This window comes from Leptodactylus fuscus, unplaced genomic scaffold, assembly GCF_031893055.1.
Source record: "Leptodactylus fuscus isolate aLepFus1 unplaced genomic scaffold, aLepFus1.hap2 HAP2_SCAFFOLD_411, whole genome shotgun sequence".
Taxonomy (NCBI): domain Eukaryota; kingdom Metazoa; phylum Chordata; class Amphibia; order Anura; family Leptodactylidae; genus Leptodactylus; species Leptodactylus fuscus.
This window is the reverse complement of record NW_027440436.1, coordinates 1-104247: the sequence shown is the minus strand read 5'-3', so window position 1 is coordinate 104247 and position 104247 is coordinate 1. Positions and strand designations below refer to the sequence as shown.

The window sequence follows — 104247 nt, the reverse complement described above, 5'->3', positions numbered from 1 at the left end:
TGTAGGTATATTATGTCAGGTGATCAGTGCTGCCCCCTGCTGGGCTCTGACCCTTCCCCAGTCCTGTAGGGGCAGCACACACTGTAATGCTTAGCAGTAGGTATATAATGTCAGGTGTACAGTGCTGCCCCTGCTGGGCTCTGACCCTTCCCCAGTCCTGTAGGGGGGGGGCAGCACACACTGTAATGCTTAGCAGTAGGTATATAGTGTCAGGTGTACAGTGCTGCCCCCTGCTGGGCTCTTGACCCTTCCCCAGTCCTGTAGGGGGCAGCACACACTGTAATGCTTAGCAGTAGGTATATAGTGTCAGAGTGATCAGTGCTTGCCCCCCTGCTGGGCCCTGACCCTTCCCCAGTCCTGTAGGGGGCAGCACACACTGTAATGCTTAGCAGTAGGTATATAGTGTCAGTCTGTGTGACAGTGCTGCCCCCTGCTGGCTCTGACCCTCCCAGTCCTGTAGGGGGCAGCACACACTGTAATGCTTAGCAGTAGGTATATAGTGTCAGTCAGGTGTACAGTGCTGCCCCCTGCTGGGCCCTGACCCTTCCCCAGTCCTGTAGGGGGCAGCACACACTGTAATGCTTAGCAGTAGGTATATAGTGTCAGTCAGGTGTACAGTGCTGCCCCCTGCTGGGCTCTGACCCTTCCTCAGTCCTGTAGGGGGCAGCACACACTGTAATGCTTAGCAGTAGGTATATAATGTCAGGTGATCAGTGCTGCCCCCTGCTGGGCTCTGACCCTTCCCCAGTCCTGTAGGGGGCAGCACACACTGTAATGCTTAGCAGTAGGTATATAGTGTCAGGTGTACAGTGCTGCCCCCTGCTGGGCCCTGATCCTTCCCCAGTCCTGTAGGGGGCAGCACACACTGTAATGCTTAGCAGTAGGTATATAGTGTCAGTCAGGTGTTCAGTGCTGCCCCCTGCTGGGCTCTGACCCTTCCCCAGTCCTGTAGGGGGCAGCACACACTGTAATGCTTAGCAGTAGGTATATAGTGTCAGTCAGGTGTACAGTGCTGCCCCCTGCTGGGCCCTGACCCTTCCCCAGTCCTGTAGGGGGCAGCACACACTGTAATGCTTAGCAGTAGGTATATAGTGTCAGTCAGGTGTACAGTGCTGCCCCCTGCTGGGCTCTGACCCTTCCTCAGTCCTGTAGGGGGCAGCACACACTGTAATGCTTAGCAGTAGGTATATAATGTCAGGTGATCAGTGCTGCCCCCTGCTGGGCTCTGACCCTTCCCCAGTCCTGTAGGGGGCAGCACACACTGTAATGCTTAGCAGTAGGTATATAGTGTCAGGTGTACAGTGCTGCCCCCTGCTGGGCCCTGACCCTTCCCCAGTCCTGTAGGGGGCAGCAGACACCGTAATGCTTAGCAGTAGGTATATAGTGTCAGTCAGGTGTTCAGTGCTGCCCCCTGCTGGGCCCTGACCCTTCCCCAGTCCTGTAGGGGGCAGCACACACTGTAATGCTTAGCAGTAGGTATATAGTGTCAGTCAGGTGATCAGTGCTGCCCCCTGCTGGGCTCTGACCCTTCCCCAGTCCTGTAGGGGGCAGCACACACTGTAATGCTTAGCAGTAGGTATATAATGTCAGGTGATCAGTGCTGCCCCCTGCTGGGCTCTGACCCTTCCCCAGTCCTGTAGGGGGCAGCACACACTGTAATGCTTAGCAGTAGGTATATAATGTCAGGTGATCAGTGCTGCCCCCTGCTGGGCCCTGACCCTTCCCCAGTCCTGTAGGGGGCAGCACACACTGTAATGCTTAGCAGTAGGTATATAGTGTCAGTCAGGTGTTCAGTGCTGCCCCCCTGCTGGGCTCTGACCCTTCCTCAGTCCTGTAGGGGGCAGCACACACTGTAATGCTTAGCAGTAGGTATATAGTGTCAGTCAGGTGTTCAGTGCTGCCCCCTGCTGGGCCCTGACCCTTCCCCAGTCCTGTAGGGGGCAGCACACACTGTAATGCTTAGCAGTAGGTATATAATGTCAGTCAGGTGTACAGTGCTGCCCCCTGCTGGGCTCTGACCCTTCCCCAGTCCTGTAGGGGGCAGCACACACTGTAATGCTTAGCAGTAGGTATATAGTGTCAGTCAGGTGATCAGTGCTGCCCCCTGCTGGGCTCTGACCCTTCCCCAGTCCTGTAGGGGGCAGCACACACTGTAATGCTTAGCAGTAGGTATATAGTGTCAGTCAGGTGTACAGTGCTGCCCCCTGCTGGGCTCTGACCCTTCCCCAGTCCTGTAGGGGGCAGCACACACTGTAATGCTTAGCAGTAGGTATATAGTGTCAGTCAGGTGATCAGTGCTGCCCCCTGCTGGGCTCTGACCCTTCCCCAGTCCTGTAGGGGGCAGCACACACTGTAATGCTTAGCAGTAGGTATATAGTGTCAGGTGTACAGTGCTGCCCCCTGCTGGGCTCTGACCCTTCCCCAGTCCTGTAGGGGGCAGCACACACTGTAATGCTTAGCAGTAGGTATATAATGTCAGTCAGGTGTTCAGTGCTGCCCCCTGCTGGGCTCTGACCCTTCCCCAGTCCTGTAGGGGGCAGCACACACTGTAATGCTTAGCAGTAGGTATATAGTGTCAGTCAGGTGTACAGTGCTGCCCCCTGCTGGGCTCTGACCCTTCCCCAGTCCTGTAGGGGGCAGCACACACTGTAATGCTTAGCAGTAGGTATATAGTGTCAGTCAGGTGATCAGTGCTGCCCCCTGCTGGGCCCTGACCCTTCCCCAGTCCTGTAGGGGGCAGCACACACTGTAATGCTTAGCAGTAGGTATATAGTGTCAGTCAGGTGATCAGTGCTGCCCCCTGCTGGGCCCTGACCCTTCCCCAGTCCTGTAGGGGGCAGCACACACTGTAATGCTTAGCAGTAGGTATATAGTGTCAGTCAGGTGTACAGTGCTGCCCCCTCCTGGGCCCTGATCCTTCCCCAGTCCTGTAGGGGGCAGCACACACTGTAATGCTTAGCAGTAGTTATATAGTGTCAGTCAGGTGTACAGTGCTGCCCCCTGCTGGGCCCTGACCCTTCCCCAGTCCTGTAGGGGGCAGCACACACTGTAATGCTTAGCAGTAGGTATATAGTGTCAGTCAGGTGTTCAGTGCTGCCCCCTGCTGGGCTCTGACCCTTCCCCAGTCCTGTAGGGGGCAGCACACACTGTAATGCTTAGCAGTAGGTATATAGTGTCAGGTGTTCAGTGCTGCCCCCTGCTGGGCCCTGACCCTTCCCCAGTCCTGTAGGGGGCAGCACACACTGTAATGCTTAGCAGTAGGTATATAGTGTCAGTCAGGTGTACAGTGCTGCCCCCTCCTGGGCCCTGATCCTTCCCCAGTCCTGTAGGGGGCAGCACACACTGTAATGCTTAGCAGTAGGTATATAGTGTCAGGTGTTCAGTGCTGCCCCCTGCTGGGCTCTGACCCTTCCTCAGTCCTGTAGGGGGCAGCACACACTGTAATGCTTAGCAGTAGGTATATAGTGTCAGTCAGGTGTACAGTGCTGCCCCCTGCTGGGCCCTGACCCTTCCCCAGTCCTGTAGGGGGCAGCACACACTGTAATGCTTAGCAGTAGGTATATAGTGTCAGTCAGGTGTACAGTGCTGCCCCCTGCTGGGCTCTGACCCTTCCCCAGTCCTGTAGGGGGCAGCACACACTGTAATGCTTAGCAGTAGGTATATAATGTCAGGTGATCAGTGCTGCCCCCTGCTGGGCTCTGACCCTTCCTCAGTCCTGTAGGGGGCAGCACACACTGTAATGCTTAGCAGTAGGTATATAATGTCAGGTGATCAGTGCTGCCCCCTGCTGGGCTCTGACCCTTCCCCAGTCCTGTAGGGGGCAGCACACACTGTAATGCTTAGCAGTAGGTATATAATGTCAGCCAGGTGTACAGTGCTGCCCCCTGCTGGGCTCTGACCCTTCCCCAGTCCTGTAGGGGGCAGCACACACTGTAATGCTTAGCAGTAGGTATATAATGTCAGCCAGGTGTACAGTGCTGCCCCCTGCTGGGCTCTGACCCTTCCCCAGTCCTGTAGGGGGCAGCACACACTGTAATGCTTAGCTGTAGGTATATAGTGTCAGTCAGGTGTACAGTGCTGCCCCCTGCTGGGCTCTGACCCTTCCCCAGTCCTGTAGGGGGCAGCACACACTGTAATGCTTAGCAGTAGGTATATAATGTCAGGTGTACAGTGCTGCCCCCTGCTGGGCTCTGACCCTTCCCCAGTCCTGTAGGGGGCAGCACACACTGTAATGCTTAGCAGTAGGTATATAGTGTCAGTCAGGTGATCAGTGCTGCCCCCTGCTGGGCTCTGACCCTTCCCCAGTCCTGTAGGGGGCAGCACACACTGTAATGCTTAGCAGTAGGTATATAGTGTCAGGTGTACAGTGCTGCCCCCTGCTGGGCTCTGACCCTTCCCCAGTCCTGTAGGGGGCAGCACACACTGTAATGCTTAGCAGTAGGTATATAGTGTCAGTCAGGTGTACAGTGCTGCCCCCTGCTGGGCTCTGACCCTTCCCCAGTCCTGTAGGGGGCAGCACACACTGTAATGCTTAGCAGTATGTATATAGTGTCAGTCAGGTGTACAGTGCTGCCCCCTGCTGGGCTCTGACCCTTCCCCAGTCCTGTAGGGGGCAGCACACACTGTAATGCTTAGCAGTAGGTATATAATGTCAGGTGTACAGTGCTGCCCCCTGCTGGGCTCTGACCCTTCCCCAGTCCTGTAGGGGGCAGCACACACTGTAATGCTTAGCAGTAGGTATATAGTGTCAGTCAGGTGTTCAGTGCTGCCCCCTGCTGGGCTCTGACCCTTCCCCAGTCCTGTAGGGGGCAGCACACACTGTAATGCTTAGCAGTAGGTATATAATGTCAGTCAGGTGTACAGTGCTGCCCCCTCCTGGGCCCTGATCCTTCCCCAGTCCTGTAGGGGGCAGCACACACTGTAATGCTTAGCAGTAGGTATATAGTGTCAGTCAGGTGATCAGTGCTGCCCCCTGCTGGGCTCTGACCCTTCCTCAGTCCTGTAGGGGGCAGCACACACTGTAATGCTTAGCAGTAGGTATATAATGTCAGGTGTTCAGTGCTGCCCCCTGCTGGGCTCTGACCCTTCCCCAGTCCTGTAGGGGGCAGCACACACTGTAATGCTTAGCAGTAGGTATATAATGTCAGGTGATCAGTGCTGCCCCCTGCTGGGCTCTGACCCTTCCCCAGTCCTGTAGGGGGCAGTACACACTGTAATGCTTAGCAGTAGGTATATAGTGTCAGTCAGGTGTACAGTGCTGCCCCCTGCTGGGCTCTGACCCTTCCCCAGTCCTGTAGGGGGCAGCACACACTGTAATGCTTAGCAGTAGGTATATAGTGTCAGGTGTACAGTGCTGCCCCCTGCTGGGCTCTGACCCTTCCCCAGTCCTGTAGGGGGCAGCACACACTGTAATGCTTAGCAGTAGGTATATAGTGTCAGTCAGGTGATCAGTGCTGCCCCCTGCTGGGCTCTGACCCTTCCCCAGTCCTGTAGGGGGCAGCACACACTGTAATGCTTAGCAGTAGGTATATAGTGTCAGTCAGGTGTACAGTGCTGCCCCCTGCTGGGCCCTGACCCTTCCCCAGTCCTGTAGGGGGCAGCACACACTGTAATGCTTAGCAGTAGGTATATAGTGTCAGGTGTACAGTGCTGCCCCCTGCTGGGCCCTGACCCTTCCCCAGTCCTGTAGGGGGCAGCACACACTGTAATGCTTAGCAGTAGGTATATAGTGTCAGTCAGGTGTTCAGTGCTGCCCCCTGCTGGGCTCTGACCCTTCCCCAGTCCTGTAGGGGGCAGCACACACTGTAATGCTTAGCAGTAGGTATATAATGTCAGTCAGGTGTACAGTGCTGCCCCCTGCTGGGCTCTGACCCTTCCCCAGTCCTGTAGGGGGCAGCACACACTGTAATGCTTAGCAGTAGGTATATAGTGTCAGGTGTACAGTGCTGCCCCCTGCTGGGCCCTGACCCTTCCCCAGTCCTGTAGGGGGCAGCACACACTGTAATGCTTAGCAGTAGGTATATAGTGTCAGTCAGGTGTTCAGTGCTGCCCCCTGCTGGGCCCTGACCCTTCCTCAGTCCTGTAGGGGGCAGCACACACTGTAATGCTTAGCAGTAGGTATATAGTGTCAGTCAGGTGTACAGTGCTGCCCCCTGCTGGGCCCTGACCCTTCCCCAGTCCTGTAGGGCGCAGCACACACTGTAATGCTTAGCAGTATGTATATAGTGTCAGGTGATCAGTGCTGCCCCCTGCTGGGCTCTGACCCTTCCCCAGTCCTGTAGGGGGCAGCACACACTGTAATGCTTAGCAGTAGGTATATAGTGTCAGGTGATCAGTGCTGCCCCCTGCTGGGCTCTGACCCTTCCCCAGTCCTGTAGGGGGCAGCACACACTGTAATGCTTAGCAGTAGGTATATAGTGTCAGGTGTACAGTGCTGCCCCCTGCTGGGCCCTGACCCTTCCCCAGTCCTGTAGGGGGCAGCACACACTGTAATGCTTAGCAGTAGGTATATAATGTCAGGTGATCAGTGCTGCCCCCTGCTGGGCTCTGACCCTTCCTCAGTCCTGTAGGGGGCAGCACACACTGTAATGCTTAGCAGTAGGTATATAGTGTCAGTCAGGTGTACAGTGCTGCCCCCTGCTGGGCTCTGACCCTTCCCCAGTCCTGTAGGGGGCAGCACACACTGTAATGCTTAGCAGTAGGTATATAATGTCAGGTGTACAGTGCTGCCCCCTGCTGGGCTCTGACCCTTCCCCAGTCCTGTAGGGGGCAGCACACACTGTAATGCTTAGCAGTAGGTATATAATGTCAGTCAGGTGATCAGTGCTGCCCCCTGCTGGGCCCTGACCCTTCCCCAGTCCTGTAGGGGGCAGCACACACTGTAATGCTTAGCAGTAGGTATATAATGTCAGTCAGGTGATCAGTGCTGCCCCCTGCTGGGCCCTGACCCTTCCCCAGTCCTGTAGGGGGCAGCACACACTGTAATGCTTAGCAGTAGGTATATAATGTCAGTCAGGTGTACAGTGCTGCCCCCTGCTGGGCCCTGACCCTTCCCCAGTCCTGTAGGGCGCAGCACACACTGTAATGCTTAGCAGTAGGTATATAATGTCAGGTGTTCAGTGCTGCCCCCTGCTGGGCTCTGACCCTTCCCCAGTCCTGTAGGGGGCAGCACACACTGTAATGCTTAGCAGTAGGTATATAGTGTCAGTCAGGTGTACAGTGCTGCCCCCTGCTGGGCTCTGACCCTTCCCCAGTCCTGTAGGGGGCAGCACACACTGTAATGCTTAGCAGTAGGTATATAATGTCAGGTGTACAGTGCTGCCCCCTGCTGGGCTCTGACCCTTCCCCAGTCCTGTAGGGGGCAGCACACACTGTAATGCTTAGCAGTAGGTATATAGTGTCAGTCAGGTGTTCAGTGCTGCCCCCTGCTGGGCTCTGACCCTTCCCCAGTCCTGTAGGGGGCAGCACACACTGTAATGCTTAGCAGTAGGTATATAATGTCAGTCAGGTGTACAGTGCTGCCCCCTGCTGGGCTCTGACCCTTCCCCAGTCCTGTAGGGGGCAGTACACACTGTAATGCTTAGCAGTAGGTATATAGTGTCAGTCAGGTGTACAGTGCTGCCCCCTGCTGGGCTCTGACCCTTCCCCAGTCCTGTAGGGGGCAGCACACACTGTAATGCTTAGCAGTAGGTATATAATGTCAGTCAGGTGTACAGTGCTGCCCCCTGCTGGGCCCTGACCCTTCCCCAGTCCTGTAGGGGGCAGCACACACTGTAATGCTTAGCAGTAGGTATATAGTGTCAGGTGTACAGTGCTGCCCCCTGCTGGGCTCTGACCCTTCCCCAGTCCTGTAGGGGGCAGCACACACTGTAATGCTTAGCAGTATGTATATAGTGTCAGGTGTACAGTGCTGCCCCCTGCTGGGCTCTGACCCTTCCCCAGTCCTGTAGGGGGCAGCACACACTGTAATGCTTAGCAGTAGGTATATAGTGTCAGTCAGGTGATCAGTGCTGCCCCCTGCTGGGCTCTGACCCTTCCCCAGTCCTGTAGGGGGCAGCACACACTGTAATGCTTAGCAGTAGGTATATAGTGTCAGTCAGGTGTACAGTGCTGCCCCCTGCTGGGCTCTGACCCTTCCCCAGTCCTGTAGGGGGCAGCACACACTGTAATTCTTAGCAGTAGGTATATAATGTCAGGTGTACAGTGCTGCCCCCTGCTGGGCTCTGACCCTTCCCCAGTCCTGTAGGGGGCAGCACACACTGTAATGCTTAGCAGTAGGTATATAGTGTCAGTCAGGTGTTCAGTGCTGCCCCCTGCTGGGCTCTGACCCTTCCCCAGTCCTGTAGGGGGCAGCACACACTGTAATGCTTAGCAGTAGGTATATAATGTCAGTCAGGTGTACAGTGCTGCCCCCTGCTGGGCTCTGACCCTTCCCCAGTCCTGTAGGGGGCAGTACACACTGTAATGCTTAGCAGTAGGTATATAGTGTCAGTCAGGTGTACAGTGCTGCCCCCTGCTGGGCCCTGACCCTTCCCCAGTCCTGTAGGGGGCAGCACACACTGTAATGCTTAGCAGTAGGTATATAGTGTCAGGTGTACAGTGCTGCCCCCTGCTGGGCTCTGACCCTTCCCCAGTCCTGTAGGGGGCAGCACACACTGTAATGCTTAGCAGTATGTATATAGTGTCAGGTGTACAGTGCTGCCCCCTGCTGGGCTCTGACCCTTCCCCAGTCCTGTAGGGGGCAGCACACACTGTAATGCTTAGCAGTAGGTATATAGTGTCAGTCAGGTGATCAGTGCTGCCCCCTGCTGGGCTCTGACCCTTCCCCAGTCCTGTAGGGGGCAGCACACACTGTAATGCTTAGCAGTAGTTATATAGTGTCAGTCAGGTGTACAGTGCTGCCCCCTGCTGGGCTCTGACCCTTCCCCAGTCCTGTAGGGGGCAGCACACACTGTAATGCTTAGCAGTAGGTATATAGTGTCAGTCAGGTGTTCAGTGCTGCCCCCTGCTGGGCTCTGACCCTTCCCCAGTCCTGTAGGGGGCAGCACACACTGTAATGCTTAGCAGTAGGTATATAGTGTCAGGTGTACAGTGCTGCCCCCTGCTGGGCTCTGACCCTTCCCCAGTCCTGTAGGGGGCAGCACACACTGTAATGCTTAGCAGTAGGTATATAATGTCAGTCAGGTGATCAGTGCTGCCCCCTGCTGGGCTCTGACCCTTCCCCAGTCCTGTAGGGGGCAGCACACACTGTAATGCTTAGCAGTAGGTATATAATGTCAGTCAGGTGTACAGTGCTGCCCCCTGCTGGGCTCTGACCCTTCCCCAGTCCTGTAGGGGGCAGCACACACTGTAATGCTTAGCAGTAGGTATATAGTGTCAGTCAGGTGTTCAGTGCTGCCCCCTGCTGGGCCCTGACCCTTCCCCAGTCCTGTAGGGGGCAGCACACACTGTAATGCTTAGCAGTAGGTATATAGTGTCAGTCAGGTGTTCAGTGCTGCCCCCTGCTGGGCCCTGACCCTTCCCCAGTCCTGTAGGGCGCAGCACACACTGTAATGCTTAGCAGTAGGTATATAGTGTCAGGTGATCAGTGCTGCCCCCTGCTGGGCTCTGACCCTTCCCCAGTCCTGTAGGGGGCAGCACACACTGTAATGCTTAGCAGTAGGTATATAGTGTCAGTCAGGTGTACAGTGCTGCCCCCTGCTGGGCTCTGACCCTTCCCCAGTCCTGTAGGGGGCAGCACACACTGTAATGCTTAGCAGTAGGTATATAATGTCAGCCAGGTGTACAGTGCTGCCCCCTGCTGGGCTCTGACCCTTCCCCAGTCCTGTAGGGGGCAGCACACACTGTAATGCTTAGCAGTAGGTATATAGTGTCAGTCAGGTGTACAGTGCTGCCCCCTGCTGGGCCCTGACCCTTCCCCAGTCCTGTAGGGGGCAGCACACACTGTAATGCTTAGCAGTAGGTATATAGTGTCAGTCAGGTGTTCAGTGCTGCCCCCTGCTGGGCTCTGACCCTTCCCCAGTCCTGTAGGGGGCAGCACACACTGTAATGCTTAGCAGTAGGTATATAGTGTCAGTCAGGTGTACAGTGCTGCCCCCTGCTGGGCTCTGACCCTTCCCCAGTCCTGTAGGGGGCAGCACACACTGTAATGCTTAGCAGTAGGTATATAGTGTCAGGTGATCAGTGCTACCCCCTGCTGGGCTCTGACCCTTCCCCAGTCCTGTAGGGGGCAGCACACACTGTAATGCTTAGCAGTAGGTATATAATGTCAGGTGATCAGTGCTGCCCCCTGCTGGGCTCTGACCCTTCCTCAGTCCTGTAGGGGGCAGCACACACTGTAATGCTTAGCAGTAGGTATATAGTGTCAGTCAGGTGTACAGTGCTGCCCCCTGCTGGGCTCTGACCCTTCCCCAGTCCTGTAGGGGGCAGCACACACTGTAATGCTTAGCAGTAGGTATATAATGTCAGGTGTTCAGTGCTGCCCCCTGCTGGGCTCTGACCCTTCCCCAGTCCTGTAGGGGGCAGCACACACTGTAATGCTTAGCAGTAGGTATATAGTGTCAGTCAGGTGTACAGTGCTGCCCCCTGCTGGGCTCTGACCCTTCCCCAGTCCTGTAGGGGGCAGCACACACTGTAATGCTTAGCAGTAGGTATATAATGTCAGGTGATCAGTGCTGCCCCCTGCTGGGCCCTGACCCTTCCCCAGTCCTGTAGGGGGCAGCACACACTGTAATGCTTAGCAGTAGGTATATAGTGTCAGTCAGGTGTACAGTGCTGCCCCCTGCTGGGCTCTGACCCTTCCCCAGTCCTGTAGGGGGCAGCACACACTGTAATGCTTAGCAGTAGGTATATAGTGTCAGGTGTACAGTGCTGCCCCCTGCTGGGCTCTGACCCTTCCCCAGTCCTGTAGGGGGCAGCACACACTGTAATGCTTAGCAGTAGGTATATAGTGTCAGTCAGGTGTACAGTGCTGCCCCCTGCTGGGCCCTGACCCTTCCCCAGTCCTGTAGGGGGCAGCACACACTGTAATGCTTAGCAGTAGGTATATAATGTCAGGTGTTCAGTGCTGCCCCCTGCTGGGCTCTGACCCTTCCCCAGTCCTGTAGGGGGCAGCACACACTGTAATGCTTAGCAGTAGGTATATAATGTCAGGTGTACAGTGCTGCCCCCTGCTGGGCCCTGACCCTTCCCCAGTCCTGTAGGGGGCAGCACACACTGTAATGCTTAGCAGTAGGTATATAGTGTCAGTCAGGTGATCAGTGCTGCCCCCTGCTGGGCTCTGACCCTTCCCCAGTCCTGTAGGGGGCAGCACACACTGTAATGCTTAGCAGTAGTTATATAGTGTCAGTCAGGTGATCAGTGCTGCCCCCTGCTGGGCTCTGACCCTTCCCCAGTCCTGTAGGGGGCAGCACACACTGTAATGCTTAGCAGTAGGTATATAATGTCAGGTGATCAGTGCTGCCCCCTGCTGGGCTCTGACCCTTCCTCAGTCCTGTAGGGGGCAGCACACACTGTAATGCTTAGCAGTAGGTATATAGTGTCAGTCAGGTGTACAGTGCTGCCCCCTGCTGGGCTCTGACCCTTCCCCAGTCCTGTAGGGGGCAGCACACACTGTAATGCTTAGCAGTAGGTATATAGTGTCAGGTGTACAGTGCTGCCCCCTGCTGGGCCCTGACCCTTCCCCAGTCCTGTAGGGGGCAGCACACACTGTAATGCTTAGCAGTAGGTATATAGTGTCAGTCAGGTGTTCAGTGCTGCCCCCTGCTGGGCTCTGACCCTTCCCCAGTCCTGTAGGGGGCAGCACACACTGTAATGCTTAGCAGTAGGTATATAATGTCAGTCAGGTGTACAGTGCTGCCCCCTCCTGGGCCCTGATCCTTCCCCAGTCCTGTAGGGGGCAGCACACACTGTAATGCTTAGCAGTAGGTATATAATGTCAGGTGTTCAGTGCTGCCCCCTGCTGGGCCCTGACCCTTCCCCAGTCCTGTAGGGGGCAGCACACACTGTAATGCTTAGCAGTAGGTATATAATGTCAGGTGTTCAGTGCTGCCCCCTGCTGGGCTCTGACCCTTCCCCAGTCCTGTAGGGGGCAGCACACACTGTAATGCTTAGCAGTAGGTATATAGTGTCAGTCAGGTGTACAGTGCTGCCCCCTGCTGGGCTCTGACCCTTCCCCAGTCCTGTAGGGGGCAGCACACACTGTAATGCTTAGCAGTAGGTATATAATGTCAGTCAGGTGTACAGTGCTGCCCCCTCCTGGGCCCTGATCCTTCCCCAGTCCTGTAGGGGGCAGCACACACTGTAATGCTTAGCAGTAGGTATATAATGTCAGGTGTTCAGTGCTGCCCCCTGCTGGGCCCTGACCCTTCCCCAGTCCTGTAGGGGGCAGCACACACTGTAATGCTTAGCAGTAGGTATATAATGTCAGGTGTTCAGTGCTGCCCCCTGCTGGGCTCTGACCCTTCCCCAGTCCTGTAGGGGGCAGCACACACTGTAATGCTTAGCAGTAGGTATATAGTGTCAGTCAGGTGTACAGTGCTGCCCCCTGCTGGGCTCTGACCCTTCCCCAGTCCTGTAGGGGGCAGCACACACTGTACTGCTTAGCAGTAGGTATATAGTGTCAGTCAGGTGTACAGTGCTGCCCCCTGCTGGGCCCTGACCCTTCCCCAGTCCTGTAGGGGGCAGCACACACTGTAATGCTTAGCAGTAGGTATATAGTGTCAGGTGTACAGTGCTGCCCCCTGCTGGGCTCTGACCCTTCCTCAGTCCTGTAGGGGGCAGCACACACTGTAATGCTTAGCAGTAGGTATATAGTGTCAGTCAGGTGATCAGTGCTGCCCCCTGCTGGGCCCTGACCCTTCCCCAGTCCTGTAGGGGGCAGCACACACTGTAATGCTTAGCAGTAGGTATATAATGTCAGGTGTACAGTGCTGCCCCCTGCTGGGCTCTGACCCTTCCCCAGTCCTGTAGGGGGCAGCACACACTGTAATGCTTAGCAGTAGGTATATAATGTCAGTCAGGTGTACAGTGCTGCCCCCTGCTGGGCTCTGCTGGCTGCACGTTTGTTACGTGTTGTGGGCATGCTCGGTGACCTATCCAGGAGGTGACATATGGCACCCCCCCCCCTTTTTTTGAGTTGACTCTTACTCCAGGATTTTAGGATGTTTTTATATGTGTATATATATATATATATATATATATATATATATATATATATATATATATATATATATATATAGCCTCCTCTTATGGGGTGTGTGTAACAGACCTCCCACCCCCCCCCCCCAGCTCTGCACCTCATGTCATAGTTTGTTTCTCCCCCCTGAGCAATCTGTATTGGTACTTGTACTGTCAGGTGGGCGGTGTCAGACAAGGGGGTGGGATTAATCTCTCTCTGCCACTGGCTGCATCTGAATCTGCCCCTCCTCCGCCTACCTGACATTGCATAGTGTAAATAACACATCAGGCTCTAAACCTACCGGCTCTTATTACTCAGGAATGGCGGGGGCGAGAGGAGAAGTTCCAGCTGAGCTTAGCAGATAAGGACCTGCTTTGGTAGAGGGAGTGAAAGGTCTTCTTAGAAGATAAAAACTTGCTTCAGATAATTGGGCGTTTTCTTGGGGCGGGGTTAACCCTTTATTTGCTGGGTGGTTGTTACTGCTGCTCTTTGACCCTTTGTCCGTCTCTTCCTCTCAGTTGAAGCCGGATCTCCTAGCAGTCACCCAGTGAGAAGAAGAAATGGAGGGAATGTGTCCCTGAGCTCCCACAACTCCTCTCTGGTAATGGCGCCCCCCGGGGGTTGTCTTAGCTTTGGTTTGGGGGTCCGGGCTGTGTAACCTCCCGCCATCTTTCTGTCCTTAGCTCCTGCTGTCGCCCTTCCAGTCTCATCTCTGCGCTCAGGAGCTGACGGATGCCGAGAAGGTTTTTGCTGAATGTCAGCAGGACAAGCCCATCCCGTTCTATGAGTGCCTGAGCCGAGATCAGCTCTGCTGCTGCCACAAAGTGGGGGAAGGGGTGTACGGGGAAGTGTTCCGGACGCTGCGAGGCGGGCAGCACGTGGCGCTGAAGGTCAGTACTGCTGACTTGGTATTATTAGTTATAATATGTTCCACAGTGCTGTACACGCAGTGTCCCATGATAAGGGGCGGGGGTCTCCCCAATGCTTGGATTTATTTTCTAGATGGGGAGAGGAGGCCTCAGCGGGAATAACGGGGCTCTGGGGGCCACAGGAGTGGGGGGTGGAAAAGCTCAGCTAGTATTTCAGGAGGCGGAATGTCCCGAATAGATCTCACAGTCTGAGGTGTGGGACAGGGGAAGGGTTCTAGGACTAACCAGTATATGAGGAGGAGTGTCCCGAATAGATCTCACAGTCCGAGGTGTGGGACAGTGGAAGGGTTCTAGGACTAACCAGTATATGAGGAGTGTCCCGAATAGATCTCACAGTCCGAGGTGTGGGACAGGGGAAGGGTTCTAGGACTAACCGGTATATGAGGAGGAATGTCCCGAATAGATCTCACAGTCTGAGGTGTGGGACAGAGGAAGGGTTCTAAGACTAACCGGTATATGAGGAGGAGTGTCCCGAATAGATCTCACAGTCGGAGGTGTGGGACAGGGGAAGGGTTCTAGGACTAACCAGTATATGAGGAGTGTCCCGTATAGATCTCACAGTCCGAGGTGTGGGACAGGGGAAGGGTTCTAGGACTAACCGGTATATGAGGAGGAGTGTCCCGAATAGATCTCACAGTCGGAGGTGTGGGACAGGGGAAGGGTTCTAGGACTAACCAGTATATGAGGAGTGTCCCGAATAGATCTCACAGTCCGAGGTGTGGGACAGGGGAAGGGTTCTAGGACTAACCGGTATATGAGGAGGAGTGTCCCGAATAGATCTCACAGTCGGAGGTGTGGGACAGGGGAAGGGTTCTAGGACTAACCAGTATATGAGGAGTGTCCCGAATAGATCTCACAGTCCGAGGTGTGGGACAGAGGAAGGGTTCTAGGACTAACCAGTATATGAGGAGGAGTGTCCCGAATAGATCTCACAGTCTGAGGTGTGGGACAGAGGAAGGGTTCTAGGACTAACCAGTATATGAGGAAGAATGTCCCGAATAGATCTCACAGTCCGAGGTGTGGGACAGGGGAAGGGTTCTAAGACTAACCGGTATATGAGGAGCAATGTCCCGAATAGATCTCACAGTCCGAGGTGTGGGACAGGGGAAGGGTTCTAGGACTAACCAGTATATGAGGAGTGTCCCGAATAGATCTCACAGTCCGAGGTGTGGGACAGTGGAAGGGTTCTAGGACTAACCAGTATATGAGGAGTGTCCCGAATAGATCTCACAGTCCGAGGTGTGGGACAGGGGAAGGGTTCTAGGACTAACCAGTATATGAGGAAGAATGTCCCGAATAGATCTCAGTCTGAGGTGTGGGACAGGGGAAGGGTTCTAAGACTAAGCGGTATATGAGGAGCAATGTCCCGAATAGATCTCACAGTCCGAGGTGTGGGACAGGGGAAGGGTTCTAGGACTAACCAGTATATGAGGAGTGTCCCGAATAGATCTCACAGTCCGAGGTGTGGGACAGTGGAAGGGTTCTAAGACTAACCGGTATATGAGGAGCAATGTCCCGAATAGATCTCACAGTCCGAGGTGTGGGACAGGGGAAGGGTTCTAGGACTAACCAGTATATGAGGAAGAATGTCCCGAATAGATCTCACAGTCCGAGGTGTGGGACAGGGGAAGGGTTCTAGGACTAACCAGTATATGAGGAATGTCCCGAATAGATCTCACAGTCTGAGGTGTGGGACAGTGGAAGGGTTCTAGGACTAACCGGTATATGAGGAGCAATGTCCCGAATAGATCTCACAGTCCGAGGTGTGGGACAGTGGAAGGGTTCTAAGACTAACCGGTATATGAGGAGCAATGTCCCGAATAGATCTCACAGTCCGAGGTGTGGGACAGTGGAAGGGTTCTAGGACTAACCGGTATATGAGGAAGAATGTCCCGAATAGATCTCACAGTCCGAGGTGTGGGACAGTGGAAGGGTTCTAGGACTAACCGGTATATGAGGAGCAATGTCCCGAATAGATCTCACAGTCCGAGGTGTGGGACAGTGGAAGGGTTCTAGGACTAACCGGTATATGAGGAGCAATGTCCCGAATAGATCTCACAGTCCGAGGTGTGGGACAGTGGAAGGGTTCTAAGACTAACCGGTATATGAGGAGCAATGTCCCGAATAGATCTCACAGTCCGAGGTGTGGGACAGGGGAAGGGTTCTAGGACTAACCAGTATATGAGGAATGTCCCGAATAGATCTCACAGTCTGAGGTATGGGACAGGGGAAGGGTTGTAAGACTAACCGGTATATGAGGAATGTCCCAAATAGATCTCACAGTCTGAGGTGTGGGACAGGGGAAGGGTTCTAGGACTAACCAGTATATGAGGAGTGTCCCGAATAGATCTCACAGTCTGAGGTGTGGGACAGGGGAAGGGTTCTAGGACTAACCGGTATATGAGGAATGTCCCAAATAGATCTCACAGTCTGAGGTGTGGGACAGGGGAAGGGTTCTAGGACTAACCGGTATATGAGGAGGAGTGTCCCGAATAGATCTCACAGTCCGAGGTGTGGGACAGGGGAAGGGTTCTAGGACTAACCAGTATATGAGGAGTGTCCCGAATAGATCTCACAGTCTGAGGTGTGGGACAGGGGAAGGGTTCTAGGACTAACCGGTATATGAGGAAGAATGTCCCGAATAGATCTCACAGTCCAAGGTGTGGGACAGTGGAAGGGTTCTAGGACTAACCGGTATATGAGGAGGAGTGTCCCGAATAGATCTCACAGTCTGAGGTGTGGGACAGTGGAAGGGTTCTAGGACTAACCGGTATATGAGGAGCAATGTCCCGAATAGATCTCACAGTCTGAGGTGTGGGACAGGGGAAGGGTTCTAGGACTAACCAGTATATGAGGAAGAATGTCCCGAATAGATCTCACAGTCCGAGGTATGGGACAGTGGAAGGGTTCTAGGACTAACCGGTATATGAGAAGGAGTGTCCCGAATAGATCTCACAGTCCGAGGTGTGGGACAGGGGAAGGGTTCTAGGACTAACCAGTATATGAGGAAGAATGTCCCGAATAGATCTCACAGTCTGAGGTGTGGGACAGGGGAAGGGTTCTAGGACTAACCGGTATATGAGAAGGAGTGTCCCGAATAGATCTCACAGTCCGAGGTGTGGGACAGTGGAAGGGTTCTAGGACTAACCGGTATATGAGAAGGAGTGTCCCGAATAGATCTCACAGTCCGAGGTGTGGGACAGGGGAAGGGTTCTAGGACTAACCAGTATATGAGGAAGAATGTCCCGAATAGATCTCACAGTCTGAGGTGTGGGACAGGGGAAGGGTTCTAGGACTAACCGGTATATGAGGAATGTCCCGAATAGATCTCACAGTCGGAGGTGTGGGACAGGGGAAGGGTTCTAGGACTAACCGGTATATGAGGAGCAATGTCCCGAATAGATCTCACAGTCCGAGGTGTGGGACAGTGGAAGGGTTCTAGGACTAACCGGTATATGAGGAGGAGTGTCCCGAATAGATCTCACAGTCCGAGGTATGGGACAGGGGAAGGGTTCTAGGACTAACCGGTATATGAGGATAGTCCCGAATAGATCTCACAGTCCGAGGTGTGGGACAGGGGAAGGGTTCTAGGACTAACCGGTATATGAGGATAGTCCCGAATAGATCTCACAGTCCGAGGTGTGGGACAGGGGAAGGGTTCTAGGACTAACCGGTATATGAGGAGTGTCCCGAATAGATCTCACAGTCCAAGGTGTGGGACAGGGTAAGGGTTCTAGGACTAACCGGTATATGAGGAGGAATGTCCCGAATAGATCTCGCAGTCCGAGGTATGGGACAGGGGAAGGGTTCTAGGACTAACCGGTATATGAGGATAGTCCCGAATAGATCTCACAGTCCGAGGTGTGGGACAGGGGAAGGGTTCTAGGACTAACCAGTATATGAGGAGGAGTGTCCCGAATAGATCTCACAGTCCGAGGTGTGGGACAGGGTAAGGGTTCTAGGACTAACCGGTATATGAGGAGGAATGTCCCGAATAGCTCTCACAGTCCGAGGTATGGGACAGGGGAAGGGTTCTAGGACTAACCAGTATATGAGGAATGTCCCGAATAGATCTCACAGTCCGAGGTGTGGGACAGGGGAAGGGTTCTAGGACTAACCGGTATATGAGGAGGAGTGTCCTGAATAGATCTCACAGTCTGAGGTGTGGGACAGGGGAAGGGTTCTAGGACTAACCGGTATATGAGGAGCAATGTCCCGAATAGATCTCACAGTCCGAGGTGTGGAACAGGGGAAGGGTTCTAGGACTAACCAGTGTATGAGGAATGTCCCGAATAGATCTCACAGTCCGAGGTATGGGACAGGGGAAGGGTTCTAGGACTAACCGGTATATGAGGAGGAGTGTCCCGAATAGATCTCACAGTCCGAGGTGTGGGACAGGGGAAGGGTTCTAGGACTAACCAGTATATGAGGAAGAATGTCCCGAATAGATCTCACAGTCCGAGGTATGGGACAGTGGAAGGGTTCTAGGACTAACCGGTATATGAGAAGGAGTGTCCCGAATAGATCTCACAGTCCGAGGTGTGGGACAGGGGAAGGGTTCTAGGACTAACCAGTATATGAGGAAGAATGTCCCGAATAGATCTCACAGTCTGAGGTGTGGGACAGGGGAAGGGTTCTAGGACTAACCGGTATATGAGGAATGTCCCGAATAGATCTCACAGTCGGAGGTGTGGGACAGGGGAAGGGTTCTAGGACTAACCGGTATATGAGGAGCAATGTCCCGAATAGATCTCACAGTCCGAGGTGTGGAACAGGGGAAGGGTTCTAGGACTAACCAGTGTATGAGGAATGTCCCGAATAGATCTCACAGTCCGAGGTATGGGACAGGGGAAGGGTTCTAGGACTAACCGGTATATGAGGATAGTCCCGAATAGATCTCACAGTCCGAGGTGTGGGACAGGGGAAGGGTTCTAGGACTAACCAGTATATGAGGAGTGTCCCGAATAGATCTCACAGTCCGAGGTGTGGGACAGGGTAAGGGTTCTAGGACTAACCGGTATATGAGGAGGAATGTCCCGAATAGATCTCACAGTCCGAGGTATGGGACAGGGGAAGGGTTCTAGGACTAACCGGTATATGAGGATAGTCCCGAATAGATCTCACAGTCCGAGGTGTGGGACAGGGGAAGGGTTCTAGGACTAACCAGTATATGAGGAGGAGTGTCCCGAATAGATCTCACAGTCCGAGGTGTGGGACAGGGTAAGGGTTCTAGGACTAACCGGTATATGAGGAGGAATGTCCCGAATAGCTCTCACAGTCCGAGGTATGGGACAGGGGAAGGGTTCTAGGACTAACCAGTATATGAGGAATGTCCCGAATAGATCTCACAGTCGGAGGTGTGGGACAGGGGAAGGGTTCTAGGACTAACCGGTATATGAGGAGGAGTGTCCTGAATAGATCTCACAGTCTGAGGTGTGGGACAGGGGAAGGGTTCTAGGACTAACCGGTATATGAGGAGCAATGTCCCGAATAGATCTCACAGTCCGAGGTGTGGAACAGGGGAAGGGTTCTAGGACTAACCAGTGTATGAGGAATGTCCCGAATAGATCTCAGTCCGAGGTATGGGACAGGGGAAGGGTTCTAGGACTAACCGGTATATGAGGAGGAGTGTCCCGAATAGATCTCACAGTCCGAGGTGTGGGACAGGGGAAGGGTTCTAGGACTAACCAGTATATGAGGAAGAATGTCCCGAATAGATCTCAGTCCGAGGTATGGGACAGTGGAAGGGTTCTAGGACTAACCGGTATATGAGAAGGAGTGTCCCGAATAGATCTCACAGTCCGAGGTGTGGGACAGGGGAAGGGTTCTAGGACTAACCAGTATATGAGGAAGAATGTCCCGAATAGATCTCACAGTCTGAGGTGTGGGACAGGGGAAGGGTTCTAGGACTAACCGGTATATGAGGAATGTCCCGAATAGATCTCACAGTCGGAGGTGTGGGACAGGGGAAGGGTTCTAGGACTAACCGGTATATGAGGAGGAGTGTCCTGAATAGATCTCACAGTCTGAGGTGTGGGACAGGGGAAGGGTTCTAGGACTAACCGGTATATGAGGAGCAATGTCCCGAATAGATCTCACAGTCCGAGGTGTGGAACAGGGGAAGGGTTCTAGGACTAACCAGTGTATGAGGAATGTCCCGAATAGATCTCACAGCCCGAGGTATGGGACAGGGGAAGGGTTCTAGGACTAACCGGTATATGAGGAGGAGTGTCCCGAATAGATCTCACAGTCCGAAGTGTGGGACAGGGGAAGGGTTCTAGGACTAACCAGTATATGAGGAAGAATGTCCCGAATAGATCTCACAGTCTGAGGTGTGGGACAGGGGAAGGGTTCTAGGACTAACCGGTATATGAGGAATGTCCCAAATAGATCTCACAGTCCGAGGTGTGGGACAGTGGAAGGGTTCTAGGACTAACCAGTATATGAGGAGGAGTGTCCCGAATAGATCTCACAGTCTGAGGTGTGGGACAGGGGAAGGGTTCTAGGACTAACCGGTATATGAGGAGGAATGTCCCGAATAGATCTCACAGTCCGAGGTATGGGACAGGGGAAGGGTTCTAGGACTAACCGGTATATGAGGATAGTCCCGAATAGATCTCACAGTCCGAGGTGTGGGACAGGGGAAGGGTTCTAGGACTAACCAGTATATGAGGAGTGTCCCGAATAGATCTCACAGTCCGAGGTGTGGGACAGGGGAAGGGTTCTTGGACTAACCGGTATATGAGGAGGAGTGTCCCGAATAGATCTCACAGTCTGAGGTGTGGGACAGAGGAAGGGTTCTTGGACTAACCAGTATATGAGGAGGAGTGTCCCGAATAGATCTCAGTCTGAGGTGTGGGACAGGGGAAGGGTTCTAGGACTAACCGGTATATGAGGAGGAGTGTCCCGAATAGATCTCACAGTCCGATGTGTGGGACAGGGTAAGGGTTCTAGGACTAACCGGTATATGAGGAGGAATGTCCAGAATAGCTCTCACAGTCCGAGGTATGGGACAGGGGAAGGGTTCTAGGACTAACCAGTATATGAGGAATGTCCTGAATAGATCTCAGTCTGAGGTGTGGGACAGGGGAAGGGTTCTAGGACTAACCGGTATATGAGGAGGAGTGTCCCGAATAGATCTCACAGTCCGAGGTGTGGGACAGGGTAAGGGTTCTAGGACTAACCGGTATATGAGGAGGAGTGTCCCGAATAGATCTCACAGTCGGAGGTGTGGGACAGGGGAAGGGTTCTAGGACTAACCGGTATATGAGGAGGAGTGTCCTGAATAGATCTCACAGTCCGAGGTGTGGGACAGGGGAAGGGTTCTAGGACTAACCGGTATATGAGGAGCAATGTCCCGAATAGATCTCACAGTCCGAGGTGTGGGACAGGGGAAGGGTTCTAGGACTAACCGTTATATGAGGAGCAATGTCCCGAATAGATCTCACAGTCCGAGGTATGGGACAGGGGAAGGGTTCTAGGACTAACCGGTATATGAGGAGCAGTGTCCCGAATAGATCTCACAGTCCGAGGTGTGGGACAGGGGAAGGGTTCTAGGACTAACCGGTATATGAGGAGGAGTGTCCCGAATAGATCTCACAGTCTGAGGTGTGGGACAGGGGAAGGGTTCTAGGACTAACCGGTATATGAGGAGTGTCCTGAATAGATCTCACAGTCTGAGGTGTGGGACAGGGGAAGGGTTCTAGGACTAACCAGTATATGAGGAGTGTCCTGAATAGATCTCAAAATCCGAGGTATGGGACAGGGGAAGGGTTCTAGGACTAACCGGTATATGAGGAGCAATGTCCCGAATAGATCTCACAGTCCGAGGTATGGGACAGGGGAAGGGTTCTTGGACTAACCGGTATATGAGGAGGAGTGTCCCGAATAGATCTCACAGTCTGAGGTGTGGGACAGAGGAAGGGTTCTAGGACTAACCGGTATATGAGGAGGAGTGTCCCGAATAGATCTCAGTCTGAGGTGTGGGACAGGGGAAGGGTTCTAGGACTAACCGGTATATGAGGAGGAGTGTCCCGAATAGATCTCACAGTCCGAGGTGTGGGACAGGGTAAGGGTTCTAGGACTAACCGGTATATGAGGAGGAATGTCCCGAATAGCTCTCACAGTCCGAGGTATGGGACAGGGGAAGGGTTCTTGGACTAACCGGTATATGAGGAGGAGTGTCCCGAATAGATCTCACAGTCCGAGGTGTGGGACAGGGGAAGGGTTCTAGGACTAACCGGTATATGAGGAGCAATGTCCCGAATAGATCTCACAGTCCGAGGTGTGGGACAGGGCAAGGGTTCTAGGACTAACCGGTATATGAGGAGCAATGTCCCGAATAGATCTCACAGTCCGAGGTATGGGACAGGGGAAGGGTTCTTGGACTAACCAGTATATGAGGAGGAATGTCCCGAATAGATCTCACAGTCTGAGGTATGGGACAGGGGAAGGGTTCTAGGACTAACCAGTATATGAGGAATGTCCCGAATAGATCTCACAGTCTGAGGTATGGGACAGGGGAAGGGTTCTAGGACTAACCAGTATATGAGGAGTGTCCCGAATAGATCTCACAGTCCGAGGTGTGGGACAGGGGAAGGGTTCTAGGACTAACCGGTATATGAGGAGTGTCCCGAATAGATCTCACAGTCCGAGGTGTGGGACAGGGGAAGGGTTCTAGGACTAACCGGTATATGAGGAGTGTCCCGAATAGATCTCACAGTCCGAGGTGTGGGACAGGGGAAGGGTTCTAGGACTAACCAGTATATGAGGAGTGTCCCGAATAGATCTCACAGTCCGAGGTGTGGGACAGGGGAAGGGTTCTATATGAGGTATACAAAACTCAAGACTCCCAAAATTCTGTGAATTCAATCATTTCACAACATGGGAGGATGGTGTTTAGAACAATTACAGTCCGGACCCCCCTTACCAGGATCTCCGCCATGTCAAGTCCATGGTAGCTGTGATCCTGACGACGGTTCTATAGCGCCACTCGTCTTTACATACAGGTACATTCCCATTACAGAGGCAGAACCTGGGACTGTCATGTCCTTTGTGAGTCCTCTATGGCTATGACGGGGTTTATTGAGACCTTTCTCTTCTGGATTAGGTTGCGCACACTGGATATATAGAATGCTATAGTGGACTTTCTATGACGTGCTTGTCCTTGGCTGCCAGTGGGTGGGTTTCAGTCTAGTGGTCGCCCTGTTTTGACGCCCCATATGACTAGTTTTTATTGGGGTGATGTTATATCTTTACGGCGTGTGACGGCCTGGAGAGGCTTACAAGGAATGCAGCCATGCCCCATAGACTTCCTTCTGACTCTTCAGGATCCAGAAGGTTTTGTTACCCATTAATAACCACATGGTTATCTTGTCCAAGTATAACGGACTGCCTTATGCCCAAACCCTGATGGACTTCTGCTGGTGTTGCCACGATTGCTTAAGTGGCTATTTGTCCTCTCACCAGGACTCTCCTCTCACTGTCTTCTCCCAGGTCATCCCCATAGAAGGTTCCCTGAAGATTAATGGGGAGCATCAGAAGAGTTTTGCAGAAATTCTCCCAGAAATCATCATCTCCAAGTGAGTATAACCACCAGCTCCTAAACCTGCACTCGGCTCTGGCATCTGCTTGTGGGGCATTTCCCCAGTATGGGGGCTCTCTGCTTGTACCAAGGGGTGCCCATATCTACAAGTCTCAGGTCACTGGGAGGATGGTGACTGCTTGGCCTTTATCCCCCCCCCCCATAAGATATGCTATCCTGATCTAATATGTGGCCTACTAGAGGATCCTGAGCGGCCTCCTGGCTAACACTTCTCCAACCCCGAACTACATAAAGAACTGCTCCATTCACACAGGATCTCTCCATGGGTTACAGCAAGGCAAAAGGATGGAGACTAATCCCTGACGGAGCAGAAATCCCGAGGGACCAGGATGGTCGATCAGCCAGTTATTACATGTTTACTTACAGTCCTATGAAAAAGTTTGGGCACCCCTATTAATCTTAATCATTTTTAGTTCTAAATATTTTGGTGTTTGCAGCAGCCATTTCAGTTTGATATATCTAATAACTGATGGACACAGTAATATTTCAGGATTGAAATGAGGTTTATTGTACTAACAGAAAATGCGCAATATGCATTACACCAAAATTTGACCGGTGCAAAAGTATGGGCACCTCAACAGAAAAGTGACATTAATATTTAGTAGATCCTCCTTTTGCAAAGATAACAGCCTCTAGTCGCTTCCTGTAGCTTTTAATCAGTTCCTGGATCCTGGATGAAGGGATTTTGGACCATTTCTTTCTACAAAACAATTCAAGTTCAGTTAAGTTTGATGGTCGCCGAACATGGACAGCCCGCTCTCAAATGATCTGAAAACAAAGATTGTTCAACATAGTTGTTCAGGGGAAGGATACAAAACGTTGTCTCAGAGATTTAACCTGTCAGTTTCCACTGTGAGGAACATAGTAAGGAAATGGAAGAGCACAGGGACAGTTCTTGTTAAGCCCAGAAGTGGCAGGCCAAGAAAAATATCAGAAAGGCAGAGAAGAAGAATGGTGAGAACAGTCAAGGACAATCCACAGACACCTCCAAAGAGCTGCAGCATCATCTTGCTGCAGATGGTGTCACTGTGCATCGGTCAACTATACAGCGCACTTTGCACAAATAGAAGCTGTATGGGAGAGTGATGAGAAAGAAGCCGTTTCTGCACGTACGCCCCAAATAGAGTTGCCTGAGGTATGAAAAAGCACATTTGGAGAAGCCAACTTCATTTTGGAAACAAAGATTGAGTTGTTTGGTTATAAAAAAAAGGCGTTATGCATGGCGTCCAAAAAGAAACAGCATTCCAAGAAAAACACATGCTACCCACTGTAAGATTTGGTGGAGGTTCCATCATGCTTTGGGGCTGTGTGGCCAATGCCGGCATCGGGAATCTTGTTAAAGTTGAGAGTCGCATGGATTCCACTCAGTATCAGCAGATTCTTGAGAATAATGTTCAAGAATCAGTGACGAAGTTGAAGTTACGCCGGGGATGGATATTTCAGCAAGACAATGATCCAAAACACCGCTCCAAATCCTCAGGCATTCATGCAGAGGAACAATGACAATGTTCTGGAATGGCCATCCCAGTCCCCAGACCTGAATATCATTGAACATCTGTGGGATGATTTGAAGCGGGCTGTCCATGCTCGGCGACCATCTAACTTAACTGAACTTGAATTGTTTGTCCAAAATACCTTTATCCAGGATCCAGGAACTGATTAAAAGCTACAGGAAGCGACTAGAGGCTGTTATCTTTGCAAAAGGAGGATCTACTAAATACTAATGTCACTTTTCTGTTGAGGTGCCCATACTTTTGCACCGGTCAAATTTTGGTTTAATGCATATTGCGCATTTTCTGTTAGTGCAATAAACCTCATTTCAATCCTGAAATATTACTGTGTCCATCAGTTATTAGATATATCAAACTGAAATGGCTGTTGCAAACACCAAAATATTTAGAACTAAAAATGATTAAGATTAACAGGGGTGCCCAAACTTTTTCATAGGACTGTATAGGACTGATAGAGAAGGTTGCAGACGTTTCTGTCACTCTGCGGATCCCCCTTTCTGCCATTAAGATACAGACATGGGAGTCCTCATCAGTCTTTCTTCTTATTTCAGGGAACTCAGCCTATTGAGTGAAGGAGTAGAGAACCGGACCAGTGGCTTCATCCAGCTGCATTCGTGAGTTCTTCCCTCCCGTCTTCTCCGCCTCCTGCTTTCTCTCCTCCTTACTCTCTTGTTCTGTGGTTATGGATGGTGTGGTGAGTTACTGGTGGGTGACATTGTACTGGTACAGACTGGTCTGTAGGATAGTAGCTATGCTGGGTCCTGGGGGGCTTCATCCAGCTGCATTCGTGAGGCCTTCCCTACCCCCCCCCCCCGTCTTCTCCGCCTTCTGCTTTCTCTCCTCCTTACTCTCTTGTTCTGTGGTTATGGATGGTGTGGTGAGTTACTGGTTGGTGACATTGTACTGGTACGGACTGGTCTGTAGGATAGTAGCTATGCTGGGTCCTGGGGGGCTTCATCCAGCTGCATTCGTGAGTTCTTCCCTCCCGTCTTCTCCGCCTCCTGCTTTCTCTCCTCCTTACTCTCTTGTTCTGTGGTTATGGATGGTGTGGTGAGTTACTGGTGGGTGACATTGTACTGGTACGGACTGGTCTGTAGGATAGTAGCTATGCTGGGTCCTGGGGGGCTTCATCCAGCTGCATTCGTGAGGCCTCCCCCCCGTCTTCTCCGCCTCCTGCTTTCTCTCCTCCTTACTCTCTTGTTCTGTGGTTATGAATGGTGTGGTGAGTTACTGGTGGGTGACATTGTACTGGTACGGACTGGTCTGTAGGATAGTAGCTATGCTGGGTCCTGGGGGGCTTCATCCAGCTGCATTCGTGAGGCCTCCCCCCCCCGTCTTCTCCGCCTCCTGCTTTCTCTCCTCCTTACTCTCTTGTTCTGTGGTTATGGATGGTGTGGTGAGTTACTGGTGGGTGACATTGTACTGGTACAGACTGGTCTGTAGGATAGTAGCTATGCTGGGTCCTGGGGGGCTTCATCCAGCTGCATTCGTGAGGCCTCCCCCCCCCCGTCTTCTCCGCCTCCTGCTTTCTCTCCTCCTTACTCTCTTGTTCTGTGGTTATGGATGGTGTGGTGAGTTACTGGTGGGTGACATTGTACTGGTACGGACTGGTCTGTAGGATAGTAGCTATGCTGGGTCCTGGGGGGCTTCATCCAGCTGCATTCGTGAGGCCTCCCCCCCGTCTTCTCCGCCTCCTGCTTTCTCTCCTCCTTACTCTCTTGTTCTGTGGTTATGAATGGTGTGGTGAGTTACTGGTGGGTGACATTGTACTGGTACGGACTGGTCTGTAGGATAGTAGCTATGTTGGGTCCTGGGGGGCTTCATCCAGCTGCATTCGTGAGGCCTTCCCTCCCATCTTCTCCGCCTCCTGCTTTCTCTCCTCCTTACTCTCTTGTTCTGTGGTTATGGATGGTGTGGTGAGTTACTGGTGGGTGACATTGTACTGGTACGGACTGGTCTGTAGGATAGTAGCTATGCTGGGTCCTGGGGGGCTTCATCCAGCTGCATTCGTGAGGCCTTCCCTCCCATCTTCTCCGCCTCCTGCTTTCTCTCCTCCTTACTCTCTTGTTCTGTGGTTATGGATGGTGTGGTGAGTTACTGGTGGGTGACATTGTACTGGTACGGACTGGTCTGTAGGATAGTAGCTATGTTGGGTCCTGGGGGCTTCACCTGTTCCTGGTGACTGCTGCATTCACCCCTCTAGTATATGCTGGCACACATGGTGATAGTTGGGGGGGCATGTTGGTGGTCTCTCCTGCTGTTTTCTGTTTCTGGTTTCGCCATGGACTCACATTATGGAGGTGTGAATGCAACCTGACTCCTAAGATCCCACCCTTTTGGAGTTTGGCAATGGCAGCCATTTTACCCTGGCATTAACCCTTTCTGTCCTCTTCACGAGAGCCTCCATGGTATCTGAGTTTTCCATACTAATGTGATGTCTTCAGCTTGCAGTAGATTGCACCCCGAGCCTCTGATTTTTCTTATGTCCTCTTGATTTTACCTGTAAGTGAATGAGTAAAGGGGTGGAGCTTCAGTGAGCGCTTTGACCAATCACATTCAGTGTATATGAGTCACTTGACCAGCCAGCTAAGTGGGGTGGAAGTTCCTAATGAATAATGGCAATCATTGGGGTTAGGCTGTGACTGGCCAGCGGGTTAACCCTTTCCCTCCCTCTTGTAGGGCTCACTGTGTGCAGGGCTCATATCCCTCCGAATTGCTTTCTGCATGGGACACATTTTCTGAAGAGAAGGGGACAGAGAATGAGCGGCCTGGTAAGAGCAATGCCTTCTGTATAACAGCAACGTGACCCCTGGGGCCCCTCCATCATCTCCTGTAGATTATTAAAGGGGTTGACCCATCTCAAGGATCCTGTCTATACTGGTAGTTATGTAAATTGAAGACTTTTCTTATATAAATATATTGCTTGAGAAATGCTGCTTTGTTTGCCTGCTGTGTGACCTTATGTTTACACAGCGTTTCCATAGCGCCAGACCTGTGAGATAGGACAAGTGATGTCACTCCCTGCTCTGCTGGCAGGACAATCAGTCTCTTATCTCTCTATGTGAACACACAGATAACACTGAGCCTGTTCCCTACAAGTGTCTGCATATTATCTGATCTGCATAAGTATTGGGAGAAATCCAGGAAGTGAGAAGAGATTGCAGGCAGCGTCTGAGATGGGAAGACCCCTTTAATCTGCTTGCATGGAGTTCTTTATGGTTTATATGATTTATCCCTCATCTTTGCTCTATTGTCCTGATCCTTCACAGCTCATCTGGTCGTTTTCTGTACTGTATTTACCAGCAGTGGATTCAGATACGGCTCCGTGATGGGGGAGGGGTCCTGGATTATAGAAAAGTGTAGAATACTTCAGTAGAAGAGCCCTGTAGTCACACGTGAGGGTCTAGAAGGATAGACTGTGGAGTGACCTACTCCAGATCCTGAGGCTGTGGCCTACGACTGCTAGCCTACCCTGATGGCCTCCATCGTGCCGGGGATTGACTCTCCTCCGCATTGCCTTTTGTCTTGAGCGCCTTGTTCTTTGCCTGCAGATCTTTTTGGGCCTGAGCAGCTCTTCATGATCCTGGAGTTTGAGTTTGGTGGAGAAGACTTGGAGCAGGCGAGTTGTAAGGTGAGCGCTGACGGCGTGGAGCTAGTGTCTGTGCCGCTGCTCTGCTTCTTATCAGGATCCTGGTGGGTTTTCTTGCTCGGTTTTGGTTGCATCTTTTTGTCCATTCACAGCTGCCGTCTGTGGCCACCTCCCGTAGCATCTTACACCAAGTGACGGCAGCCCTGGCTGTAGCTGAAGAGGAGCTGAGATTTGAGCACAGGTATTTGCTCTCTGTTATCAGCCGTCCTTGTCCGGACCGCCGTTCTCCGCATCCTCCACTCTCTACATCTAACCATCTTTTTTCTTTTAAGGGATTTGCATTGGGGCAATCTCTTGATTGAGAAATCGTCGTCTTGCACTTTGGCAGTGAATTTACAAGGCGAGATGTTGGAGATTCCCAGCGCCGGGATACAAGTGAAAATCATTGACTACACTCTGTCTCGTCTGGATAAAGGTGCGTGATCCGCAATGTCTGGAGGTGGGGAAAGGCCGAATACTTGCTTACACCTGATGTCTCTTTGCTGTGCCTTTCAGATGGACTTACAGTGTTCTGTGACCTCTCCACCGATGAGGAACTTTTCCTGGGAGAGGGAGATCTGCAGTTTGAGGTTTATAGAAAGATGAGACAAGAGAATCAGTAAGTGACTGAAGAGAATGGTTCATCCGTGCCTGGTTGGTATGAGATGGGAGTTCAGTCACCTGCAATCTCTTAGGCCCTCAGTCTGTTCTTTCTAGTGGCTGGATGTCTCAGGTTCTCTTCTAACTAGATCTGTGGGAGGCTGTGGATGGTGCGTATCTAGACTGTACCCGGGGGAGGCTGTGGATGGTGCGTATCTAGACTGTACCCGGGGGACGCTGTGGATGGTGCGTATCTAGACTGGAGCTGGGGGAGGCTGTGGATGGTGCGTATCTAGACTGGAGCTGGGGGAGGCTGTGGATGGTGCGTATCTAGACTGGAGCTGGGGAAGGCTGTGGATGGTGCGTATCTAGACTGGAGCTGGGGGAGGCTGTGGATGGTGCGTATCTAGACTGTACCCGGGGGACGCTGTGGATGGTGCGTATCTAGACTGTACCCGGGGGAGGCTGTGGATGGTGCGTATCTAGACTGTACCCGGGGGAGGCTGTGGATGGTGCGTATCTAGACTGTACCCGGGGGAGGCTGTGGATGGTGCGTATCTAGACTGGAGTCGGGGGAGGCTGTGGATGGTGCGTATCTAGACTGTACCCGGGGGAGGCTGTGGATGGTGCGTATCTAGACTGGAGTCGGGGGAGGCTGTGGATGGTGCGTATCTAGACTGGAGCCGGGGAAGGCTGTGGATGGTGCATATCTAGACTGTACCCGGGGGAGGCTGTGGATGGTGCGTATCTAGACTGGAGCCGAGAGAGGCTGTGGATTTTGCGTATCTAGACTGGAGCCGAGAGAGGCTGTGGATGGTGCGTATCTAGACTGGAGCCGGGGAAGGCTGTGGATGGTGCATATCTAGACTGTACCCGGGGGAGGCTGTGGATGGTGCGTATCTAGACTGGAGCCGAGAGAGGCTGTGGATTTTGCGTATCTAGACTGGAGCCGAGAGAGGCTGTGGATGGTGCGTATCTAGACTGTACCCGGGGGAGGCTGTGGATGGTACGTATCTAGACTGGAGCCGGGGAAGGCTGTGGATTTTGCGTATCTAGACTGGAGCCGGCGGAGGCTGTGGATGGTGCGTATCTAGACTGGAGCTGGGGAAGGCTGTGGATAGTGCGTATCTAGACTGTACCCGGGGGAGGCTGTGGATGGTGCGTATCTAGACTGTACCCGGGGGAGGCTGTGGATGGTGCGTATCTAGACTGGAGCCGGGGGAGGCTGTGGATGGTGCGTATCTAGACTGTACCCGGGGGAGGCTGTGGATGGTGCGTATCTAGACTGTACCCGGGGGAGGCTGTGGATGGTGCGTATCTAGACTGTACCCGGGGGAGGCTGTGGATGGTGCGTATCTAGACTGGAGCCGGGGGAGGCTGTGGATGGTGCGTATCTAGACTGGAGCCGAGAGAGGCTGTGGATGTTGCGTATCTAGACTGGAGCCGAGAGAGGCTGTGGATGGTGCGTATCTAGACTGGAGCCGGCGGAGGCTGTGGATGGTGCGTATCTAGACTGGAGCCGAGAGAGGCTGTGGATTTTGCGTATCTAGACTGGAGCCGAGAGAGGCTGTGGATGGTGCGTATCTAGACTGTACCCGGGGGAGGCTGTGGATGGTACGTATCTAGACTGGAGCCGGGGAAGGCTGTGGATTTTGCGTATCTAGACTGGAGCCGGCGGAGGCTGTGGATGGTGCGTATCTAGACTGTACCCGGGGGAGGCTGTGGATGGTGCGTATCTAGACTGTACCCGGGGGAGGCTGTGGATGGTGCGTATCTAGACTGTACCCGGGGGAGGCTGTGGATGGTGCGTATCTAGACTGGAGCCGGGGGAGGCTGTGGATGGTGCGTATCTAGACTGTACCCGGGGGAGGCTGTGGATGGTGCGTATCTAGACTGGAGTCGGGGGAGGCTGTGGATGGTGCGTATCTAGACTGGAGTCGGGGGAGGCTGTGGATGGTGCGTATCTAGACTGGAGCCGGCGGAGGCTGTGGATGGTGCGTATCTAGACTGTACCCGGGGGACGCTGTGGATGGTGCGTATCTAGACTGTACCCGGGGGACGCTGTGGATGGTGCGTATCTAGACTGTACCCGGGGGAGGCTGTGGATGGTGCGTATCTAGACTGTACCCGGGGGAGGCTGTGGATGGTGCGTATCTAGACTGGAGCCGGGGGAGGCTGTGGATGGTGCGTATCTAGACTGTACCCGGGGGAGGCTGTGGATGGTGCGTATCTAGACTGGAGTCGGGGGAGGCTGTGGATGGTGCGTATCTAGACTGGAGTCGGGGGAGGCTGTGGATGGTGCGTATCTAGACTGGAGCCGGCGGAGGCTGTGGATGGTGCATATCTAGACTGGAGTCGGGGGAGGCTGTGGATGGTGCGTATCTAGACTGGAGTCGGGGGAGGCTGTGGATGGTGCGTATCTAGACTGGAGCTGGGGAAGGCTGTGGATGGTGCGTATCTAGACTGTACCCGGGGGACGCTGTGGATGGTGCGTATCTAGACTGTACCCGGGGGAGGCTGTGGATGGTGCGTATCTAGACTGGAGCTGGGGGACGCTGTGGGCGGTGCGTATCTAGACTGTACCCGGGGGAGGCTGTGGATGGTGCGTATCTAGACTGGAGCTGGGGGACGCTGTGGGCGGTGCGTATCTAGACTGTACCCGGGGGAGGCTGTGGATGGTGCGTATCTAGACTGTACCCGGGGGACGCTGTGGATGGTGCGTATCTAGACTGGAGCTGGGGGAGGCTGTGGATGGTGCGTATCTAGACTGGAGCTGGGGGACGCTGTGGGCGGTGCGTATCTAGACTGTCCCCGGGGGAGGCTGTGGATGGTGCGTATCTAGACTGTACCCGGGGGAGGCTGTGGATGGTGCGTATCTAGACTGTACCCGGGGGAGGCTGTGGATGGTGCGTATCTAGACTGGAGCTGGGGGACGCTGTGGATGGTGCGTATCTAGACTGGAGCTGGGGGACGCTGTGGATGGTGCGTATCTAGACTGGAGCTGGGGGACGCTGTGGGCGGTGCGTATCTAGACTGTACCCGGGGGACGCTGTGGATGGTGCGTATCTAGACTGTACCCGGGGGACGCTGTGGATGGTGCGTATCTAGACTGGAGCTGGGGGAGGCTGTGGATGGTGCGTATCTAGACTGGAGCTGGGGGACGCTGTGGATGGTGCGTATCTAGACTGGAGCTGGGGGACGCTGTGGATGTTGCGTATCTAGACTGGAGTTGGGGGAGGCTGTGGATGGTGCGCATCTAGACTGTACCCGGGGGAGGCTGTGGATGGTGCGTATCTAGACTGTACCCGGGGGACGCTGTGGATGGTGCGTATCTAGACTGGAGCCGGGGAAGGCTGTGGATGGTGCATATCTAGACTGGAGTTGGGGGAGGCTGTGGATGGTGCGTTCCTAGACTGTACCCGGGGGAGGCTGTGGATGGTGCGTATCTAGACTGGAGTTGGGGGAGGCTGTGGATGGTGCGTATCTAGACTGGAGCTGGGGGAGGCTGTGTATGGTGCGTATCTAGACTGGAGTTGGGGGAGGCTGTGGATGGTGCGTATCTAGACTGGAGTTGGGGGAGGCTGTGGATGGTGCGTTCCTAGACTGTACCCGGGGGAGGCTGTGGATGGTGCGTATTTAGACTGTACCCGGGGGAGGTTGTGGATGGTGCGTATCTAGACTGGAGTTGGGGGAGGCTGTGGATGGTGCGTATCTAGACTGTAGCCGAGAGAGGCTGTGGATGGTGCGTATCTAGACTGGAGCCGAGAGAGGCTGTGGATGGTGCGTATCTAGACTGTACCCGGGGGAGGCTGTGGATGGTGCGTATCTAGACTGTACCCGGGGGACGCTGTGGATGGTGCGTATCTAGACTGTACCCGGGGGAGGCTGTGGATGGTGCGTATCTAGACTGGAGTTGGGGGAGGCTGTGGATGGTGCGTATCTAGACTGTAGCCGAGAGAGGCTGTGGATGGTGCGTATCTAGACTGGAGCCGAGAGAGGCTGTGGATGGTGCGTATCTAGACTGTACCCGGGGGAGGCTGTGGATGGTGCGTATCTAGACTGGAGCCAGGGGACGCTGTGGATGGTGCGTATCTAGACTGTACCCGGGGGACGCTGTGGATGGTGCGTATCTAGACTGTACCCGGGGGAGGCTGTGGATGGTGCGTATCTAGACTGTACCCGGGGGAGGCTGTGGATGGTGCGTATCTAGACTGTACCCGGGGGAGGCTGTGGATGGTGCGTATCTAGACTGTACCCGGGGGAGGCTGTGGATGGTGCGTATCTAGACTGTACCCGGGGGAGGCTGTGGATGGTGCATATCTAGACTGGAGTCGGGGGAGGCTGTGGATGGTGCGTATCTAGACTGGAGCCGAGAGAGGCTGTGGATGTTGCGTATCTAGACTGTACCCGGGGGAGGCTGTGGATGGTGCGTATCTAGACTGGAGTTGGGGGAGGCTGTGGATGGTGCATATCTAGACTGTACCCGGCGGAGGCTGTGGATGGTGCGTATCTAGACTGGAGCCGAGAGAGGCTGTGGATGGTGCGTATCTAGACTGCAGCCGAGAGAGGCTGTGGATGGTCCGTATCTAGACTGGAGCCGAGAGAGGCTGTGGATGGTGCGTATCTAGACTGGAGTTGGGGAGGCTGTGGATGGTGCATATCTAGACTGTACCCGGGGGAGGCTGTGGATGGTGCGTATCTAGACTGGAGCTGGGGGAGGCTGTGGATGGTGCATATCTAGACTGTACCCGGCGGAGGCTGTGGATGGTGCGTATCTAGACTGAAGTTGGGGGAGGCTGTGGATGGTGCATATTTAGACTGTACCCGGCGGAGGCTGTGGATGGTGCGTATCTAGACTGGAGCCGAGAGAGGCTGTGGATGGTGCGTATCTAGACTGCACTCGGGGGAGGCTGTGGATGGTGCGTATCTAGACTGTACCCGGGGGAGGCTGTGGATGGTGCGTATCTAGACTGTACCCGGGGGAGGCTGTGGATGGTGCGTATCTAGACTGGAGCTGGGGGACGCTGTGGATGGTGCGTATCTAGACTGGAGCTGGGGGACGCTGTGGGCGGTGCGTATCTAGACTGTCCCCGGGGGAGGCTGTGGATGGTGCGTATCTAGACTGTACCCGGGGGACACTGTGGATGGTGCGTATCTAGACTGGAGCTGGGGGAGGCTGTGGATGGTGCGTATCTAGACTGGAGCTGGGGGACGCTGTGGGCGGTGCGTATCTAGACTGTCCCCGGGGGAGGCTGTGGATGGTCCGTGTCTAGACTGTACCCGGGGGAGGCTGTGGATGGTGCGTATCTAGACTGTACCCGGGGGAGGCTGTGGATGGTGCGTATCTAGACTGGAGCTGGGGGACGCTGTGGATGGTGCGTATCTAGACTGGAGCTGGGGGACGCTGTGGATGGTGCGTATCTAGACTGTACCCGGGGGAGGCTGTGGATGGTGCGTATCTAGACTGGAGCCGAGAGAGGCTGTGGATGGTGCGTATCTAGACTGTACCCGGGGGAGGCTGTGGATGGTGCGTATCTAGACTGGAGCTGGGGGACGCTGTGGATGGTGCGTATCTAGACTGTACCCGAGAGAGGCTGTGGATGGTCCGTATCTAGACTGGAGCCGAGAGAGGCTGTGGATGGTGCGTATCTAGACTGTACCCGGGGGAGGCTGTGGATGGTGCGTATCTAGACTGTACCCGGGGGAGGCTGTGGATGGTGCGTATCTAGACTGTACCCGGGGGAGGCTGTGGATGGTGCGTATCTAGACTGTACCCGGGGGAGGCTGTGGATGGTGCGTATCTAGACTGGAGCCGGGGGAGGCTGTGGATGGTGCGTATCTAGACTGTACCCGGGGGAGGCTGTGGATGGTGCGTATCTAGACTGGAGCCGAGAGAGGCTGTGGATGGTGCGTATCTAGACTGTACCCGGGGGAGGCTGTGGATGGTGCGTATCTAGACTGGAGTCGGGGGAGGCTGTGGATGGTGCGTATCTAGACTGGAGTCGGGGGAGGCTGTGGATGGTGCGTATCTAGACTGGAGTCGGGGGAGGCTGTGGATGGTGCGTATCTAGACTGTACCCGGGGGAGGCTGTGGATGGTGCGTATCTAGACTGGAGTCGGGGGAGGCTGTGGATGGTGCGTATCTAGACTGGAGTCGGGGGAGGCTGTGGATGGTGCGTATCTAGACTGGAGTCGGGGGAGGCTGTGGATGGTGCGTATCTAGACTGGAGCTGGGGAAGGCTGTGGATGGTGCGTATCTAGACTGTACCCGGGGGAGGCTGTGGATGGTGCGTATCTAGACTGTACCCGGGGGAGGCTGTGGATGGTGCGTATCTAGACTGGAGCTGGGGGACGCTGTGGATGGTGCGTATCTAGACTGGAGCTGGGGGACGCTGTGGGCGGTGCGTATCTAGACTGTCCCCGGGGGAGGCTGTGGATGGTCCGTATCTAGACTGTACCCGGGGGAGGCTGTGGATGGTGCGTATCTAGACTGTACCCGGGGGAGGCTGTGGATGGTGCGTATCTAGACTGTACCCGGGGGACGCTGTGGATGGTGCGTATCTAGACTGGAGCCGGCGGAGGCTGTGGATGGTGCGTATCTAGACTGGATCTGGGGGATGCTGTGGATGGTGCGTATCTAGACTGGAGCTGGGGGACGCTGTGGGCGGTGCGTATCTAGACTGTACCCGGGGGACGCTGTGGATGGTGCGTATCTAGACTGTACCCGGGGGACGCTGTGGATGGTGCGTATCTAGACTGGAGCTGGGGGACGCTGTGGATGGTGCGTATCTAGACTGTACCCGGGGGAGGCTGTGGATGGTGCGTATCTAGACTGGAGCTGGGGGAGGCTGTGGATGGTGCGTTCCTAGACTGTACCCGGGGGAGGCTGTGGATGGTGCGTATCTAGACTGGAGTTGGGGGAGGCTGTGGATGGTGCGTATCTAGACTGGAGCTGGGGGAGGCTGTGGATGGTGCGTATCTAGACTGGAGCTGGGGGAGGCTGTGGATGGTGCGTTCCTAGACTGTACCCGGGGGAGGCTGTGGATGGTGCGTATCTAGACTGGAGTTGGGGGAGGCTGTGGATGGTGCGTATCTAGACTGGAGCTGGGGGACGCTGTGGATGGTGCGTATCTAGACTGGAGCTGGGGGACGCTGTGGATGTTGCGTATCTAGACTGGAGTTGGGGGAGGCTGTGGATGGTGCGCATCTAGACTGTACCCGGGGGAGGCTGTGGATGGTGCGTATCTAGACTGTACCCGGGGGACGCTGTGGATGGTGCGTATCTAGACTGGAGCCGGGGAAGGCTGTGGATGGTGCATATCTAGACTGGAGTTGGGGGAGGCTGTGGATGGTGCGTTCCTAGACTGTACCCGGGGGAGGCTGTGGATGGTGCGTATCTAGACTGGAGTTGGGGGAGGCTGTGGATGGTGCGTATCTAGACTGGAGCTGGGGGAGGCTGTGTATGGTGCGTATCTAGACTGGAGTTGGGGGAGGCTGTGGATGGTGCGTATCTAGACTGGAGTTGGGGGAGGCTGTGGATGGTGCGTTCCTAGACTGTACCCGGGGAAGGCTGTGGATGGTGCGTATCTAGACTGGAGTTGGGGGAGGCTGTGGATGGTGCGTATCTAGACTGGAGCTGGGGGAGGCTGTGTATGGTGCGTATCTAGACTGTAGCCGAGAGAGGCTGTGGATGGTGCGTATCTAGACTGGAGCCGAGAGAGGCTGTGGATGGTGCGTATCTAGACTGTACCCGGGGGAGGCTGTGGATGGTGCGTATCTAGACTGTACCCGGGGGACGCTGTGGATGGTGCGTATCTAGACTGTACCCGGGGGAGGCTGTGGATGGTGCGTACCTAGACTGGAGTCGGGGGAGGCTGTGGATGGTGCGTACCTAGACTGGAGCTGGGGTAGGCTGTGGATGGTGCGTATCTAGACTGGAGCCGAGAGAGGCTGTGGAAGGTGCGTATCTAGACTGGAGCCAGGGGACGCTGTGGATGGTGCGTATCTAGACTGTACCCGGGGGACGCTGTGGATGGTGCGTATCTAGACTGTACCCGGGGGAGGCTGTGGATGGTGCGTATCTAGACTGTACCCAGGGAAGGCTGTGGATGGTGCGTATCTAGACTGTACCCGGGGGAGGCTGTGGATGGTGCGTATCTAGACTGTACCCGGGGGAGGCTGTGGATGGTGCGTATCTAGACTGTACCCGGGGGAGGCTGTGGATGGTGCATATCTAGACTGGAGTCGGGGGAGGCTGTGGATGGTGCATATCTAGACTGGAGTCGGGGGAGGCTGTGGATGGTGCGTATCTAGACTGGAGCCGAGAGAGGCTGTGGATGTTGCGTATCTAGACTGTACCCGGGGGAGGCTGTGGATGGTGCGTATCTAGACTGTACCCGGGGGAGGCTGTGGATGGTGCGTATCTAGACTGTACCCGGGGGAGGCTGTGGATGGTGCGTATCTAGACTGTACCCGGGGGAGGCTGTGGATGGTGCATATCTAGACTGGAGTCGGGGGAGGCTGTGGATGGTGCGTATCTAGACTGGAGCCGAGAGAGGCTGTGGATGTTGCGTATCTAGACTGTACCCGGGGGAGGCTGTGGATGGTGCGTATCTAGACTGGAGTTGGGGGAGGCTGTGGATGGTGCATATCTAGACTGTACCCGGCGGAGGCTGTTTATGGTGCGTATCTAGACTGGAGCCGAGAGAGGCTGTGGATGGTGCGTATCTAGACTGCAGCCGAGAGAGGCTGTGGATGGTCCGTATCTAGACTGGAGCCGAGAGAGGCTGTGGATGGTGCGTATCTAGACTGGAGTTGGGGGAGGCTGTGGATGGTGCATATCTAGACTGTACCCGGGGGAGGCTGTGGATGGTGCGTATCTAGACTGGAGCCGAGAGAGGCTGTGGATGGTGCGTATCTAGACTGGAGTTGGGGGAGGCTGTGGATGGTGCATATCTAGACTGTACCCGGCGGAGGCTGTTTATGGTGCGTATCTAGACTGGAGCCGAGAGAGGCTGTGGATGGTGCGTATCTAGACTGCAGCCGAGAGAGGCTGTGGATGGTCCGTATCTAGACTGTACCCGGGGGAGGCTGTGGATGGTGCGTATCTAGACTGGAGTTGGGGGAGGCTGTGGATGGTGCATATCTAGACTGTACCCGGGGGAGGCTGTGGATGGTGCGTATCTAGACTGGAGCTGGGGGAGGCTGTGGATGGTGCATATCTAGACTGTACCCGGCGGAGGCTGTGGATGGTGCATATCTAGACTGTACCCGGCGGAGGCTGTGGATGGTGCGTATCTAGACTGGAGCCGAGAGAGGCTGTGGATGGTGCGTATCTAGACTGCAGCCGAGAGAGGCTGTGGATGTTGCGTATCTAGACTGTACCCGGGGGAGGCTGTGGATGGTGCGTATCTAGACTGTACCCGGGGGAGGCTGTGGATGGTGCGTATCTAGACTGTACCCGGGGGAGGCTGTGGATGGTGCATATCTAGACTGTACCCGGGGGAGGCTGTGGATGGTGCGTATCTAGACTGTACCCGGGGGAGGCTGTGGATGGTGCGTATCTAGACTGGAGCTGGGGGACGCTGTGGATGGTGCGTATCTAGACTGGAGCTGGGGGACGCTGTGGGCGGTGCGTATCTAGACTGTCCCCGGGGGAGGCTGTGGATGGTGCGTATCTAGACTGTACCCGGGGGACACTGTGGATGGTGCGTATCTAGACTGGAGCTGGGGGAGGCTGTGGATGGTGCGTATCTAGACTGGAGCTGGGGGACGCTGTGGGCGGTGCGTATCTAGACTGTCCCCGGGGGAGGCTGTGGATGGTCCGTATCTAGACTGTTCCCGGGGGAGGCTGTGGATGGTGCGTATCTAGACTGTACCCGGGGGAGGCTGTGGATGGTGCGTATCTAGACTGGAGCTGGGGGACGCTGTGGATGGTGCGTATCTAGACTGGAGCTGGGGGACGCTGTGGGCGGTGCGTATCTAGACTGTACCCGGGGGACGCTGTGGATGGTGCGTATCTAGACTGTACCCGGGGGACGCTGTGGATGGTGCGTATCTGGACTGGAGCTGGGGGAGGCTGTGGATGGTGCGTATCTAGACTGGAGCTGGGGGACGCTGTGGATGGTGCGTATCTAGACTGGAGCTGGGGGACGCTGTGGATGTTGCGTATCTAGACTGGAGTTGGGGGAGGCTGTGGATGGTGCGCATCTAGACTGTACCCGGGGGAGGCTGTGGATGGTGCGTATCTAGACTGTACCCGGGGGACACTGTGGATGGTGCGTATCTAGACTGGAGCCGGGGAAGGCTGTGGATGGTGCATATCTAGACTGGAGTTGGGGGAGGCTGTGGATGGTGCGTTCCTAGACTGTACCCGGGGGAGGCTGTGGATGGTGCGTATCTAGACTGGAGTTGGGGGAGGCTGTGGATGGTGCGTATCTAGACTGGAGCTGGGGGAGGCTGTGTATGGTGCGTATCTAGACTGGAGTTGGGGGAGGCTGTGGATGGTGCGTATCTAGACTGGAGTTGGGGGAGGCTGTGGATGGTACGTTCCTAGACTGTACCCGGGGGAGGCTGTGGATGGTGCGTATCTAGACTGGAGTTGGGGGAGGCTGTGGATGGTGCGTATCTAGACTGGAGCTGGGGGAGGCTGTGTATGGTGCGTATCTAGACTGTAGCCGAGAGAGGCTGTAGATGGTGCGTATCTAGACTGGAGCCGAGAGAGGCTGTGGATGGTGCGTATCTAGACTGTACCCGGGGGAGGCTGTGGATGGTGCGTATCTAGACTGTACCCAGGGGAGGCTGTGGATGGTGCATATCTAGACTGGAGCCGAGAGAGGCTGTGGATGGTGCGTATCTAGACTGTACCCGGGGGAGGCTGTGGATGGTGCGTATCTAGACTGTACCCGGGGGAGGCTGTGGATGGTGCGTATCTAGACTGTACCCGGGGGAGGCTGTGGATGGTGCGTATCTAGACTGGAGCTAGGGGACGCTGTGGGTGGTGCGTATCTAGACTGTCCCCGGGGGAGGCTGTGGATGGTGCGTATCTAGACTGTACCCGGGGGAGGCTGTGGATGGTGCGTATCTAGACTGTACCCGGGGGAGGCTGTGGATGGTGCGTATCTAGACTGTACCCGGGGGAGGCTGTGGATGGTGCGTATCTAGACTGGAGCTAGGGGACGCTGTGGATGGTGCGTATTTAGACTGTACCCGGGGGAGGCTGTGGATGGTGCGTATCTAGACTGGAGCCGAGAGAGGCTGTGGATGGTGCGTATCTAGACTGTACCCGGGGGAGGCTGTGGATGGTGCGTATCTAGACTGGAGCTAGGGGACGCTGTGGATGGTGCGTATTTAGACTGTACCCGGGGGAGGCTGTGGATGGTCCGTATCTAGACTGGAGCCGAGAGAGGCTGTGGATGGTGCGTATCTAGACTGTACCCGGGGGAGGCTGTGGATGGTACGTATCTAGACTGTACCCGGGGGAGGCTGTGGATGGTGCGTATCTAGACTGTACCCGGGGGAGGCTGTGGATGGTGCGTATCTAGACTGTACCCGGGGGAGGCTGTGGATGGTGCGTATCTAGACTGTACCCGGGGGAGGCTGTGGATGGTGCGTATCTAGACTGTACCCGGGGGAGGCTGTGGATGGTGCGTATCTAGACTGTACCCGGGGGAGGCTGTGGATGGTGCGTATCTAGACTGGAGCCGGGGGAGGCTGTGGATGGTGCGTATCTAGACTGGAGCCGGGGGAGGCTGTGGATGGTGCGTATCTAGACTGGAGCCGGGGGAGGCTGTGGATGGTGCGTATCTAGACTGGAGCCGGGGGAGGCTGTGGATGGTGCGTATCTAGACTGGAGCCGAGAGAGGCTGTGGATGTTGCGTATCTAGACTGGAGCCGAGAGAGGCTGTGGATGGTGCGTATCTAGACTGTACCCGGGGGAGGCTGTGGATGGTGCGTTCCTAGACTGTACCCGGGGGAGGCTGTGGATGGTGCGTATCTAGACTGGAGTCGGGGAAGGCTGTGGATGGTGCGTATCTAGACTGGAGTCGGGGGAGGCTGTGGATGGTGCGTATCTAGACTGTACCCGGGGGAGGCTGTGGATGGTGCGTATCTAGACTGGAGTCGGGGGAGGCTGTGGATGGTGCGTATCTAGACTGGAGTCGGGGGAGGCTGTGGATGGTGCGTATCTAGACTGGAGCTGGGGAAGGCTGTGGATGGTGCGTATCTAGACTGTACCCGGGGGAGGCTGTGGATGGTGCATATCTAGACTGTACCCGGGGGACGCTGTGGATGGTGCGTATCTAGACTGTACCCGGGGGAGGCTGTGGATGGTGCGTATCTAGACTGTACCCGGGGGACGCTGTGGATGGTGCGTATCTAGACTGGAGCTGGGCACGCTGTGGATGTTGCGTATCTAGACTGGAGTTGGGGGAGGCTGTGGATGGTGCGCATCTAGACTGTACCCGGGGGAGGCTGTGGATGGTGCGTATCTAGACTGTACCCGGGGGACGCTGTGGATGGTGCGTATCTAGACTGGAGTTGGGGGAGGCTGTGGATGGTGCGTTCCTAGACTGTACCCGGGGGAGGCTGTGGATGGTGCGTATCTAGACTGGAGTTGGGGGAGGCTGTGGATGGTGCGTATCTAGACTGGAGCTGGGGGAGGCTGTGTATGGTGCGTATCTAGACTGTAGCCGAGAGAGGCTGTGGATGGTGCATATCTGGACTGGAGCCGAGAGAGGCTGTGGATGGTGCGTATCTAGACTGGAGCTAGGGGACGCTGTGGGTGGTGCGTATCTAGACTGTCCCCGGGGGAGGCTGTGGATGGTGCGTATCTAGACTGTACTCGGGGGAGGCTGTGGATGGTGCGTATCTAGACTGTACCCGGGGGAGGCTGTGGATGGTGCGTATCTAGACTGTACCCGGGGGAGGCTGTGGATGGTGCGTATCTAGACTGGAGCTGGGGGATGCTGTGGATGGTGCGTATCTAGACTGGAGCCGGCGGAGGCTGTGGATGGTGCGTATCTAGACTGGAGCCGGCGGAGGCTGTGGATGGTGCGTATCTAGACTGTACCCCGGGGGAGGCTGTGGATGGTGCGTATCTAGACTGGAGCTAGGGGACGCTGTGGATGGTGCGTATCTAGACTGTACCCCGGGGGAGGCTGTGGATGGTGCGTATCTAGACTGGAGCTGGGGGACGCTGTGGATGGTGCGTATCTAGACTGTACCCGGGGGAGGCTGTGGATGGTGCGTATCTAGACTGGAGCCGAGAGAGGCTGTGGATGGTGCGTATCTAGACTGTACCCGAGAGAGGCTGTGGATGGTCCGTATCTAGACTGGAGCCGAGAGAGGCTGTGGATGGTGCGTATCTAGACTGTACCCGGGGGAGGTTGTGGATGGTGCGTATCTAGACTGGAGTTGGGGGAGGCTGTGGATGGTGCGTATCTAGACTGTAGCCGAGAGAGGCTGTGGATGGTGCGTATCTAGACTGGAGCCGAGAGAGGCTGTGGATGGTGCGTATCTAGACTGTACCCGGGGGAGGCTGTGGATGGTGCGTATCTAGACTGTACCCGGGGGACGCTGTGGATGGTGCGTATCTAGACTGTACCCGGGGGAGGCTGTGGATGGTGCGTATCTAGACTGGAGTTGGGGGAGGCTGTGGATGGTGCGTATCTAGACTGTAGCCGAGAGAGGCTGTGGATGGTGCGTATCTAGACTGGAGCCGAGAGAGGCTGTGGATGGTGCGTATCTAGACTGTACCCGGGGGAGGCTGTGGATGGTGCGTATCTAGACTGGAGCCAGGGGACGCTGTGGATGGTGCGTATCTAGACTGTACCCGGGGGACGCTGTGGATGGTGCGTATCTAGACTGTACCCGGGGGAGGCTGTGGATGGTGCGTATCTAGACTGTACCCGGGGGAGGCTGTGGATGGTGCGTATCTAGACTGTACCCGGGGGAGGCTGTGGATGGTGCGTATCTAGACTGTACCCGGGGGAGGCTGTGGATGGTGCGTATCTAGACTGTACCCGGGGGAGGCTGTGGATGGTGCATATCTAGACTGGAGTCGGGGGAGGCTGTGGATGGTGCGTATCTAGACTGGAGCCGAGGGAGGCTGTGGATGTTGCGTATCTAGACTGTACCCGGGGGAGGCTGTGGATGGTGCGTATCTAGACTGGAGTTGGGGGAGGCTGTGGATGGTGCATATCTAGACTGTACCCGGCGGAGGCTGTGGATGGTGCGTATCTAGACTGGAGCCGAGAGAGGCTGTGGATGGTGCGTATCTAGACTGCAGCCGAGAGAGGCTGTGGATGGTCCGTATCTAGACTGGAGCCGAGAGAGGCTGTGGATGGTGCGTATCTAGACTGGAGTTGGGGAGGCTGTGGATGGTGCATATCTAGACTGTACCCGGGGGAGGCTGTGGATGGTGCGTATCTAGACTGGAGCTGGGGGAGGCTGTGGATGGTGCATATCTAGACTGTACCCGGCGGAGGCTGTGGATGGTGCGTATCTAGACTGGAGTTGGGGGAGGCTGTGGATGGTGCATATTTAGACTGTACCCGGCGGAGGCTGTGGATGGTGCGTATCTAGACTGGAGCCGAGAGAGGCTGTGGATGGTGCGTATCTAGACTGCACTCGGGGGAGGCTGTGGATGGTGCGTATCTAGACTGTACCCGGGGGAGGCTGTGGATGGTGCGTATCTAGACTGTACCCGGGGGAGGCTGTGGATGGTGCGTATCTAGACTGGAGCTGGGGGACGCTGTGGATGGTGCGTATCTAGACTGGAGCTGGGGGACGCTGTGGGCGGTGCGTATCTAGACTGTCCCCGGGGGAGGCTGTGGATGGTGCGTATCTAGACTGTACCCGGGGGACACTGTGGATGGTGCGTATCTAGACTGGAGCTGGGGGAGGCTGTGGATGGTGCGTATCTAGACTGGAGCTGGGGGACGCTGTGGGCGGTGCGTATCTAGACTGTCCCCGGGGGAGGCTGTGGATGGTCCGTATCTAGACTGTACCCGGGGGAGGCTGTGGATGGTGCGTATCTAGACTGTACCCGGGGGAGGCTGTGGATGGTGCGTATCTAGACTGGAGCTGGGGGACGCTGTGGATGGTGCGTATCTAGACTGGAGCTGGGGGACGCTGTGGATGGTGCGTATCTAGACTGTACCCGGGGGAGGCTGTGGATGGTGCGTATCTAGACTGGAGCCGAGAGAGGCTGTGGATGGTGCGTATCTAGACTGTACCCGGGGGAGGCTGTGGATGGTGCGTATCTAGACTGGAGCTGGGGGACGCTGTGGATGGTGCGTATCTAGACTGTACCCGAGAGAGGCTGTGGATGGTCCGTATCTAGACTGGAGCCGAGAGAGGCTGTGGATGGTGCGTATCTAGACTGTACCCGGGGGAGGCTGTGGATGGTGCGTATCTAGACTGTACCCGGGGGAGGCTGTGGATGGTGCGTATCTAGACTGTACCCGGGGGAGGCTGTGGATGGTGCGTATCTAGACTGTACCCGGGGGAGGCTGTGGATGGTGCGTATCTAGACTGGAGCCGGGGGAGGCTGTGGATGGTGCGTATCTAGACTGTACCCGGGGGAGGCTGTGGATGGTGCGTATCTAGACTGGAGCCGAGAGAGGCTGTGGATGGTGCGTATCTAGACTGTACCCGGGGGAGGCTGTGGATGGTGCGTATCTAGACTGGAGTCGGGGGAGGCTGTGGATGGTGCGTATCTAGACTGGAGTCGGGGGAGGCTGTGGATGGTGCGTATCTAGACTGGAGTCGGGGGAGGCTGTGGATGGTGCGTATCTAGACTGTACCCGGGGGAGGCTGTGGATGGTGCGTATCTAGACTGGAGTCGGGGGAGGCTGTGGATGGTGCGTATCTAGACTGGAGTCGGGGGAGGCTGTGGATGGTGCGTATCTAGACTGGAGTCGGGGGAGGCTGTGGATGGTGCGTATCTAGACTGGAGCTGGGGAAGGCTGTGGATGGTGCGTATCTAGACTGTACCCGGGGGAGGCTGTGGATGGTGCGTATCTAGACTGTACCCGGGGGAGGCTGTGGATGGTGCGTATCTAGACTGGAGCTGGGGGACGCTGTGGATGGTGCGTATCTAGACTGGAGCTGGGGGACGCTGTGGGCGGTGCGTATCTAGACTGTCCCCGGGGGAGGCTGTGGATGGTCCGTATCTAGACTGTACCCGGGGGAGGCTGTGGATGGTGCGTATCTAGACTGTACCCGGGGGAGGCTGTGGATGGTGCGTATCTAGACTGTACCCGGGGGACGCTGTGGATGGTGCGTATCTAGACTGGAGCCGGCGGAGGCTGTGGATGGTGCGTATCTAGACTGGATCTGGGGGATGCTGTGGATGGTGCGTATCTAGACTGGAGCTGGGGGACGCTGTGGGCGGTGCGTATCTAGACTGTACCCGGGGGACGCTGTGGATGGTGCGTATCTAGACTGTACCCGGGGGAGGCTGTGGATGGTGCGTATCTAGACTGGAGTTGGGGGAGGCTGTGGATGGTGCGTATCTAGACTGGAGCTGGGGGACGCTGTGGATGGTGCGTATCTAGACTGGAGCTGGGGGACGCTGTGGATGTTGCGTATCTAGACTGGAGTTGGGGGAGGCTGTGGATGGTGCGCATCTAGACTGTACCCGGGGGAGGCTGTGGATGGTGCGTATCTAGACTGTACCCGGGGGACGCTGTGGATGGTGCGTATCTAGACTGGAGCCGGGGAAGGCTGTGGATGGTGCATATCTAGACTGGAGTTGGGGGAGGCTGTGGATGGTGCGTTCCTAGACTGTACCCGGGGGAGGCTGTGGATGGTGCGTATCTAGACTGGAGTTGGGGGAGGCTGTGGATGGTGCGTATCTAGACTGGAGCTGGGGGAGGCTGTGTATGGTGCGTATCTAGACTGGAGTTGGGGGAGGCTGTGGATGGTGCGTATCTAGACTGGAGTTGGGGGAGGCTGTGGATGGTGCGTTCCTAGACTGTACCCGGGGAAGGCTGTGGATGGTGCGTATCTAGACTGGAGTTGGGGGAGGCTGTGGATGGTGCGTATCTAGACTGGAGCTGGGGGAGGCTGTGTATGGTGCGTATCTAGACTGTAGCCGAGAGAGGCTGTGGATGGTGCGTATCTAGACTGGAGCCGAGAGAGGCTGTGGATGGTGCGTATCTAGACTGTACCCGGGGGAGGCTGTGGATGGTGCGTATCTAGACTGTACCCGGGGGACGCTGTGGATGGTGCGTATCTAGACTGTACCCGGGGGAGGCTGTGGATGGTGCGTACCTAGACTGGAGTCGGGGGAGGCTGTGGATGGTGCGTACCTAGACTGGAGCTGGGGTAGGCTGTGGATGGTGCGTATCTAGACTGGAGCCGAGAGAGGCTGTGGAAGGTGCGTATCTAGACTGGAGCCAGGGGACGCTGTGGATGGTGCGTATCTAGACTGTACCCGGGGGACGCTGTGGATGGTGCGTATCTAGACTGTACCCGGGGGAGGCTGTGGATGGTGCGTATCTAGACTGTACCCAGGGAAGGCTGTGGATGGTGCGTATCTAGACTGTACCCGGGGGAGGCTGTGGATGGTGCGTATCTAGACTGTACCCGGGGGAGGCTGTGGATGGTGCGTATCTAGACTGTACCCGGGGGAGGCTGTGGATGGTGCATATCTAGACTGGAGTCGGGGGAGGCTGTGGATGGTGCATATCTAGACTGGAGTCGGGGGAGGCTGTGGATGGTGCGTATCTAGACTGGAGCCGAGAGAGGCTGTGGATGTTGCGTATCTAGACTGTACCCGGGGGAGGCTGTGGATGGTGCGTATCTAGACTGTACCCGGGGGAGGCTGTGGATGGTGCGTTCGGGGGAGGCTGTGGATGGTGCGTATCTAGACTGTACCCGGGGGGAGGCTGTGGATGGTGCATATCTAGACTGGAGTCGGGGGAGGCTGTGGATGGTGCGTATCTAGACTGGAGCCGAGAGAGGCTGTGGATGTTGCGTATCTAGACTGTACCCGGGGGAGGCTGTGGATGGTGCGTATCTAGACTGGAGTTGGGGGAGGCTGTGGATGGTGCATATCTAGACTGTACCCGGCGGAGGCTGTTTATGGTGCGTATCTAGACTGGAGCCGAGAGAGGCTGTGGATGGTGCGTATCTAGACTGGAGCCGGGGGAGGCTGTGGATGGTGCGTATCTAGACTGTACCCGGGGGAGGCTGTGGATGGTGCGTATCTAGACTGGAGTCGGGGGAGGCTGTGGATGGTGCGTATCTAGACTGGAGTCGGGGGAGGCTGTGGATGGTGCGTATCTAGACTGGAGCCGGCGGAGGCTGTGGATGGTGCGTATCTAGACTGTACCCGGGGGACGCTGTGGATGGTGCGTATCTAGACTGTACCCGGGGGACGCTGTGGATGGTGCGTATCTAGACTGTACCCGGGGGAGGCTGTGGATGGTGCGTATCTAGACTGTACCCGGGGGAGGCTGTGGATGGTGCGTATCTAGACTGGAGCCGGGGGAGGCTGTGGATGGTGCGTATCTAGACTGTACCCGGGGGAGGCTGTGGATGGTGCGTATCTAGACTGGAGTCGGGGGAGGCTGTGGATGGTGCGTATCTAGACTGGAGTCGGGGGAGGCTGTGGATGGTGCGTATCTAGACTGGAGCCGGCGGAGGCTGTGGATGGTGCATATCTAGACTGGAGTCGGGGGAGGCTGTGGATGGTGCGTATCTAGACTGGAGTCGGGGGGAGGCTGTGGATGGTGCGTATCTAGACTGGAGCTGGGGAAGGCTGTGGATGGTGCGTATCTAGACTGTACCCGGGGGGACGCTGTGGATGGTGCGTATCTAGGACTGTACCCGGGGGGAGGGCTGTGGATGGTGCGTATCTAGACTGGAGCTGGGGGACGCTGTGGGCGGTGCGTATCTAGACTGTACCCGGGGGAGGCTGTGGATGGTGCGTATCTAGACTGGAGCTGGGGGACGCTGTGGGCGGTGCGTATCTAGACTGTACCCGGGGGAGGCTGTGGATGGTGCGTATCTAGACTGTACCCGGGGGACGCTGTGGATGGTGCGTATCTAGACTGGAGCTGGGGGAGGCTGTGGATGGTGCGTATCTAGACTGGAGCTGGGGGACGCTGTGGGCGGTGCGTATCTAGGACTGTCCCCGGGGGGAGGCTGTGGATGGTGCGTATCTAGACTGTACCCGGGGGAGGCTGTGGATGGTGCGTATCTAGACTGTACCCGGGGGGAGGCTGTGGATGGTGCGTATCTAGACTGGAGCTGGGGGACGCTGTGGATGGTGCGTATCTAGACTGGAGCTGGGGGGACGCTGTGGATGGTGCGTATCTAGACTGGAGCTGGGGGACGCTGTGGGCGGTGCGTATCTAGACTGTACCCGGGGGACGCTGTGGATGGTGCGTATCTAGACTGTACCCGGGGGACGCTGTGGATGGTGCGTATCTAGACTGGAGCTGGGGGAGGCTGTGGATGGTGCGTATCTAGACTGGAGCTGGGGGACGCTGTGGATGGTGCGTATCTAGACTGGAGCTGGGGGGACGCTGTGGATGTTGCGTATCTAGACTGGAGTTGGGGGAGGCTGTGGATGGTGCGCATCTAGACTGTACCCGGGGGAGGCTGTGGATGGTGCGTATCTAGACTGTACCCGGGGGGACGCTGTGGATGGTGCGTATCTAGACTGGAGCCGGGGAAGGCTGTGGATGGTGCATATCTAGACTGGAGTTGGGGGAGGCTGTGGATGGTGCGTTCCTAGACTGTACCCGGGGGGAGGCTGTGGATGGTGCGTATCTAGACTGGAGTTGGGGGAGGCTGTGGATGGTGCGTATCTAGACTGGAGCTGGGGGAGGCTGTGTATGGTGCGTATCTAGACTGGAGTTGGGGGGAGGCTGTGGATGGTGCGTATCTAGACTGGAGTTGGGGGAGGCTGTGGATGGTGCGTTCCTAGACTGTACCCGGGGGAGGCTGTGGATGGTGCGTATTTAGACTGTACCCGGGGGAGGTTGTGGATGGTGCGTATCTAGACTGGAGTTGGGGGGAGGCTGTGGATGGTGCGTATCTAGACTGTAGCCGAGAGAGGCTGTGGATGGTGCGTATCTAGACTGGAGCCGAGAGAGGCTGTGGATGGTGCGTATCTAGACTGTACCCGGGGGAGGCTGTGGATGGTGCGTATCTAGACTGTACCCGGGGGACGCTGTGGATGGTGCGTATCTAGACTGTACCCGGGGGGAGGCTGTGGATGGTGCGTATCTAGACTGGAGTTGGGGGAGGCTGTGGATGGTGCGTATCTAGACTGTAGCCGAGAGAGGCTGTGGATGGTGCGTATCTAGACTGGAGCCGAGAGAGGCTGTGGATGGTGCGTATCTAGACTGTACCCGGGGGAGGCTGTGGATGGTGCGTATCTAGACTGGAGCCAGGGGACGCTGTGGATGGTGCGTATCTAGACTGTACCCGGGGGACGCTGTGGATGGTGCGTATCTAGACTGTACCCGGGGGAGGCTGTGGATGGTGCGTATCTAGACTGTACCCGGGGGGAGGCTGTGGATGGTGCGTATCTAGACTGTACCCGGGGGAGGCTGTGGATGGTGCGTATCTAGACTGTACCCGGGGGAGGCTGTGGATGGGTGCGTATCTAGACTGTACCCGGGGGAGGCTGTGGATGGTGCATATCTAGACTGGAGTCGGGGGAGGCTGTGGATGGTGCGTATCTAGACTGGAGCCGAGAGAGGCTGTGGATGTTGCGTATCTAGACTGTACCCGGGGGAGGCTGTGGATGGTGCGTATCTAGACTGGAGTTGGGGGGAGGCTGTGGATGGTGCATATCTAGACTGTACCCGGCGGAGGCTGTGGATGGTGCGTATCTAGACTGGAGCCGAGAGAGGCTGTGGATGGTGCGTATCTAGACTGCAGCCGAGAGAGGCTGTGGATGGTCCGTATCTAGACTGGAGCCGAGAGAGGCTGTGGATGGTGCGTATCTAGACTGGAGTTGGGGAGGCTGTGGATGGTGCATATCTAGACTGTACCCGGGGGAGGCTGTGGATGGTGCGTATCTAGACTGGAGCTGGGGGAGGCTGTGGATGGTGCATATCTAGACTGTACCCGGCGGAGGCTGTGGATGGTGCGTATCTAGACTGAAGTTGGGGGAGGCTGTGGATGGTGCATATTTAGACTGTACCCGGCGGAGGCTGTGGATGGTGCGTATCTAGACTGGAGCCGAGAGAGGCTGTGGATGGTGCGTATCTAGACTGCACTCGGGGGAGGCTGTGGATGGTGCGTATCTAGACTGTACCCGGGGGAGGCTGTGGATGGTGCGTATCTAGACTGTACCCGGGGGAGGCTGTGGATGGTGCGTATCTAGACTGGAGCTGGGGGACGCTGTGGATGGTGCGTATCTAGACTGGAGCTGGGGGACGCTGTGGGCGGTGCGTATCTAGACTGTCCCCGGGGGAGGCTGTGGATGGTGCGTATCTAGACTGTACCCGGGGGACACTGTGGATGGTGCGTATCTAGACTGGAGCTGGGGGAGGCTGTGGATGGTGCGTATCTAGACTGGAGCTGGGGGACGCTGTGGGCGGTGCGTATCTAGACTGTCCCCGGGGGAGGCTGTGGATGGTCCGTATCTAGACTGTACCCGGGGGAGGCTGTGGATGGTGCGTATCTAGACTGTACCCGGGGGAGGCTGTGGATGGTGCGTATCTAGACTGGAGCTGGGGGACGCTGTGGATGGTGCGTATCTAGACTGGAGCTGGGGGACGCTGTGGATGGTGCGTATCTAGACTGTACCCGGGGGAGGCTGTGGATGGTGCGTATCTAGACTGGAGCCGAGAGAGGCTGTGGATGGTGCGTATCTAGACTGTACCCGGGGGAGGCTGTGGATGGTGCGTATCTAGACTGGAGCTGGGGGACGCTGTGGATGGTGCGTATCTAGACTGTACCCGAGAGAGGCTGTGGATGGTCCGTATCTAGACTGGAGCCGAGAGAGGCTGTGGATGGTGCGTATCTAGACTGTACCCGGGGGAGGCTGTGGATGGTGCGTATCTAGACTGTACCCGGGGGAGGCTGTGGATGGTGCGTATCTAGACTGTACCCGGGGGAGGCTGTGGATGGTGCGTATCTAGACTGTACCCGGGGGAGGCTGTGGATGGTGCGTATCTAGACTGGAGCCGGGGGAGGCTGTGGATGGTGCGTATCTAGACTGTACCCGGGGGAGGCTGTGGATGGTGCGTATCTAGACTGGAGCCGAGAGAGGCTGTGGATGGTGCGTATCTAGACTGTACCCGGGGGAGGCTGTGGATGGTGCGTATCTAGACTGGAGTCGGGGGAGGCTGTGGATGGTGCGTATCTAGACTGGAGTCGGGGGAGGCTGTGGATGGTGCGTATCTAGACTGGAGTCGGGGGAGGCTGTGGATGGTGCGTATCTAGACTGTACCCGGGGGAGGCTGTGGATGGTGCGTATCTAGACTGGAGTCGGGGGAGGCTGTGGATGGTGCGTATCTAGACTGGAGTCGGGGGAGGCTGTGGATGGTGCGTATCTAGACTGGAGTCGGGGGAGGCTGTGGATGGTGCGTATCTAGACTGGAGCTGGGGAAGGCTGTGGATGGTGCGTATCTAGACTGTACCCGGGGGAGGCTGTGGATGGTGCGTATCTAGACTGTACCCGGGGGAGGCTGTGGATGGTGCGTATCTAGACTGGAGCTGGGGGACGCTGTGGATGGTGCGTATCTAGACTGGAGCTGGGGGACGCTGTGGGCGGTGCGTATCTAGACTGTCCCCGGGGGAGGCTGTGGATGGTCCGTATCTAGACTGTACCCGGGGGAGGCTGTGGATGGTGCGTATCTAGACTGTACCCGGGGGAGGCTGTGGATGGTGCGTATCTAGACTGTACCCGGGGGACGCTGTGGATGGTGCGTATCTAGACTGGAGCCGGCGGAGGCTGTGGATGGTGCGTATCTAGACTGGATCTGGGGGATGCTGTGGATGGTGCGTATCTAGACTGGAGCTGGGGGACGCTGTGGGCGGTGCGTATCTAGACTGTACCCGGGGGACGCTGTGGATGGTGCGTATCTAGACTGTACCCGGGGGACGCTGTGGATGGTGCGTATCTAGACTGGAGCTGGGGGACGCTGTGGATGGTGCGTATCTAGACTGTACCCGGGGGACGCTGTGGATGGTGCGTATCTAGACTGGAGCTGGGGGAGGCTGTGGATGGTGCGTTCCTAGACTGTACCCGGGGGAGGCTGTGGATGGTGCGTATCTAGACTGGAGTTGGGGGAGGCTGTGGATGGTGCGTATCTAGACTGGAGCTGGGGGAGGCTGTGGATGGTGCGTATCTAGACTGGAGCTGGGGGAGGCTGTGGATGGTGCGTTCCTAGACTGTACCCGGGGGAGGCTGTGGATGGTGCGTATCTAGACTGGAGTTGGGGGAGGCTGTGGATGGTGCGTATCTAGACTGGAGCTGGGGGACGCTGTGGATGGTGCGTATCTAGACTGGAGCTGGGGGACGCTGTGGATGTTGCGTATCTAGACTGGAGTTGGGGGAGGCTGTGGATGGTGCGCATCTAGACTGTACCCGGGGGAGGCTGTGGATGGTGCGTATCTAGACTGTACCCGGGGGACGCTGTGGATGGTGCGTATCTAGACTGGAGCCGGGGAAGGCTGTGGATGGTGCATATCTAGACTGGAGTTGGGGGAGGCTGTGGATGGTGCGTTCCTAGACTGTACCCGGGGGAGGCTGTGGATGGTGCGTATCTAGACTGGAGTTGGGGGAGGCTGTGGATGGTGCGTATCTAGACTGGAGCTGGGGGAGGCTGTGTATGGTGCGTATCTAGACTGGAGTTGGGGGAGGCTGTGGATGGTGCGTATCTAGACTGGAGTTGGGGGAGGCTGTGGATGGTGCGTTCCTAGACTGTACCCGGGGAAGGCTGTGGATGGTGCGTATCTAGACTGGAGTTGGGGGAGGCTGTGGATGGTGCGTATCTAGACTGGAGCTGGGGGAGGCTGTGTATGGTGCGTATCTAGACTGTAGCCGAGAGAGGCTGTGGATGGTGCGTATCTAGACTGGAGCCGAGAGAGGCTGTGGATGGTGCGTATCTAGACTGTACCCGGGGGAGGCTGTGGATGGTGCGTATCTAGACTGTACCCGGGGGACGCTGTGGATGGTGCGTATCTAGACTGTACCCGGGGGAGGCTGTGGATGGTGCGTACCTAGACTGGAGTCGGGGGAGGCTGTGGATGGTGCGTACCTAGACTGGAGCTGGGGTAGGCTGTGGATGGTGCGTATCTAGACTGGAGCCGAGAGAGGCTGTGGAAGGTGCGTATCTAGACTGGAGCCAGGGGACGCTGTGGATGGTGCGTATCTAGACTGTACCCGGGGGACGCTGTGGATGGTGCGTATCTAGACTGTACCCGGGGGAGGCTGTGGATGGTGCGTATCTAGACTGTACCCAGGGAAGGCTGTGGATGGTGCGTATCTAGACTGTACCCGGGGGAGGCTGTGGATGGTGCGTATCTAGACTGTACCCGGGGGAGGCTGTGGATGGTGCGTATCTAGACTGTACCCGGGGGAGGCTGTGGATGGTGCATATCTAGACTGGAGTCGGGGGAGGCTGTGGATGGTGCATATCTAGACTGGAGTCGGGGGAGGCTGTGGATGGTGCGTATCTAGACTGGAGCCGAGAGAGGCTGTGGATGTTGCGTATCTAGACTGTACCCGGGGGAGGCTGTGGATGGTGCGTATCTAGACTGTACCCGGGGGAGGCTGTGGATGGTGCGTATCTAGACTGTACCCGGGGGAGGCTGTGGATGGTGCGTATCTAGACTGTACCCGGGGGAGGCTGTGGATGGTGCATATCTAGACTGGAGTCGGGGGAGGCTGTGGATGGTGCGTATCTAGACTGGAGCCGAGAGAGGCTGTGGATGTTGCGTATCTAGACTGTACCCGGGGGAGGCTGTGGATGGTGCGTATCTAGACTGGAGTTGGGGGAGGCTGTGGATGGTGCATATCTAGACTGTACCCGGCGGAGGCTGTTTATGGTGCGTATCTAGACTGGAGCCGAGAGAGGCTGTGGATGGTGCGTATCTAGACTGCAGCCGAGAGAGGCTGTGGATGGTCCGTATCTAGACTGGAGCCGAGAGAGGCTGTGGATGGTGCGTATCTAGACTGGAGTTGGGGGAGGCTGTGGATGGTGCATATCTAGACTGTACCCGGGGGAGGCTGTGGATGGTGCGTATCTAGACTGGAGCCGAGAGAGGCTGTGGATGGTGCGTATCTAGACTGGAGTTGGGGGAGGCTGTGGATGGTGCATATCTAGACTGTACCCGGCGGAGGCTGTTTATGGTGCGTATCTAGACTGGAGCCGAGAGAGGCTGTGGATGGTGCGTATCTAGACTGCAGCCGAGAGAGGCTGTGGATGGTCCGTATCTAGACTGTACCCGGGGGAGGCTGTGGATGGTGCGTATCTAGACTGGAGTTGGGGGAGGCTGTGGATGGTGCATATCTAGACTGTACCCGGGGGAGGCTGTGGATGGTGCGTATCTAGACTGGAGCTGGGGGAGGCTGTGGATGGTGCATATCTAGACTGTACCCGGCGGAGGCTGTGGATGGTGCATATCTAGACTGTACCCGGCGGAGGCTGTGGATGGTGCGTATCTAGACTGGAGCCGAGAGAGGCTGTGGATGGTGCGTATCTAGACTGCAGCCGAGAGAGGCTGTGGATGTTGCGTATCTAGACTGTACCCGGGGGAGGCTGTGGATGGTGCGTATCTAGACTGTACCCGGGGGAGGCTGTGGATGGTGCGTATCTAGACTGTACCCGGGGGAGGCTGTGGATGGTGCATATCTAGACTGTACCCGGGGGAGGCTGTGGATGGTGCGTATCTAGACTGTACCCGGGGGAGGCTGTGGATGGTGCGTATCTAGACTGGAGCTGGGGGACGCTGTGGATGGTGCGTATCTAGACTGGAGCTGGGGGACGCTGTGGGCGGTGCGTATCTAGACTGTCCCCGGGGGAGGCTGTGGATGGTGCGTATCTAGACTGTACCCGGGGGACACTGTGGATGGTGCGTATCTAGACTGGAGCTGGGGGAGGCTGTGGATGGTGCGTATCTAGACTGGAGCTGGGGGACGCTGTGGGCGGTGCGTATCTAGACTGTCCCCCGGGGGAGGCTGTGGATGGTCCGTATCTAGACTGTTCCCGGGGGAGGCTGTGGATGGTGCGTATCTAGACTGTACCCGGGGGAGGCTGTGGATGGTGCGTATCTAGACTGGAGCTGGGGGACGCTGTGGATGGTGCGTATCTAGACTGGAGCTGGGGGGACGCTGTGGGCGGTGCGTATCTAGACTGTACCCGGGGGGACGCTGTGGATGGTGCGTATCTAGACTGTACCCGGGGGACGCTGTGGATGGTGCGTATCTGGACTGGAGCTGGGGGAGGCTGTGGATGGTGCGTATCTAGACTGGAGCTGGGGGACGCTGTGGATGGTGCGTATCTAGACTGGAGCTGGGGGACGCTGTGGATGTTGCGTATCTAGACTGGAGTTGGGGGAGGCTGTGGATGGTGCGCATCTAGACTGTACCCGGGGGAGGCTGTGGATGGTGCGTATCTAGACTGTACCCGGGGGACACTGTGGATGGTGCGTATCTAGACTGGAGCCGGGGAAGGCTGTGGATGGTGCATATCTAGACTGGAGTTGGGGGAGGCTGTGGATGGTGCGTTCCTAGACTGTACCCGGGGGAGGCTGTGGATGGTGCGTATCTAGACTGGAGTTGGGGGAGGCTGTGGATGGTGCGTATCTAGACTGGAGCTGGGGGAGGCTGTGTATGGTGCGTATCTAGACTGGAGTTGGGGGAGGCTGTGGATGGTGCGTATCTAGACTGGAGTTGGGGGAGGCTGTGGATGGTGCGTTCCTAGACTGTACCCGGGGTAGGCTGTGGATGGTGCGTATCTAGACTGGAGTTGGGGGAGGCTGTGGATGGTGCGTATCTAGACTGGAGCTGGGGGAGGCTGTGTATGGTGCGTATCTAGACTGTAGCCGAGAGAGGCTGTAGATGGTGCGTATCTAGACTGGAGCCGAGAGAGGCTGTGGATGGTGCGTATCTAGACTGTACCCGGGGGAGGCTGTGGATGGTGCGTATCTAGACTGTACCCAGGGGAGGCTGTGGATGGTGCATATCTAGACTGGAGCCGAGAGAGGCTGTGGATGGTGCGTATCTAGACTGTACCCGGGGGAGGCTGTGGATGGTGCGTATCTAGACTGTACCCGGGGGAGGCTGTGGATGGTGCGTATCTAGACTGTACCCGGGGGAGGCTGTGGATGGTGCGTATCTAGACTGGAGCTAGGGGACGCTGTGGGTGGTGCGTATCTAGACTGTCCCCGGGGGAGGCTGTGGATGGTGCGTATCTAGACTGTACCCGGGGGAGGCTGTGGATGGTGCGTATCTAGACTGTACCCGGGGGAGGCTGTGGATGGTGCGTATCTAGACTGGAGCTGGGGGATGCTGTGGATGGTGCGTATCTAGACTGTACCCGGGGGAGGCTGTGGATGGTGCGTATCTAGACTGGAGCTAGGGGACGCTGTGGATGGTGCGTATTTAGACTGTACCCGGGGGAGGCTGTGGATGGTGCGTATCTAGACTGGAGCTGGGGGACGCTGTGGATGGTGCGTATCTAGACTGTACCCGGGGGAGGCTGTGGATGGTGCGTATCTAGACTGGAGCCGAGAGAGGCTGTGGATGGTGCGTATCTAGACTGGAGCCGAGAGAGGCTGTGGATGGTGCGTATCTAGACTGTACCCGAGAGAGGCTGTGGATGGTCCGTATCTAGACTGGAGCCGAGAGAGGCTGTGGATGGTGCGTATCTAGACTGTACCCGGGGGAGGCTGTGGATGGTACGTATCTAGACTGTACCCGGGGGAGGCTGTGGATGGTGCGTATCTAGACTGTACCCGGGGGAGGCTGTGGATGGTGCGTATCTAGACTGTACCCGGGGGAGGCTGTGGATGGTGCGTATCTAGACTGTACCCGGGGGAGGCTGTGGATGGTGCGTATCTAGACTGTACCCGGGGGAGGCTGTGGATGGTGCGTATCTAGACTGGAGCCGGGGGAGGCTGTGGATGGTGCGTATCTAGACTGGAGCCGGGGGAGGCTGTGGATGGTGCGTATCTAGACTGGAGCCGGGGGAGGCTGTGGATGGTGCGTATCTAGACTGGAGCCGGGGGAGGCTGTGGATGGTGCGTATCTAGACTGGAGCCGAGAGAGGCTGTGGATGTTGCGTATCTAGACTGGAGCCGAGAGAGGCTGTGGATGGTGCGTATCTAGACTGTACCCGGGGGAGGCTGTGGATGGTGCGTTCCTAGACTGTACCCGGGGGAGGCTGTGGATGGTGCGTATCTAGACTGGAGTCGGGGAAGGCTGTGGATGGTGCGTATCTAGACTGGAGTCGGGGGAGGCTGTGGATGGTGCGTATCTAGACTGTACCCGGGGGAGGCTGTGGATGGTGCGTATCTAGACTGGAGTCGGGGGAGGCTGTGGATGGTGCGTATCTAGACTGGAGTCGGGGGAGGCTGTGGATGGTGCGTATCTAGACTGGAGCTGGGGAAGGCTGTGGATGGTGCGTATCTAGACTGTACCCGGGGGAGGCTGTGGATGGTGCATATCTAGACTGTACCCGGGGGACGCTGTGGATGGTGCGTATCTAGACTGTACCCGGGGGAGGCTGTGGATGGTGCGTATCTAGACTGTACCCGGGGGGACGCTGTGGATGGTGCGTATCTAGACTGGAGCTGGGCACGCTGTGGATGTTGCGTATCTAGACTGGAGTTGGGGGAGGCTGTGGATGGTGCGCATCTAGACTGTACCCGGGGGAGGCTGTGGATGGTGCGTATCTAGACTGTACCCGGGGGACGCTGTGGATGGTGCGTATCTAGACTGGAGTTGGGGGAGGCTGTGGATGGTGCGTTCCTAGACTGTACCCGGGGGAGGCTGTGGATGGTGCGTATCTAGACTGGAGTTGGGGGAGGCTGTGGATGGTGCGTATCTAGACTGGAGCTGGGGGAGGCTGTGTATGGTGCGTATCTAGACTGTAGCCGAGAGAGGCTGTGGATGGTGCATATCTGGACTGGAGCCGAGAGAGGCTGTGGATGGTGCGTATCTAGACTGGAGCTAGGGGACGCTGTGGGTGGTGCGTATCTAGACTGTCCCCGGGGGAGGCTGTGGATGGTGCGTATCTAGACTGTACTCGGGGGAGGCTGTGGATGGTGCGTATCTAGACTGTACCCGGGGGAGGCTGTGGATGGTGCGTATCTAGACTGTACCCGGGGGAGGCTGTGGATGGTGCGTATCTAGACTGGAGCTGGGGGATGCTGTGGATGGTGCGTATCTAGACTGGAGCCGGCGGAGGCTGTGGATGGTGCGTATCTAGACTGGAGCCGGCGGAGGCTGTGGATGGTGCGTATCTAGACTGTACCCCGGGGGAGGCTGTGGATGGTGCGTATCTAGACTGGAGCTAGGGGACGCTGTGGATGGTGCGTATCTAGACTGTACCCCGGGGGAGGCTGTGGATGGTGCGTATCTAGACTGGAGCTGGGGGACGCTGTGGATGGTGCGTATCTAGACTGTACCCGGGGGAGGCTGTGGATGGTGCGTATCTAGACTGGAGCCGAGAGAGGCTGTGGATGGTGCGTATCTAGACTGTACCCGAGAGAGGCTGTGGATGGTCCGTATCTAGACTGGAGCCGAGAGAGGCTGTGGATGGTGCGTATCTAGACTGTACCCGGGGGAGGTTGTGGATGGTGCGTATCTAGACTGGAGTTGGGGGAGGCTGTGGATGGTGCGTATCTAGACTGTAGCCGAGAGAGGCTGTGGATGGTGCGTATCTAGACTGGAGCCGAGAGAGGCTGTGGATGGTGCGTATCTAGACTGTACCCGGGGGAGGCTGTGGATGGTGCGTATCTAGACTGTACCCGGGGGACGCTGTGGATGGTGCGTATCTAGACTGTACCCGGGGGAGGCTGTGGATGGTGCGTATCTAGACTGGAGTTGGGGGAGGCTGTGGATGGTGCGTATCTAGACTGTAGCCGAGAGAGGCTGTGGATGGTGCGTATCTAGACTGGAGCCGAGAGAGGCTGTGGATGGTGCGTATCTAGACTGTACCCGGGGGAGGCTGTGGATGGTGCGTATCTAGACTGGAGCCAGGGGACGCTGTGGATGGTGCGTATCTAGACTGTACCCGGGGGACGCTGTGGATGGTGCGTATCTAGACTGTACCCGGGGGAGGCTGTGGATGGTGCGTATCTAGACTGTACCCGGGGGAGGCTGTGGATGGTGCGTATCTAGACTGTACCCGGGGGAGGCTGTGGATGGTGCGTATCTAGACTGTACCCGGGGGAGGCTGTGGATGGTGCGTATCTAGACTGTACCCGGGGGAGGCTGTGGATGGTGCATATCTAGACTGGAGTCGGGGGAGGCTGTGGATGGTGCGTATCTAGACTGGAGCCGAGGGAGGCTGTGGATGTTGCGTATCTAGACTGTACCCGGGGGAGGCTGTGGATGGTGCGTATCTAGACTGGAGTTGGGGGAGGCTGTGGATGGTGCATATCTAGACTGTACCCGGCGGAGGCTGTGGATGGTGCGTATCTAGACTGGAGCCGAGAGAGGCTGTGGATGGTGCGTATCTAGACTGCAGCCGAGAGAGGCTGTGGATGGTCCGTATCTAGACTGGAGCCGAGAGAGGCTGTGGATGGTGCGTATCTAGACTGGAGTTGGGGAGGCTGTGGATGGTGCATATCTAGACTGTACCCGGGGGAGGCTGTGGATGGTGCGTATCTAGACTGGAGCTGGGGGAGGCTGTGGATGGTGCATATCTAGACTGTACCCGGCGGAGGCTGTGGATGGTGCGTATCTAGACTGGAGTTGGGGGAGGCTGTGGATGGTGCATATTTAGACTGTACCCGGCGGAGGCTGTGGATGGTGCGTATCTAGACTGGAGCCGAGAGAGGCTGTGGATGGTGCGTATCTAGACTGCACTCGGGGGAGGCTGTGGATGGTGCGTATCTAGACTGTACCCGGGGGAGGCTGTGGATGGTGCGTATCTAGACTGTACCCGGGGGAGGCTGTGGATGGTGCGTATCTAGACTGGAGCTGGGGGACGCTGTGGATGGTGCGTATCTAGACTGGAGCTGGGGGACGCTGTGGGCGGTGCGTATCTAGACTGTCCCCGGGGGAGGCTGTGGATGGTGCGTATCTAGACTGTACCCGGGGGACACTGTGGATGGTGCGTATCTAGACTGGAGCTGGGGGAGGCTGTGGATGGTGCGTATCTAGACTGGAGCTGGGGGACGCTGTGGGCGGTGCGTATCTAGACTGTCCCCGGGGGAGGCTGTGGATGGTCCGTATCTAGACTGTACCCGGGGGAGGCTGTGGATGGTGCGTATCTAGACTGTACCCGGGGGAGGCTGTGGATGGTGCGTATCTAGACTGGAGCTGGGGGACGCTGTGGATGGTGCGTATCTAGACTGGAGCTGGGGGACGCTGTGGATGGTGCGTATCTAGACTGTACCCGGGGGAGGCTGTGGATGGTGCGTATCTAGACTGGAGCCGAGAGAGGCTGTGGATGGTGCGTATCTAGACTGTACCCGGGGGAGGCTGTGGATGGTGCGTATCTAGACTGGAGCTGGGGGACGCTGTGGATGGTGCGTATCTAGACTGTACCCGAGAGAGGCTGTGGATGGTCCGTATCTAGACTGGAGCCGAGAGAGGCTGTGGATGGTGCGTATCTAGACTGTACCCGGGGGAGGCTGTGGATGGTGCGTATCTAGACTGTACCCGGGGGAGGCTGTGGATGGTGCGTATCTAGACTGTACCCGGGGGAGGCTGTGGATGGTGCGTATCTAGACTGTACCCGGGGGAGGCTGTGGATGGTGCGTATCTAGACTGGAGCCGGGGGAGGCTGTGGATGGTGCGTATCTAGACTGTACCCGGGGGAGGCTGTGGATGGTGCGTATCTAGACTGGAGCCGAGAGAGGCTGTGGATGGTGCGTATCTAGACTGTACCCGGGGGAGGCTGTGGATGGTGCGTATCTAGACTGGAGTCGGGGGAGGCTGTGGATGGTGCGTATCTAGACTGGAGTCGGGGGAGGCTGTGGATGGTGCGTATCTAGACTGGAGTCGGGGGAGGCTGTGGATGGTGCGTATCTAGACTGTACCCGGGGGAGGCTGTGGATGGTGCGTATCTAGACTGGAGTCGGGGGAGGCTGTGGATGGTGCGTATCTAGACTGGAGTCGGGGGAGGCTGTGGATGGTGCGTATCTAGACTGGAGTCGGGGGAGGCTGTGGATGGTGCGTATCTAGACTGGAGCTGGGGAAGGCTGTGGATGGTGCGTATCTAGACTGTACCCGGGGGAGGCTGTGGATGGTGCGTATCTAGACTGTACCCGGGGGAGGCTGTGGATGGTGCGTATCTAGACTGGAGCTGGGGGACGCTGTGGATGGTGCGTATCTAGACTGGAGCTGGGGGACGCTGTGGGCGGTGCGTATCTAGACTGTCCCCGGGGGAGGCTGTGGATGGTCCGTATCTAGACTGTACCCGGGGGAGGCTGTGGATGGTGCGTATCTAGACTGTACCCGGGGGAGGCTGTGGATGGTGCGTATCTAGACTGTACCCGGGGGACGCTGTGGATGGTGCGTATCTAGACTGGAGCCGGCGGAGGCTGTGGATGGTGCGTATCTAGACTGGATCTGGGGGATGCTGTGGATGGTGCGTATCTAGACTGGAGCTGGGGGACGCTGTGGGCGGTGCGTATCTAGACTGTACCCGGGGGACGCTGTGGATGGTGCGTATCTAGACTGTACCCGGGGGAGGCTGTGGATGGTGCGTATCTAGACTGGAGTTGGGGGAGGCTGTGGATGGTGCGTATCTAGACTGGAGCTGGGGGACGCTGTGGATGGTGCGTATCTAGACTGGAGCTGGGGGACGCTGTGGATGTTGCGTATCTAGACTGGAGTTGGGGGAGGCTGTGGATGGTGCGCATCTAGACTGTACCCGGGGGAGGCTGTGGATGGTGCGTATCTAGACTGTACCCGGGGGACGCTGTGGATGGTGCGTATCTAGACTGGAGCCGGGGAAGGCTGTGGATGGTGCATATCTAGACTGGAGTTGGGGGAGGCTGTGGATGGTGCGTTCCTAGACTGTACCCGGGGGAGGCTGTGGATGGTGCGTATCTAGACTGGAGTTGGGGGAGGCTGTGGATGGTGCGTATCTAGACTGGAGCTGGGGGAGGCTGTGTATGGTGCGTATCTAGACTGGAGTTGGGGGAGGCTGTGGATGGTGCGTATCTAGACTGGAGTTGGGGGAGGCTGTGGATGGTGCGTTCCTAGACTGTACCCGGGGAAGGCTGTGGATGGTGCGTATCTAGACTGGAGTTGGGGGAGGCTGTGGATGGTGCGTATCTAGACTGGAGCTGGGGGAGGCTGTGTATGGTGCGTATCTAGACTGTAGCCGAGAGAGGCTGTGGATGGTGCGTATCTAGACTGGAGCCGAGAGAGGCTGTGGATGGTGCGTATCTAGACTGTACCCGGGGGAGGCTGTGGATGGTGCGTATCTAGACTGTACCCGGGGGACGCTGTGGATGGTGCGTATCTAGACTGTACCCGGGGGAGGCTGTGGATGGTGCGTACCTAGACTGGAGTCGGGGGAGGCTGTGGATGGTGCGTACCTAGACTGGAGCTGGGGTAGGCTGTGGATGGTGCGTATCTAGACTGGAGCCGAGAGAGGCTGTGGAAGGTGCGTATCTAGACTGGAGCCAGGGGACGCTGTGGATGGTGCGTATCTAGACTGTACCCGGGGGACGCTGTGGATGGTGCGTATCTAGACTGTACCCGGGGGAGGCTGTGGATGGTGCGTATCTAGACTGTACCCAGGGAAGGCTGTGGATGGTGCGTATCTAGACTGTACCCGGGGGAGGCTGTGGATGGTGCGTATCTAGACTGTACCCGGGGGAGGCTGTGGATGGTGCGTATCTAGACTGTACCCGGGGGAGGCTGTGGATGGTGCATATCTAGACTGGAGTCGGGGGAGGCTGTGGATGGTGCATATCTAGACTGGAGTCGGGGGAGGCTGTGGATGGTGCGTATCTAGACTGGAGCCGAGAGAGGCTGTGGATGTTGCGTATCTAGACTGTACCCGGGGGAGGCTGTGGATGGTGCGTATCTAGACTGTACCCGGGGGAGGCTGTGGATGGTGCGTATCTAGACTGTACCCGGGGGAGGCTGTGGATGGTGCGTATCTAGACTGTACCCGGGGGAGGCTGTGGATGGTGCATATCTAGACTGGAGTCGGGGGAGGCTGTGGATGGTGCGTATCTAGACTGGAGCCGAGAGAGGCTGTGGATGTTGCGTATCTAGACTGTACCCGGGGGAGGCTGTGGATGGTGCGTATCTAGACTGGAGTTGGGGGAGGCTGTGGATGGTGCATATCTAGACTGTACCCGGCGGAGGCTGTTTATGGTGCGTATCTAGACTGGAGCCGAGAGAGGCTGTGGATGGTGCGTATCTAGACTGCAGCCGAGAGAGGCTGTGGATGGTCCGTATCTAGACTGGAGCCGAGAGAGGCTGTGGATGGTGCGTATCTAGACTGGAGTTGGGGGAGGCTGTGGATGGTGCATATCTAGACTGTACCCGGGGGAGGCTGTGGATGGTGCGTATCTAGACTGGAGCCGAGAGAGGCTGTGGATGGTGCGTATCTAGACTGGAGTTGGGGGAGGCTGTGGATGGTGCATATCTAGACTGTACCCGGCGGAGGCTGTTTATGGTGCGTATCTAGACTGGAGCCGAGAGAGGCTGTGGATGGTGCGTATCTAGACTGCAGCCGAGAGAGGCTGTGGATGGTCCGTATCTAGACTGTACCCGGGGGAGGCTGTGGATGGTGCGTATCTAGACTGGAGTTGGGGGAGGCTGTGGATGGTGCATATCTAGACTGTACCCGGGGGAGGCTGTGGATGGTGCGTATCTAGACTGGAGCTGGGGGAGGCTGTGGATGGTGCATATCTAGACTGTACCCGGCGGAGGCTGTGGATGGTGCATATCTAGACTGTACCCGGCGGAGGCTGTGGATGGTGCGTATCTAGACTGGAGCCGAGAGAGGCTGTGGATGGTGCGTATCTAGACTGCAGCCGAGAGAGGCTGTGGATGTTGCGTATCTAGACTGTACCCGGGGGAGGCTGTGGATGGTGCGTATCTAGACTGTACCCGGGGGAGGCTGTGGATGGTGCGTATCTAGACTGTACCCGGGGGAGGCTGTGGATGGTGCATATCTAGACTGTACCCGGGGGAGGCTGTGGATGGTGCGTATCTAGACTGTACCCGGGGGAGGCTGTGGATGGTGCGTATCTAGACTGGAGCTGGGGGACGCTGTGGATGGTGCGTATCTAGACTGGAGCTGGGGGACGCTGTGGGCGGTGCGTATCTAGACTGTCCCCGGGGGAGGCTGTGGATGGTGCGTATCTAGACTGTACCCGGGGGACACTGTGGATGGTGCGTATCTAGACTGGAGCTGGGGGAGGCTGTGGATGGTGCGTATCTAGACTGGAGCTGGGGGACGCTGTGGGCGGTGCGTATCTAGACTGTCCCCGGGGGAGGCTGTGGATGGTCCGTATCTAGACTGTTCCCGGGGGAGGCTGTGGATGGTGCGTATCTAGACTGTACCCGGGGGAGGCTGTGGATGGTGCGTATCTAGACTGGAGCTGGGGGACGCTGTGGATGGTGCGTATCTAGACTGGAGCTGGGGGACGCTGTGGGCGGTGCGTATCTAGACTGTACCCGGGGGACGCTGTGGATGGTGCGTATCTAGACTGTACCCGGGGGACGCTGTGGATGGTGCGTATCTGGACTGGAGCTGGGGGAGGCTGTGGATGGTGCGTATCTAGACTGGAGCTGGGGGACGCTGTGGATGGTGCGTATCTAGACTGGAGCTGGGGGACGCTGTGGATGTTGCGTATCTAGACTGGAGTTGGGGGAGGCTGTGGATGGTGCGCATCTAGACTGTACCCGGGGGAGGCTGTGGATGGTGCGTATCTAGACTGTACCCGGGGGACACTGTGGATGGTGCGTATCTAGACTGGAGCCGGGGAAGGCTGTGGATGGTGCATATCTAGACTGGAGTTGGGGGAGGCTGTGGATGGTGCGTTCCTAGACTGTACCCGGGGGAGGCTGTGGATGGTGCGTATCTAGACTGGAGTTGGGGGAGGCTGTGGATGGTGCGTATCTAGACTGGAGCTGGGGGAGGCTGTGTATGGTGCGTATCTAGACTGGAGTTGGGGGAGGCTGTGGATGGTGCGTATCTAGACTGGAGTTGGGGGAGGCTGTGGATGGTGCGTTCCTAGACTGTACCCGGGGGAGGCTGTGGATGGTGCGTATCTAGACTGGAGTTGGGGGAGGCTGTGGATGGTGCGTATCTAGACTGGAGCTGGGGGAGGCTGTGTATGGTGCGTATCTAGACTGTAGCCGAGAGAGGCTGTAGATGGTGCGTATCTAGACTGGAGCCGAGAGAGGCTGTGGATGGTGCGTATCTAGACTGTACCCGGGGGAGGCTGTGGATGGTGCGTATCTAGACTGTACCCAGGGGAGGCTGTGGATGGTGCATATCTAGACTGGAGCCGAGAGAGGCTGTGGATGGTGCGTATCTAGACTGTACCCGGGGGAGGCTGTGGATGGTGCGTATCTAGACTGTACCCGGGGGAGGCTGTGGATGGTGCGTATCTAGACTGTACCCGGGGGAGGCTGTGGATGGTGCGTATCTAGACTGGAGCTAGGGGACGCTGTGGGTGGTGCGTATCTAGACTGTCCCCGGGGGAGGCTGTGGATGGTGCGTATCTAGACTGTACCCGGGGGAGGCTGTGGATGGTGCGTATCTAGACTGTACCCGGGGGAGGCTGTGGATGGTGCGTATCTAGACTGGAGCTGGGGGATGCTGTGGATGGTGCGTATCTAGACTGTACCCGGGGGAGGCTGTGGATGGTGCGTATCTAGACTGGAGCTAGGGGACGCTGTGGATGGTGCGTATTTAGACTGTACCCGGGGGAGGCTGTGGATGGTGCGTATCTAGACTGGAGCTGGGGGACGCTGTGGATGGTGCGTATCTAGACTGTACCCGGGGGAGGCTGTGGATGGTGCGTATCTAGACTGGAGCCGAGAGAGGCTGTGGATGGTGCGTATCTAGACTGGAGCCGAGAGAGGCTGTGGATGGTGCGTATCTAGACTGTACCCGAGAGAGGCTGTGGATGGTCCGTATCTAGACTGGAGCCGAGAGAGGCTGTGGATGGTGCGTATCTAGACTGTACCCGGGGGAGGCTGTGGATGGTACGTATCTAGACTGTACCCGGGGGAGGCTGTGGATGGTGCGTATCTAGACTGTACCCGGGGGAGGCTGTGGATGGTGCGTATCTAGACTGTACCCGGGGGAGGCTGTGGATGGTGCGTATCTAGACTGTACCCGGGGGAGGCTGTGGATGGTGCGTATCTAGACTGTACCCGGGGGAGGCTGTGGATGGTGCGTATCTAGACTGTACCCGGGGGAGGCTGTGGATGGTGCGTATCTAGACTGGAGCCGGGGGAGGCTGTGGATGGTGCGTATCTAGACTGGAGCCGGGGGAGGCTGTGGATGGTGCGTATCTAGACTGGAGCCGGGGGAGGCTGTGGATGGTGCGTATCTAGACTGGAGCCGGGGGAGGCTGTGGATGGTGCGTATCTAGACTGGAGCCGAGAGAGGCTGTGGATGTTGCGTATCTAGACTGGAGCCGAGAGAGGCTGTGGATGGTGCGTATCTAGACTGTACCCGGGGGAGGCTGTGGATGGTGCATATCTAGACTGGAGTCGGGGGAGGCTGTGGATGGTGCGTATCTAGACTGGAGTCGGGGGAGGCTGTGGATGGTGCGTATCTAGACTGTACCCGGGGGAGGCTGTGGATGGTGCGTATCTAGACTGGAGTCGGGGGAGGCTGTGGATGGTGCGTATCTAGACTGGAGTCGGGGGAGGCTGTGGATGGTGCGTATCTAGACTGGAGCTGGGGAAGGCTGTGGATGGTGCGTATCTAGACTGTACCCGGGGGAGGCTGTGGATGGTGCATATCTAGACTGTACCCGGGGGACGCTGTGGATGGTGCGTATCTAGACTGTACCCGGGGGAGGCTGTGGATGGTGCGTATCTAGACTGTACCCGGGGGACGCTGTGGATGGTGCGTATCTAGACTGGAGCTGGGCACGCTGTGGATGTTGCGTATCTAGACTGGAGTTGGGGGAGGCTGTGGATGGTGCGCATCTAGACTGTACCCGGGGGAGGCTGTGGATGGTGCGTATCTAGACTGTACCCGGGGGACGCTGTGGATGGTGCGTATCTAGACTGGAGTTGGGGGAGGCTGTGGATGGTGCGTTCCTAGACTGTACCCGGGGGAGGCTGTGGATGGTGCGTATCTAGACTGGAGTCGGGGGAGGCTGTGGATGGTGCGTATCTAGACTGGAGTCGGGGGAGGCTGTGGATGGTGCGTATCTAGACTGGAGCTGGGGAAGGCTGTGGATGGTGCGTATCTAGACTGTACCCGGGGGAGGCTGTGGATGGTGCATATCTAGACTGGAGCCGAGAGAGGCTGTGGATGGTGCGTATCTAGACTGTACCCGGGGGAGGCTGTGGATGGTGCGTATCTAGACTGTACCCGGGGGAGGCTGTGGATGGTGCGTATCTAGACTGGAGCTAGGGGACGCTGTGGGTGGTGCGTATCTAGACTGTCCCCGGGGGAGGCTGTGGATGGTGCGTATCTAGACTGTACCCGGGGGAGGCTGTGGATGGTGCGTATCTAGACTGTACCCGGGGGAGGCTGTGGATGGTGCGTATCTAGACTGGAGCTGGGGGATGCTGTGGATGGTGCGTATCTAGACTGTACCCGGGGGAGGCTGTGGATGGTGCGTATCTAGACTGGAGCTAGGGGACGCTGTGGATGGTGCGTATTTAGACTGTACCCGGGGGAGGCTGTGGATGGTGCGTATCTAGACTGGAGCTGGGGGACGCTGTGGATGGTGCGTATCTAGACTGTACCCGGGGGAGGCTGTGGATGGTGCGTATCTAGACTGTAGCCGAGAGAGGCTGTAGATGGTGCGTATCTAGACTGGAGCCGAGAGAGGCTGTGGATGGTGCGTATCTAGACTGTACCCGGGGGAGGCTGTGGATGGTGCGTATCTAGACTGTACCCAGGGGAGGCTGTGGATGGTGCATATCTAGACTGGAGCCGAGAGAGGCTGTGGATGGTGCGTATCTAGACTGTACCCGGGGGAGGCTGTGGATGGTGCGTATCTAGACTGTACCCGGGGGAGGCTGTGGATGGTGCGTATCTAGACTGTACCCGGGGGAGGCTGTGGATGGTGCGTATCTAGACTGGAGCTAGGGGACGCTGTGGGTGGTGCGTATCTAGACTGTCCCCGGGGGAGGCTGTGGATGGTGCGTATCTAGACTGTACCCGGGGGAGGCTGTGGATGGTGCGTATCTAGACTGTACCCGGGGGAGGCTGTGGATGGTGCGTATCTAGACTGGAGCTGGGGGATGCTGTGGATGGTGCGTATCTAGACTGTACCCGGGGGAGGCTGTGGATGGTGCGTATCTAGACTGGAGCTAGGGGACGCTGTGGATGGTGCGTATTTAGACTGTACCCGGGGGAGGCTGTGGATGGTGCGTATCTAGACTGGAGCTGGGGGACGCTGTGGATGGTGCGTATCTAGACTGTACCCGGGGGAGGCTGTGGATGGTGCGTATCTAGACTGGAGCCGAGAGAGGCTGTGGATGGTGCGTATCTAGACTGGAGCCGAGAGAGGCTGTGGATGGTGCGTATCTAGACTGTACCCGAGAGAGGCTGTGGATGGTCCGTATCTAGACTGGAGCCGAGAGAGGCTGTGGATGGTGCGTATCTAGACTGTACCCGGGGGAGGCTGTGGATGGTACGTATCTAGACTGTACCCGGGGGAGGCTGTGGATGGTGCGTATCTAGACTGTACCCGGGGGAGGCTGTGGATGGTGCGTATCTAGACTGTACCCGGGGGAGGCTGTGGATGGTGCGTATCTAGACTGTACCCGGGGGAGGCTGTGGATGGTGCGTATCTAGACTGTACTCGGGGGAGGCTGTGGATGGTGCGTATCTAGACTGTACCCGGGGGAGGCTGTGGATGGTGCGTATCTAGACTGGAGCCGGGGGAGGCTGTGGATGGTGCGTATCTAGACTGGAGCCGGGGGAGGCTGTGGATGGTGCGTATCTAGACTGGAGCCGGGGGAGGCTGTGGATGGTGCGTATCTAGACTGGAGCCGGGGGAGGCTGTGGATGGTGCGTATCTAGACTGGAGCCGAGAGAGGCTGTGGATGTTGCGTATCTAGACTGGAGCCGAGAGAGGCTGTGGATGGTGCGTATCTAGACTGTACCCGGGGGAGGCTGTGGATGGTGCATATCTAGACTGGAGTCGGGGGAGGCTGTGGATGGTGCGTATCTAGACTGGAGTCGGGGGAGGCTGTGGATGGTGCGTATCTAGACTGTACCCGGGGGAGGCTGTGGATGGTGCGTATCTAGACTGGAGTCGGGGGAGGCTGTGGATGGTGCGTATCTAGACTGGAGTCGGGGGAGGCTGTGGATGGTGCGTATCTAGACTGGAGCTGGGGAAGGCTGTGGATGGTGCGTATCTAGACTGTACCCGGGGGAGGCTGTGGATGGTGCATATCTAGACTGTACCCGGGGGACGCTGTGGATGGTGCGTATCTAGACTGTACCCGGGGTAGGCTGTGGATGGTGCGTATCTAGACTGTACCCGGGGGACGCTGTGGATGGTGCGTATCTAGACTGGAGCTGGGCACGCTGTGGATGTTGCGTATCTAGACTGGAGTTGGGGGAGGCTGTGGATGGTGCGCATCTAGACTGTACCCGGGGGAGGCTGTGGATGGTGCGTATCTAGACTGTACCCGGGGGACGCTGTGGATGGTGCGTATCTAGACTGGAGTTGGGGGAGGCTGTGGATGGTGCGTTCCTAGACTGTACCCGGGGGAGGCTGTGGATGGTGCGTATCTAGACTGGAGTTGGGGGAGGCTGTGGATGGTGCGTATCTAGACTGGAGCTGGGGGAGGCTGTGTATGGTGCGTATCTAGACTGTAGCCGAGAGAGGCTGTGGATGGTGCATATCTGGACTGGAGCCGAGAGAGGCTGTGGATGGTGCGTATCTAGACTGGAGCTAGGGGACGCTGTGGGTGGTGCGTATCTAGACTGTCCCCGGGGGAGGCTGTGGATGGTGCGTATCTAGACTGTACTCGGGGGAGGCTGTGGATGGTGCGTATCTAGACTGTACCCGGGGGAGGCTGTGGATGGTGCGTATCTAGACTGTACCCGGGGGAGGCTGTGGATGGTGCGTATCTAGACTGGAGCCGGCGGAGGCTGTGGATGGTGCGTATCTAGACTGGAGCTGGGGGATGCTGTGGATGGTGCGTATCTAGACTGGAGCCGGCGGAGGCTGTGGATGGTGCGTATCTAGACTGGAGCCGGCGGAGGCTGTGGATGGTGCGTATCTAGACTGTACCCCGGGGGAGGCTGTGGATGGTGCGTATCTAGACTGGAGCTAGGGGACGCTGTGGATGGTGCGTATCTAGACTGTACCCCGGGGGAGGCTGTGGATGGTGCGTATCTAGACTGGAGCTGGGGGACGCTGTGGATGGTGCGTATCTAGACTGTACCCGGGGGAGGCTGTGGATGGTGCGTATCTAGACTGGAGCCGAGAGAGGCTGTGGATGGTGCGTATCTAGACTGTACCCGAGAGAGGCTGTGGATGGTCCGTATCTAGACTGGAGCCGAGAGAGGCTGTGGATGGTGCGTATCTAGACTGTACCCGGGGGAGGCTGTGGATGGTACGTATCTAGACTGTACCCGGGGGAGGCTGTGGATGGTGCGTATCTAGACTGTACCCGGGGGAGGCTGTGGATGGTGCGTATCTAGACTGTACCCGGGGGAGGCTGTGGATGGTGCGTATCTAGACTGTATCCGGGGGAGGCTGTGGATGGTGCGTATCTAGACTGTACCCGAGAGAGGCTGTGGATGGTCCGTATCTAGACTAGAGCCGAGAGAGGCTGTGGATGGTGCGTATCTAGACTGTACCCGGGGGAGGCTGTGGATGGTACGTATCTAGACTGTACCCGGGGGAGGCTGTGGATGTTGCGTATCTAGACTGTACCCGGGGGAGGCTGTGGATGGTGCGTATCTAGACTGTACCCGGGGGAGGCTGTGGATGGTGCGTATCTAGACTGGAGCTAGGGGACGCTGTGGATGGTGCGTATCTAGACTGTACCCGGGGGAGGCTGTGGATGGTGCGTATCTAGACTGGAGCTGGGGGACGCTGTGGATGGTGCGTATCTAGACTGTACCCGGGGGAGGCTGTGTATGGTGCGTACCTAGACTGGAGCTGGGGGACGCTGTGGATGGTGCGTATCTAGACTGGAGCTGGGGTAGGCTGTGGATGGTGAGTATCTAGACTGGAGCTGGGGACACTGTGGATGTTGCGTATCTAGACTGTACCCGGGGGAGGCTGTGGATGGTGCGTACCTAGACTGGAGCTGGGGGACGCTGTGGATGGTGCGTATCTAGACTGTCCCCGGGGGACGCTGTGGATGGTGCGTATCTAGACTGGAGCTGGGGGACGCTGTGGATGGTGCGTATCTAGACTGTCCCCGGGGGAGGCTGTGGATGGTGCGTACCTAGACTGGAGCTGGGGGACGCTGTGGATGGTGCGTATCTAGACTGGAGCTGGGGGACACTGTGGATGTTGCGTATCTAGACTGTACCCGGGGGAGGCTGTGGATGGTGCGTATCTAGACTGGAGTCGGGGGAGGCTGTGGATGGTGCGTATCTAGACTGGAGTCGGGGGAGGCTGTGGATGGTGCGTATCTAGACTGGAGCCAGGGGACGCTGTGGATGGTGCGTATCTAGACTGTCCCCGGGGGACGCTGTGGATGGTGCGTATCTAGACTGGAGCTGGGGGACGCTGTGGATGGTGCGTATCTAGACTGGAGCTGGGGGACGCTGTGGATGGTGCGTATCTAGACTGGAGCTGGGGGACGCTGTGGATGGTGCGTATCTAGACTGGAGCTGGGGTAGGCTGTGGATGGTGCGTATCTAGACTGGAGCTGGGGGACGCTGTGGATGGTGCGTATCTAGACTGTACCCGGGGGAGGCTGTGGATGGTGCGTATCTAGACTGGAGCTGGGGGACGCTGTGGATGGTGCGTATCTAGACTGGAGCTGGGGGACGCTGTGGATGTTGCGTATCTAGACTGGAGCTGGGGGACGCTGTGGATGGTGCGTATCTAGACTGTACCCGGGGGACGCTGTGGATGGTGCGTATCTAGACTGGAGCTGGGGGACGCTGTGGATGGTGCGTATCTAGACTGGAGCTGGGGTAGGCTGTGGATGGTGTGCATCTAGACTGGAGCTGGGGGACGCTGTGGATGGTGCGTATCTAGACTGTACCCGGGGGAGGCTGTGGATGGTGCGTATCTAGACTGTACCCGGGGGAGGCTGTGGATGGTGCGTATCTAGACTGGAGCTGGGGGACGCTGTGGATGGTGCGTATCTAGACTGGAGCTGGGGTAGGCTGTGGATGGTGTGCATCTAGACTGGAGCTGGGGTAGGCTGTGGATGGTGCGTATCTAGACTGTACCGGGGGGAGGCTGTGGATGGTGCATATCTAGACTGTACCCGGCGGAGGCTGTGGATGGTGCGTATCTAGACTGGAGCCGAGAGAGGCTGTGGATGGTGCGTATCTAGACTGCAGCCGAGAGAGGCTGTGGATGTTGCGTATCTAGACTGCAGCCGAGAGAGGCTGTGGATGGTCCGTATCTAGACTGTACCCGGGGGAGGCTGTGGATGGTGCGTATCTAGACTGGAGTTGGGGGAGGCTGTGGATGGTGCATATCTAGACTGTACCCGGGGGAGGCTGTGGATGGTGCGTATCTAGACTGGAGCTGGGGGAGGCTGTGGATGGTGCATATCTAGACTTTACCCGGCGGAGGCTGTGGATGGTGCGTATCTAGACTGGAGTTGGGGGAGGCTGTGGATGGTGCATATCTAGACTGTACCCGGCGGAGGCTGTGGATGGTGCGTATCTAGACTGGAGCCGAGAGAGGCTGTGGATGGTGCGTATCTAGACTGCAGCCGAGAGAGGCTGTGGATGTTGCGTATCTAGACTGTACCCGGGGGAGGCTGTGGATGGTGCGTATCTAGACTGTACCCGGGGGAGGCTGTGGATGGTGCGTATCTAGACTGTACCCGGGGGAGGCTGTGGATGGTGCATATCTAGACTGTACCCGGGGGAGGCTGTGGATGGTGCGTATCTAGACTGGAGCTGGGGGACGCTGTGGATGGTGCGTATCTAGACTGGAGCTGGGGGACGCTGTGGGCGGTGCGTATCTAGACTGTCCCCGGGGGAGGCTGTGGATGGTGCGTATCTAGACTGTACCCGGGGGACACTGTGGATGGTGCGTATCTAGACTGGAGCTGGGGGAGGCTGTGGATGGTGCGTATCTAGACTGGAGCTGGGGGACGCTGTGGGCGGTGCGTATCTAGACTGTCCCCGGGGGAGGCTGTGGATGGTCCGTATCTAGACTGTACCCGGGGGAGGCTGTGGATGGTGCGTATCTAGACTGTACCCGGGGGAGGCTGTGGATGGTGCGTATCTAGACTGGAGCTGGGGGACGCTGTGGATGGTGCGTATCTAGACTGGAGCGGGGGGACGCTGTGGGCGGTGCGTATCTAGACTGTACCCGGGGGACGCTGTGGATGGTGCGTATCTAGACTGTACCCGGGGGACGCTGTGGATGGTGCGTATCTAGACTGGAGCTGGGGGAGGCTGTGGATGGTGCGTATCTAGACTGGAGCTGGGGGACGCTGTGGATGGTGCGTATCTAGACTGGAGCTGGGGGACGCTGTGGATGTTGCGTATCTAGACTGGAGTTGGGGGAGGCTGTGGATGGTGCGCATCTAGACTGTACCCGGGGGAGGCTGTGGATGGTGCGTATCTAGACTGTACCCGGGGGACACTGTGGATGGTGCGTATCTAGACTGGAGCCGGCGGAGGCTGTGGATGGTGCGTATCTAGACTGTACCCCGGGGGAGGCTGTGGATGGTGCGTATCTAGACTGGAGCTAGGGGACGCTGTGGATGGTGCGTATCTAGACTGTACCCCGGGGGAGGCTGTGGATGGTGCGTATCTAGACTGGAGCTGGGGGACGCTGTGGATGGTGCGTATCTAGACTGTACCCGGGGGAGGCTGTGGATGGTGCGTATCTAGACTGGAGCCGAGAGAGGCTGTGGATGGTGCGTATCTAGACTGTACCCGAGAGAGGCTGTGGATGGTCCGTATCTAGACTGGAGCCGAGAGAGGCTGTGGATGGTGCGTATCTAGACTGTACCCGGGGGAGGCTGTGGATGGTACGTATCTAGACTGTACCCGGGGGAGGCTGTGGATGGTGCGTATCTAGACTGTACCCGGGGGAGGCTGTGGATGGTGCGTATCTAGACTGTACCCGGGGGAGGCTGTGGATGGTGCGTATCTAGACTGTACCCGGGGGAGGCTGTGGATGGTGCGTATCTAGACTGTACCCGAGAGAGGCTGTGGATGGTCCGTATCTAGACTAGAGCCGAGAGAGGCTGTGGATGGTGCGTATCTAGACTGTACCCGGGGGAGGCTGTGGATGGTACGTATCTAGACTGTACCCGGGGGAGGCTGTGGATGTTGCGTATCTAGACTGTACCCGGGGGAGGCTGTGGATGGTGCGTATCTAGACTGTACCCGGGGGAGGCTGTGGATGGTGCGTATCTAGACTGGAGCTAGGGGACGCTGTGGATGGTGCGTATCTAGACTGTACCCGGGGGAGGCTGTGGATGGTGCGTATCTAGACTGGAGCTGGGGGACGCTGTGGATGGTGCGTATCTAGACTGTACCCGGGGGAGGCTGTGTATGGTGCGTACCTAGACTGGAGCTGGGGGACGCTGTGGATGGTGCGTATCTAGACTGGAGCTGGGGTAGGCTGTGGATGGTGAGTATCTAGACTGGAGCTGGGGGACACTGTGGATGTTGCGTATCTAGACTGTACCCGGGGGAGGCTGTGGATGGTGCGTACCTAGACTGGAGCTGGGGGACGCTGTGGATGGTGCGTATCTAGACTGTCCCCGGGGGACGCTGTGGATGGTGCGTATCTAGACTGGAGCTGGGGGACGCTGTGGATGGTGCGTATCTAGACTGTCCCCGGGGGAGGCTGTGGATGGTGCGTACCTAGACTGGAGCTGGGGGACGCTGTGGATGGTGCGTATCTAGACTGGAGCTGGGGGACACTGTGGATGTTGCGTATCTAGACTGTACCCGGGGGAGGCTGTGGATGGTGCGTATCTAGACTGGAGTCGGGGGAGGCTGTGGATGGTGCGTATCTAGACTGGAGTCGGGGGAGGCTGTGGATGGTGCGTATCTAGACTGGAGCCAGGGGACGCTGTGGATGGTGCGTATCTAGACTGTCCCCGGGGGACGCTGTGGATGGTGCGTATCTAGACTGGAGCTGGGGGACGCTGTGGATGGTGCGTATCTAGACTGGAGCTGGGGGACGCTGTGGATGGTGCGTATCTAGACTGGAGCTGGGGGACGCTGTGGATGGTGCGTATCTAGACTGGAGCTGGGGTAGGCTGTGGATGGTGCGTATCTAGACTGGAGCTGGGGGACGCTGTGGATGGTGCGTATCTAGACTGTACCCGGGGGAGGCTGTGGATGGTGCGTATCTAGACTGGAGCTGGGGGACGCTGTGGATGGTGCGTATCTAGACTGGAGCTGGGGGACGCTGTGGATGTTGCGTATCTAGACTGGAGCTGGGGGACGCTGTGGATGGTGCGTATCTAGACTGTACCCGGGGGACGCTGTGGATGGTGCGTATCTAGACTGGAGCTGGGGGACGCTGTGGATGGTGCGTATCTAGACTGGAGCTGGGGTAGGCTGTGGATGGTGTGCATCTAGACTGGAGCTGGGGGACGCTGTGGATGGTGCGTATCTAGACTGTACCCGGGGGAGGCTGTGGATGGTGCGTATCTAGACTGTACCCGGGGGAGGCTGTGGATGGTGCGTATCTAGACTGGAGCTGGGGGACGCTGTGGATGGTGCGTATCTAGACTGGAGCTGGGGTAGGCTGTGGATGGTGTGCATCTAGACTGGAGCTGGGGTAGGCTGTGGATGGTGCGTATCTAGACTGTACCGGGGGGAGGCTGTGGATGGTGCATATCTAGACTGTACCCGGCGGAGGCTGTGGATGGTGCGTATCTAGACTGGAGCCGAGAGAGGCTGTGGATGGTGCGTATCTAGACTGCAGCCGAGAGAGGCTGTGGATGTTGCGTATCTAGACTGCAGCCGAGAGAGGCTGTGGATGGTCCGTATCTAGACTGTACCCGGGGGAGGCTGTGGATGGTGCGTATCTAGACTGGAGTTGGGGGAGGCTGTGGATGGTGCATATCTAGACTGTACCCGGGGGAGGCTGTGGATGGTGCGTATCTAGACTGGAGCTGGGGGAGGCTGTGGATGGTGCATATCTAGACTTTACCCGGCGGAGGCTGTGGATGGTGCGTATCTAGACTGGAGTTGGGGGAGGCTGTGGATGGTGCATATCTAGACTGTACCCGGCGGAGGCTGTGGATGGTGCGTATCTAGACTGGAGCCGAGAGAGGCTGTGGATGGTGCGTATCTAGACTGCAGCCGAGAGAGGCTGTGGATGTTGCGTATCTAGACTGTACCCGGGGGAGGCTGTGGATGGTGCGTATCTAGACTGTACCCGGGGGAGGCTGTGGATGGTGCGTATCTAGACTGTACCCGGGGGAGGCTGTGGATGGTGCATATCTAGACTGTACCCGGGGGAGGCTGTGGATGGTGCGTATCTAGACTGGAGCTGGGGGACGCTGTGGATGGTGCGTATCTAGACTGGAGCTGGGGGACGCTGTGGGCGGTGCGTATCTAGACTGTCCCCGGGGGAGGCTGTGGATGGTGCGTATCTAGACTGTACCCGGGGGACACTGTGGATGGTGCGTATCTAGACTGGAGCTGGGGGAGGCTGTGGATGGTGCGTATCTAGACTGGAGCTGGGGGACGCTGTGGGCGGTGCGTATCTAGACTGTCCCCGGGGGAGGCTGTGGATGGTCCGTATCTAGACTGTACCCGGGGGAGGCTGTGGATGGTGCGTATCTAGACTGTACCCGGGGGAGGCTGTGGATGGTGCGTATCTAGACTGGAGCTGGGGGACGCTGTGGATGGTGCGTATCTAGACTGGAGCGGGGGGACGCTGTGGGCGGTGCGTATCTAGACTGTACCCGGGGGACGCTGTGGATGGTGCGTATCTAGACTGTACCCGGGGGACGCTGTGGATGGTGCGTATCTAGACTGGAGCTGGGGGAGGCTGTGGATGGTGCGTATCTAGACTGGAGCTGGGGGACGCTGTGGATGGTGCGTATCTAGACTGGAGCTGGGGGACGCTGTGGATGTTGCGTATCTAGACTGGAGTTGGGGGAGGCTGTGGATGGTGCGCATCTAGACTGTACCCGGGGGAGGCTGTGGATGGTGCGTATCTAGACTGTACCCGGGGGACACTGTGGATGGTGCGTATCTAGACTGGAGCCGGGGAAGGCTGTGGATGGTGCATATCTAGACTGGAGTTGGGGGAGGCTGTGGATGGTGCGTTCCTAGACTGTACCCGGGGGAGGCTGTGGATGGTGCGTATCTAGACTGGAGTTGGGGGAGGCTGTGGATGGTGCGTATCTAGACTGGAGCTGGGGGAGGCTGTGTATGGTGCGTATCTAGACTGGAGTTGGGGGAGGCTGTGGATGGTGCGTATCTAGACTGGAGTTGGGGGAGGCTGTGGATGGTGCGTTCCTAGACTGTACCCGGGGGAGGCTGTGGATGGTGCGTATCTAGACTGGAGTTGGGGGAGGCTGTGGATGGTGCGTATCTAGACTGGAGCTGGGGGAGGCTGTGTATGGTGCGTATCTAGACTGTAGCCGAGAGAGGCTGTAGATGGTGCGTATCTAGACTGGAGCCGAGAGAGGCTGTGGATGGTGCGTATCTAGACTGTACCCGGGGGAGGCTGTGGATGGTGCGTATCTAGACTGTACCCGGGGGAGGCTGTGGATGGTGCATATCTAGACTGGAGCCGAGAGAGGCTGTGGATGGTGCGTATCTAGACTGTACCCGGGGGAGGCTGTGGATGGTGCGTATCTAGACTGTACCCGGGGGAGGCTGTGGATGGTGCGTATCTAGACTGTACCCGGGGGAGGCTGTGGATGGTGCGTATCTAGACTGGAGCTAGGGGACGCTGTGGGTGGTGCGTATCTAGACTGTCCCCGGGGGAGGCTGTGGATGGTGCGTATCTAGACTGTACCCGGGGGAGGCTGTGGATGGTGCGTATCTAGACTGTACCCGGGGGAGGCTGTGGATGGTGCGTATCTAGACTGGAGCTGGGGGATGCTGTGGATGGTGCGTATCTAGACTGTACCCGGGGGAGGCTGTGGATGGTGCGTATCTAGACTGGAGCTAGGGGACGCTGTGGATGGTGCGTATTTAGACTGTACCCGGGGGAGGCTGTGGATGGTGCGTATCTAGACTGGAGCTGGGGGACGCTGTGGATGGTGCGTATCTAGACTGTACCCGGGGGAGGCTGTGGATGGTGCGTATCTAGACTGGAGCCGAGAGAGGCTGTGGATGGTGCGTATCTAGACTGGAGCCGAGAGAGGCTGTGGATGGTGCGTATCTAGACTGTACCCGAGAGAGGCTGTGGATGGTCCGTATCTAGACTGGAGCCGAGAGAGGCTGTGGATGGTGCGTATCTAGACTGTACCCGGGGGAGGCTGTGGATGGTACGTATCTAGACTGTACCCGGGGGAGGCTGTGGATGGTGCGTATCTAGACTGTACCCGGGGGAGGCTGTGGATGGTGCGTATCTAGACTGTACCCGGGGGAGGCTGTGGATGGTGCGTATCTAGACTGTACCCGGGGGAGGCTGTGGATGGTGCGTATCTAGACTGGAGTCGGGGGAGGCTGTGGATGGTGCGTATCTAGACTGGAGTCGGGGGAGGCTGTGGATGGTGCGTATCTAGACTGGAGCCAGGGGACGCTGTGGATGGTGCGTATCTAGACTGTCCCCGGGGGACGCTGTGGATGGTGCGTATCTAGACTGGAGCTGGGGGACGCTGTGGATGGTGCGTATCTAGACTGTCCCCGGGGGAGGCTGTGGATGGTGCGTACCTAGACTGGAGCTGGGGGACGCTGTGGATGGTGCGTATCTAGACTGGAGCTGGGGGACACTGTGGATGTTGCGTATCTAGACTGTACCCGGGGGAGGCTGTGGATGGTGCGTATCTAGACTGGAGTCGGGGGAGGCTGTGGATGGTGCGTATCTAGACTGGAGTCGGGGGAGGCTGTGGATGGTGCGTATCTAGACTGGAGCCAGGGGACGCTGTGGATGGTGCGTATCTAGACTGTCCCCGGGGGACGCTGTGGATGGTGCGTATCTAGACTGGAGCTGGGGGACGCTGTGGATGGTGCGTATCTAGACTGTCCCCGGGGGAGGCTGTGGATGGTGCGTACCTAGACTGGAGCTGGGGGACGCTGTGGATGGTGCGTATCTAGACTGGAGCTGGGGGACGCTGTGGATGGTGCGTATCTAGACTGGAGCTGGGGTAGGCTGTGGATGGTGCGTATCTAGACTGTACCCGGGGGAGGCTGTGGATGGTGCGTATCTAGACTGTACCCGGGGGAGGCTGTGGATGGTGCGTATCTAGACTGTACCCGGGGGAGGCTGTGGATGGTGCGTATCTAGACTGGAGCTAGGGGACGCTGTGGGTGGTGCGTATCTAGACTGTCCCCGGGGGAGGCTGTGGATGGTGCGTATCTAGACTGTACCCGGGGGAGGCTGTGGATGGTGCGTATCTAGACTGTACCCGGGGGAGGCTGTGGATGGTGCGTATCTAGACTGGAGCTGGGGGATGCTGTGGATGGTGCGTATCTAGACTGTACCCGGGGGAGGCTGTGGATGGTGCGTATCTAGACTGGAGCTGGGGGACGCTGTGGATGGTGCGTATCTAGACTGAAGCTGGGGGACGCTGTGGATGTTGCGTATCTAGACTGGAGCTGGGGGACGCTGTGGATGGTGCGTATCTAGACTGTACCCGGGGGACGCTGTGGATGGTGCGTATCTAGACTGGAGCTGGGGGACGCTGTGGATGGTGCGTATCTAGACTGGAGCTGGGGTAGGCTGTGGATGGTGTGCATCTAGACTGGAGCTGGGGGACGCTGTGGATGGTGCGTATCTAGACTGTACCCGGGGGAGGCTGTGGATGGTGCGTATCTAGACTGTACCCGGGGGAGGCTGTGGATGGTGCGTATCTAGACTGGAGCTGGGGGACGCTGTGGATGGTGCGTATCTAGACTGGAGCTGGGGTAGGCTGTGGATGGTGTGCATCTAGACTGGAGCTGGGGTAGGCTGTGGATGGTGCGTATCTAGACTGTACCGGGGGGAGGCTGTGGATGGTGCATATCTAGACTGTACCCGGCGGAGGCTGTGGATGGTGCGTATCTAGACTGCAGCCGAGAGAGGCTGTGGATGTTGCGTATCTAGACTGCAGCCGAGAGAGGCTGTGGATGGTCCGTATCTAGACTGTACCCGGGGGAGGCTGTGGATGGTGCGTATCTAGACTGGAGTTGGGGGAGGCTGTGGATGGTGCATATCTAGACTGTACCCGGGGGAGGCTGTGGATGGTGCGTATCTAGACTGGAGCTGGGGGAGGCTGTGGATGGTGCATATCTAGACTGTACCCGGCGGAGGCTGTGGATGGTGCGTATCTAGACTGGAGTTGGGGGAGGCTGTGGATGGTGCATATCTAGACTGTACCCGGCGGAGGCTGTGGATGGTGCGTATCTAGACTGGAGCCGAGAGAGGCTGTGGATGGTGCGTATCTAGACTGCAGCCGAGAGAGGCTGTGGATGTTGCGTATCTAGACTGTACCCGGGGGAGGCTGTGGATGGTGCGTATCTAGACTGTACCCGGGGGAGGCTGTGGATGGTGCGTATCTAGACTGTACCCGGGGGAGGCTGTGGATGGTGCATATCTAGACTGTACCCGGGGGAGGCTGTGGATGGTGCGTATCTAGACTGGAGCTGGGGGACGCTGTGGATGGTGCGTATCTAGACTGGAGCTGGGGGACGCTGTGGGCGGTGCGTATCTAGACTGTCCCCGGGGGAGGCTGTGGATGGTGCGTATCTAGACTGTACCCGGGGGACACTGTGGATGGTGCGTATCTAGACTGGAGCTGGGGGAGGCTGTGGATGGTGCGTATCTAGACTGGAGCTGGGGGACGCTGTGGGCGGTGCGTATCTAGACTGTCCCCGGGGGAGGCTGTGGATGGTCCGTATCTAGACTGTACCCGGGGGAGGCTGTGGATGGTGCGTATCTAGACTGTACCCGGGGGAGGCTGTGGATGGTGCGTATCTAGACTGGAGCTGGGGGACGCTGTGGATGGTGCGTATCTAGACTGGAGCTGGGGGACGCTGTGGGCGGTGCGTATCTAGACTGTACCCGGGGGACGCTGTGGATGGTGCGTATCTAGACTGTACCCGGGGGACGCTGTGGATGGTGCGTATCTAGACTGGAGCTGGGGGAGGCTGTGGATGGTGCGTATCTAGACTGGAGCTGGGGGACGCTGTGGATGGTGCGTATCTAGACTGGAGCTGGGGGACGCTGTGGATGTTGCGTATCTAGACTGGAGTTGGGGGAGGCTGTGGATGGTGCGCATCTAGACTGTACCCGGGGGAGGCTGTGGATGGTGCGTATCTAGACTGTACCCGGGGGACACTGTGGATGGTGCGTATCTAGACTGGAGCCGGGGAAGGCTGTGGATGGTGCATATCTAGACTGGAGTTGGGGGAGGCTGTGGATGGTGCGTTCCTAGACTGTACCCGGGGGAGGCTGTGGATGGTGCGTATCTAGACTGGAGTTGGGGGAGGCTGTGGATGGTGCGTATCTAGACTGGAGCTGGGGGAGGCTGTGTATGGTGCGGATCTAGACTGGAGTTGGGGGAGGCTGTGGATGGTGCGTATCTAGACTGGAGTTGGGGGAGGCTGTGGATGGTGCGTTCCTAGACTGTACCCGGGGGAGGCTGTGGATGGTGCGTATCTAGACTGGAGTTGGGGGAGGCTGTGGATGGTGCGTATCTAGACTGGAGCTGGGGGAGGCTGTGTATGGTGCGTATCTAGACTGTAGCCGAGAGAGGCTGTAGATGGTGCGTATCTAGACTGGAGCCGAGAGAGGCTGTGGATGGTGCGTATCTAGACTGTACCCGGGGGAGGCTGTGGATGGTGCGTATCTAGACTGGAGCCGAGAGAGGCTGTGGATGGTGCGTATCTAGACTGTACCCGGGGGAGGCTGTGGATGGTGCGTATCTAGACTGTACCCGGGGGAGGCTGTGGATGGTGCGTATCTAGACTGTACCCGGGGGAGGCTGTGGATGGTGCGTATCTAGACTGGAGCTAGGGGACGCTGTGGGTGGTGCGTATCTAGACTGTCCCCGGGGGAGGCTGTGGATGGTGCGTATCTAGACTGTACCCGGGGGAGGCTGTGGATGGTGCGTATCTAGACTGTACCCGGGGGGAGGCTGTGGATGGTGCGTATCTAGACTGGAGCTGGGGGATGCTGTGGATGGTGCGTATCTAGACTGTACCCGGGGGAGGCTGTGGATGGTGCGTATCTAGACTGGAGCTAGGGGACGCTGTGGATGGTGCGTATTTAGACTGTACCCGGGGGAGGCTGTGGATGGTGCGTATCTAGACTGGAGCTGGGGGACGCTGTGGATGGTGCGTATCTAGACTGTACCCGGGGGAGGCTGTGGATGGTGCGTATCTAGACTGGAGCCGAGAGAGGCTGTGGATGGTGCGTATCTAGACTGGAGCCGAGAGAGGCTGTGGATGGTGCGTATCTAGACTGTACCCGAGAGAGGCTGTGGATGGTCCGTATCTAGACTGGAGCCGAGAGAGGCTGTGGATGGTGCGTATCTAGACTGTACCCGGGGGAGGCTGTGGATGGTACGTATCTAGACTGTACCCGGGGGAGGCTGTGGATGGTGCGTATCTAGACTGTACCCGGGGGAGGCTGTGGATGGTGCGTATCTAGACTGTACCCGGGGGAGGCTGTGGATGGTGCGTATCTAGACTGTACCCGGGGGAGGCTGTGGATGGTGCGTATCTAGACTGTACCCGGGGGAGGCTGTGGATGGTGCGTATCTAGACTGTACCCGGGGGAGGCTGTGGATGGTGCGTATCTAGACTGGAGTCGGGGGAGGCTGTGGATGGTGCGTATCTAGACTGGAGTCGGGGGAGGCTGTGGATGGTGCGTATCTAGACTGGAGCTGGGGAAGGCTGTGGATGGTGCGTATCTAGACTGTACCCGGGGGAGGCTGTGGATGGTGCATATCTAGACTGTACCCGGGGGACGCTGTGGATGGTGCGTATCTAGACTGTACCCGGGGGAGGCTGTGGATGGTGCATATCTAGACTGTACCCGGGGGACGCTGTGGATGGTGCGTATCTAGACTGGAGCTGGGCACGCTGTGGATGTTGCGTATCTAGACTGGAGTTGGGGGAGGCTGTGGATGGTGCGCATCTAGACTGTACCCGGGGGAGGCTGTGGATGGTGCGTATCTAGACTGTACCCGGGGGACGCTGTGGATGGTGCGTATCTAGACTGGAGTTGGGGGAGGCTGTGGATGGTGCGTTCCTAGACTGTACCCGGGGGAGGCTGTGGATGGTGCGTATCTAGACTGGAGTTGGGGGAGGCTGTGGATGGTGCGTATCTAGACTGGAGCTGGGGGAGGCTGTGTATGGTGCGTATCTAGACTGTAGCCGAGAGAGGCTGTGGATGGTGCATATCTGGACTGGAGCCGAGAGAGGCTGTGGATGGTGCGTATCTAGACTGGAGCTAGGGGACGCTGTGGGTGGTGCGTATCTAGACTGTCCCCGGGGGAGGCTGTGGATGGTGCGTATCTAGACTGTACCCGGGGGAGGCTGTGGATGGTGCGTATCTAGACTGTACCCGGGGGAGGCTGTGGATGGTGCGTATCTAGACTGTACCCGGGGGAGGCTGTGGATGGTGCGTATCTAGACTGGAGCCGGCGGAGGCTGTGGATGGTGCGTATCTAGACTGGATCTGGGGGATGCTGTGGATGGTGCGTATCTAGACTGGAGCCGGCGGAGGCTGTGGATGGTGCGTATCTAGACTGGAGCTGGGGGATGCTGTGGATGGTGCGTATCTAGACTGGAGCCGGCGGAGGCTGTGGATGGTGCGTATCTAGACTGGAGCCGGCGGAGGCTGTGGATGGTGCGTATCTAGACTGTACCCCGGGGGAGGCTGTGGATGGTGCGTATCTAGACTGGAGCTAGGGGACGCTGTGGATGGTGCGTATCTAGACTGTACCCCGGGGGAGGCTGTGGATGGTGCGTATCTAGACTGGAGCTGGGGGACGCTGTGGATGGTGCGTATCTAGACTGTACCCGGGGGAGGCTGTGGATGGTGCGTATCTAGACTGGAGCCGAGAGAGGCTGTGGATGGTGCGTATCTAGACTGTACCCGAGAGAGGCTGTGGATGGTCCGTATCTAGACTGGAGCCGAGAGAGGCTGTGGATGGTGCGTATCTAGACTGTACCCGGGGGAGGCTGTGGATGGTACGTATCTAGACTGTACCCGGGGGAGGCTGTGGATGGTGCGTATCTAGACTGTACCCGGGGGAGGCTGTGGATGGTGCGTATCTAGACTGTACCCGGGGGAGGCTGTGGATGGTGCGTATCTAGACTGTACCCGGGGGAGGCTGTGGATGGTGCGTATCTAGACTGGAGCTGGGGGAGGCTGTGGATGGTGCATATCTAGACTGTACCCGGGGGAGGCTGTGGATGGTGCGTATCTAGACTGGAGCTGGGGGAGGCTGTGGATGGTGCATATCTAGACTGTACCCGGGGGACGCTGTGGATGGTGCGTATCTAGACTGGAGCTGGGGTAGGCTGTGGATGGTGCGTACCTAGACTGGAGCTGGGGGACGCTGTGGATGGTGCGTATCTAGACTGGAGCTGGGGTAGGCTGTGGATGGTGCGTATCTAGACTGGAGCTGGGGGACGCTGTGGATGGTGCGTATCTAGACTGTACCCGGGGGAGGCTGTGGATGGTGCGTATCTAGACTGGAGTCGGGGGAGGCTGTGGATGGTGCGTATCTAGACTGGAGTCGGGGGAGGCTGTGGATGGTGCGTATCTAGACTGGAGCTGGGGAAGGCTGTGGATGGTGCGTATCTAGACTGTACCCGGGGGAGGCTGTGGATGGTGCATATCTAGACTGTACCCGGGGGACGCTGTGGATGGTGCGTATCTAGACTGTACCCGGGGGAGGCTGTGGATGGTGCATATCTAGACTGTACCCGGGGGACGCTGTGGATGGTGCGTATCTAGACTGGAGCTGGGCACGCTGTGGATGTTGCGTATCTAGACTGGAGTTGGGGGAGGCTGTGGATGGTGCGCATCTAGACTGTACCCGGGGGAGGCTGTGGATGGTGCGTATCTAGACTGTACCCGGGGGACGCTGTGGATGGTGCGTATCTAGACTGGAGTTGGGGGAGGCTGTGGATGGTGCGTTCCTAGACTGTACCCGGGGGAGGCTGTGGATGGTGCGTATCTAGACTGGAGTTGGGGGAGGCTGTGGATGGTGCGTATCTAGACTGGAGCTGGGGGAGGCTGTGTATGGTGCGTATCTAGACTGTAGCCGAGAGAGGCTGTGGATGGTGCATATCTGGACTGGAGCCGAGAGAGGCTGTGGATGGTGCGTATCTAGACTGGAGCTAGGGGACGCTGTGGGTGGTGCGTATCTAGACTGTCCCCGGGGGAGGCTGTGGATGGTGCGTATCTAGACTGTACCCGGGGGAGGCTGTGGATGGTGCGTATCTAGACTGTACCCGGGGGAGGCTGTGGATGGTGCGTATCTAGACTGTACCCGGGGGAGGCTGTGGATGGTGCGTATCTAGACTGGAGCCGGCGGAGGCTGTGGATGGTGCGTATCTAGACTGGATCTGGGGGATGCTGTGGATGGTGCGTATCTAGACTGGAGCCGGCGGAGGCTGTGGATGGTGCGTATCTAGACTGGAGCTGGGGGATGCTGTGGATGGTGCGTATCTAGACTGGAGCCGGCGGAGGCTGTGGATGGTGCGTATCTAGACTGGAGCCGGCGGAGGCTGTGGATGGTGCGTATCTAGACTGTACCCCGGGGGAGGCTGTGGATGGTGCGTATCTAGACTGGAGCTAGGGGACGCTGTGGATGGTGCGTATCTAGACTGTACCCCGGGGGAGGCTGTGGATGGTGCGTATCTAGACTGGAGCTGGGGGACGCTGTGGATGGTGCGTATCTAGACTGTACCCGGGGGAGGCTGTGGATGGTGCGTATCTAGACTGGAGCCGAGAGAGGCTGTGGATGGTGCGTATCTAGACTGTACCCGAGAGAGGCTGTGGATGGTCCGTATCTAGACTGGAGCCGAGAGAGGCTGTGGATGGTGCGTATCTAGACTGTACCCGGGGGAGGCTGTGGATGGTACGTATCTAGACTGTACCCGGGGGAGGCTGTGGATGGTGCGTATCTAGACTGTACCCGGGGGAGGCTGTGGATGGTGCGTATCTAGACTGTACCCGGGGGAGGCTGTGGATGGTGCGTATCTAGACTGTACCCGGGGGAGGCTGTGGATGGTGCGTATCTAGACTGGAGCTGGGGGAGGCTGTGGATGGTGCATATCTAGACTGTACCCGGGGGAGGCTGTGGATGGTGCGTATCTAGACTGGAGCTGGGGGAGGCTGTGGATGGTGCATATCTAGACTGTACCCGGGGGACGCTGTGGATGGTGCGTATCTAGACTGGAGCTGGGGTAGGCTGTGGATGGTGCGTACCTAGACTGGAGCTGGGGGACGCTGTGGATGGTGCGTATCTAGACTGGAGCTGGGGTAGGCTGTGGATGGTGCGTATCTAGACTGGAGCTGGGGGACGCTGTGGATGGTGCGTATCTAGACTGTACCCGGGGGAGGCTGTGGATGGTGCGTATCTAGACTGGAGCTGGGGGACGCTGTGGATGGTGCGTATCTAGACTGGAGCTGGGGGACGCTGTGGATGTTGCGTATCTAGACTGGAGCTGGGCGACGCTGTGGATGGTGCGTATCTAGACTGGAGCTGGGCACGCTGTGGATGTTGCGTATCTAGACTGGAGTTGGGGGAGGCTGTGGATGGTGCGCATCTAGACTGTACCCGGGGGAGGCTGTGGATGGTGCGTATCTAGACTGTACCCGGGGGACGCTGTGGATGGTGCGTATCTAGACTGGAGTTGGGGGAGGCTGTGGATGGTGCGTTCCTAGACTGTACCCGGGGGAGGCTGTGGATGGTGCGTATCTAGACTGGAGTTGGGGGAGGCTGTGGATGGTGCGTATCTAGACTGGAGCTGGGGGAGGCTGTGTATGGTGCGTATCTAGACTGTAGCCGAGAGAGGCTGTGGATGGTGCATATCTGGACTGGAGCCGAGAGAGGCTGTGGATGGTGCGTATCTAGACTGGAGCTAGGGGACGCTGTGGGTGGTGCGTATCTAGACTGTCCCCGGGGGAGGCTGTGGATGGTGCGTATCTAGACTGTACTCGGGGGAGGCTGTGGATGGTGCGTATCTAGACTGTACCCGGGGGAGGCTGTGGATGGTGCGTATCTAGACTGTACCCGGGGGAGGCTGTGGATGGTGCGTATCTAGACTGGAGTCGGGGGAGGCTGTGGATGGTGCGTATCTAGACTGGAGTCGGGGGAGGCTGTGGATGGTGCGTATCTAGACTGGAGCCGGGGGACGCTGTGGATGGTGCGTATCTAGACTGTCCCCGGGGGACGCTGTGGATGGTGCGTATCTAGACTGGAGCTGGGGGACGCTGTGGATGGTGCGTATCTAGACTGTCCCCGGGGGAGGCTGTGGATGGTGCGTACCTAGACTGGAGCTGGGGGACGCTGTGGATGGTGCGTACCTAGACTGGAGCTGGGGGACGCTGTGGATGGTGCGTATCTAGACTGGAGCTGGGGTAGGCTGTGGATGGTGCGTATCTAGACTGGAGCTGGGGGACGCTGTGGATGGTGCGTATCTAGACTGTACCCGGGGGAGGCTGTGGATGGTGCGTATCTAGACTGGAGCTGGGGGACGCTGTGGATGGTGCGTATCTAGACTGGAGCTGGGGGACGCTGTGGATGTTGCGTATCTAGACTGGAGCTGGGGGACGCTGTGGATGGTGCGTATCTAGACTGTACCCGGGGGACGCTGTGGATGGTGCGTATCTAGACTGGAGCTGGGGGACGCTGTGGATGGTGCGTATCTAGACTGGAGCTGGGGTAGGCTGTGGATGGTGTGCATCTAGACTGGAGCTGGGGGACGCTGTGGATGGTGCGTATCTAGACTGTACCCGGGGGAGGCTGTGGATGGTGCGTATCTAGACTGTACCCGGGGGAGGCTGTGGATGGTGCGTATCTAGACTGTACCCGGGGGAGGCTGTGGATGGTGCGTATCTAGACTGGAGCTGGGGGACGCTGTGGATGGTGCGTATCTAGACTGGAGCTGGGGTAGGCTGTGGATGGTGTGCATCTAGACTGGAGCTGGGGTAGGCTGTGGATGGTGCGTATCTAGACTGTACCGGGGGGAGGCTGTGGATGGTGCGTATCTAGACTGTACCCGGGGGAGGCTGTGGATGGTGCGTATCTAGACTGGAGCTGGGGGACGCTGTGGGCGGTGCGTATCTAGACTGTACCCGGGGGAGGCTGTGGATGGTGCGTATCTAGACTGTACCCGGGGGACGCTGTGGATGGTGCGTATCTAGACTGGAGCTGGGGGAGGCTGTGGATGGTGCGTATCTAGACTGGAGCTAGGGGACGCTGTGGACGGTGCGTATCTAGACTGTCCCCGGGGGAGGCTGTGGATGGTCCGTATCTAGACTGTACCCGGGGGAGGCTGTGGATGGTGCGTATCTAGACTGTACCCGGGGGAGGCTGTGGATGGTGCGTACCTAGACTGTACTCGGGGGAGGCTGTGGATGGTGCGTACCTAGACTGGAGTCGGGGGAGGCTGTGGATGGTGCGTATCTAGACTGGAGCCGGCGGAGGCTGTGGATGGTGCGTATCTAGACTGGAGCCGGGGAAGGCTGTGGATTTTGCGTATCTAGACTGGAGCCGGCGGAGGCTGTGGATGGTGCGTATCTAGACTGGAGCCGAGAGAGGCTGTGGATGGTGCGTATCTAGACTGTACCCGGGGGAGGCTGTGGATGGTGCGTATCTAGACTGGAGCCGAGAGAGGCTGTGGAAGGTGCGTATCTAGACTGGAGCTGGGGGACGCTGTGGATGGTGCGTATCTAGACTGTACCCGGGGAGGCTGTGGATGGTGCGTATCTAGACTGTACCCGGGGAGGCTGTGGATGGTGCGTATCTAGACTGGAGCCGAGAGAGGCTGTGGATGGTGCGTATCTAGACTGGAGCTAGGGGACGCTGTGGATGGTGCGTATCTAGACTGTACCCGGGGGAGGCTGTGGATGGTGCGTATCTAGACTGGAGCTGGGGGACGCTGTGGATGGTGCGTATCTAGACTGTACCCGGGGGAGGCTGTGGATGGTGCGTACCTAGACTGGAGCTGGGGGACGCTGTGGATGGTGCGTATCTAGACTGGAGCTGGGGTAGGCTGTGGATGGTGAGTATCTAGACTGGAGCTGGGGGACACTGTGGATGTTGCGTATCTAGACTGTACCCGGGGGAGGCTGTGGATGGTGCGTACCTAGACTGGAGCTGGGGGACGCTGTGGATGGTGCGTATCTAGACTGGAGCTGGGGTAGGCTGTGGATGGTGCGTATCTAGACTGGAGCTGGGGGACACTGTGGATGTTGCGTATCTAGACTGTACCCGGGGGAGGCTGTGGATGGTGCGTATCTAGACTGGAGTCGGGGGAGGCTGTGGATGGTGCGTATCTAGACTGGAGTCGGGGGAGGCTGTGGATGGTGCGTATCTAGACTGGAGCCAGGGGACGCTGTGGATGGTGCGTATCTAGACTGTCCCCGGGGGACGCTGTGGATGGTGCGTATCTAGACTGGAGCTGGGGGACGCTGTGGATGGTGCGTATCTAGACTGTCCCCGGGGGAGGCTGTGGATGGTGCGTACCTAGACTGGAGCTGGGGGACGCTGTGGATGGTGCGTATCTAGACTGGAGCTGGGGGACACTGTGGATGTTGCGTATCTAGACTGTACCTGGGGGAGGCTGTGGATGGTGCGTATCTAGACTGGAGTCGGGGGAGGCTGTGGATGGTGCGTATCTAGACTGGAGTCGGGGGAGGCTGTGGATGGTGCGTATCTAGACTGTCCCCGGGGGACGCTGTGGATGGTGCGTATCTAGACTGGAGCTGGGGGACGCTGTGGATGGTGCGTATCTAGACTGGAGCTGGGGGACGCTGTGGATGGTGCGTATCTAGACTGGAGCTGGGGTAGGCTGTGGATGGTGCGTATCTAGACTGGAGCTGGGGGACGCTGTGGATGGTGCGTATCTAGACTGTACCCGGGGGAGGCTGTGGATGGTGCGTATCTAGACTGGAGCTGGGGGACGCTGTGGATGGTGCGTATCTAGACTGGAGCTGGGGGACGCTGTGGATGTTGCGTATCTAGACTGTACCCGGGGGAGGCTGTGGATGGTGCGTATCTAGACTGGAGCTGGGGGACGCTGTGGATGGTGCGTATCTAGACTGGAGCTGGGGTAGGCTGTGGATGGTGTGCATCTAGACTGGAGCTGGGGGACGCTGTGGATGGTGCGTATCTAGACTGTACCCGGGGGAGGCTGTGGATGGTGCGTATCTAGACTGTACCCGGGGGAGGCTGTGGATGGTGCGTATCTAGACTGGAGCTGGGGGACGCTGTGGATGGTGCGTATCTAGACTGGAGCTGGGGTAGGCTGTGGATGGTGTGCATCTAGACTGGAGCTGGGGTAGGCTGTGGATGGTGCGTATCTAGACTGTACCGGGGGGAGGCTGTGGATGGTGCGTATCTAGACTGTACCCGGGGGAGGCTGTGGATGGTGCGTATCTAGACTGGAGCTGGGGGACGCTGTGGGCGGTGCGTATCTAGACTGTACCCGGGGGAGGCTGTGGATGGTGCGTATCTAGACTGTACCCGGGGGAGGCTGTGGATGGTGCGTATCTAGACTGGAGTTGGGGGAGGCTGTGGATGGTGCGTATCTAGACTGGAGCTGGGGGAGGCTGTGGATGGTGCGTATCTAGACTGGAGCTAGGGGACGCTGTGGACGGTGCGTATCTAGACTGTCCCCGGGGGAGGCTGTGGATGGTCCGTATCTAGACTGTACCCGGGGGAGGCTGTGGATGGTGCGTACCTAGACTGTACCCGGGGGAGGCTGTGGATGGTGCGTACCTAGACTGTACTCGGGGGAGGCTGTGGATGGTGCGTACCTAGACTGGAGTCGGGGGAGGCTGTGGATGGTGCGTATCTAGACTGGAGCCGGCGGAGGCTGTGGATGGTGCGTATCTAGACTGGAGCCGGGGAAGGCTGTGGATTTTGCGTATCTAGACTGGAGCCGGCGGAGGCTGTGGATGGTGCGTATCTAGACTGTACCCGGGGGAGGCTGTGGATGGTGCGTATCTAGACTGGAGCCGAGAGAGGCTGTGGAAGGTGCGTATCTAGACTGGAGCCAGGGGACGCTGTGGATGGTGCGTATCTAGACTGTACCCGGGGGACGCTGTGGATGGTGCGTATCTAGACTGTACCCGGGGGAGGCTGTGGATGGTGCGTATCTAGACTGGAGCCGGGGGAGGCTGTGGATGGTGCGTATCTAGACTGGAGCCGGGGGAGGCTGTGGATGGTGCGTATCTAGACTGGAGCCGAGAGAGGCTGTGGATGTTGCGTATCTAGACTGGAGCCGAGAGAGGCTGTGGATGGTGCGTATCTAGACTGTACCCGGGGGAGGCTGTGGATGGTGCGTATCTAGACTGGAGTCGGGGGAGGCTGTGGATGGTGCGTATCTAGACTGGAGTCGGGGGAGGCTGTGGATGGTGCGTATCTAGACTGTACCCGGGGGAGGCTGTGGATGGTGCGTATCTAGACTGGAGTCGGGGGAGGCTGTGGATGGTGCGTATCTAGACTGGAGTCGGGGGAGGCTGTGGATGGTGCGTATCTAGACTGGAGCTGGGGAAGGCTGTGGATGGTGCGTATCTAGACTGTACCCGGGGGAGGCTGTGGATGGTGCATATCTAGACTGTACCCGGGGGACGCTGTGGATGGTGCGTATCTAGACTGTACCCGGGGGAGGCTGTGGATGGTGCATATCTAGACTGTACCCGGGGGACGCTGTGGATGGTGCGTATCTAGACTGGAGCTGGGCACGCTGTGGATGTTGCGTATCTAGACTGGAGTTGGGGGAGGCTGTGGATGGTGCGCATCTAGACTGTACCCGGGGGAGGCTGTGGATGGTGCGTATCTAGACTGTACCCGGGGGACGCTGTGGATGGTGCGTATCTAGACTGGAGTTGGGGGAGGCTGTGGATGGTGCGTTCCTAGACTGTACCCGGGGGAGGCTGTGGATGGTGCGTATCTAGACTGGAGTTGGGGGAGGCTGTGGATGGTGCGTATCTAGACTGGAGCTGGGGGAGGCTGTGTATGGTGCGTATCTAGACTGTAGCCGAGAGAGGCTGTGGATGGTGCATATCTGGACTGGAGCCGAGAGAGGCTGTGGATGGTGCGTATCTAGACTGGAGCTAGGGGACGCTGTGGGTGGTGCGTATCTAGACTGTCCCCGGGGGAGGCTGTGGATGGTGCGTATCTAGACTGTACCCGGGGGAGGCTGTGGATGGTGCGTATCTAGACTGTACCCGGGGGAGGCTGTGGATGGTGCGTATCTAGACTGTACCCGGGGGAGGCTGTGGATGGTGCGTATCTAGACTGGAGCCGGCGGAGGCTGTGGATGGTGCGTATCTAGACTGGATCTGGGGGATGCTGTGGATGGTGCGTATCTAGACTGGAGCCGGCGGAGGCTGTGGATGGTGCGTATCTAGACTGGAGCTGGGGGATGCTGTGGATGGTGCGTATCTAGACTGGAGCCGGCGGAGGCTGTGGATGGTGCGTATCTAGACTGGAGCCGGCGGAGGCTGTGGATGGTGCGTATCTAGACTGTACCCCGGGGGAGGCTGTGGATGGTGCGTATCTAGACTGGAGCTAGGGGACGCTGTGGATGGTGCGTATCTAGACTGTACCCCGGGGGAGGCTGTGGATGGTGCGTATCTAGACTGGAGCTGGGGGACGCTGTGGATGGTGCGTATCTAGACTGTACCCGGGGGAGGCTGTGGATGGTGCGTATCTAGACTGGAGCCGAGAGAGGCTGTGGATGGTGCGTATCTAGACTGTACCCGAGAGAGGCTGTGGATGGTCCGTATCTAGACTGGAGCCGAGAGAGGCTGTGGATGGTGCGTATCTAGACTGTACCCGGGGGAGGCTGTGGATGGTACGTATCTAGACTGTACCCGGGGGAGGCTGTGGATGGTGCGTATCTAGACTGTACCCGGGGGAGGCTGTGGATGGTGCGTATCTAGACTGTACCCGGGGGAGGCTGTGGATGGTGCGTATCTAGACTGTACCCGGGGGAGGCTGTGGATGGTGCGTATCTAGACTGTACCCGGGGGAGGCTGTGGATGGTGCGTATCTAGACTGGAGCTGGGGGAGGCTGTGGATGGTGCATATCTAGACTGTACCCGGGGGAGGCTGTGGATGGTGCGTATCTAGACTGGAGCTGGGGGAGGCTGTGGATGGTGCATATCTAGACTGTACCCGGGGGACGCTGTGGATGGTGCGTATCTAGACTGTACCCGGGGGAGGCTGTGGATGGTGCATATCTAGACTGTACCCAGGGGACGCTGTGGATGGTGCGTATCTAGACTGGAGCTGGGCACGCTGTGGATGTTGCGTATCTAGACTGGAGTTGGGGGAGGCTGTGGATGGTGCGCATCTAGACTGTACCCGGGGGAGGCTGTGGATGGTGCGTATCTAGACTGTACCCGGGGGACGCTGTGGATGGTGCGTATCTAGACTGGAGTTGGGGGAGGCTGTGGATGGTGCGTTCCTAGACTGTACCCGGGGGAGGCTGTGGATGGTGCGTATCTAGACTGGAGTTGGGGGAGGCTGTGGATGGTGCGTATCTAGACTGGAGCTGGGGGAGGCTGTGTATGGTGCGTATCTAGACTGTAGCCGAGAGAGGCTGTGGATGGTGCATATCTGGACTGGAGCCGAGAGAGGCTGTGGATGGTGCGTATCTAGACTGGAGCTAGGGGACGCTGTGGGTGGTGCGTATCTAGACTGTCCCCGGGGGAGGCTGTGGATGGTGCGTATCTAGACTGTACTCGGGGGAGGCTGTGGATGGTGCGTATCTAGACTGTACCCGGGGGAGGCTGTGGATGGTGCGTATCTAGACTGTACCCGGGGGAGGCTGTGGATGGTGCGTATCTAGACTGGAGTCGGGGGAGGCTGTGGATGGTGCGTATCTAGACTGGAGTCGGGGGAGGCTGTGGATGGTGCGTATCTAGACTGGAGCCAGGGGACGCTGTGGATGGTGCGTATCTAGACTGTCCCCGGGGGACGCTGTGGATGGTGCGTATCTAGACTGGAGCTGGGGGACGCTGTGGATGGTGCGTATCTAGACTGTCCCCGGGGGAGGCTGTGGATGGTGCGTACCTAGACTGGAGCTGGGGGACGCTGTGGATGGTGCGTACCTAGACTGGAGCTGGGGGACGCTGTGGATGGTGCGTATCTAGACTGGAGCTGGGGTAGGCTGTGGATGGTGCGTATCTAGACTGGAGCTGGGGGACGCTGTGGATGGTGCGTATCTAGACTGTACCCGGGGGAGGCTGTGGATGGTGCGTATCTAGACTGGAGCTGGGGGACGCTGTGGATGGTGCGTATCTAGACTGGAGCTGGGGGACGCTGTGGATGTTGCGTATCTAGACTGGAGCTGGGGGACGCTGTGGATGGTGCGTATCTAGACTGTACCCGGGGGACGCTGTGGATGGTGCGTATCTAGACTGGAGCTGGGGGACGCTGTGGATGGTGCGTATCTAGACTGGAGCTGGGGTAGGCTGTGGATGGTGTGCATCTAGACTGGAGCTGGGGGACGCTGTGGATGGTGCGTATCTAGACTGTACCCGGGGGAGGCTGTGGATGGTGCGTATCTAGACTGTACCCGGGGGAGGCTGTGGATGGTGCGTATCTAGACTGTACCCGGGGGAGGCTGTGGATGGTGCGTATCTAGACTGGAGCTGGGGGACGCTGTGGATGGTGCGTATCTAGACTGGAGCTGGGGTAGGCTGTGGATGGTGTGCATCTAGACTGGAGCTGGGGTAGGCTGTGGATGGTGCGTATCTAGACTGTACCGGGGGGAGGCTGTGGATGGTGCGTATCTAGACTGTACCCGGGGGAGGCTGTGGATGGTGCGTATCTAGACTGGAGCTGGGGGACGCTGTGGGCGGTGCGTATCTAGACTGTACCCGGGGGAGGCTGTGGATGGTGCGTATCTAGACTGTACCCGGGGGACGCTGTGGATGGTGCGTATCTAGACTGGAGCTGGGGGAGGCTGTGGATGGTGCGTATCTAGACTGGAGCTAGGGGACGCTGTGGACGGTGCGTATCTAGACTGTCCCCGGGGGAGGCTGTGGATGGTCCGTATCTAGACTGTACCCGGGGGAGGCTGTGGATGGTGCGTATCTAGACTGTACCCGGGGGAGGCTGTGGATGGTGCGTACCTAGACTGTACTCGGGGGAGGCTGTGGATGGTGCGTACCTAGACTGGAGTCGGGGGAGGCTGTGGATGGTGCGTATCTAGACTGGAGCCGGCGGAGGCTGTGGATGGTGCGTATCTAGACTGGAGCCGGGGAAGGCTGTGGATTTTGCGTATCTAGACTGGAGCCGGCGGAGGCTGTGGATGGTGCGTATCTAGACTGGAGCCGAGAGAGGCTGTGGATGGTGCGTATCTAGACTGTACCCGGGGGAGGCTGTGGATGGTGCGTATCTAGACTGGAGCCGAGAGAGGCTGTGGATGGTGCGTATCTAGACTGGAGCTAGGGGACGCTGTGGATGGTGCGTATCTAGACTGTACCCGGGGGAGGCTGTGGATGGTGCGTACCTAGACTGGAGCTGGGGGACGCTGTGGATGGTGCGTATCTAGACTGGAGCTGGGGTAGGCTGTGGATGGTGAGTATCTAGACTGGAGCTGGGGGACACTGTGGATGTTGCGTATCTAGACTGTACCCGGGGGAGGCTGTGGATGGTGCGTACCTAGACTGGAGCTGGGGGACGCTGTGGATGGTGCGTATCTAGACTGGAGCTGGGGTAGGCTGTGGATGGTGCGTATCTAGACTGGAGCTGGGGGACACTGTGGATGTTGCGTATCTAGACTGTACCCGGGGGAGGCTGTGGATGGTGCGTATCTAGACTGGAGTCGGGGGAGGCTGTGGATGGTGCGTATCTAGACTGGAGTCGGGGGAGGCTGTGGATGGTGCGTATCTAGACTGGAGCCAGGGGACGCTGTGGATGGTGCGTATCTAGACTGTCCCCGGGGGACGCTGTGGATGGTGCGTATCTAGACTGGAGCTGGGGGACGCTGTGGATGGTGCGTATCTAGACTGTCCCCGGGGGAGGCTGTGGATGGTGCGTACCTAGACTGGAGCTGGGGGACGCTGTGGATGGTGCGTATCTAGACTGGAGCTGGGGGACACTGTGGATGTTGCGTATCTAGACTGTACCTGGGGGAGGCTGTGGATGGTGCGTATCTAGACTGGAGTCGGGGGAGGCTGTGGATGGTGCGTATCTAGACTGGAGTCGGGGGAGGCTGTGGATGGTGCGTATCTAGACTGTCCCCGGGGGACGCTGTGGATGGTGCGTATCTAGACTGGAGCTGGGGGACGCTGTGGATGGTGCGTATCTAGACTGGAGCTGGGGGACGCTGTGGATGGTGCGTATCTAGACTGGAGCTGGGGTAGGCTGTGGATGGTGCGTATCTAGACTGGAGCTGGGGGACGCTGTGGATGGTGCGTATCTAGACTGTACCCGGGGAGGCTGTGGATGGTGCGTATCTAGACTGGAGCTGGGGGACGCTGTGGATGGTGCGTATCTAGACTGGAGCTGGGGGACGCTGTGGATGTTGCGTATCTAGACTGTACCCGGGGGAGGCTGTGGATGGTGCGTATCTAGACTGGAGCTGGGGGACGCTGTGGATGGTGCGTATCTAGACTGGAGCTGGGGTAGGCTGTGGATGGTGCGTATCTAGACTGGAGTCGGGGGGAGGCTGTGGATGGTGCGCATCTAGACTGGAGCTGGGGGGACGCTGTGGATGGTGCGTATCTAGACTGTACCCGGGGGAGGCTGTGGATGGTGCGTATCTAGACTGTACCCGGGGGAGGCTGTGGATGGTGCGTATCTAGACTGGAGCTGGGGGACGCTGTGGATGGTGCGTATCTAGACTGGAGCTGGGGTAGGCTGTGGATGGTGTGCATCTAGACTGGAGCTGGGGTAGGCTGTGGATGGTGCGTATCTAGACTGTACCGGGGGGAGGCTGTGGATGGTGCGTATCTAGACTGTACCCGGGGGAGGCTGTGGATGGTGCGTATCTAGACTGGAGCTGGGGGACGCTGTGGGCGGTGCGTATCTAGACTGTACCCGGGGAGGCTGTGGATGGTGCGTATCTAGACTGTACCCGGGGGAGGCTGTGGATGGTGCGTATCTAGACTGGAGTTGGGGGAGGCTGTGGATGGTGCGTATCTAGACTGGAGCTGGGGGAGGCTGTGGATGGTGCGTATCTAGACTGGAGCTAGGGGACGCTGTGGACGGTGCGTATCTAGACTGTCCCCGGGGGAGGCTGTGGATGGTCCGTATCTAGACTGTACCCGGGGGAGGCTGTGGATGGTGCGTACCTAGACTGTACCCGGGGGAGGCTGTGGATGGTGCGTACCTAGACTGTACTCGGGGGAGGCTGTGGATGGTGCGTACCTAGACTGGAGTCGGGGGAGGCTGTGGATGGTGCGTATCTAGACTGGAGCCGGCGGAGGCTGTGGATGGTGCGTATCTAGACTGGAGCCGGGGAAGGCTGTGGATTTTGCGTATCTAGACTGGAGCCGGCGGAGGCTGTGGATGGTGCGTATCTAGACTGGAGCCGAGAGAGGCTGTGGATGGTGCGTATCTAGACTGTACCCGGGGAGGCTGTGGATGGTGCGTATCTAGACTGGAGCCGAGAGAGGCTGTGGAAGGTGCGTATCTAGACTGGAGCCAGGGGACGCTGTGGATGGTGCGTATCTAGACTGTACCGGGGGAGGCTGTGGATGGTGCGTATCTAGACTGTACCCGGGGAGGCTGTGGATGGTGCGTATCTAGACTGTACCCGGGGGAGGCTGTGGATGGTGCGTATCTAGACTGTACCCGGGGGAGGCTGTGGATGGTGCGTATCTAGACTGTACCCGGGGGAGGCTGTGGATGGTGCGTATCTAGACTGGAGCTGGGGGACGCTGTGGATGGTGCGTATCTAGACTGTACCCGGGGAGGCTGTGGATGGTGCGTATCTAGACTGTACCCGGGGAGGCTGTGGATGGTGCGTATCTAGACTGGAGCCGAGAGAGGCTGTGGATGTTGCGTATCTAGACTGTACCCGGGGGAGGCTGTGGATGGTCCGTATCTAGATTGGAGCCGGGGAAGGCTGTGGATGGTGCGTATCTAGACTAGAGCTGGGGGACGCTGTGGATGTTGCGTATCTAGACTGGAGTTGGGGGAGGCTGTGGATGGTGCGTATCTAGACTGGAGCCGAGAGAGGCTGTGGATGGTGCGTATCTAGACTGCAGCCGAGAGAGGCTGTGGATGTTGCGTATCTAGACTGTACCCGGGGGAGGCTGTGGATGGTGCGTATCTAGACTGGAGTTGGGGAGGCTGTGGATGGTGCGTATCTAGACTGTACCCGGGGGAGGCTGTGGATGGTGCGTATCTAGACTGGAGCCGGGGAAGGCTGTGGATGGTGCGTATCTAGACTAGAGCTGGGGGACGCTGTGGATGTTGCGTATCTAGACTGGAGTTGGGGGAGGCTGTGGATGGTGCGTATCTAGACTGGAGTTGGGGGAGGCTGTGGATGGTGCGTATCTAGACTGGAGCCGAGAGAGGCTGTGGATGGTGCGTATCTAGACTGGAGCCGAGAGAGGCTGTTTATGGTGCGTATCTAGACTGGAGCTGGGGGAGGCTGTGGATGGTGCGTATCTAGACTGTACCCGGGGGAGGCTGTGGATGGTGCGTATCTAGACTGTACCCGGGGGACGCTGTGGATGGTGCATATCTAGACTGTCCCCGGGGGAGGCTGTGGATGGTGCGTACCTAGACTGGAGCTGGGGGACGCTGTGGATGGTGCGTATCTAGACTGTACCCGGGGGAGGCTGTGGATGGTGCGTATCTAGACTGGAGCTGGGGGACGCTGTGGATGGTGCGTATCTAGACTGTACCCGGGGAGGCTGTGGATGGTGCGTATCTAGACTGGAGCCGAGAGAGGCTGTGGATGGTCCGTATCTAGACTGGAGCCGAGAGAGGCTGTGGATGGTGCGTATCTAGACTGTACCCGGGGGAGGCTGTGGATGGTGCGTATCTAGACTGGAGTTGGGGGAGGCTGTGGATGGTGCGTATCTAGACTGGAGTTGGGGAGGCTGTGGATGGTGCGTATCTAGACTGTACCTGGGGGAGGCTGTGGATGGTGCGTATCTAGACTGGAGCTAGGGGACGCTGTGGATGTTGCGTATCTAGGCTGGAGTTGGGGTAGGCTGTGGATGGTGCGTATCTAGACTGGAGCCGAGAGAGGCTGTGGATGTTGCGTATCTAGACTGTACCCGGGGGAGGCTGTGGATGGTGCGTATCTAGACTGGAGTTGGGGGAGGCTGTGGATGGTGCATATCTAGACTGTACCCGGCGGAGGCTGTGGATGGTGCGTATCTAGACTGGAGCCGGGGAAGGCTGTGGATGGTGCGTATCTAGACTGTACCCGGCGGAGGCTGTGGATGGTGCGTATCTAGACTGGAGCCGGCGGAGGCTGTGGATGGTGCGTATCTAGACTAGAGCTGGGGGACGTTGTGGATGTTGCGTATCTAGACTGGAGTTGGGGGAGGCTGTGGATGGTGCGTATCTAGACTAGAGCTGGGGGAGGCTGTGGATGGTGCGTATCTAGACTAGAGCTGGGGGACGCTGTGGATGGTGCGTATCTAGACTGGAGTTGGGGAGGCTGTGGATGGTGCGTATCTAGACTGTACCCGGGGGATTCTGTGTATGGTGCGTATCTAGACTGGAGCCGAGAGAGGCCGTGGATGGTGCGTATCTAGACTATCACTGGGGCGCTATTTCAGGCAGCTGTAATAGGCCTGGAAACATGGCTCCTATTTACTAGCTATTAAGCCAAAGCGTCCTCCGGATAACACTATGGATCACTCTTCAGCCTGACTTTCAGCAATCCGTGGCTATCCTACTCAGATGTGCAAAGTACCCCCAAGAGGCAGACCCAGCCCCCCCCCTCCCCCACCCTAGAGTGGAAGTCTATGGTAGTCAGAAACTGGTCTCATCTTGAAGAAGGCGCATAACAATGGATATGGTGACTCCTGTATCTTCTGTATACTATGACATATGGTACATTGACCACTGGTTCTGGAGATTCTAGACTTCTCCATACACATTGTTGGTGCTTTCTTTGCTGCCCACCCCCTCGGTGGTTGTTCGATGTTTCCCATTCTTAGTAGTTCTTCCTTAGGGTTTCTACCTCTATGGATCAGCCATGTTACATACAGTCATGGCCAGAAGTTCTGAGACTGCCACAAATCTCCTCTTGTCACATGATCTGCTCCCTCTGGTTTCTGTGTGTTTGTCAGATGTTTTTATCACATACAGAAATAGAATTGCAATCATATTCTGAGTAATAAAAGCTTATAGTGACAGTTAGAAGGAGTTACTGCAGCGGTGTAATATTTGCAGTGTTGCCCCTTCTTCTTCTTCAGGACTCTGCAATTCTCCCTGGCAGCTCTCAATCACCTTCTGGACCAAATCCAGACTGATAGCCGTCCATTCTTGCACAATCAATGCTTGCATTTTGTCAGAATTTGTAGGATTTTGTTTGTCCACCCGTCTCTTGATGATTGACCACAAGTTCTCAATGGGATTAAGATCTGGGGAGTTTCCAGGCCATGGACCCAAAATCTCTGTTTTGTTCCCTGAGCCATTTAGTTCTCCCCTTTGCTTTATGGCAAGGTGCTCCATCATGCTGGAGAAGGCATTGTTGATGGCCAAACTGCTCTTGGACGGTTGGGAGAAGTTGCTCTTTGAGGACATTCTGGTCCCATTCTTTATTCATGGCTGTGTTTTTAGGCAAGACTGTGAGAGAGCCGATTCCCTTGGCTGAGAAGCCACCCCACACATGAATGGTTTCAGGACGCTTTACAGTTGGCATGAGACAAGACTGGTGGTAGCGCTCACCTCCTCTTCTCCAATAAGATGTTCTCCAGATGTCCCAAACAATCGAAAAGGGGATTCATCAGAGAAAATGACTTTCCCCCAGTCCTCAGCAGTCACTCCCTGGACCTTCTGCAGAATATCAGTCTGTCCCTGATGTTTTTTCTGGAGAGAAGTGGCTTCTTTGCTGCCCTCCTTGAGACCAGGCCTTGCTCCAAGAGTCTCCCTCCTCACAGTGCGTGCAGATGCACTCACACCTGCCTGCTGCCATTCCTGAGCAAGCTCTGCACTGCTGGTAGCCCGATCCCACAGCTGAAACACTTTTAAGAGACGGTCCTGGCGCTTGCTGGTCTTTCTTGGGCGCCCTGGAGCCTTTTTGCTAACAATGGAACCTCTCTCCTTGAAGTTCTTGATGATGCGATAGATTGGTGACTGCGGTGCAATCTTTCTAGCTGCGATACTCTTCCCTGTTAGGCCATGTTTGTGCAGTGCAATGATGACTGCACGTGTTTCTTTAGAGATAACCATGGGTAACAGAAGAGAAACAATGATGCCAAGCACCAGCCTGCTTTTACAGTGTCCAGTGGTGTCATTCTTACTTAATCATGACAGATTGACCTCCAGCCCTGTCCTCATCAACACCCACACCTGTGTTACTGGAGCAATCACTGAAACCATGTTAGCTGGTCCTTTTAAGGCAGGGCTGCAATGATGTTGAAATGTGTTTTGGGGGATAAAGTTCATTTTCTAGGCAAATATTGACTTTGCAAGTAATTGCTGTTAAGCTGATCCTCTGTATAACATTCTGGAGTATATGCAAATTGTCATTAGGAAAACTGAAGCTGTAGACTTTGTAACAATTACTATTCGTAGCATTCTCAGAACTTTTGGCCATGACTGTAGTAGGTTGGATTTCATGGATGTAGCTGACACTGTCTTGTCCTCGGCAGGAACGTCTGGTCCTTGTATAAGCCGCACTCCAATGTTCTATGGCTGCACTACCTGTGTGATAAGCTGCTTAGTCAAGTGTCGTATATAAAGAAGCCGACATCTGCTGCTCAACGCCGGGACCTGCGCCGGCTCCAGGACTTCAGGCGAGAGGTGCAGCAGTTTGGATCTGCCACAGAAGTGCTAAAGAGAAGCCGCCTCTTCAAGTGACCTGATTCTGGAGAGCAACCCCAAAGTGCCCTCACCTGTGACTGTGAATTGTCCTTAAGCAGTAGACTCTGCCGGGGAAGGTCCCCCAGGGGTTCAGCTGTTTGCTTTTATTTACAATATAATTGCTGTAAGGCCTGCCAGTATTAAAGTTCTGTCCCTCCGTTATACAGAGTCCAAAGTATCAGGTCTAGGCCTCGGGCCTGCACTAACCCTGGCAGCTGCATGGGGAGGACATTACACCTAAAGTGCTGTCCAGGACCTCACAGCCCACCGCATTATATAGTGTTGGCCAAAAGTATCGCCCCCCCCCCCTGCAGTCCTGTCAGATAATCCTCGCTGTCCCCCAGATAATGATTACACAGCACAGACTCTTATATAGTATATAAGTGACACAGGGTATATACAGTATAAGTATCGCCCCCTGCAGTCCTGTCAGATAATCCTCACTGTCCCCCAGATAATGATTACACAGCACAGACTCTTATATAGTATATAAGTGACACAGGGTATATACAGTATAAGTATCGCCCCCTGCAGTCCTGTCAGATAATCCTCGCTGTCCCCAGATAATGATTACACAGCACAAACTCTTATATAGTATATAAGTGACACAGGGTATATACAGTATAAGTATCGCCCCCTGCAGTCCTGTCAGATAATCCTCGCTGTCCCCCAGATAATGATTACACAGCAAAGACTCTTATATAGTATATAAGTGACACAGGGTATATACAGTATAAGTATCGCCCCCTGCAGTCCTGTCAGATAATCCTCACTGTCCCCAGATAATGATTACACAGCACAGACTCTTATATAGTATATAAGTGACACAGGGTATATACAGTATAAGTATCGCCTCCTGCAGTCCTGTCAGATAATCCTCGCTGTCCCCCAGATAATGATTACACAGCAAAGACTCTTATATAGTATATAAGTGACACAGGGTATATACAGTATAAGTATCGCCCCCTGCAGTCCTGTCAGATAATCCTTGCTGTCCCCCAGATAATGATTA

At 57.3% G+C, this 104247-nt stretch overlaps 1 protein-coding gene across 1 annotated transcript; it reads left to right on the top strand.

Moving 5' to 3' along the window:
• Positions 1-13695: 13695 nt before the first annotated feature.
• HASPIN (histone H3 associated protein kinase) lies at positions 13696-103518 on the top strand (the record flags this gene model as incomplete). Its single annotated transcript, XM_075261806.1, has 10 exons — positions 13696-13778; positions 13861-14067; positions 23602-23687; positions 25773-25835; positions 27901-27992; positions 28773-28852; positions 28963-29051; positions 29143-29285; positions 29366-29468; positions 103025-103518. Coding segments are annotated over 10 exons (1154 nt in total), but the record flags the coding sequence as incomplete, so codon positions are not given.
• Between the last annotated feature and the right edge of the window lie 729 nt (positions 103519-104247).